The 141,939-nt window shown below is 48.7% G+C and overlaps 2 protein-coding genes, 1 long non-coding RNA gene and 1 other non-coding gene across 7 annotated transcripts; 3 read left to right on the forward strand and 1 right to left on the reverse strand.

The window, feature by feature from the left end:
- The first annotated feature begins 7,474 nt into the window (after window positions 1–7,474).
- Window positions 7,475–26,169, forward strand: TAF1A (TATA-box binding protein associated factor, RNA polymerase I subunit A). Of its 4 annotated transcripts, XM_037069414.1 has the most exons (12): window positions 7,477–7,576; window positions 8,456–8,487; window positions 8,589–8,711; window positions 10,631–10,800; window positions 12,416–12,529; window positions 13,778–13,976; window positions 16,856–16,986; window positions 18,155–18,313; window positions 21,259–21,325; window positions 22,532–22,655; window positions 24,053–24,207; window positions 25,886–26,169. In XM_037069414.1, exons 3-12 carry the CDS (start codon window positions 8,591–8,593, stop codon window positions 25,996–25,998), a joined length of 1,353 nt encoding a protein of 450 aa, XP_036925309.1. In that variant the 5' UTR covers window positions 7,477–7,576; window positions 8,456–8,487; window positions 8,589–8,590; the 3' UTR covers window positions 25,999–26,169. The 4 variants fall into 4 exon arrangements, with proteins under 4 accessions (XP_036925307.1, XP_036925310.1, XP_036925309.1 ...); XM_037069412.1 differs by lacking the exon at window positions 8,456–8,487 and having other exon boundaries at window positions 7,475–7,576; XM_037069413.1 differs by lacking the exon at window positions 8,456–8,487 and having other exon boundaries at window positions 7,477–7,664.
- Window positions 26,170–29,641: 3,472 nt separating this feature from the next.
- Window positions 29,642–47,522, forward strand: HHIPL2 (HHIP like 2). Its single transcript, XM_037069369.1, is given in 15 exon segments — window positions 29,642–29,695; window positions 30,551–30,680; window positions 30,683–30,870; window positions 32,727–32,729; window positions 33,797–34,446; window positions 35,296–35,439; window positions 37,216–37,253; window positions 37,256–37,504; window positions 37,507–37,536; window positions 38,310–38,445; window positions 39,540–39,685; window positions 43,609–43,690; window positions 46,154–46,244; window positions 47,034–47,107; window positions 47,109–47,522. Coding segments are annotated over 15 exon segments (2,271 nt in total). The 3' UTR covers window positions 47,365–47,522.
- Window positions 47,523–49,442: 1,920 nt separating this feature from the next.
- Window positions 49,443–49,515, reverse strand: TRNAT-UGU (transfer RNA threonine (anticodon UGU)). The gene has a single exon. It is a non-coding gene; the product is annotated as a tRNA-Thr (tRNA).
- Window positions 49,516–69,181: 19,666 nt separating this feature from the next.
- LOC119003186 (uncharacterized) lies at window positions 69,182–89,267 on the forward strand. Its single transcript, XR_005069891.1, has 3 exons — window positions 69,182–69,268; window positions 88,175–88,375; window positions 89,097–89,267. It is a non-coding gene; the product is annotated as an uncharacterized LOC119003186 (long non-coding RNA).
- Window positions 89,268–141,939: the final 52,672 nt, after the last annotated feature.

The raw sequence follows: 141,939 nt of genomic DNA on the forward strand, positions 1-141,939 counted from the left end.
AGGAGACAGAGCTTATCTTCCTGGTAGGGGTGAGACCTCTGCCCCCTTTACTTCACCCTGCTTGGCCCCAGATGGATGACTGATTAGCCAATGATGGGTAAGATTCCTCAAGGGAGGGATGACCTAAAACAGGCATGGTCACAATGGGGCCATCGGGGAAGGACTTCTGAAGGACTCCTACAGAACAAGGAGGTGATGGACCCTCACCCCTCGGCTTTGACAAAGTCCGAGTCCTCATTCTGTCTGCAAGAAGCCCCCTAATCTCTTGGCTGCCTTACTTCCCCTGCCTGACTTAAGCCTGAAACAATGCCAGAGGATGGTACAGACCTGGGCAGGATCAGACCTAAGAAAGAATGCATAAAATCCTGTGAAACCTGCATTGCCAAGATTGTTCTCAGTTTTCTGATAAGTGTCCAAGCATAAAATGAGTTTGTTTCCCAAAATTTTATGGCCCTTTAGCTAGTTGACCCTAACTCAGAATAAGCACTCATAGTTCTTTGAATGTTATCTATTGTTTGATTATTACTACCTGACAGTGATCGATGAGCTTTACCTGTCTTCCTGTGCAAATTGAACCCAATAAAAGCCCATTGAGGAACGGGCTCAAGGCCCTTCTCCTTTGAGAGATTGGCCACCTTTCCTCCCCAAGCGGATCATGTCTTGGTAGAATTATTTTCATCCGTGGTAGACGATGGGGCTGTGCTTTCCCACATCCAAAGAAGGAGGGAAGTATATGACGGTGATAGGATTTGAGTTGGGTCTTGGTGAGTTAGGTAGGCTTTAGATTCTTAAAAGAAAAGAAAGGGCAAGTGAAGAAAGCAGCATGAAACAAAAGAGAGCAGAAAGAAATTTCTAAAGGACGGTAAGGAGACCTAACAACAGTGGGAGGTAAATTTGGGTGGCTAGGTAAGTCAGATTGTGAAAGCCAATCACATGAATTTAGACTGAGTAGAGTCAAAGACACAAAGCTATCAGAATTTAAGTAAAGAGATCATAAAACTAAAGAGAACTTTAAGCAAGTATCCTGTTCTGAAAGCCAAGGAGAATGCAGTTTTGCATTAAGCCTGGCCAGTGGGGTTAAATCCTTCCCCACGATTAAAAGCCATGGCGAAGGGTATGTTCTCCTGGGAGTGTGTCGTATATAAGGCAAGGTCTTCTATCAGCATGTACTGTTTGTCTAGTCTTGGCCAGTGTCCCAATTTCTATTGTAGAAAGAAAGAAACTCAAACATCTGAAATTGCCTCTATAATATATAGGCTTACGTATCAGTGTAAGTTCCTGTTTCCGGTTCTCCCTAATTTACCTTGGCACCATTTTCACAGAAATCAAATATTTGGTGCTTGGAAACAGATGCAGAGCGAGTTCCAGGGTGGGGCCTATACAACTCAGTTTCCACAGTGCAGACTGGCTTTATCCAGTCCTGTGTTCGGATATGAACTATTTCCTTACAGGATAAGAACAAAAGCAGGGAACGTAGTCAAAAGAATCAAGCCAGGTGTCAGAAGCCTAATCGTGTGACCTTAGGCAAGTCACGGATTTCTCTGTGTCTCAGACTCCACACCTGTACGGTTGGGGCTAATGTCGGCACTTCATGGTGTTTCTTTAAGAAGCAAGTAAGGTCACGTGTTAAAGGCTGCCCATTCATGTTGTTTAAGAAATTAAACAGCAACATATCTGGCTCTTCGCCAGCAGGGATGGTGGATGATGTAACAAGAGTCTAAGCAAATTAACGTCTTTGTCGCGGAGGGATATTTTTAGATAGTACCTGTCCTGAACAGTTCCCTTCTTACTAAAAGTCAGGGTGGCAAGCAGCAGCCTGCCAAGCACAGCCCACCTGCTAACAAACCACACATCCAGACAAAGCGAAGCTGCTAAATCCGCAATATTCTCATTGATACATTCAGTATAAAATCAGGGGCAGGAACATAAATACCATTATGAAGGCTGCTGAAATGTAGATACCAAGCAACTGCATCCAGGAAAAGTAAGAGTTCCCTGCGAATATAAAAGCTCATTCCAGTTTAAAGCTGCATAGGATGGGAAATGGTCTGGAATACAGAAGAGGAAGAATGAATGACATCAAACCAGAACCATTAAATAAAGGATTCTAACCTGATATTTCCCTATTTTTCACCTACTCTCCAGAACAACGCTGTGCAATAGCAAGAAAATGCCAGCTACAAACCTAAATTTTCTACAAGTCACGTTAGAAAGGCAAAACAAATCAGATGAAATGCCTTTCAATCATACATTTTATTTATTACTATTTCAATTTGTAATCATTCTAAAATTTTTAATGAGACATTTTATGTTCTTTATTTTGTTGGAAATCTGGTGTGCGTTTTATACTTATAGCACATACGAATTCAGACTAGGCAAATTTAAAGACAGCACAGCTCAAGAAAGCAAAAATTAGCCCTGGCTGGTGTGGCTCAGTGGGTTGGGTGCACCGGTTCGATTCCCAGTCAGAGCACATGCCTGGATTGCAGGCCAGGTCCCCGGTTGGGGGCACGCGAGAGGCAAACAATTGATGTATCTCTCACACATTAATGTTACTCTCCCTCTCTTTCTCTCTCCCTTCCCTTCTCTCTAAAAGTAAATAAACCTTTTAAAATATTAGGAGAGAAAATGTCTTTAAAAAAAGCAAGGATTAAAACTTAACATTATATCCATACCATGTATCTGTTGATGTCTGCACATTATTTTGCATATACTTATTTTAGAGAAAGAAAGCTGAAAATTGTGTTTTAGAATTTAAAATGTTTTTCGGCAAGCCTGTTTTGGAAATTCTGTGAAAGGAGAAAGAAGGATGGCGGTTATGTCATAACCCCCCAATTTTTTGTTTGTTTGTGATCAGAGATCGAAGCTGTTGTTGGGACATCTGGGTGTTTCATTGCCATTTCAGATGAACCTGAAGTTCTTAATAAAAAGTGTAAGCGATAGTCATCATTATGCTCCTAGTCATTAAATACTAGTCATGCTTTTATTTCTCACAATTACCTCACACACATTTACTATTCTTGACAAACACAATGAAACCAGGAATGACATTTAAATGGATGATAAAACAATGGGAATGCATGTAGAAAAACATAGCCACAGTTAAGTAATAGACCAGAGCCTGTTGCTGATTTAGCCAAGTGTTTCTGGCTCTGTCAGCTTTTCAGGGGACAACATATCCTTCAGATCAATACAAAGCAAGATTATGCAACACCAACAGGTCTGCATTATAAACAGGGTTACAAAAAATGCCTCCGGATGAAAGACAGCACGCCTGATGGGAACTGAGACCCGGGGGTTCAATTATCCTTTACTATGTAATAAATGGAATGGTTTAAAATGATAGTTTCTTACTATTTCTCCCTATTCAATGCCTTGGCTGGACTTAATTGGGTGATTCTTCAGATCTGGGGGTTGTTGGCCAAGGTCACGCATGCGGCTGCTCCACTCAGCTGGCAGGACTGGCTGGGGTGCAACTTCATTCACGTGTCTGGTGACTCAGATGTGGCGGCTGAAATGACTGGGATAGGCCCCTCTCTCTTTCCAAATGTTTTTCGTTATTCAGGAACCCAGCTCAAACTTATTTACTTGCTGGCCGAATTCCTAAAGAATAAAAGAAGAAAATATGAGGCTTCTTACGTTCTACGTTTAGAACTGGCATGGCATGGCTGTTGCCATGGTTTTTCATCAAAGCAAGTCAAAGGACCTGCCCAGATTCAAGGTGCAGGGGTGGGAGGAATGTCTAGACTCTCCCTCTTACTGGGGGGAGCGACATCCACATACAGGAACAGGAAGAATTTCTGGTAGCTGTTTTTAGAGGATAGCCTACTGGAAGAAAGGAAAGCCCCCGAAATGGTAAAGTACAGGTCAAATAAAAGGCAACATATATTTTCCTTCTCTTAACTTCTTTAAAATATATATGAGTGTTTAAAGCAAAATAATAATGAACGTAAATGTAACATATAAGACAATAAAGCACAGAAGGACTTGGGGATGGTGGTAAATGGAACTGTCTGTGGCAAGGCTCCTTTATTTCGTGTAAAGTATCCCAGTTGTAACTCTAAGTGGTTGATAATTTAAGAATGCATAACATAACTCCTAGAAACACTGCTAAACAATAATGCAAAAAGATATAGCTAAAAGCCAACAGAAGAATTCAAATGGAATACTAAAACATTTGACGAACTCCCAAAATGGCATGAAGTGAAGACCAGAGGAATGCAAAATAGTGGAACAAATTGGACACAATATCAAAACGATCGAGGCAATTTCAACACTATCAATTTTTACAGTTAATGTGAATTAATACAACACACCAATGAAAAGGTAGAGATGGTCAGATTGGATTAAAAACCTAAAAGCAACTAATTCCTATTGACAAGGGAAGCACATTAAATAAAAACAGAGTTAGACTGAAAGTAGAAAGATGGGAAAAGATATACCATGCAAACCGGAAACTAAGAAAGCTGCAATGACTATATCAATGTCGGGTGAATGTCACTGCAGGATGAAGAGTCTTGTCAGAGATGAAAGAATATTTCATAACGATAAAGCGATGACTACATCAGGAAGACATAAGAACCAGGAATGTTTATGCACTCAGGAACAAAACTTCAGACTATGTAAAGAAAGAGCTAACATAAGTAAAGGAAGAGACAAATCCACAAACACAAATTGCAATGGTAACACCCTTATCTCGGTAATTAATAGTGCCATTATATGAAAAATCATTATATGATACAGAATATCTGAATGAGTCCATTATTCACATTAACCTCATTGATGTCATAGAACGCACTGCTCAACAACCTCAGAACACATGTTCTTTTCTAGCCCCCATGGAATATTTACCAAAACATCCCTTATTCAGGGAAATAAAATGAGTCTTAAATTTAAAAAAAATGTTGATCCTTAACGAAGTTTGTTTTTTTTACCGTGGCCTGAATAAACTGGCAATCTATAACAAGGCTGATGGAGGAAAAAACACGGAAGATGCAAATGATCCGTGTCCTGTTGCTGTTCTCTACAGCTGTGTAACACACTACTCCAGAATTCTGCAGCTTATAACAACCATTTCCTTGCTCTAAGTTTTGTGAGTCAGGAACGGGCACGGAGCTGAGTGAGAATAGCTCGCCTCTCCCCCAGGAGCTGCGGTCTGGAGCTGACACTCCCGCAGTGGTACAGGGATTGATTTGAGCTGCAAGCTCTGAGAAGCTCCTCCTCTTGTGTATGGAACCGAGACGCTGCCTGTTGGCTCCACGTGGCCTCTTCCATGTGCTGTGGCATCCTCTTTCTCCACGTGGCCTTTCCCTGCAGCAGGAAAGCCTGGACCTTTTAGCACGGTGGGGTGGCTCGGGGAACCAAATGGGCAACACAATGAAGGTGAGCCTTTGAGAATATAGGGTTTTTATTTTCTCAGGTCTGAGCCAGGGGTATTTTAGGGAGTTTATAGTGGCATGTTTTTCTCTAGGTTATCATGGGATCTGCTTTGGTTCCTTTTTAAATTTTATTTCTTGATTTGAGAGAGAGAGAGAGAGAGAGAGAGAGAGAAACATTGATTGTGGCTCCACCCTCCAGCTGCTTCTGGTACGTGCCCTGACCTTGGATCAAACCCACAACCCCGGTGCACTGGGAGAGTGCTCCTAGTAACTGGGCCAGCCCAGCCAGGGTTGTGTTTGGTTTTATGCTTTCGTTTTGCCACATTCCTTTTTAAATCTTGTTTTGATTATTAGCTGTTATATAATACAGACTATGTCTTTCCCATTGCTTGGTTGTTTGAAGCATGTTCTTTATGAGGTAGCAGGGAATGAGTGAAGGGTTTCATGGAAATAATATTCTCTAAATAAGTTTCCAGCTTTAAAATATGCAGTAATTATATTAAGTTGCTCTTCAATGAAATTGTAAGAGAGCCCTTGTTCCTTAGGGTATGTTTTCTCCTATGAGGGAGTCTAGAAAGCCTTCTGCATGCTTTGTTTTGTTTTATATTGTGTTTTTGTCATGCCATTTCTTTGTCTTATTTATGGCATTGGTTACGATCTAGTGTAGTCGCTTTCTTTTTACTCTCTTCACTGAACACTTTTTCTACCAGAATTGTACTGTGGGGCAGGGAAGGGGTAGGCAGGGCGTACAAGTATGAAGATATTTGTTCTGAGCTTATCCTCTTTTATCTCCTGTTATCTAGAGTTGTCTAAGAAATGTCACAGTAAATCAGAAATGTCATCACCATTTTTGTGAGAGCACGAATTTCTGGCCATATAAAATCAGCTCTGGGTTGGTTTGGGTGAAATTATACTTCATTCATGGCAAGGGAAGACATGTAGCCATACCAAGCCTTTAGACTAGAGTCCTATGTGTTATTTTATTTGTGTGACTTCTTGGAACCACATCGTCATCTGGATCAGACCTGGCAGTGGAGTCCAAGCGCAGGCATGAGTGAGGCCAGGGCCTTAGGACACAGGGACAGCAGAGGGACTTCTTCTTGCAAGCTCATAGCTACTGCATGGTATTTATGAGGATGACCTAGAATCAAGTATTTGCAGCCTTTAGAGGAATTCCTGTACAAACTCTTACCAGACCCTTCAGTCACCTCTGAAATACTCGAATTCTGCTCAGTGGCTCACCTTCTGGGTTGGGAAAACTCCCAAGATTCCTGTGGCAGCCTATGCCATGGTTTGTGCAGCCTTATACAATTCTTGTAAAGACTTTAAAGCTGCCTCCCTTTAACGTTCACTCCTTAGTCCTGGTTCTGTTAACTCAGAGGTTTGATCCTTAGGTAGTCTGACCTTCTTCCTCAGATCGACGTTCCAGATTTTGGAGACAGGTACTGTGTTTCCATCGGTCTCTGCTTTTCCAGGATCATCTTCCCTGGAGCTGGACTTTCCAATACTTCACATTTAGCCACCTTCCTTTCCACCTCTATTTTTATAAGAAATTTGTCAACGTTTCTCATGCCAGTGACTCCCTTGCTGGGAGGGGAAAAAAATTCTTGCCCAAACTTGGGGGAGGTAGTCAAGGGTCACCTACATTCAAAGCTAAATTTTGATAAAAGAAAAAAAACGATATCAAGGAAATACGTAAAAGGCTATGCAGATGTATTTTGCCAGGACCACTAGACCAACAAAAACCTAAAGGTGCATTACTGGGGTGAAGTGACATTCTGCATTTTGACTCTTCACCGCATCCACTTGCCCTTCCGTCGCCCCAACATCCATTAGCAAATAAAGTCTCTCATTTTCCCGATTGGGAAAGACTAAGATTACATCTGGAGCGAGGGCAATGGGAGGGCAGCAGTTCGCGATCACTTCCGGGTCACTCCGGGCCGGGGGAACAGCGGTAGGGGACGTGGTGGTCAAGTCTGGGACTGGACGGCTGCCCGGCGGAAGTTAGGGTCGCCGCTGGGTCTGCGCGACGGAAGTTAGGGTCGGTAGCTGCGTCTACGCACCGCCCTCGAGCCCGGAGCGGATTCTGCGCATGCTCACACGCCGCAGTCTCTAACTCCGCTTCCGGTGTTTGCGCCAGCCGCGCGGGACTCGGGATCCGAGGTTTAGTGGTGCAGGCGGAGTCGGGCTTTAGGCAGGTAGGCGGTCACGGGTATGGGGCATCAGTCTCTGCGCAGTCAGAGTGGAACCCGAAGGGCTGCGCTAGCGTTCACCCGTGTTCTCCCGGCGTGTTTTTCCTGGTGCGCCGTTCCTCGAGTTCTGAGAAGCAGGCACAAGGGTGGCAAACGCTTTGGTTAAGGTTAAGGTGGTACGTGCATGACACCTCTGTAGTTTTTGAGAATTTGGGAACGAAGAGCGGCTTCTTTAAGGACTCCTTAAAGCACACGTGCATGGGATTTAGATTCCCGTGTTATTTAAAACCCATGCATCTAACCACAGAAGATTAAAAAAGGGTTTGATTTGAGAAGATACACGCTGCCTCCGATGTGAAGTAACTAAGTTCGAGGCGGGGTCACTAGGTAGAAAGTTAATGCAGTAATCGAGACCCAACTCGAAGGTGACCTGAACGAGGGAGGGTAGCGGTGTAGGATTGTGGAGAAGAGGGAAGGCAGTTTCAGTAGGACCTGTATTATAACGAACCATCAGATATAGAATAGCGTCCTCACCTTGCTGAGGCTGGGCCAGGTGACATAACCTTCCTAAGCCCTTCTGTTTTTTCCACATGAAAATGGAAGAAAATCGTAGGAAGTCCGTACGGATTAAATTAGGTGATTTATGTGCCCAGTGTATAGAAAGGGCCAGTAAATGTTAGCTGGTATTACTATTATTATGTATTGTTTTTGTTATTTTGCATTATTTTGCTGTTTCTCCAGACTTGAGTTGGGTTTTCTTTGTGTTACTGTTTTAACTCAAGAGGTCATATTTATTGTTGTGTTTTCTTGAAACGTAACATTTGTCTGTTTTTTTGAATGGATCATTTATTTTGCCTGATGCTGACATAAATTTGTGTTTTGAAGGAACTACCAGTACAATTAATTTTGCTGACCAGGTAATATTTACTAGATTTTAAAATGTCTGGTTTTCTGTATCACACAGAAGGCTGTGGACTAAGATGTACAGAAAGTAACCGATATTCTCATTTTGAAATAGGTATGAGTGATTTCAGCGAAGACTTGCTAAGGCCCGCAACAGAGGATGACCCAGGGGAATGGAGTGTGGGCTCTGGCTCAGGAATGCGCTTTCCTTGGCTGCAAAAGCTTGTAGAGAGTGTGGGTGAGTGAAACAACATAACGACTGTTTGCGGTCAGTGCAAGAGATGAGGTTCAGTGTGGATACAAAATGAAGAACCAAGCTGGTTCACTTTTCAAAATAGGAATAAATACATGAGGGTTTCTTATGCTGTAGCAAAAAAGAAATCATAAAAAATAGGTTCTTCTCTTATTTCTTTCAGAATTCTTTTCCTTTGAATTAAAACAGTCCATATTATGGTAGATACCCTTTTTCCCCTCACTGAGTGCTTATTATATTCCTGGCCTTGGCTGCCTGTTGGGGCTGTGTAGATGAAGAAGGTGTGGTCCCTGGCACCTAGGAGGTATTTTCAAGAAGTTGCTCCTGAATTGCATTGAAATAATTCCTAATAGAATTGGTCTATGACAGATTGTGAAAGCAGGTTATTTCTTCCCATTTCCATCTGATGTGAATATAAACACGTTTCTCCAGGAGATAAATCCTGTCTAAGGACACGTAGAAGAAGCGGTGATCTGTATGTTGGCATGCTGGACGGTGTGGTTCTGGGAATGCATTTGAACCAGCGCTTTCCTCATTGCCCTCAGATTCCTCTTCCTTAATCTAACCTCTTCTCCCCCACCCCCCTTTTGTGGCTGATGGATTATAGGTGGGGGATTTTTCTTACTTGATAAGAGAGGAAAAAAGTTTAATTAAATGGAGAAGAAAAAGTGCCAGATTGAGAATACGTTCAGCGAGAGTCCCAATACCACGCTCTGTCAACATGGGGCAGTTAGTCTTTCTAGTAAAATAATATAGGTCATGGGGTGGAGGGTGAAGAAAAGCTGTGAGTCGTCCATGTGTCCTAACCTTTGACCTTGTGCAAATCAGTTGCCTTTGTAAGGTCATCTTTAGTTCCTCTTTTCTTTCTTTCTTTTTTTTGGATTTTATTGGTTTATCTTTAGAGGGGAAGGGAAGGAGAGAGGGATAGAATCATCAGTGTATGGCTGCCTCTCATGTGTGCCCTGCCGGGAAGTGGCCTGTAACCCAGGCATGTGCCCTGACTGGAAATCGAACCGTGATCCTCTGGTTCGAAGGCCCGCACTCAATCCACTGAGCTACACCATCCAGACTAGTTCCTCTTTTCTTTAGTGTTCTGTGTCCTAAAATGTCCAAACTCAAAAAGAGAAAACAGGGCATTTGAAAATAATTGACCGCAAGTAAAATGCTACCTTACAAGTAAAAATGATTCATTCCTTTACAGTGTAGCACATTTATGTAATGGTAGCTTTAATCTGAATTTGTTGTTGACGTAAGAAACATCCAAACCTGTAAAGAACCTTGAGCCCCAACTGATGACAGTTACTGGGAAGCAAGGTCTCAAATACTGCTTTCCCCTTAGTTCTAGACTTTAGCTCCAGTTTCTTTATCTTTTCATCTAAATCTCGTCTCATGTAATTACATCAGCACATTCTCAGTAAGTCTTTGTGCTAGGCATTTTCAAGGTAAGGAAACTGAATCTCAAATAGCTCTTTAAATGCTGGTCTTAGGAGTCAAAGCCATGTCTATCTTAAAGCCCATACTTTTATTTTTTAGATTTTATTTTTTATTTAGAGGGGAAGGTAGGGAGAAAGACAGGGAGAGAAACATCAATGTGTGGTGACCTCTCTCACACGCTCCCAACTGGGGTCTTGGCCTACAACCCAGGCATGTGCCCTGACCAGGAATCAAACCAGCGACCTTTCAGTTCACAGGCCAGCACTCAATCCACTTAGCCACAGCAGCCAGTGAGCAGAGCTCATACTTGTAATGACTGGGATATATGAGAAAAACAATCAGATAACCCATTAAGTTTCTGGCATAGAGCCTCCGGCATAGTGAGTGTTGGAGCAATACTAGTTTCTTCTCATTTTATTTTTGATAATTAATGCACAAGGTTCAAAGACTCTTCTCTTTAATCTTTGTAGCGACTGGAGGGAAAAAGGAGAAGGATTTCGCCCAGACAACGAGTGCTTGTTTAGGTTTCGTCCAGGAAGCTCTGCTGAAGCACCAGTGGCAGCGAGCGGCCGAGTACATGCACAGTTACTTCCAGATCTTGGAGGATTCCGACAGCAACAAAAGGCAGGCTGCGCCCGAGGTGAGTGAGGTGTGGGTTCGGGGGAGGGGTTACCGGTGTTTGGGCGTTTCAGCCTCTTGAGTTCCACTGGAATAGCTTTTGTGGGGTCTCAAATTGATTTAAAAAGTATTTTCAGATGGAGCATTTGTATTGGGGCATTATCTCGCACACTCTTGCTACTTACTGTGATTTCAAGGGAGACTAAAAATAGTTTGAATTCTGAATTCTCAGATTTCCCTAACCTTGATGTATTTATTCTGATAATTCATTTCCCCCCTTGTCATTATTATCCCCTCTCTATAGGATGCTTCCTGTCATCATACAAACATGTTAGTGATCCATCTTTAAGATGGATCATTCTGACTCCCTCTTCCTCCTTCGGCTCTGCTCCATTTTCCCACTCCCCCGCTCCCAGAACTCCTGGAAACAGTGTGTGTGAACCTGTTTTCTCCAAACAGTCTCTGGCTAGGCCTCCCCGACCGCCACTGTCCCCATTTCCCCAAATGCTTTGTCAAGGTCAGCAGTGCTCCATGTTGCTACATCCAGTGGCAGTTCTCAGTGCTCGTCTAACTTGATCTGTTGGCTGTGGGTCATCGCCTCCCGTGTGATAAACAGCCGCCCGGCTTCCAGGACACGAGGAGGCTCTCTCCGTTCTCTGTCCTGCCTCACTGGCCGCTCCTCTGTCTCCTTTTCCCGCTGCTCCTCTTCCTGGCCCAGAACTCAGGCCTTCGTCTTCTCTCCCCGAACCCACTCGGGGTGACCTCTTTCCCCTTCCTAGCCTTATCGTTGGTCTCTGTGCCAGAGGTTCCCAGTCGTGCACCGGCGGCCCTGACATCTCTCTTGTTTCCACGAAAAAGAGGAGCTCCGCTCTCTGGCACCAAAGTCCCGGTGCTCTGGGGAGAAAATGAGCTGCTTTAACACTTGTCCGTGGCTGGTAAAAATTCTTAAATTGGAGTTCTCCATCTAGATTCATACAGTCAGTGGCAGTGAAGCTCGTTGAGTCTCAGGCGGTGTCTATAGTCTGTAGCCCTCGTTTTGTACACAATAAAGATGAGACCAAAAGCGCTGAAGAAGCAGTATTAATAGGACCCAAGTTTTTTGATTTTCTTCCTAGTTAAAAATTTTTAAAAGATTTTATTTATTTATTTATCTTTAGAGGGGAAGGAGAGAGGGAGAGAAACATCCATGTATGGTTGCCTTTCATGTGTGCCCTGCTGGGGGCTGGCCTGCAGGGAATCAGCCTGCAACCCAGGCATGTGCCCTGACTGGGAATCGAACCATGATCCTCTGGTTCGCAGGCCCGCGCTCAATCCACTGAGCTACACCAGCCAGGGCCCTAGTTAAAATTTTTATTATCAGTGTGTATCTTAACTGCCCACCTTTTCAGACTACTAACTTAAAAATGGCACTGTTACAGTTACCTGGAATTTTGATTCATTTGCTGGGACAGATTGTATCACATACGGTACCGTGTTACTCTCGCTGGGTGAAGTGCAGTACAGTGTTGGTGGAAGTGGTATTGAGGAAAAGGAATTACAGGGTGCTTTTGTAGAGTTGTAATCATGAAAACATGCTTTCTTAGACATTGGTTAAGGCAAAGATTTTACATTTTTGTTAGTAATTTCTGTTTTGACAGATTATTTGGAGACTCGGAAGTGAAATTCTCTATTACCATCCCAAAAGTAGCGTGGAGACTTTCAGTGCCTTTGCCGACAGGATGAAGAATATCGGCGTGATGAATTATTTAAAGGTGAGGATGCGGGCTTTGTGCTGTGCCTCTGTGGCTCTCTGCTGCCAGAGTCGCTTGTCCCGGTGGCAAAGGGTGGCAGGTGAAAGGCAGGGACAGAAAGGTAAGGCTCCTGGGTAAAGAAGAGAACCTGAAAGAAAGCCGTGTTGTGAGGACCGTTCGCTTCTCCATTTCCACTCCCCACCGCATTCTCTGAGCGAAGTGCCTTCTCCTTGTGTATCTCCGGCTGCCAGAGCCCGTCCTTCGGGGACAGCACCTGTGTTCGTTGTGGTGCTGGGCCAGGTCCTCACCCTTCGCCTAAGTCCTCGGAGCTCTTAGGAGTTGGCACTTTGGGGAAAGGATAGAGCTAAGCAAATTGGGAATTTGAGTACGTGAAAACGTTTTCCCCAGCTTTATTGAGATATAATGACATAGGACATGGCATACGTTTAATGGATACAGTGTGATGCCTCGCTGCACGATACACTGTGCGAGTTATTACAGGAAGGTGAGTTAGCGCATCCTTCCCCTCACGGAGCCACCACTCTGTTGGTGGTGGTGTTACGCTGAGAGCAGTGAAGTTCTGCTCTCACAGTGGCTTTCAGGTGTGCAGTGCAGCGTGGTCAGCTGGAGTTAGCATACCGCACTGCAGGTGCCCGGCACTCACTCAGCTTACAGTGGACCTTGTGCCCTTGGACTGCTGCCCTCTGCTTTCCCCGCCCTCAGCGGCCACCACTGTGCTCTCTGTCTGCGTAGCTTTTGCATAGCGTCTGAGCCGGGACACTGTCTGCAAAGCCCAGGTTCTTTCCACTGGATCTTGCTGCCTTGTCTTTGTGAACTTATATAGTTTTACTCTCATTCATCTTGTGTTGTTTCCGGTGTGTTTCCTCTTGTCTAGATTGAAATATAAAAAATACATATATGTTTTATTTATTTTTGAGAGTGGAGAAGGGAGGGAGAAAGAGAGGGAGAGAAACATTAGTGTGTGGTTGTTTCTCGAGTGCCCTCAACTGGGGACTTGGCCCGCAACCCAGGCATGTGCCCCGACTGGGAATTGAACCAGCGACCCTTTTGTTTGCAGGCCAGCACTCAATCCACTGAGCCACACCAGCCAGGGCAGGTTGAAACTTTTGATGACAGGGACAGTGTTGTAACATCATTGGTGTGGGATCCAGGTCTCAGCCCAGCGAGGACCACGTGTGGACCGAGCTCTCTGACGAATGGCTGTGTAAGGACCTGAAGGTCAGGGGCGTTTCCTTATCGCCATTGCAGATCTCCTTACAGCACGCGCTGTACCTTGTGCACCACGGGCTGCTGGACGACGCCAGCAGAATCCTCAGCCAGGCGGAGACGTGGCGGTACGGCGACAAGTCCGCTTCCCAGGAGGTGCTCATCAACCTGATTCAGGCCTACAAAGGGCTCTTGCAGTATTACACCTGGTCTGAGAAGAAGGCGGAGCTGTCCAAGCTTGGTGAGTGGGTCTGCGCGAGCTTGTCCTGTGGTGCTGAGGCTGAGTCACGGGGACCTTAACGGGACATCCAGTCCCCCAGCTGCCCGGCTGGGCTTTTCCCCGAAACTCCTGAGAACAGACGTTTCCACGGATGTACAATTCTCAGTCATCATCCTTTACATGTCTGATAGATCAAAGAACTTTTCAGCCAGAGATTACACAATTTGTAAGTTAAGTTGGTGACCGCTTTAGATTCATTGCTGTTTTTAAACAGGATTCCAAGAGGGATGATCATTTTCTGTAGCAGGCGTTGCTGCGTAGAATCAGTGTTGCTTGTGGGTTGAGCATGGGGTTTAGTGTATTTTCTTACGTTGTTCCTCCGAATGATATGTTGAAAGTGCAGAGCAAGATAAAGTTGCTCCATCTCTGTACAGGGGTCATGACAGACCCTTTTCTTGATTGACTGACTGACTGTGCCGAAAGCTGTCCCCGTGTCCTCACACGGAGTCCCCTCGCTCTAACCGTTTCCGTGGGGAGGTGCGCTGTGCCAGCCCGTTTGTCGTCTTTAGAGCCGTGGATTCTCTGCGCTTCCTCTCCCTCGTTCAGTTTCTCTGTCGCGTCTCTGGGATCTGCCCCTTTCCTGTTAGGTTCTCGTTCTGTGCCCAGACCTCAGTCCTGGTGTTTACCGCGTCGTCTGTGCCGAGCAGCGTTTCCTTGCGAGGCTTGTGACCTGAGCAGTGTTTCTTTGGTCTCTGGTCCCTGCTTTTACTAATCTCAAAATGCCCTTCCCTCTCCCTAGTTTTTTTCTCTCCCGAGATAATTCTGAACTGCTGCCTGCATCCTGATAACCTGGTAAGGCCTCTGTGCAGTCTCCTTACCCAGAATGCCCTCTCCTCTGCCCTTCTGCTCTCATTGGACCTCATGTTCTCATCCTTAAACCTAGTAGGTCGGCCCCTTGTCCAGCCTGTCTCATTTGGTTCTTCATCTCTTGCTTCTTAATTGTTCTGAGTTTTGTCAGGCATATCTCCTGGTCTACACCAGTCTGTCTTTTGAGGTCACATAATCTGTCCTTCCTTTCTTTAGTTAACTTGCCATAATGCCCACTGTAATATTTTTCAAGGGCTTGCTGATGTTAATTAGGTAATTTTTAAAGTCAGTGTTTACTTCTCGCACGTGGTCAGGTAGAACTTAAGTAAATATTTGATGATGGAAGCAGCTGGAACTGGGCCTGCATCCAATCCCCTCCATGGACAGGTGATTCAGTACCTTCCTGCGGCCGACACTTTGTCCTGTGGCAGCAGGAGGTGGCGGTGGGATGACACGTGGAGCTCTTCGCGTGATTTCCAGCCTCAGATGTCTGTCTAGCAGAAAAAAGTTGGGGCTAGTTTTATGTAACCAAGCTCATAAGAATAAAACTGCGTGCCTCAAGTTGGCTTAGAACCGCTTCCCGCTGCTCCTGTGCCTGCCCTGGTTGGACTAAATGTGCTTGGTACTGGGGACCCCCGTCCAGAGCAGGTTCACACCCAGCTTATACTCTCAGGAATCTGCCTTGTTTCTTTAAAAATTTTTCCTCTGTCCTATCTTACCTACTTTCCCCTTACCACCTCATTTCCAGTCTGTGTTGGTATTTATTCAGTGGTCCACCAGGGAGGTCCTTTTTTGGGGGAGGATCACTTATTGCCTAAAAAAGTAGCAGTGGTCCCCAAAAGTGCTTTGGTCTTCTGTTAGCTGTTGCTTTTGAAAGACTGAGAAACTTTCTTTTCAAACCTGTAAGAGTATGAAGCGTAGCACATGGAAAGTCCTCACTCAGTGTTGTTGGGGTAGGTGCTGTGACTTCCAGTGAACTGACAGGTAACTGACCCGGTTTTGCCCTGGGCTGGTGGACATAAACAAGAGTTAAGTTCCTGTGGTGTGTCATCAGCGCTGTAATGAAACGGCGTTGAATGCAAGGTGTCATTTGAGGGCCTGCCGTACGCAGAAAAGGTGTATAAAACAGACGTGTGATAGAGTGAACAATTACGAAACAAACGTCCATGTAACCACTGCCCAGATCCAGGACCTCGCTGTGCAGAAGGCTTCCCCCGGGTGCCTTCCGACCACACCGCTCCTGTCCCGTCTCCAGAGGACCACTGTCCTGGCTGTCCCTGCAGCCACGCCCCTGAGTTTCACAGCACTGCCCGCTCCGGGGTGTGTCGGTGGGCAGTGCAGTGAGGGTTGCCTGCCCACGAGTGTCCTGTTTGCGCATTTTGTTTAACGTTAGTTTTTAAAACATTCCGTTGTATGATAGTCATACAATGTATTCCTTCTATCTATTGATGGCTGTTTAGGTTATTAGCAGGTTTTGGCTATTAGAGATGACGTCTCAAGTTCTTGGGCACGTATACTGGTCCACACAGGTGTGTGTTTCCAGAAGCAGAGTCGTTGTCACAGAGTGTGTGCATTTTCAGCTTTAGCGGATGATAGGCTGAACCCTTTCCAAAGTGGCTTCCGATTCATATTCCTCTGGGAGTCTCATCAGGTTTTCTTTTGTCTGTAATCTCTTTCATGTATGTTCTGCTAGATTTTTCACATCACCCAATTTGTAAGCTGTGGTGATCTCTTATCTTTTTTTAAAAAAAAACAGCTTTATTGAAAATCGAGATGTAGTTCTGAATACAGTTTACCCATTAAAAGCACACAACTGAGTGCTTTGTGATACATGCACAAAGAGCTGTGCGTCCATCACCATCACCTTTTCAGGGGGGAGGAGCTTCTGAGGAATTAGTCATTCTTTGTTCGTTATAATTCACCAGCAGAGCCCTCTCAGGGCCTACGCTTTTCTCACGGGTACTTACTGCCGGCCGGTTCAGCGGAAGCCTCCCATACGGGGTGACTCTCAGGAACCTCTCGTTTTTGAGCAGATGGGGGTGACTACGCCCACCACGCCGCGTCTCAGGGCGTGCTCGACCACGGCTGGAAGACCTCTGCAAACTTCCGTTCGCTGGTCCAGACCCCCGGAGTCTGGGACCCATTTGTGAGGAGTTACGTGGAGGTAAGTACACTCTTCGTGAAGTTTTTTTTTTTTTTTTAAGATTTTATTTATTTATCTTTAGAGGAGAAAGGAAGGAGGGAGGGAGAGAAACATCAATGTATGGTTGTCTCTCATGCATCCCCTGCTGGGAACGGGCCTGCAACCCAGGTATGTGCCCTGACTGGGAATCGAACCGCGATTGTCTGGTTTGCAGGCCCGCACTCAATCCACTGAGCTACACCAGCCAGGGCCTTTTCGTGAAGTTTTATTAGTTTCATTTAACCCTAATCTCTGTGGATTGGAAGGAAACTAAAATGTTTTAAATTGTTTAAAAAATAAGATGTGTGTTTTTTGGTCTGAATAACTTTTTTTTCATAGTGGTATACTGTAATTGTAACTTTGTATTTATTTTTACCACTGGACAGTGTCATAGACAAATGTAAAATAAATAGCAATCTAGTTGTAAACGGCAACGCTGTGTTATCCTCACTGAGCCGGAAGGAAATGCAGAAGGATCGTGGATGACTGGATGGGATGTGGTGGGAAGGAGGCAGAGATCCGAAGTTAGGTCACCACGTATCGGGTGAAGAATAGCGGCTGTTAGGACATTCGTGAGGACGTCCTGTTTGCTCTGTCATCGTGAAGCCGCGGAGGGGCCTTGGCGCTGGGCACCGGGAATAAATCATCTAAACAGTTTGCCTCTTGGATGGTTCTGGGTGCTGAAGCGATCATTGGGTTGTCAGGAGATAATCAGTCCGTCCAACCAAATGCTGTGGGTCTGGAAAAGCCTGGGGAAGCGTGGGGATGAGGCGAGAGGCACTCCAGCGGCTGCGCACGCCTGTGGCCCCTGTCACGGAGGCACTGGGGCTCTCAGTCGCCGTGTGCTCCGCGCAGAGCGCTGCACTCTCAGGACAGCACTTTGTGGAGGTGCTGCGCTTCTCGGCAACAAGGTGTGGCAGGGAAAACATGGGGGCCCATGCTGGCCTTTGTCATACCTGACATCTGTGCTCCATAGAGGTTGTGACAGGCACTGTGCTGGTGGGCGCGGAAGCTGGCCTGCCCACTGTTCCCAGGCAGCAAAGGCTGTTTTCCGGTTTCGTGACATTCTTGTACCCACCAGTGAGTTGGGTGTTACCTTTCACACAGCTGTCTTACAGGGGTTGCTGAGATAGTGCGTCTTTTTCTGCAGATGCTGGAATTCTGCGGGGATCGGGACGGAGCCCGTGAGGTCCTCACTAATTACGCCTACGATGAGAAGTTCCCATCAAACCCGAATGCGCATATCTACTTGTACAACTTTCTAAAGAGAGAGAAGGCTCCAAGGGAGAAGCTGATAAGTGTGCTTAAGGTATAGGATTTTTAGTCAGTGTTTGCGCGGGGTTGGGCATCTACTTGAAAGCGTTGTTGTGACTTCGTCACTTTCCAGCTTGTTGTTGTGACTTCGTCACTTTCCAGCTTTCGTACTGCAGGGCCCCCAGAACGAGGCAGGGGTGGTGCGGCAGGTGTGTGGCAGGTGTGTGGCGCTGAATGGGGAGGCTGTCCGCTCCAGGCCACCGCCCTGGCCCACCCCACTGAGCCTGGGCGGGGGATCGGCGTTTCAGGGGATCCCTCTTCCTCCCCCCCCCCCAGCTTGGAAAGTTGTGCGTTGCTGTTTGTTTACAAGTCACGTGTATTGAAATTTACCTACGATAAAACGTGTTTTAACTGTACACTTAGAGGCATTAGAACAAATACATACACCCATGTAACCACCATGGTATCCAAAATCCAGAGCACTTCCATCAGTCTAGAAAGTCCCTTTGTTTTACAGCCAGTCCACCCCCACTCCTGGCCCCGGCAACCCCTGCTCTGCTTTCTGTCACCATCGATTAAATCGATCTCTTCTAGAATTTCATATAAATGAAATCTTGCCGTATGCACTCTTTCTTGCCTGGCTTTTCTTGCTCAGCGTAATGTTTTTGAGATTTATCTGTGCTAGTGTCTCAGTGATTGTTACTTACTGCTGCTCAGTAGAGTTCTGTGTTCATACTTTCTCTTTTTGATGGACATTGGGTTTTTTATACTCTGCGGCTGTTAGGAATGCTGCTGTGGACATTCACGTACAAGTCTGCATGCACATAAATTTTTGCTTTTCTTGGGTGTCTCTGCCTGAGAGTGGACTTGCCGGGAAGTATGTATGTGACTTCCTAAGAAACTGCCCGACTATTTTCTGAAGTGACTGTACCGTTGACCTTCTCATTGTCAGTGGACGAAAGACCAGTTTCTCCACATCTTTGCCAACACTTGGTTTTATCACTGTTTTGAATTACAGCCATTCTGTTTTGTGGTGGTATCATTGTGGTTTCAGTTCGCATTTCCCTAATGACTAATTCCCTAATAGCCATTGAGCGTCTTTTTAATATGCCTATTGGATATTCCTGTGTCTTACTATTTTTTTTTTAAAGATTTTATTTATTTATCTTTAGAGGGGAAGGGAAGGAGAGAGGGAGAGAAACATCAATGTATGGTTGCCTTTCGTGCGTCCCCTGCTGGGAGTTGGCCTGCAGGGAACTGGCCTGCAACCCAGGCATGTGCCCTGACTGAGAATCGAACCACGATTGTCTGAGTCGAAGGCCCGCGCTCAATCCACTGAGCTACACCAGCCAGGGCTTGTGTCTTACTATTTAAAGCATTATTAGTAATTTTGACCAAGTATAGTTTATGCATCTTTCTTTTCTAATTACTTTTTAATTACTAGTACTTTTTGTCTGAGAAATCTTTGCCTTCCCAAGCTCATGAAGATTCTCTTCTATGTTTATTTCTAGAAGCGTTACAATTTTATGCTTAGAGGTATGATTTTTCAGTGGATTTTTTTGTGCAGTGTGAGGTCAGGGTCAAGGTCCATTGTTTTCATATGATTTGTTGCAGCACCATTTGTGGGAAGGACTCTCCTTTTCCACTGAATTGCATTGGTAACCTTGTTGAAAATCAACTGACTGTGTATATCCAACAGAAAATAACTGTGTTGGGCATTTCCTTGCCTTCAAGACCAGGTGGGCCTAGAGAAATTCAGTGTTTCCTTTTGAAAACCGCAGTGTTTGGTATTAAGAACTCAATGATGAGGTTACCAGCTGTTGCACATAACAGAAGAAAGGGTTAATGAGCTGTATGGGGATACCAGGTTACCGTATGGAAAGCAGGAAGGACAAAAAGGGCAAAAAGAGTGTATGAAGGACTCGGTGCAAAGGTCTGACGTCGGTGCAAAGGTCTGACGTCGTTGCAGCCTGGGGACGGGCAGAAGAACGGGGCCAAAAGCAAACAGGCAAACAAGCAAACAAACAAAAGCCAATGTTCGAAGAGCTAATATCTAAGAATTTTGTCACACTGACAAAAGATTTCTGGAGTTCTGATAATGTTCTGTTTTCTTGATCTGGTTGCTGATTACATAACTGTGTATAACTTTGTAAATATTTATTGAATGACACGTAATTTGTAACATGTCTATTACATGCTGTATTTTAACAAAAGGTTTTCAAAAAATCTCAGTGAATTCAACCATATACAGAATTCTGTATATAAGACTTAATGTGATTTTGTAAGAACCAAGTTTTAATAATATTCTCGGATGTTGGTATATTGATTTTGATTGATTTCCTCTTAAAAAGCTATTTAGAAGAAAAAATTGAAAAGTTACTTTGTTTAATAGGAAATTATTTCACTGTAAAGTCAAAGAACCTCAGCAAGCAGACAGAATGAACTCATTTTTAATGTTAAATGTGTTAGGATGAGAAATACAGATTTACTTTAAATTCCGTTTTTAGCATATATTCAAAAATAGCCCTTTCTGTTTCTGAGAAGAAATAACCTTTAGTGTCTCTCTGTTGTGTGAACGGCTGTGCGAATCTTGCCTTAAACGTCCCGGCTGCGCCGGCCCCTGGGCACGGCCTCCCGTCTCTGTGACCAGTCAGTGTCCTGCGTCTTTTCTCCATCTTGGCTCCTGAAAAGAAATTACATTTGTAAGTTGGAGTCAACAGCGTAAAAAATATGTAAGGAGAAAATAAAAGAATTTCCACACACTCCCCCGACTCCTCTGATTGCCTCGTTGTTGTCAGGGATTTAAAAAAAATAGTTTTAGATAGAACTGTTCTATACCTGAATTGAAACTGGATAAAAGCAAAGCCTATGTTAAATCTGTGAGTCATTCACTGAGGGTCTATTTGACAGTAAGAAGTTTATTGGAAAATAAACTGAAATTTGAGAAGTGCCTTTTTTCTTTTGCATGTGTAAATGTTACAAAATTACTCTTTCTTTCAGATTTTGTATCAGATTGTGCCATCTCATAAACTGATGTTAGAATTCCACAGGTTACTGAGAAAGTCAGGTAAGTCACGTGTGTTTTAAATCTCCTCCCTGTAGCCAGGCTGTGGACGGGGGTGGGGGTGAGGGGCATGTCAGCAAACCCCCCCTTGCCCGCGCTGTGAATCGGGTTCCACTGGAACACGGCCACGCCCACTCACTGACGTGTCCGATGCATCTGCGTTTGCACAGGGCAGCAGGGCCACTTAGTTGTGACAGAGACCACGTGGCTCGGAGCTTAAATATTTACCGTCTGGCCCCTTACCAGAAAGTTCACTGACTTCTGTAGAACGTTAGGCAACAGTCAGCAAAAGAGAAAGGGCTTTACTTGCTGTAATCCTCCTCGTTTAACCACTGCTGCATCGCAGCCGTGTAGACGAGAATGTGTCTTCACGGGGAGGAACCGCCCAAGTCCAGGCGGTGCTGAGACTGTTGGGGCCTCTGCCCGGCAGGAAACACAGGCTTTTTAGATGAGGCCTTCGGGGTGTGCGCTTGGCCCTTGGACGATACGGGTCCACTGATGCGCAGTCCATCTTCTCAGTCCATACTGTAGAAGTGTTTTCCTTAGGTGTAATAATGTTTTCTTCTCTCCAGCGTGCTGTGTTGTAGGAATACAGTATGTAATACATAGAACAAAGTGTGTGTTATCGGCATGACTTCTGGTCAACAGTAGGCCATTAGTAGTTAAGTCTTTTGGGACTCAAACGTTAGACACGGGCCCTGGCTGGGGTGGCTCAGTGGATTGCGTACCAGCCTGCAAACTGAAAGGTCACTAGTTCAATTCCCAGTCAGGGCACATGCCGGGGCTGCGGGCCAGGTCCCCACTTGGGGGTGTGGGAGAGGCAACTAATCAATGTACCTCTCACACATCAATGTTTCTGTCCCTCTCTTCCTCCTTCCCTTCCCCTCTCGCTAAAAATGAATGAATAAAATCTTAAAAGTTAGACAGGGACTTTTGACTGTGGGCATGGGGGTGTGTTGACACCCCTCACTTGTGTGTTCAGCAGTGCAACCCACGTGGAGATTAGACTCCACACTCCAACCTGAGCGTGGACTGAGGTCCTGGACTTTTCCAAGTCACCGCTAGAGAGTATGAGCCGTGAACTGGTCTGGTCTGTTTCCCAACCTGCGGGGCTTGTGCTTCGGCCGCAGTCTGCCCACTGCGCGGGCCGTTTCAGCTCTGTGTGCGCTCCGGGCCTTGTGTTGCCCCTGATTACCGTGCCCCTTGCAGAGCACGGAGAGCACCGCCGGCTGGGCTTGGAGGTGCTGTTCGGGGTCCTGGACTTCGCCGGGTGCACCAGGAACGTGACTGCTTGGCAGTGCTTGGCGAAATATCTCAGACAGACCTTAATGGGGTGAGTAAGAGACACGTAGTACTTGTTACGGGATCGGCATAAGTAACATTTCCCAGTGTTGTAGCTGCTATCTGTCAGTTTTTAAGTAAAGTTCTTTGCCTGTGTTGTTGGGTTTCTTGAACTGTGTGTTCCGCTGCTTGCTTCTGAGCCCGTCAGAAGCAAGGACACACCAAGTCACAAGTGTGACCTACAAAAATTCAAGATTTTTTTATACTCGCAAAGTCAGTCCCACCACACTGTCAGGGAATATGTCGTTTTTCACATTGGGAGGAAGGACAGAGGGGTCGCTCCCACCCCGCGAGGCCCCTGTAAAGCTCTTTGTGATTCGCACAGCACGGAGGTTGCAGATCAGAGGAAGCAGCTCTCCTCCCAGCTGCTTTCACACCCTAACTCACTGGGTTGTGGGGCCTCGTAAGATCATCGTAGGCTTTTATCCAGCAAGTACGAAGTCACTGCGAGCTGGGCGTCTGAAGTGGCACCTTTGCTCATGATAGCAGGAGTGCCGCATTCTCAGGGACCGGGGCGGCCCTTGTCATTTTCACTTTGTGAGAAGGAAGGATATCAAAAGATTGTTTTCTTTATTAACTGAATCCATTTGAGTTGGTTAGGACGTTCCTGATCAGTGGGCGTAGGTTTTAGGCTTCGGCTCTGGCCTTGGAGTTGGAACAGGGCTGACTATCCGACGTTTCTGGTGTGGTGTGTTGATGTGCTTGCAGTAAATCACTTTGCAGGTCTAAAGCCTTCTCTAAGCCCCTGCTAACCATACAGTTCTTGAAGGCAGAGAAATGTGCTGTCCCTTTTTTGACCCTGTGGGAGTTCTGCCAAATAGGTCCCAGATACGTGTTTGCTCAATTAAGTGATTGATGAATACTCAGCATCGTCCGGTGTGGCTGACCACCCCATGTGTCTGTCATGTGTGGGGGTGGAAACGGCATCTGAATGTGGGCAGTAATTTGTTATGACATGTAATTTAAAGTTTTAAAGTAGCTTTTAATTAGTAATAAAATCTAACATTTATGGAACATTTACCATGCGCCAGACAGCATGCCCCTGAGAGGACTGAAACAGCTCAGGGAGGCGAACACGTGGCCGGCTGCACGGATGGCACATGGGAGGCCCGAGAGGTGCGCCCAGGGCCTCGACCTCACAGCCTGTGCTGCTGCCCGTGCGCACTGCTGACTGACCCCGCTGCTCAGTTAATTGGGAATGGGACCTGGGGGCAGAGAGCCGACGGGGCGTATTCCGGCCTATGCTCTGCGGAGGCCGGGTTCAGACGGGAGCTGGGAGACGTCCTCCTTGTTGTTGCTCTGCAGGCTCTTGAGTTCATGTCCTGGCAGTGGAGCTCCGTGGAGCTCCGTCTCCACCCTTGACCTTGCACTTGACGTTTTCTTTTCCAGAAATCACGTTGGCTGGGTTCACGAGCAGTGGACTTCCAGGAAGAACTGGTGGCCGAGGTTTCACTTCAGCTTCTTCTGGGCCAAAGGCGACTGGAAGGAGAATAAAGCTTTGGCTCACGAGAAAGCCTTCGTGGCGGGGGTGCTGCTGGGGAAAGGTACGTGTTTGTCTCTGTCCTTCTGGACGTTGCCTCGGAACGACTCTGCGATCCCGAGGTGCAGCCGTTCGCTCATCTCACGGCTCATCTCGCGCAGTACGTGTCGGTGTGGGATGCTAGAAAGGAGCTGCCGCGCAGGGAGGCGGTGACCAGAGGGGGAGGCTGGGTTGGGGCCGTGGCGGGCGGAAGCTCCGTGCCTGAGAGACAGATGCTGCGTGTGGTTGCGGTCCGTGTTCTGCTCTGACTCGGGTACCTGTGGGGCCAGGGAGACACGGGGTGCGGACGTTGATGCGACAAACGGCCGATTGGCCGTGTAGCAAGTCTCCTGGGATCGTCTGCTCTATCAGAAAGGGGGAAGTGTTCTTTATCGACCCTAGTGTTTCATGACAGCTTTATAGTATATGTACTTACCTGTGCCTGCAAGGATGGAACATTTTCACTTAAGAAGTCTCTCTCCTATTAATTTAATTTAAAAATGGCGTGCGAGTAAGGGAAACCAGTGTTTTCTGTGTGGAGCGTGTAGGCTGCTCACACCCTAACTTGCCGTGCATTGCTGGCGTGTGGGTGAGGCTGCGCAGAGCACGTTCAGAGGCGAATGGCCTGGGCTGCGCAGTGACCTTGAGTACGCAGGTCCTTGTTAGAATGGGAAGTGTGTTACAGAGAGTTTTCAGGTCACTTTTTGACGAGGTTTGTATTTGGAATTCGTATTTTCAGCGACTGTTTCAGGTGGCTACTGATTACGCAAAAGCTGGCTTTGTAGGAGAAAAGAGATGAACAAGCATGGAAGTGATTGTGACATTTCTCTCTGACAGGCTGATGACAGGGAACAGAAGGGGGGTGCAAACTGTGATTCTGTCCTTGTTTAGGAGCGCAGTGGTCTCTGCTGCCGCCATCTAAGGGTGTCTGAGTGTGAGCAGAGTCTGAAGACCTGGGTTAATTTTCCAGTTCCGTCACATAACTTTGCACGTTACTTCAGCCAAGCAGTCAACCTCTGGGAGCCTTCTCGTGAAGTGGGCTTCGCAATACCTGCCGTCGTTTGCAAACGACGCCTCTGGTGAGGGGCTGTTATCCAAACACATGACGAACTCACCCAACTCTACAACTCAGATAAACAGTCCAGTGAAAAAGTGGGCAGAGGACCGAAACGGGTCTTCTAGTGCACACTAGGCGCCTCCGCAGAGCTACGCGGTCACCATCCAGCTCCTCGCTAGGTGGCCTAAGGACTGGGTCGTTTCTGATCTCCTCTAGCCTGTGATTGGTTTAATCCTTCTCATCAGGGTTTTCTGCAGAGAACTTCCTGATTGTTAGAGATGCCTCTTCTGCTGCTTTGGAAGCTGACACTGAGGGGGAATTCGCAGTAATTTGCTTTTGGAGAAGGCTCATTTAACCCGTGAATGTGTATAATGTGCGCGTCCCCTTAGTTGGGGCTGGGGAGGCAGGGCAGGAGACAGGCTCATGTGTGCCCTTGAACTCCAGTGGTCAGAAGTGGCCTCGTGGGCAGGAAGCCATGCCGTCTACTGGTGTGGGCCCGCGAGTGTGCTCCGGGCAGCTCGGTGCAGGTGGCGCTGGCCGTTCTGTTTCCACGGTCGCAGGGCCAGGATTGAAGCAACGTTAAAAATGCGGAAACATATGGGAAGAGTTTGATCAGTATTAAAACTATTTTTCTTTATTTTTTTAGGTTGTAGATATTTTCGGTATATTTCAAAACAAGACCATCAAGTTTTGAGGAAGAAAATGAAGCGGATAAAGAAGTTAGTGAAAAAATACAGTATTGTAAAATCAGGACTCTGATACTGAATTTATTTCAGATGAGTAGCTACTGTGTTATAGTTCAATAGATAATTACTGGATGTATTTATTTGGTATTTTAAGAAGATAGTTTTTATATGGCTACAAAAAGTAATCGTATATATTTTTCTATTTTGTTTACTATTTATAGCTAGACAGTCTCACTACCTTTACTTTTTGTAAACAAATGTTTTTTTTCCTTTTTTGTACTGTTAGATATAACATTTATTAAAAAATAATCTTCAAATAAAAATATATTTGTTTAATCAGAGAATATACCTCTGTGGCAGTCACTGCTATATGCAGATACTTTGAGTCTGTGTAACGAAATACAACTGTGATACTGTAACATGAATTGAGTTCTTTTAGACTCTAAACGACCCACGTTAGATTTGCTATCATGAAGAATGTTTTGGTGATGAGTTCTGTTGAGCTTGGGAAACAGAGAGGTTTAGACTCCTCCTCTTCTTTCCCTGTGTGAAGACAAACGGTCTGGGGGTGGGTGGGGGAATGTCCAGGGGAGGGAGGTGCCTGTGCCTCTGGTGGGCTGGTTCCGGGCGGTGAGGGGGGGCGGGGGGTGCTGCTTGTGTATCTGGCGTCGCCATCTGGAGACGTGCTCTGGTCTTCCCGTGGGCCCTCCTTCCTCTCGGGAGCTGGGAAGCAGCCGCAGGCAGCCAGACAGCGGAGGAGAGCGCCCAAGGAATAGTGTCCCGCAGCCGCACCGGAGGCCCAGCGGCAACGCTTGGCTCCGAAGTGGAGAACGACTTGCAGGAATACGAGTTGAGCTTTGCAGCATCTTGAGAAAGCTGGTGGAGTGAGTGTTCCTGCAGATTCACTGTTCAGGGAACTAGGGTCCGAGTTCCGCGGAGGCTCACTGACTTCGGAGGAAGTCCGGTATTTAGATGGCATGCCTTGTATTTTCCCCACTGGCTTATATTCCCGCTGACTTTAAACCATCTGTGAGGAAATTGGGGGACACACTATGCTTTGTCGGTGATTTAACTCAATGTTCTATATTTAGTAAGAAGTGACTATCAACAAACAAGCACCCAAACTTATAATACACGTACGAGGCAAGTGGGTGCCCACAGGGACCAGAGCAAACCAGGTGGAAGCTGCCACCTGGAGAGGCAGCCCCATGGCAGACGTTGTATCTGATCGTACACCAAGGGCAGCGTGACGCAAGAACTGGATCTTTTTCAGGCCCGCCAAGGTAAAGCCAGTTTCCTGAGTAATAATCGCTAACACCGAGCCCTGTGGACCTCATGCTTTGTCATGTACCCCCCATAAACCTGGTGGATCATCCCTGTCTTACCAAGAGAGAGGGCTGGGCCCTCCAAGACAGAGTAACTTGGCCAAGGTCACAGCTGGTGGGTGTTGGCGTCAGGCCCTGCCCCCAGCCAGCATGGTTCCCAAGTGCACACTTGGCTTGGGCCACCTGGACCGACTCCCAGTTCAGTCAGTACTTAGTGCAGAATGTGCAGCTGGGTAGCAGCTCCTCGTTTATGAAGACATTATTTTCATATATTTGTTTAAAATTTATTTTCCAGTGACAGTTGACATACAACATTAGTGTCAGGGGTAAGACACAGCAGTTAAACAGTTACAAACCTTCCGAGGTGGGCCCCCCAATCAGCGTGGTACCTGTCAGACACCACGCGTGGTTATCGCGGTGTCGCCGACTGTGTCCCCTCCGCCGTAATGTACGTCCCCGTGACTGTTTCCCTAACTGGCAATCTACTTCTCAGTCCCTTCCACCTGCTTCACCCGGACTCCGACCCCCTCCCTTGGGTGTATGACCATCGTACACTGAACTGTACAGCCCCCCAAAGATTTGTTGAAGTCCCAACCCGAGCGCCCCAGCCTGTGGCCATGTTCGGAGACGGAGCCTCTGCAGAGGGAGCCACATTAGAATGAAACCGAAGGTTGGGCCTTACCTTGGTGTGACCGTTGTCCTTATGAAAGGAAAAGTTTAGAGGCAGGCAGGCACACAGGACAGCGTGCGACAAAGTCGGAGACTGGGCCGGTGCTTCCACAGGCCGGGGAGTGCCAGAGACGGCCCGCAGACCCCGACCAGCGAGGGCAGAGCACAGCCCTCCGGAGGAGCCCACCCTGCCGGCCCCGGACCTTGGACTTCGGGCCTCCCTCCTGACTGTGAGACAACAACTTCCTATTGTTCAAGCCGCCCGGTTATTTTGTTTCAGCAGCCCCAGTGAACTAATGCAATCGTTTTTAAAAAAGGAACCACCATATTTGCTTCAAAAGTAGGAGTTCAAGTCAGTGTAGATACTTAATCCAGTCTCTGCTGGCAGTCCCAGGCTCACCTCCTAAAGCCCCCAGACCTTCGTCAAAACATGCTTTCTGTTCGCGCCCACTGGGCCTTATCCGAACACCCCGTTCGACCTTCACCCAGCTTTTCTGAGGCCCCTCCAGCCTCACGTCATTGCTGTCGCCTCAGAACCCCTGGTGGCAATTTGGTCCTTACTGTGTCCCATACTGCGCCTTGTATCACTTAGATGCCTACTTTAACCTTTTTTTCTCAGGGAATAAACTCCTTGAAAAATTTTACTTTCAGTATCAGTTTTCTGTGAAGCACTTCTCCCCCAGCACAATACTTTGCACGTGAGAATACACACCTCCCAAACCAACAGAGCCATCTACTGTAAAAAGAATTATTGTAGAACTATTATATAATCACACGTAACGTGTCATTGTAACTGAAGTATTACGTAGCCCCGTCTGAAATGTTACCCGTTGTGATAATCAGACTCTCATGCTGTTGGCTCTGAGGGGCCTGCTACGGCCTTTTCCCGATCACTTTGCCATCCCCCTTTGCCCCAAACAAGATCAGATTCGATCTTACACGCCCTGGGGAGACGGAAAGATTTATGATTTATTATCTTTGTTTGCTTGCGTGATAGGGGCTACAGTTCTGCAAACAGACCCATTTAGAATTATTTTCTGAAAAAGGCATTTCTCGTGGACTTGGTGTTGGCATTGGCAGAGGGAAAACTAAGGTGTAAATGGAATAGGGATCAGAAAGTCCTTCTCGAAGAGAAGGGGTCACCCCCCATTCCTGGGAGGCGATGGTGCTATGAATTCACTGGCAGAAGTTAGTCCAAGGGTTTCTCCCCCGGCCCGAGGCTTCCACAGTGATGACATCGTCTGACCTTGGAGCAAAGAGCCCGTGGAAACAGCAGAGCACCCCCCCACTGCTGCCCTCGGTCACAGGGGCTGTGTAGTGTTCTGCAGAGCCGCATTCAGCGAGGTCGGGTGTTGAACAGTCCACATAGGAGAGCAGGGCTGTGTTGGTGGTGGTTCTCACTGCTCCCTGCTCCTGGCTTTTCTCTTAGTTACCAAAAGATCTGTGTGTTTTAAGTGCCATTTGGGGCTGTCCTGATCCAGAGCATTCTGAGCACAGACGTGGCTCCGTGGAGGCTCCGTGTCGCCTCGGTGGGGTCCAGTAAAGGCTGCCTGTGGGGCGAGTGGGAGAGGAGGGTGGGAAGCCCCCCTCGGAAGGCCCACCTGGGCTCAGAAGAGGCTCCTGTCTCCTCTGCATTTCTGAGCGAAGCTTTTGCCTTTGAGAACTTTTCCGTGTGGACTAGAAGCTCGGAAAGTACCGGAGGAAAGTGAGCTCAGGGACCTGATGTTTCCAGGGGCCCAGGCCCCTGTGTATGCCTCCGTTCGGGCTTGGGGCTGCGTGAGTTTGGAGCCCATGTTATTCCAGAAGTAGTTATCAGAGGCCTGTTGCATGCCTGGGACATGTATGAAGCAAAACATACTCTTTACTCACGCTGAAACTCGCACTAAGTGCAGAGGAATACCCCCAACGCAGGTGTCGGTTTGGCAAAAATAGAGGACCCAGGTGTCTGTGCTTCCTGATGAACTGTCCCCAGAGTCCTTGCAATCCCCTTGTTTACACTAGGTCACGTGCCCTCCTTTTCCTTCACTGTCCCCTCTCGATTCATGAAATGTCCTGCCTTCCCCTCACTCCGAATACACACTTTCCCGGTCCCAGGGCCCATACAGTTCCCCTGCCTGCCCTCAGCTCCCTGCTGTCTTCCCAGATCCACTGAGCCCCAGGAGCACTTGAACCTGGGCTTCCACAGCCTGATGTCTGGGCTAAGGAAGGAAACCTGTGTTCTCACTCCGGGAGCCGGGCTTGGGAAGAAACTGCAAACAGCCTGAATTTCCTGGTCTTGCAGGAGTTCTCCGCCCTTCGACTGAATCACAGCGCCTCCCTGCACAGACCCTTTTTGCTAAGCAGCCGGGCACCCCCATATGTTAGCAGGAGGTGCCTGGACTTGGCCAGCTTCCAGAGCCGGGAATCGGAGGGGACAGGGACACCTCTCACTTCTTTCACGAGAGGCACTTGGGTACCCAGCCCACAGAAGGAACATTGCTCATTAGTCACCTTGGCAAACTTGGTGAGGTGGGGAAAGGAGGAAGGAAGAAAACTGGGGGTGGGGAGGGAGTTTGTGGGGGAAGGCGGGCATTAGCCCAGAGAAGGGAAGCCAACCTGAGCAAACAGCAGGCTGAGAGTTGCCCAGGCCAGAACGCTGAGGGAGTCTGTTCTTGGGGGGCGTCTGAGCTGGCAGGGCCCCTGGCTCCCGACCCCTTCTGGCACTTTCGCCTCTGCCTCGCATTCTTGCTGGGCCAGGTGGGCTGGCTGCAGGGGCACCCCAGGGCCTGGATTATGGGCCGCCCTTCCAGCCCACCCTGCACCTCCAGTTCTGCTCCAACTACGAGTCCTTCGGCGGCTGTGATCAGCGTAAGGGCCTCCGCATCGCTGCTTGGTATCGCAACATTATGGACCGCTTGGACCTCCAGGGCTGTGAGCTGTGTGCTGGTTACATTAAAGACATCCTTTGCCAGGTAGGTGAGAGTGTAAAAAAATTACCCCGAGGGAAGCGAGGGAGAGGGCTTAGAAAAGTGTCTTCCAGCCCAGCTGGGGCCAGGTGCTGGGAGGGTGGCTGGGGGCCTGGGGAAGAGGGCTCCTTGGGCACCCAGACTTTTAGAAGCTCAGCTGCCAGCTCCCTCCCTTAGAGCTTTGGGCTCTGGACGGACCCCCAGGGGTGAGGATGTGCTGAGTGGGGTGTCCGCTGGTCCTCCAAGCTCTCCCTTGGGTCCTGCTGGCCTCACTGCTGCTCTCGGGCTTGGGAGAATGAGCTGGGGGTGGTCCCAGAGCAGCTGTGGCCTGGGTCCTCCCCACTGTGCCCTCCCCACTGTGCCCCAGGACCTGGGCCCAGCACCCACCTGTGGTGTGTATGTGGTGCACGGGAGAGCGGTGGCCTCTGTCCGGGTCCGGGCCTCCTCTGGGACATGGGTGGCAGGGGTCCTGCTGTGATGACAGCAGCTTCCAGAGCTGGGGGCTCCCCGCCGCCCACATTCCAGAGCTGGGCTGGGAGAGCTTGCAGCAGCTGAACGCAATGACTCAGAGGTTCTGCTTCGCTGGCTCCCCAGCAGCCAGAACCCACCTCCCTGGCAGGTATCACCCACGCTGGGTGTGGGCCACACACCCCGGCACTGTGGGAACAGGGGTTCAGGGGGCCAGGGGGCTCTCAGCGCTGCAGAGATGATGAAAACGTTGCCACGGGGAGAAGTTCTCCAACGACAGACTTGGGGTGAGACACAGGGAATCCGGGCAGACGGGGGTCGGATTCCCTCCTGGGCCCCGATGCCACCGCCCCGGAGTGCAGTGGCCGCCCCAGCTCTCCGCACAGGGAGCACAGCAGAGCCTGGCACAGAAGCAGCGGCCTGGGTGGCATCGCCAAGGGCTGTACTCTGTCACCTTGGACCAGCCCCCGGCCATTTCCTAGAGCATTAACGCTGGGAGAACCATTTGGGCAGAGGCTGGCTGGGCTCTATGAGCAACACAGGATTCTCCTGGTAAAAATGTGCCCCCCTCCGCCACTCCCCCCGCCCCTCCCCGACGGGGTGAGATTTCAGAAAGCCCAATTCAGAGCTCCCCTGTTGTGGGGATTCAAAGAATCAGAATAACCCACGTGTGTTCACTTATTAAAAAATTACAAGGCGCTCCCTCTCTGTTCCCCCCACAGGTAGTGAGAGTGTTCTCAGTGCTGACGTCAGGCAGCTCCCAGGACCCACATTTTACTGATGGGGAATCGGGGGTTTCCGAGGACTTGTCCGAGGTCCAACAGTGCCACGTGGGGCCGGAAGCTAGAGGCTCAGGTCCTGAGTCCCACGCCCCTCTGATAACCCCATTCCAAAGATGAGCCCGGCGTTTACCTAGTGGTTTCTGACCCGGGGGCCAGTGTGCGAGAACTCAGAACCTGCCTCCCACCCCCTGTGCAGCTCCGGGGGAGAACAGTGACACCCCACGGGACCTTAGTTTCCTAAGTGAAATGACAGTGAGTTCAGGGAGCAGAAGCAAACAGGCGTGCTTATATATGCCTTCATTGGTTGATTCTCCTATGCGCCCTGACCAGGGATCGAACCCACAACCCTGTCATATCAGGACGATGCTTAACCAACTGAGCCACCCACCGGTCAGGGTGCGGTTTGCTTCCTCGTCAGCAGCTCTGACAAGTATCCTGACATCAGTGCTGTGAATTGTTGGGCTGTTTCTCCCCTCCTCCAGTAACCAGGCCCTGGCTCCACAGCCCGCACTCGGGGTTGAAACACGAGAGAATGGGGAGCTCCGATGCACGTGGGAAACGATGCACGTGGCCCTTTGTTGAGTGATGGGGTGACAGGCCGGCCGTTGGCAGGAGGTGTTGGGGATCGAGGTCCTGGGCCAGCGGACTCCACGCCACTCAGCGGCCCCAGACTACACCCTTTAAATGGGCCTCGTGTGCTTCTTGTCTCAGCTGCCTCTGTCTTCCATCACTATTGGGGGCTGCTTGTCTCCCCATAGCATTCTATTTATTTCCTACAAATTGCCATGGCGTAAGGAGGTCTGAATAGCAGGGGATCCTTCATCCGGGAGGGTCAATTAAATCCCTGTAGCTCCTGGCAGGGTTTATGTGCATTAAACACTGAAATATCTTTAAAATCAGTGATGAAATTACTAGAGACCTCATCTCTGGAAGCCATAGATAAATCACATATTCATTTTCACCATCGTATTTTTAAATTATAAAATATTTCAAACATGTGGAGAAGTACAGAAAATTAAATCATTCATACCAGGGGTTCAATGCTCAGATTTAACAAATATGAAACTTTGGCCACATTGCTTCAGATTTGTATAAAGAAGTCAAATCTTAGAGACACCGCATTTGTTATAAAGGGAAAGATGGAGAAATTGGTACTATCTCTCTTTTTTTTTTTAAAAAGTTCATCACAATAAAACTTTATGTGCCAAGAACACATAAGTTAAAGTGTTACCACTGTAGGGTGAATAGGAGAGCTTTTTTCCTTCCTTTCTGTCTCCAGGAGATTAACTGGGTGGAAAATTTGGGTCCCAGGAGTCGGTCATAAAAACTCCAGAATCCTGGTCTTTTCCCAGACCGCTTTCCCTTCTGCTGGCTCAAAAATTGGGACCAGCCCTGGCTGGGTGGCCCAGTTGGTTGGAGCGTTGTCCCATACACCAAAAGGTTGAGGGTTCAATTCCTGGTTAGGGTTCACACCTGGGTTGTGGGTTCGATAGTGCACCTAATGGATCAGGCAACTGATCAATATTTCTCCCTCTTCCTCTCTCTCTAAAAGTCAGTAGACATACCCTTGGGTGAGGATTAAAAAAAGAAAAAGATTAACAACAGCAACAAAAAGTACTGAGACCAACCCCACTGGGGCCAGTCTGACAGTGGGGAACTGAGCTTGCTGTCTCTTCTACGAGTGCTCGCCGTATGCAGCCCATCTCTACGACGCCGAGAACCCTCAGACGGCCCCCCAGAACTTTCCAGGCTTCTGCGCTGACTACTGCTCCGCCTTCCACTCTTGCTGTCTCTCTGCCTTCTCCCTGCTGACCAAGGACCGTCACCTCCGGGAGTCCCTCGAGAAAGTTGGTGCTCACTTCTGCCACCTCCTCCACCGTCCTGACCAGGACTATCGCTTCCCCAGCGTCCTGAGGAATGACCATCTCAATCGCAACCTGGGTGTGGTGGCCAGGGACCTTCGGGGCTGCCTGCTGCTCGGCCTGGCCGAGGTGGCCAACGGGCTGAGGAACCCTGTGTCCATGGTCCACGCTGGGGACGGCACCCACCATGTGCTTGTGGACGAGCAGGTGGGGGTGGTGTGGGTCTACCTGCCCGACGGGAGTCGCCTGGAACAACCCTTCCTGGACCTCAAGAGCATCGTGCTGACTACTTCGTGGATCGGGTATGAGAGAGGCTTCTTGGGCCTGGCTTTTCATCCCAAACTCTGACGAAACTGCAAGTTCTGTATTTATGATTCATGCCTGGGCCAGAAGAAGGTGGAAACGATCCGGATTAGCCAGACGAAGGCTTCCCAGGCCGATCCCAACGGAGTGGACCCGAAGTCAGAAAGGTGAGTCAGACCGGTGAGCATCTGCATACCATGTTCTCGGATAATGTCAGTCCTCTCGGGCGACAGGGGGGGATTTCCCAGTTTCAGATCACTAGTGATTATGTCATGGGTGATTCATGAGCACGTCCAAGGTAGACTCAGAGTCAAGGGCGTTCATGGGGTCTCACCATCACCTTAGAGTTAGTTACCCAGTTAGAGCCATGCTGGCTTGATTTCATAGAGGGCAAGCAAAGGCCCACAGCCATGATGGTTTGAAAGGTATTAGAGATAATATCCATACCCATGAGCTAGCAGTCTCCGATGGTGGTGTGGCCATCAGATCCCATGTCCTCTCCCTTGAAGGCAGGGATCTCGTGCTGCAGGAAGCTCACTGCTCATATACAGAAGAAGGACTCAGGGCCAGCTGCCCCCAAGCTCATGTCCTTCCCACTCCACCATTCTGCTTCTTTTCCTTCTTCTTTCCGCCTTGTCTCTCTTTTCCCCTAGAGACAGGCTGGGACATTGAAAAGAACGAGAGGAACTGAGACACTGACCCCTGTGAGCTTGCTCAGAGGAAGGGGTTTAAGGGTTCGGGGAGAGCAGAGAGGAAGGCCAAGCCTCAGAAAAGGATGACCGTTCCCCTGGCTGCGTCCTCATCTTCTGAGATCCCGATGAGAAAGGAAAATGATGCATGAGGAGTCGTGCTAGGGCACCTCAGGGGTCTCAGAGCCCCACAGCGACCTTCTCTGTGATCCTTGGACACTCCAAGGCAGGTCTCGGCTGGTTTGGACCGGCAGTTTCTGAGTATCCCCAGGGCACACAGATTGGGCTTGTATTAGAGCCTAAGGCACGGCTTCTTTTCTCCTTCAGGGTCATCTTGGAGACAGAAGAACCAGCCTCGAATCACAATGGCGGCCAACTTCTCTTCAGTGTGGACGGCTATCTGTACATATTCACCGGGGACGGAGGACAGGCCGGGGACCCCTTCGGGGAGTTTGGCGACGCTCAGAACAAGTGAGCCGGGAGGAGGCTGGGTCCCGGGCCCCTCCGGGTGAGCCCCTGGGGGGGTGCTTTTTCTGTGCAGGAGCCTCCAGAGGGTCAGACCCAGACCCCTTACTGCACAGCGGAGTTTCCTCTGCTGAGGCACGTTGGAGGGACCTTCGTTTTGTTCTTTTGGTCCAGGGTATTTCAGGCAGAGTGTATTTTGGTAGTTATTATTATGGGTGTGATTGCGATTTTCAGAGCATGTTGTAGAGATGAATTCAGAGTGTTTAAGGTATGTGATCAGGGCGTTATGCGCACACCCAGCTCTGACCGTCCACTTCAACTCCACTCTCCAAGCTCTCCGAGTGCCTAGCACTAGGTGCTATGCTAGGCCCCAGAGAATCGGGACAGTTAGTCAGTAAGAGCCAGTGTATACCGGCTGCTTGCTGCTTGTCGGGTGACGCCCTCAACACCTTATGTTTACCTGAGAGTGTAATTCTAACCTTCCACGAGGGCAGGCATTTTTACCTGTTTTAGCTGATGTGCCCCCAGGACGGAGAACAGTGCCCAGCACAAGGGAGTCACTTCATAAATGGTTATGGAATAGATAACTCCTTTGAACTGTGTATCGTGTAGGTATGGCGACAGCCAGGTACAGACTAGACAGTGCAGCCAGAGGAGAGTGAAGCAGTTGTCCCAGGGCACACAGCGAGCAGGCAGCAGAACCAGAGTTCAAAGTCAGACGATGAGGCTGTGCTAGCTGGACAGAGGTCACGTGACCCGTCTGCCCTCGCACCCAGCAGGCACTCGGTGGCCCTGCCTTCTCTCTCGATGTAGTAACAACATGGTGGTTAACGATGACAATAATAAAGAGCTAACGTTTGTCGAACGCCTGCTGTGTTCCAGGCTCCCTCGCCACAACTCACTTAACTGTTACATCGCAGCCGCACCACAAGGTGGCGCTGCTCTCCCTGCTTTCGGGTAAAACGAGGAAATTGAGGCCCAGAGCCCGGGCGTTGGCAGAGCCTGTGAAAGCCCCCGTTCCTTCTCCTGACCACACTGCTGTGTGCGGAAGAACAGAACCTGCTCCTTTTAAACGTGCATAGTATTAGCCCGAGCCCCAGAGGCACCATCGCACTGTAAAAATAAAATGATTTGCTCAGGGTCACGAGGATCAGAACTACATCACACTTCGCCCTGGTGGTTCACTGAACTTCAAACCAGGAAGTCCCTATATCTCGTGTGTACATATGTGTGTGTGTGCGTGCACATGTATTGTCATGTCTCCCCAGGTGATCCCTATTAGCAGGTCTTCCTGGGCTGTCTCCTCTGGTCCAGTGCCATTTTATTTTATCTTATTGCTTTATTTTATTTTTAACTTTGAATACTTCACATGAGCTTTACCTTTAGAAAAGGTAAGCGTACAATACAGCGTTGTTAGTTGTAGGGACAGTGTTGTACAGCAGAGCTCGGGAACCCACCCATCTTGCACACAGATGGCCACCAGGTGCGTGACAAGATGCTCAACATCGCTCATCAGCATGGAAACACAAATCAAAATCTCAAGGAAATGGCACGCCTCACACCTGTTAGGATGGCTGTGATTTTTTTTAAGAGACAGGTGTTGGTGAGATGTGGGGACATTTGCACCTTTGGGCACTGTTGGTGGGAATGCAAAATGGTGCCGCTTCGTGGGGAACCAGTGAGGTCATGCCTCGAAAAATTAGAAACAGGACTGGCCTGTGACCCCTCGTTGGCATGTCTGTGTACGTATCCCATGCCTGGTGTCTGTCTTCTTCCTTCTAGAAGTTCCCTGCTGGGAAAAGTGTTGAGGATCGATGTGGACAGGGTGGCACAGAGGGCAGGCGGTACTGGGTCCCCCGGGACAACCCCTTTGTGTCTGAGCCAGGGCCCCAGCCCGCCATCTATGCCTATGGAATCCGAAACATATGGCGCTGTGGTGTGGACCTCGGGGACCCGGTCACGCGCCAGGGCCGAGGCCGGATATTCTGCGGGGATGTGGGTCAGAGCCGGTTTGAGGAAGTCAATGTCATTGTTAAGGGCAGAAATTATGGCTGGAGAGCCAAGGAAGGGTTTCTTGTTACGATAAGAAACTTTGTCACAATGCCTTTTGGGTAAGCATTTCTTGAAGGCAGTGGAGGCGGGGGAAGAAAACCTGGGAGGGTCCTGTCCTGCAGGTCCTTTCAATGTCCTGGGGGATAGATAGGGCTGTTTATCCTGGTCTCCTGTCCCCAACACCAGAATCACAATGTTGATGTCTAGGGTAGACTCAGGGAGCGAGACTGATCCAGGAATCCATATTTCAAATAAGTTACCCACGTGAATTTGAGGCATACTCTTTTGAGAACCACGGGCTGGGAAGCATGGGTGGCTGTGTGTTTATTTATTTTCCAATCGTGAAAGCCCCCTGAAATGATATTCCTTATATAATCCATGAATCATATGATCCCTAAACATCAATGATCAAGGTGTCCTTGAGGTGTCAGGGTGTGCTTTGTCACCAGTGCTTAGTCTGGTTGTTCCTGTATGTCACAAAGCAGCCTTACAGACCCTTTCAATATTTTCCAAATCCTTAAGCCTGGGGATGTGCCTTGCCAGCCTAGGGGAAAGACTCAGGTGTGTGGACCTGCAGGTCCCTTCTCCCACGTGGGGGGGTTTTCGGTTTCTTCTCTGTGTGCAGAGGGTAGTCCAGTGGGAAGTTCACAAGTATGGTGGCTTGTCTGTGGAGGAGGACAAATGTGATTTCCTCAGTGGCCTGTCGTACGGAATACCAAGAATAGAACGGTCCCCACTCAATTAGGCAACTCCGTTGAAAATCCCCCTGCTTTCCCCTCGAAGCTCTCAATTTTGAGTGACAGCACTCAGTCCATTCCTTTGCTCCGGGATAGATGACATCCTGCCAATCTACGCCTACGACCATGACGTGGGGAAGGCAGTCACTGGAGGGTATGTGCACCCTGGGTGCAAGTCTCCGAATCTCAATGGCCTCTACATCTTCGGGGACTTCATGGGTGGGTAAGGAAGGACGGATGTCTCTCTTTTTATTTAGACATTTTTATGAACAAGAGAGCTGGGTGGAAGCTGGACTTTCCTCCCTGTCTTTTCAGCTCAAGGCGTCTGCGGGGCTCTGCCTCTGTGGAAACCCAGAGGAAGCGAGCTGGGACTTTGTCTCTCGTCCCTTAGGGGGCGTGGCCCTTCCCGCTCTCCACTGTCCTTTAGACCATTGTCGTTCTATTTGTCTGGGCTTTTGTCTGAGGTGGGAGGGTAAGTCTGGTTCCTTTGCCCCACCCCTAGCTGGGCAGAACTCTGATATTCTCATGCTGCGGTTCTTGGGTACAGAGATGGGGAAGAGTCAGTCCTGGGTCAGGTCCTTCATCACTTGTCAGGGCCTTGGGATTTAATTGTTCTCTGTGTCTTTTCCCCACAGTCCCTACCTCCCACTTCCACCCCCTACGTAACCGCTCGGTTAATATGCAGTGATTCGTAACTGAAGCGTATGCATCAGAATTACCTGGGGATTCAGCAGGCACTGTTTCCATAACTTTTCAGGTGGCACCCCTGGTTTACCTAATTCCTTTCCTTTTCTTCTGAAAACCTGCCTTTAATTCAGTAGATGATGAGGCAGAGAAAGCATCTCCCTTCTATTGTATAGACATCATCATCATCATAATAGCTACTGGTTTTTGAGCCTTTATGCCAGGTACTTTGGTGACATATTTATGTATATTGTTTAACCTTCCCAGCTCTCTTGCCTATGGTAACTTCTGTTTCCCTTCCCCATTTTATAGATGCGAAAACTAAGGCTTAGAGATATCGAGCAACTAGCTACAGATCACACAACTAATAAACTTTAAGTTACCCTTTTGTAGAGGTGCCACGTTCTCAGGACACCAGACTCCTTTGTGATAGAAAATGGCCTTCCCCATCCGGGGCAAGTGGGTGATGCAAGTACCTGTCAAGCAGCTTTTGGGGCCTTGGGAGAGCTAGTTACTGCTCCCCTCTGGGAAGCGCAGTCTTCGTACTCAAGGACGCTTTGCTTCTAGGAGGAAAAATATTCCGCAGGGTGGAACTAAGGATTCCTAAAATACAGGGTTTTGTTTTTCATCTAGTCGGCTTGTGGCTTTGCAGGAAGATAGAAAAGTGAAGAAATGGAAGAAACAGGATATCTGTCTGGGCAACGCCACATCCTGTGCCTTCCCAGGGCTGGTCAGCCCCTACAGCAGGTTCATCATCTCCTTCGCCGAAGATGAGGCCGGTAACCAATATTCAGGGTCCTCTGGTTCTGCTTCCTGGAACACAGGCTTTGTGAACGGAACAACTAGTCAATTATTATTATTACTATTATTGCTATTTATTTCATTTTATTTATGTATTTTCAGAGAGAGGGAAGGGAGGGAGAAAGAGAGGGAGAGAGACATTGATTGGTTTCCTCTCGCACGTGCCCCAGTCGGGGACTGAACATGCCTGGAGCAGGCACCGGCCTTGACCAGGAGTCGAACTGGTGACCTTTGCTTTGCAGAATGATGCCCAACCAACAGAGCCACAGTTGGAGGCCTACCCTTCGGTCTTCCCACTCCGGGGATGACGAAGGAGTGGCATGTGATCCCCCTCCCTGATTTTATTCTAATCTGCCATGACAGGATGGTGGCCCAGGCCAATAATGGGGCAGACCGGGTGGACAGGGAGCGTTTGTCCTGCTGGGGTGTCACCTGGGAGAGAGCACCGCTGGGGACCAGCCCCTGGCTGGGCTGCTTTGCGACCCTGCAGGAGTTGGTGAGGCACCTCCCAAGAGTGAGCAGGGGACAGGTCCTTTCCTGAGAGATCAGAGGGCAGGGTCGACAGCTGGGTGGCTGGCTGCTCACTGGACAAAGTAGGCATGTGTCAAAGGTATTAGCAAAGCAAGGCATGTGTGCATATATATGAGATGGGGTGGGGAGAGAGAGAGAGAGAGAAAGACTCCTTTCTAATGTATTTCCCCAAACTTTGTAATCAGAAAGTGGGTTTTTTAATTCCAGCTTTACAGACATTACGTTTTGTTTTAATCCTCGAGGATATGTTTGATTGATTTTAGAGAGAGAGGAAGGGGGAGGAAGGGGGGAATGGAAGGAGAGAGAAAGGGAGGGAGAGAGAAAACCACGCGGATGTGAGAGAGAAATACCAATTGGTTGCCTTCTGTGTACACCCCAGTGGGATGGAATCTGCAACCTAGGTATGTGCCCTGACCCGAGAATCCAACCTTTGACCTTTCAGTACATGGAGACGATGCTTCAACCAACTGAGCCACCCGCCAGGGCCATAAATTACATTTGTGAACAATAACATTTTCTTTGGCCCTGGGCCATGCTTAGAGGCAAGGAAGAGACTAAAGTGATCTCCAGGGGCCCCTCCAGACCTGGGGTTCTCCACACGTGAGAAGTAGACCCTTGACGACTTCCTGCATGTTTGGTCTCCCCTCCCTCTGAGCCGTGGAATAGCTGAACAAGACCTTGTCCAGAGCAGGACATGCAGAATGTCCAGTCAGCTCCTGGACCCTTTCCCCTCACCTAACTGAGGAATAGATAGTTCGAGATGGCTATTTCAGAGGATTAGGGGGCATTGGAAAATTCAAGCATTCTTAACAGAGAAAAGTCTGTGTGAGTTCCAAATTGGAAGTGCAAACATATCAAAAAGGAGAGAAACCACAGGCTGGCTGGCCGAGGTGCAGGGGAAACGGGTTGGTGTGGATGGCACAGCCCCTCCAGGCTGGACCCCCTGGGTGCAGACCAGCCCAGGGACCCTGGGCTGCTGTCTTCCACCACCCTGACTTTGATAGGGTGGCTTGTGGTGCCTGGAGACTTGTCACAGGAGAAGATTGACCAATTTTCAATGCCAGTCAGTACCTCCAGCAGACAAAACCAAGTGTTCTTGGCTGACTTCTATGGAGGGGACTTGCCAAGGTGTGCCCAAGTCGGCCTTTGCCCAAGGTGTGTGTGTCTGGGTGGAGGGGGTGGGGGTCCTTGAGCCACGATGGCTGCTGCTGAGGCAAATGATTTTCTTCAGCATTTCTTGCTTTTGTGTTTTTGCCCAGAGTGATTCAGGGTCTCTGCTCCCTTCACTGTGTTCCCCACTTCTAGATATCTTTAGATCTGGGGTTTATTTCATTAGTGTCTTATTAGTCATCAGCTTTAGGCACGTCATTTTTAACAGAATGGATGGCTACTGTTTATTTCTCAAGATCTTCTCTGTGACAGCTGGAGTGAGGACAACCACAGAGCAAGTGGCAGACACGGGGCTGCCCGCCACTGGGTTCTCGTGGGCTGGGTTTCTGAGTATCAGTACCCAAAACACGTTTTCAAGAGTGCCGGCCCAAGTCAGAACGCATGCCATGAATGCACATGGCTTCTCATGGCGTAGTATAATTTTTTTGTGTTTTGGTTTTGTTTTGCCCTAAGATATATTTTTTAAAATGTCAGTGGGAGCCCTGGCTGGGTAGCTCAGTTGGTTAGAACATTGTCCCAACATGCCAAGGTTGCGGGTTCCATCCCTGGTCAGGGCACATACAAGAATCAACCAGGGAATGTGTAAGTAAGTGGAACAACAAATGAACAAATCGATGTTTCTGTCTTTTCTCTATCTCTCTCAAATCAATAAGTAAAAATAAAAACATCATCAGATATCGCAGATGAGATTCACCTCCACCATTGTTTTGTCCTCAATAAACAATGGGGGTCTGTGGCGTGTTTGGGACGTGCAATCGACGGAAGCCTGTCGGGCTCTGCAGCAATGAGGGTTTTGGTTCTCCCTCCAGACCAGGGATCCTTTGTGTGGTTTGGAGGGGCCACAGCACGAGGGCACCCAGGGCCCATGCAGACCCTTCCGGGACTCCTCGTTTATCTAATGGTGGGATCCACCTGGAAGGGTGCCTGGGGTGTCCAGTCCGAGGGGGTGTCCTCAGGGAGTGTCCCGACTCACAGACCCCTCCGGAGGGGAGGACAGTAACTAGAGTGTGTCGGCACGTGAATCCAAAGCGTGCCGGGCCGCCGTCGCTCTGTGCGTGGGGTCCTGCAGAGCCCATGCACCTCTCCCTCCGCACAGGGCTTTCTAACAGGGGCCCCCGTTGGCCATGCATTCAAGGGAGAAGGTTTCTTAATCACCAGAGCTGAAGCTCTAGGCTCTTCCAGTTTGCGATTGAATAGACACTTCCTCCTGTAGAGTTGAGAGTGACTGTGTAACACACACAGCGGTGTATTGAATTCATGCAAGGACACAGACATTGTGCCAGGTCCACGAAGCTGTTCAGCACAGCACCAACCCTGACGCGGAGCAGGAGGGTGGGTGAGGGAGTAACAGTAACTGCCGATTACTGAACACTTTCTAATGTAACACCCAGCAATCAGGAGGTGTTATCACCCCCCATTTGGGAAATGAATAAATAAGCCGAGGGTGACAGAGGTGGAGAGGTGGCCCAGGACAACACGGCTGTGACCGGAGTGGTCGGAAGTCACACCCAGCTCTCTCTAACTCCGAAGCTGTGCTCACAGAGTCTCCACAGCCCCGTCCCTCAGAGGGAACTGCAAAATGAGGGGAGGGAGGTGTTCCTCCTGAGAAAGGGGCTACGCATTCAGGAGTTCCCACGGGAAGAAACAGGAGGTGTCAGGGCCCTTTCTAGAAGAGACAAGGAGACAGTGGGTGGAGGTGATTTCTGAGAGTGTGGAAAAGACCAGGAGGAGATGCTGAAGACAGGGAGTGCCGCAGGGAATTAGGAACCCAGGACCCAAGAAGGTGGAAATTGGGGAGAGTGAGGTGGGAGCTGGGGGAAGTAACGGCTCAAAGAAGGGCCCCTTTAAAGTGACGAGTCAGTGGTTCTTAGCCTATAGAATGCCTCAGGGTGTCACAGAGCATCCTTATCAATAGGGAAGAGGTGGGGAAGGAAATGGGGGTGCAGGAGGGAAAGTTCTGGGAGCCAAGAGATGATGAAGGCAGAAGCCGGTTTGGCTCCATGAACGTGAGCAGGACTTCCCTCCGCTGGGCCGCCTCGGGGCTAGTCTCAGGGGGCTGTCGGTCTGGAGTCTGGGTTCCTGCCCCGGGGCTCACTGCCTGCTGGGGCCACAAGCCACACTGAGCATCCTCCGTGGCCCCAGCTCTGTGTCTCGGCCCTGCCTCGTGTCCCGTGACTGCCTGCCTGTTCTCTTTTCTCAGGAGAGTTCTATTTCCTGGCCACTTCCTACCTAAGTGCCTACGCACCTCACAGATCCATTTATAAATGTGTTGACCCATCAAGGTGAGATTTGGTCTCATTTTCTTCTCGGGTGCATTTCTGTCCAGCCCCTATCTTTGTGGCAGGTCATCGAAAGAGTCCTCACTCCCCGAGAATTACCAGAAATGACCAATTATGCTCGAGATGAAAAGCAGCTTGGTGAAGCCAAGCTCTCTGGGAACCTTGGGCCCTTTGGCTGGCAATGGCCTCCTTGCGGTTGGAAATGAGGAGTTTGAGCCTTGCCAGGAAGACCGGTCTAGACCGGTGGCTCCTGTGTTGTTTTTGTTGTTTAAATATCGTTCTGGAAACTTCTGCCTGGATCATCCGACAGTGGGTATTCACCCCTGACCACCTGAATAAGCGCTGATGCTCTGTGCACTGGGTTTGGTCCAGGTTCCCAAGATCTTCGGCAAATGCCTTGACCTGCCAGGTTTCTCGGTGTCTGTCCCCTGTCCTTGCTGGAATTCAGTGGCAGTATGGACTCCCTCGGTGGACTCTGTGCTGTTTCTCCTGCTTCTTCGCCCACTGCTCTCAGAGGCTAGCCGACCTCCCCCTGATCCCGCAGAAGCCACGGTACAGCTTCCCATCCGGGCAGTTGTTGAGGGTGGGTGGTCTGAACCTGCTGTGTGTTCATCCTGGGAGCCCTGTGCAGGCCCTGCGCACAGCAAACACGTCTCCCCACGAATCAGCGTGAGGAAAGACCCAGAGAGAAAAACTTCCCTTAGGAGGCTTCCATTACCCGTTTCTAGGGTGGTGATCAGGAGACATTTGGCAAATCGGTCCAGCTGCCGGTCAGGGCTCAGGAGCCAGGACCAGCTCACGGCGCATCTCTGTTTGGCAGCAGGGACCTCAGGTGGGAGGTCCTTGGGAGTTCCGGGAGGAGCTGAGGCCCCCAGGCTGTGCCTGGGCGCTACCCCAACAGCAGGGTCGCTGGGGGCTGAACTTGCTGCTGGGCTCTCTCTACAACTGATCCGCTCCACGCATAGGTCCTGTTGTCAGAGGCTGGGGCCAAACAGGGTCTTTGAAGTACTTCCGGCGGCTGGTCGTGTCTGGGGGGGAGTTCTGCTCTGTCTGGTAACAGGGTTTCTTTGTGTGTGTGCGTGAATCTCCCTTTCTTCCTGTCATCTGACTTGGTCGGGGGGATAATTTAGCTGTCCTCCGTCACAAGAGCAGGCACGATGAGAGGTCAGCCATCAAGCCACTGTTCCACACTGAGGACACCTTTACTCATTCACCTTTCTCCTCAGGGTGACATTTACTGCGTGGTCACCGTGTCCCAGGCACTCACGCTGCCAGCGAGGCAGGCTAACACCCTGAATCTGCAGAGAAGGCCACGGAGCCCAGCTCAGTAACATCGCTTGCCCGAGGTCCAGCGAGTGAGCGGGGCTGAGCATAGGAACTCAGTTTTCTTTGTGGATTAAAGTCATTTCCACTCCACCCACTTGCTTTGGTTATGATTACATTGACTTGCACAGACTTTTAAAAAATTTCTGTAGCCGTGGCTGCAAATTCCGCTCTGCCCGCGTATTCAGGTTGTCTTTGCACTAAATGCACCCTTGTGAGGGCAGTTGATTTATTTAGGAGCAATTTTCCCTCCCTTCCATCTTGTTCTCCTGCCTGGGTTTGAATCTGGGCTTTGCCCCCAACTAGCTATGTGACCCTGCATCTGTTTGTAACCTTTGTGTGCCTCAGTTTCCCTGCTGCACAATCGAATAATAAGAGCACCTACCTTATGGGGTTATTGTGAGGATTCAGTGAGTTATATTCATAAAGTATCAGGAAGCCTAAGCACTCTACAAGTGTTCCTCAAATAAATAAAGTCCCTTTATTCACGTGGGACAGGGGTAACAGCAACGAGACAGAGCTGGAATGAGGCAGAGAAGGTGGCGGTGGGGACTGGCCGGCAAGGTCCATCTCTGCTCTGGATAGCAGGAGTCCCTTGGTTTCAGAACACGCACCCGGGGGGCAGCAGTTCGAGAATGAATGTACCAGAAGGCGGAGAGGCTGGCATTATTTAAGGGGCTGTGCACCAGTTATTCCAGGGATCTTCTTCATCGTCATCATCACCCTCATCAGCTATGGGGCACTTGTTAGACATTTGGCACGGTTCCATGCATTTTTGACTCTCATTAAAAATTGGAAAAGTGACTTATTAACCACTCGTGGTGTGCCAAGCATATACACAGCTCTCATTTAATCTTCACTATGCCCCTGCAAGGAAAGGTACTATTACTTTTTCCATTTTGTAGATGTGGAAAGAAGCCCTTCACGACACTGCCATCCCAGGGCCTGTGGGGTCCCTGTGACGTCCACGTCGTTTCCACTCTCCACCTGAGCTCGACACCTGTTTTCGACCACACCTCACTCCCTCCCCACAGATAAGGGGGCACTGAACCCGGACCTTGCAAAGGTGCACTTCCTGGTGACTTCGGTTCTCTAGTGCCATCTTCAGAGCCTGGTGTCCTCACTGTTTCTCTCTGTTTGCAGGTGAGCACCCCCAGACAAGTGCAAATACAAGCCAGTAACGGTGCAAACTAAGAGTAAGCGGGTCCCATTCAGGCCACTCGCCAATGAGTCAGTCCGTCCTGGTCTTTGACTCAGACCTGGGCACCCTCTGCAAACATGACAGCCCTGTTGGGTGGGAGGGTTTACTTTCTCACCTACGGCCTGGCCTGTGCTTCAGGGGCGTCACTTGTGGCTCAGTCTATATATTTCTCTGCACACCTGCTTCCCCCGGGACCGGTTGTCTGTCATTCATTCATTCAACCACTCATGTATTCATTCATTCATTCATTCAATCACTCATGTATTCATTCAACCACTCATATATTCATTCATTTATTTATTCAATCACTCATGTATTCATTCATTCATTCATTCATTCAATCACTCATGTATTCATTCAGTCATTTGGCTTCATTCATTTAGCACTTCTGTGGCAGGTACTGTGCTGATGCTTGGGGATATAGCTGTGAACCTGACCTGTAGGAGTTCAGAGTCAAATAGAAGGGGGGCCCAGTAATGTGGGCAAATAAAGAAATAGATGTAACCCTGAGGCCCCCAGGGTGAGGGACACTTCCTTGGAGTAGGATGGGCAGTCAGGAGAGACTCATAGAGGAGGGGCACTATCTTTAAGGACACTAACTATTCCAGAGCGATGTGCCATTGGGGTGACCTATTCAAGAAGCACTGCCTTTAGATCAAAGACAGTTAAGGGACTTAAACAATATTAATTTCAAAAGAATTTCTATTAAAGAGCCCTCATGCCATCATGGGTCTCCTGGGAGGTGCTTTTCTTAGAGGTACTTTCCCAGGACTTGAATTTCCCACTACACAAATGCTTGTTTCCCAGAGACGGTCTTGCTAGACGGAGTTGCTAAAGGAGCAAGCGGAGAGAGCTGCTAGAAAGGTACCCAGTGTGACTTCAGCTTCCCATCCAGACCCGAAAGAAAGGCTCCTCCAAGAAGTCAGCTTCTCCCGAAAGAAGCAGGATGCTGTTTCGAGGTCCTGGGGCAGAGAAGGGAGCCTGAGTATGGCCCCCAAACCCCCAGGGGAAGAGGAAGAAGAGCTGGAAGCCCCGCAGTGGCCCTGAGAGCCAGCCTTCCTGGTGGGGGCCAGCTGGAAGAAGTCTTCCCTGGCCTGTGCAAGGAGAGCCTCACCACGCAGAACCTGCTGCTGTTCAACTGGGGCCTCCTTAGACATATGGGAAGCAGGGATGGGGGTGGTTGGGGCAGGGATGGCGGAGAGAGCTTGGCGTAGGGCCTGAATGTCTCTCCAAGGGAATCTTGCTACTGGGACAGTGCTCCTTGTCTGCTTCTGGCAGGAGGCCAAACCCCGCGTTGCCAGTGCACCTGGATGGGGCACTGGTCTGTAAACCTGCTCAGATACTGCCTGTCTCTGGTTTTGTAAATGCCTACAACCTAAGGTAGCGTAATAAATCAGCCCTTGCTCAAATGGACACACACCTCTTGATCTCGAGAGTGTTTGGCATTAGCTTAAGAACCATATTTCACTCTGATGCCACATCCCAGGTCTAAGAGGAGGCCGGGGGCCACAGGTTTCCAAGGGAAGCCCCTCTGAGAGGGTCATCTGCTTTGCAGGTGCAGAATAAGTAGTCTTGGCATGAAGGCATTCAAGGATCTGTAGAGGGTTTGTAAAAGGACATTGGTGTCGGTGAAGTGCTGACCCTTATGGGATCATTAGGGATATTTTTCTTGCCTCAGTGGGGCCTATTTCCTCAAGGCCATGGACATACTTCACGGTCACAGCTGATGTCCTGTCCACAGAAGGGCAAAATGACCAGCAAAGGTATGAGTGTGTTTTTCCAGACCTAAAATCTTGCGAGCCATGATAGACAGTCTCACAACTGCATCACTCCCAAAGTTAACTCAATTTAGGAAACACATTCATTCTCTGGTTCTTCACGGGGTTTAAAATTATGTTGGAGAGACACTTAATTTTATTTCAACTAATGCCATGCTTACTGCCTGTCAGCTACAGTCCTGGCTTGGGGAGCCCCAGGTGCCTATGCCTCCCACAGTTTACCTGGTTAAAAATGAACTTGAACTCAAGGTCCCAGGGCTAGGACTCCCTAAACCTGCACCACCCAACAGAGAAACAGGACAGCTATAAATGGGAGCCACACATGTAATTTAAAATTTTCTAGTGGGCACATTTAAGAAATAGGTGTAAAATTAATGTAATTATATATTTTATTTCATTCACTATATCTACAATATTAACATTTCAACATATTACCAATTTAACAATCACTAATGGATAGTTTACATCTTTTCTTGAACGAAGTTTTCTGTGTATTTTACTTTTTCTGTACATCCCAATCCAGATTAGCTACATTTCATGAGCCCACTGCCCACACGTGACTGGTAGCTACTTTTTACAGAGTCTTTTGTCCAGGCCTAGCCCTGAGATGCAGGAAAAGAAATCGTGGGTGGGGAACCTTCATGCATTCAGAAAAGGCTATTATGACTCTATAGTCACGCCCATTCTAGAATTCCGGGGCAACCCCCACCCCCTCTCCACACATACACACACAGCAACAGAGAGAAGAGTCGGGCTGCGGACAATGGCTTTCCAAGCCGCCCGGCTTTCCAAGCCGGGCTGTTTGTTTTGGGGAATGTCCCCTCCTCCTTGTGGAAGCCGGCAGGACCTGTTACCGCGACTGGGCTCTGAAGCCAGGGTTGTCACGTGGCAGCCGCAGCGCGTGCTTTCTTCCGGGCCACGCTGGCCACGCTGGTCACACTCTGGGTGCAGGCCTGGCGTGGAGACGCTCACTCGCCCGCCTCGAAAAACGCGAGTGGGAACTGGCGGTAGAGCGCCCCCCTCCGGCCGTGCGGCCGAACTGCAGGTGCCACGTCCCCTCCGCCCACTGGTCTGCTGGCGCGCGCCGGAGGGGACGCCCTTCACTTTCTGCCGCTCACCACCCGGTCTCTGTCTCCAAGGCGGTGCAAATGAGCCCGGGGAGCCTCGCGCTTCCCTTTCCGGGAGGACTGCAGGTGCCAGTTGCGCCAGAGGCGCCCAGGATGGCTTTTTTGTTTTTATTTTTTTCTCTGCTGTTTGTTGCGGGATTTTCTCTTCCGGATCACATCTAAAGCACAGTAAGGATGCCCATCATTTGCATTTCAGGAGGCGTAACTTTCAATCTTGCCGGGTAACGTTTTCAGGGATGGCTTTTTCCTTTTGGAGTCGCTATTCCGGATTCACGCCGGATAATAATAATGATAATAATAATAATAATAATAAAGCAGTCCGCAGGAGGCCCCAGCGAGGATCGAACTCGCGACCCCTGGTTTACAAGACCAGTGCTCTAACCACTGAGCTATGGAGCCCACTTGTTACCTTGGATACTGTAATCCAAGGACATTGGAAGCAATCTTGCTTTAGCTGGCAGGCTGTGAGAATAACTGACCTTAGGTATCCCACGTCCATGATGACTCTTATAAAGACAGTGAAATAGCAGAGAGAAATGCCTACAGCATGAGCAGGAGAAAGCCAAATCTCAAAAGTCTTATGGTGAGGCTCGCACAACACGGACTCACAGGGAAGTTTTGCCTCCAGACGAAGCTGGGAGGGACAATGCAAGAAGGAAATGTGGCGCCTTTAGGTCTCAGAAAAGCCTCCCATCTACTGTTTCTACGACGATTTGTAGCGACACTTTGGTGCTTGTAGGGAAGGGAGCGGGTATCTTTGGCTCTCCTAAATAAATGATCGGTTATGGATCCGTTCATTGTTTCAACGCACACTTGTTGAGGGCTCAGGTACTGCCAGACCTTGGGGAGAAAGGAAAGTTCTGCCCCTGCTCTTTAAAAAAAGGGTGGGCACCAGGGAACCGTGCATGCCTCTCTCTCTTTTGCTTGTTGAACGATTTACCAAAGGAGTGGAGTTATGGCCACGCCGTGACCCACTACAGAGGGTGAAGAAGATCTTGTGCTCCCAGTGAACCGCAGGCCTCTCTGCTTTGCCTCCCTCAAGTGTCTGCTCGCATTCACTCTCCGAAGGAGGCCTTTCTGGGCTCCTTGTTTAAAGCCGCGCCACCCTCCTTATCTTCTCCCTTCTACCCCATCTCCTGAACCTTCCTTCCTACTATGTACCGTGCTTATTGTGCTTATTATTCTTTTCTGCCTCTGCCTGTGACTGTGTCAACTCCTGGAGGCCGGGGTGTTTGTTTCATTCCCTGCTGTATATTCAGCACGTAGAAGAGTGTGCAGCACATAGTAGGTGCTCAGTGCAGGCTGAATGAATGGCATTGATGATGTGGCTTTGTAAACCAGATGCAAATTCATGAGAAGTGGCAGCAATTAGTGGCTACGGGAAACATAGAGAGTGTTTGTCAGGTACAGGAGATTTCACACAAACAAGACATGTGTAATGCCTACCCTCCAGGTTCCATCTAGTGTTTGAGAGGAGGGGTAAACACCTGGTACCATGTTCTCCGTGTTCAGTGAAGCTGGCCACGTGGTGCAGGGGTTTGAACTCACCCCCCTTGCCCCTGAGTGAGGAAGCCACAAGGAACCCAGAACGCAGTGGGGGCTCAGGGCCTGGGATGCTGGGGTCAGGGGCTCTGGTCCCAGCTGACCCTCTCCTCCCCTTTGCCCAGATCTTTGGTGGCTGGGACTGTTGGGTTCTCCAGAATGACTTAGGGCACAAAGGCCCTCTCATTACCCCAGATGGGCAGACCTGTCCCGTGGGAAGTGGGCCGTGACCGTCTGAGCTCCCTGGGGGTCAGCTCAATAGTGAGTTACTTCCCACGGGAATGCAGCCACTGACTGAAACTGATAATGAAGTTCACCTCCTGGATTTTGGTTCTGTCTCACACCAAATATCTCTTACATGGAGCTATTAGACACTTATTTTTTTTACATCCCCACTACTTCATTCCCTCCCCTTTGGCAACTATCAGCTTGTTCTCTCTATTTCTGAGTCTGTTTCTATTTTGCTTTTTTAAAACTTATTATTATTATTATTATTATTATATTCCACATAAAAGTGAGATCATATAGTATTTGTCTTTTTCTGTACAATTTATCTACCGCACTTAGCATAATACCCTCTAGGTCCATCCGTGTTATCATAAATGGCAAGATGTCATTCTTTTTTATTGCTGAGTAATATTCCAGCCTGTATACTATGTACCACATATTCTCTATCCACTCATCTGTTGATGGAATCTAGGTTACTTCCCTATCTTGGCCATTACTGCTAATGTCGTGGTGAACATAGGGGTGCATATATCTTTTCAACTTAGTGTTTTTGTTTTCTTTGGGATAAATACCCAGAAATGGGATTGCTGGATCTGATGGCAGCTGTATTTTTAAGTTTTTGAGCAACATCTATACTGTTTTCCACAGTGGCTGTACCACTCTGCAGTGCACAAGGGTTCCCTTTTCTCCACATCCTCGCCGGCGCCTGTTATTTCTTTATTTATGGATGAAGCCATTCTGACAGGTGTGAGGTGGTGGCTCACTGTGGTTTTAAGTTGCATTCCCCTGATGATTATTGATGTTGAGCATCTTTTCATGTGTCTGTTGGCCATCTGCATGTCCTCTTGGGAGACACAGAAATGTCTATTCAGGTGCTCTGCCCATTTTTAAATTGGATTGTTTGTTTGTTTTTGGATGCTAAGTTGTATGAGTCCAGTATATATTTTGGATATTAACTCCTTATTGGATGTATCACTTGTGAGTATCTTCTCCAACTCAGTAAGTTTTGTTTTTTCTTTTTTCTTTTTTTTTTATGCTTTCCTTCACTGTGCAAACACCGTTCAGTTGGATGTGGTCCCACTTGTTTATTTTTCCTTGTGTTTTCTTTGCTTGAGGAGATATATTGGAAAAGATATTGTGATGTCAGAGTATACTGCCTGTGTTTTTTTCTGGAAGTTTTATGGTTTCAGATCTAACATTTAAATGTTTCATCCATTTGGGGTTTATTTTTGTATATGGTGTAAGAAAGTAGTCCAGTCTTATTTGTTTGCATGTATCTGTCCACTTCTTGAAGAAACCGTCTTTACTGCATTATATATATATTTTTGCTTCCTCTGTCATATACTAATGGACCATGTAAGTGTGGATTTGTTTCTAGGTTCTCTGTTTTATTCCGCTAATCTATATATTTGTTCCAATGCCAGTGCCATACTGTTTTGATTATTGGAGCTTTGTAGTATAGTGTGATATTAGGAAGCATGATGCCTCCCACTTTGTCCTTTCTCAATATTTCTCTGGCTATTCAGGGTCTTTTGTGGTTCCATACAAACGTTAGGATTAGGTGTTCTAATTCTGAGAAGCATGCCATTGGTATCTGAATAGGGACTGCACCGAATCTGTGTATTGCTTTAGGTAGGAAGGACATTTTGACAACATGAATCCTTTCCACCCATGAGCAAGGTATGTCCTTCCATCTACCTGTATCTTGCTCAGTTTCTTTCTTCAGTGTCTTAAAGTTTTCAGAGTATAACTCTTTCTTTGGTTAAATTTTTTTTCAGGTATTTCTACTTTTTGATGCAATTGTAAATGGGACGGCTTTTAAAATTTCTTTTTTTTGGATCATTCATTATTGGTGTATGGAAACACAACAGATTTCTGTATCTTGATTCTGTATCCTGCAAATTTACCAAAGTCCTTTATTATAGCTAATAAATTTTTTGTGGAGTCTTTAGTGTTTTTATTTTTTGTTTATTTATTTTTAAAATTAATTAATTAATTAATTAATTTTTAGAGAGAGTGGAAGGGACAGAGAGAGAGGGGGGGAGAAATATCAATGTGTGGTTGACTCTCATGTGCCCTGTATTGGGGACCTGGCCTGCAATCCAGGCATGTGTCCTAGACCGGGAATTGAACCGGCGACCCTTTGATACACAGGTTGGTGCTCAGTCTACTGAGGCACACTAGCTGGGGCAGGGTTTAAAAAAACATATGTCATATCATGTCATCTGCAAATGATGATAGTTTTATTTCTTCCTCTGTGATTTGGATGGTTTTTGTTTCTTTGTCTGGTTCTGATTGCTGTGGCTAGGACTTCCAGTATAATACTGAATAGAAGTGGTGATAGTAGGCATCCTTGTTTTGTTCCTAATCTTAGAAGACGTTGAATTTTGTCAAATGCCTTTTCTGTCTCTATTGGGATGGTCATATAGCTTTAATCCTTTATTTTATTAATATGAAGTATCACCTTAATTGATTTATGGATGTTGAACCATCCTTGCATTCCTGGGATGAATCCCACTTGGTCATGGTGAATAATTCTTTTAATGTATTGTTGAATCTGGTTTGCTAATATTTTGTTGAGAATCTTTGCATCTGTGTGCATCGAGGATATTGGCCTGTAATTGGGGGGGATGTTTTTATCTGGCTTTGGTACTAGGCTAATGCTGACTTTGTAAAATGAGTTTGGAAATATTCTTCTTCAATTCTTTTGAAATAGTTTGAGAAGGACAGATATTAACTCTTCGTGGATATTAGATGGAATTTGCCTGTGAAGCCCTCTGTTCCTGGACTTCTGTTTCTTGGTAGTTTTTTTTATTTTTTTTTTATTACTGCTTCTATTTCACTGCTAGGAATTGATCTGTTTAGACTTTGTATTTCTTCCTGGCTCAGTCTTGGAAGGCCATGTTTTTCTAAAAATTGATTCATTTCTTTTAGATTGTCAAATTTGATGGCATATAATTGTTCATTGTATTCTGTTATGATTCTCTGTATTTCTGTGGTGTTGGTTGTAATTTGTCTTCATTTATGATTCTATTTATTTGGGTTCTCATGTTTTTCTTGATGAGTTTGGGTAAAGGTTTGTCTATTCTATTTACCTTTTCTAAGAACCAGCTTTTAGTTTCGTCAGTCTTTTCTATTGTTCTAATTTCTATTTTGTTTATTTCTGCTCTGATGTTGATGATTTCCTTCGTTCCATTTACTTTGAGTTCTGTTTCTTCTTTTTCTTGTTCCTTTTGGTATAGAGTTAGATTGTATATTTGGGATTTTTTTTTGTTTCTTGAGGTAGGCTTGTTGAGTTATGAACTTCCCCCTCTTTGAACTGTTTTTGCTCTATCCCATAAGTTTTGAAAAGTTATGTTTTTATTTTCATTTGTTTCAAGGTAGCTTTTGTTTTTTTTTGTTTGATTTCTTCTTTGCTCTCATTAATCAGCATTAGCTGATCACTAACACACTGTTTAATCTTTACATATTTGTGAGCGGTTTTCTCCCCAGTTTTCTTCCCATAGTTGATTTCTAGTTTCATGTCACTGTGGTTGGCAGAAATGCTTGATATAATTTCAATCTCCTTCAGTTTATTGAGGCTTGTTTTGTGTGACCTAATATGTGCTTTATCCTGGTGATGCTTCCTGTGCACTTGGAAAAAATGTGCATGTTTCAGTTCGGGGGCAACATTTTGATGAAGTCGATCCCATCTAATGTGGAACCGTGGTTTCCAGGCCGGGGGAACGGGAACGGTGAGTGGAGACTTCTGGGTTCCGTCTTTGTCCGAGGCGAACCACGATAAGGAGAATGATGCTGATAATGGCAGTACCGTCATCACCCCGGGGGTGCTCGGGAAGAAGAAATGAAATGATGCGTGTAAACACTTCACACAGGGCGTGGCATCAGGGGAGTCCTCGATGTGAATTACTTCTGTTGCTAGCTGTGCCTCGAAGTATTATTGCCTGAAGCCTTCCTAGTGTAGGAGGCTGCCTCTGAGATGGGTGTGACGGGGTGGGGGTGGGGCGCGGGAGATGAAGAACACGGCCTTCGAGTGCCCATTTCTGTAACCAGAGCTCATCTCAGGCGCGGCTGAGTGAGATGTTATCACCCTGCTTTGGGAGCACTGACTCATGTTCAGAAAGGAGAGCCTTTCTCACCTCCTGCAAGACGGGGGATTAGAACTAACCTTATTAAAGTCAGACCGGCCAAGCGCTCCAGGAGGCCTGGAAGGGGATATAGCCTTTTAGTGGATGCAGCTGTCTTCTGTCGTGCTCCCAACTCTTTGCAGCCCGGCGTGCAGGGAGGGTCCAGCCCCTGCCCATGACAGGACAGTGGGGTGGGTGTCCATGCTTGGTGGGTGGAACAAGATTCTGGAAATGGTTAGTTCAGGGACTGAAGGACAGTGGAGACACGAAGGGAGCCCCGGGACTTGTTCAAGACTTTAGGGACAATCTCATGTGACAGAGAAACCAGCCATCCCACAGAGGAGCTCTTGTGTGTCGTTTGATCCTAGTGGACTCCGTCAGGGAGAAAAGACTCTAGTCTAAGAGGGGTGGGTGGGCCTTTAAGGTAGAAACACAGAACTTGAGGGTCTTACAGTTTACCTGGTGGCAGGGGTCTTAATTCTGGCTGCACATTAGTTACCTGGGGACTTTAAAAACATGCCCTTGTCCGGGCCTCAGAAATTCTGGTATAATTGTTTTGGGCTGAGGCTTGTTTTAAAAAAATGCTCTCCAAGTTATTACAATGCACAGTTGGAGTGAGAACCCAATGGAATGAATTCATTTCACTTTGTAGATGAATAAACAGAGACTTTGAGAGAGTCCCCCAAATTAAAGGCCAGAGAGATGATTTTAGGGGCACAGGGTCTGAACGGCTACTCGAGGCTCTGTCCATTACTGAGCAGCAAGGCATCCGCTGCATTCCCACTGGGGATTGGCGGTAGAGAAGAGGGACGGTGTCTCTGTGCTTCAGCCTAAATCGATATTTTATTTGCATAGCGGCCGGGGTCCTCTAGACAGGCTGCTGAGACCCAAGGCTGTTCCAGAAACAGTTGTGATCTGTGGTCCCAGGTTCCAGAAGTGGTGACAAGCTCAGCAAAGCCTGGTGACCTCGATCGCATTACCTGCCGTCTCTGAGCTTCAGTTTCTGTGTCTGCAACGTAAATATCTCTTGGAGAGCCGACACAGACTGGTTTCTGCGTGGGGAGATGAGATCAGATAATGACGTGAAGCTATTAGCCCACGATTTGTGCCTTTGAAATGGCAGCGTTGGTAGTGGAGTTGATATTGGTATCATTATTTTTGTCTTTCTGTGTAGTGGCCTTCTGGCGGGGTGGTTTCCAACCAGAGGTAATTTTGTACCTTCAGGGAACAGTGGGCAATGCCTGGAGAGGTTTGTTGTCTAAATGGAGGGTGGGGGGGAGGGGGGGGAAGGGTGCTTCTGGCATCTAGTGAGTAGAGGCCAAGATGCTACTAAACATTCACAGCACACAGGATAGGCCCCCTCCCCAACCAAAGGGTTATCCAACCTAGTGGTGCCCAGGTTGAGAGAAGCCCCGCTGTCCTGTCTGATAGGAACTGGGCATCTGGAGGCCAGAGCTGGGGGGTGGTACCAGGTTGATGGTTTGGGCCCTCGCCAGGGTGAGGGGGGCAGCCCGACCTCTGCTCTCAGTGGCCACAGAGGAAGGACTTTCCACCACTTTACATGTGAGTCCCTGTGCTTACCTGCTGGTAATAATAATACTGAATAATAACACCCGGATTAGTCCTCCGAGGTGCTGTGAGGATAATCTTACACTCAATGCTCAGAGACGCTGGGAAGAAAAGCTAAATAAAGCCAAGACTGTCGCCTCGGGTCCCAGGGGAGGGCCGCCTTGCTCCCCGGCGGTGCTTTGGGCACCTGGGAATTGCTCTCTTCTCTCATGAGCTCATCATTTATAAATGACAGCCACCAAAGTTGGGGATTACAGCGCCGGGCTGGCAAGTGGATAACTTACTCAGCTTTCTTTCTGGAGCCTTGTGTCTTACCATATTTATTTTAAAAGTAAGATAAGTCTGATACTGCTAGGCAAACGCTGTTGTGTGAGGAAAGAAGAACGCGTGTAAAAGCTCTCCCTGGGACCACACCACCTTCTTCGTCAAGGTTACCAGGGTTATTTGTCTGGGCTGCAGTTAAGCGAGTGGACGCTAGGTGGTGCTGCGTTCTCGCCCGAGAGGGGGCGCTGCCTTCCGAGGAAGTTAGCCATGTCAGTCTTGGAGTACAGGCACCCCAGAGCGAAAAAATAAAGCAACAGGAAAGACTTAGTTCTTAAAATAAGGCAGCAGCCCAGTGAAGCAAATACTACCATGGCAGGTACCTTTGCTGGAACGGATGGAAAAGGGCATTTACTGCCTCCAGGCATCTGGCTACAGGTATCAAACGACACAAATACACAATTAAATGAAACCTCGCAGCAGGCCTGGCCTCGGAAGGGAACGAGGACCAGCTGGACTCGGCCGGGGTCTGGGATCTGGCACCGGCGCCCCTCCGTAATGACCGTTGCGCGCATGCGCGGTAGCGGTGGTCGTGGGGGGGCCCCTTTCGTCTGGCTGGCTCTCCCGGCATTAGGAGGTGATGCCCCCTTTCTGAGCCCCCTTAACTGTCCCACCAGTTAGGATAGGCGTCACCGTTGTTACCTACCTTTGAAGGTAAGCGAGGTGTGGCTGTCGGAGTACATCCTGGGAGTGGAAAGGTCGAAGGCCGGTTTGAGTGTTGTCTTGGTGACCAGCGGTCTCCCGGGGGACTCTCCAACTCAATTGTAGACGGGACTGGCTGTCACTGGCCCAATGCCTGTTCCAAATCATCTTGCCACTTGTCTCCTGACTCTGTAGACACTGCTGTCAGGCCCCAGGTGGGTCAGCGCTTTAGAAAGGCAGGGACATATGGGGGTGGAAGGGCGACTTTGAACTGATAGTCCAGGGTTCCAGTTCTGCCACCAACTAGCTCTTTGACCTTGGGGATGTTGTTTCACTTACGCCTCAGTGCTCTCATCTGTAAATTATTGATAAAATGGCGGGGGGGGGGGGAGGAGATTGCAGAAGGGTCTGGACTGCTCCAGGTGAGTTCACAGCAACTAGAAACTGAGGTTTGCAAATGAAGTGGCCAGGCAGCCACACGTGACGGAAGAGGACCTGTGAAACCCAGAAGACGGGCCTTGAATGCAGATGGGCACAGGCCATTCCCACCATTTGCATCCATTTTCATTGTGCAAGTGGCTGTCTAAGACTTGGTCCCTACCCATACGTAATACATTGCAACGGTTTATTCTCCTGTCCTTCTGTGCATTGACTTGCAATAAGGTAATGATAGCTCTCGTGGGTGGAGCAGCAGGCACGAGCATTGTAGGATCAGTCTTTCCCCAGTTTAATGCTCACAAGCACCTGCAGGGTAAGTATTATCCCAGGCAGGGTGCAGGTGAGAAGATGAAGGTGAATCACCGCCGGAAGTCCCAGGGCAGGTGGGCAGTAGAGGCAGGAGGCTGTGTTGGGTCTACCTGAGCAAGTAGGTGGGCAGGAAGCTCATCTGCCCCTGTGAGAAGCAGAGGCGCGGTCTTTCCCTCACTTGTAAGGTGTCTAGAGGCTGCTCTGGAAAGAACATGTGATGGGTTCTCGTTCCATCACTGGTTCTTCTGAGGACACACACACACACACACACTGCCCCACATAGGCACAGGGCTTTATTTTTATCTGGAGTTTCACAGGTTCATTATTTATAAATAGCCATGGACTCGCCTGGGTGTCCCACAGGGTGGCTCTCCTAATGGCCAGGGAAGAAGTCTGTTGACATGGAAGGGGCGTGTGAGCCCGCAGGTCAAGGCCTGGCTGTGTGAGACCCCATCATCCCCCACTGGGTTTAGAACAGGCCCACGCCCCAACCACGGGGCTGTTAAAGCAGGGCCATAGACTCTTCAGGGTTGAGCATTCACCCCTCAGCAGTGACCAGGTGGTGGACAGCCTCCAGGACCCCTCAGTGGTCAAAACGTCGGGCTGGAAATGGTTCTAGAATTAACTGGGATCTCCAGCTAGTTTGTGTCTTGCTTTTACCCAGACCTCCTTTCAGGTCCCCTTAAGAGTCAAGGATCATCTTCTGTCTTTCATGCCTCATCAAGAGCCCGGCTCCTTGGACCTGGGTCCTGATGCTTTGGAATGTAGATGACACCTGCCAACGTTGCCTGCCTCCTAACAGGTCATTCTGTACCATCCGTCCCAGGTAGCGTGGCTGGGGAAAGTAACCAATAGTTGTGGAGGACACACTACGTTTTGGTAACTTATTCGGTAGTTCGTATACATTTATCTCCGTTACTGCTCACAACCACCCTGTCTTGTAGCTGTAATCAGCCCAGATTTAGAGACATCTTCAAAGACAACCTTACTCCTAATTACGCAGCTCAAAACGTACTTGGGTTTCAAGTGCAGATCTGGGCTCTTCCCTGGGCCTTGAACTATTTATGTGCCTCGAAGCTGATGCTTTAATCAACACATTCATTGAAGTGTCCTTTCTCCCAGAAGTACTGTCTTTCTGGTAACCTAGAGTGATGCCTGGAAGTACAGGCCCCAGTCCTTGTCCCCAGGGAATCACAGTGCAGTGGGGGGGGAAGAGCTTGCACAGACGGGAATGAACGAAGTACCACCACCACTCAAAGAAGTGACGATGTGTGCAGTCGGAAGGAGAGGCACCAGGTGGTCAGTGGAGGTTCACCGAGCAGGTGGGAAATGAAGTCGTTGTTGAAATAAGAGCGAGATTTGTGTGAGGCCGTTGAGTGGACCGACTGCCACCCTCAGAGCAGGAGTCGTTTCCTCATGCGATGGGTTGGGGGGTGGGAGAGTAAGAAAGTTGGGTGAGGGGGGAAAAAAGGTCGTTGTCAAGAACTGTATCCCCTGGGCCCAGGCTGTTTCTGCTGACGGAGCTGGTTGGAAAAGACGCCTGGTGGCCTTGGGACCTGTGGCTGGGCATCGAGAGAGCTGGCCACAGCAGCAGAGGTTACTGGGAATTTTCTTTTCTTTGTACTGCTTACTCTGGGCTCCAGCAGGCCCCAAGGCCTCTGCCTTAAGGCAGCAAAGGGGCAGGGGCTGAAGAGACCCGCCCCGGGGTGGAGTGATTTTGAAAAGAGGCTTCAGGACCCCCTTCCCCCTGGGCGGGGTGTGCAACCTCACGCTGCGCACGTCGGTATTGAGAGAGGGCGATGAAGGAAACAGGTTGTCCCACTCCTCTGGGCAGGCAGCGGCTCAGCGTGGTTGTGGTCCAAACACATTTTACCCTGATGTATAGGTAAGAAGATTTGTAAGGATCTAGTTGTGAGAGAGGGCGGTGAGAATGAAAAGGAGGCCGTGATGTGATCAGGGGTGTGGGGTGAAAAAACAAACCCCTGCAGAGACTGATTCAAGACTGAAGATGGGAGGCGTGTGGGCGAAAGACCAGACTAGGGCTTCGAGGGAGAAGGCATCCGCGAGGACCGGCTCTGCTCCTCTCTGAAGCCAGCTCTGTCCGTGGGTGCCCTGGTTCCTGGGCCCTGTCACCCGCCATGTGCTGTGTGTTTGCACTTGCCTGGGAAGCCAGACTTCCGGTCCCTCGAGCGCCACTGAAGGTAAGTGCCCTGCCCAGGGGCGCCCTTTTCAATCTTTTATACTGTGTGTATACTCTGCTTTTCTCTGTGTAGATAGATACAGGAGCACCCCCCATTGTGCTACGCTTGCCTGCGGTCGTCAGTACAGGCACGGGTTGTGCAGGCTCGCAGCCCAGGAGCAGTGGGCAGGGCCAGATGGACTCGGTGGGCTGTGGGCTGGACCCTCTGCGTTTGCAAAAGTGCTGTTGTGAGCCTCCCACAGCGACAAAATCACTTAATGATGCATTTCTTAGGTCGGATCCCGGCTTTCTGGTCTTTGGTGAGATTGTCTCACACTGAGTCTCAAACTCATTTCCCTAAACTTCCCCCTGAGGGTTTCAAGTGCTTGGTCAGGAAAAGCTGCTTCTTAGTTATAGTTTCTGGCATTTGATTCTAAGTGGACTCCCCTCCCCTCCCCTCCCCTCCCCTCCCCTCCCCTTCCTCTTTGGAAAAATGAGGCAACCTCTTGCCTGTAAAATGGGACCATGATATTTTGATACACAATCTCTCACAAAAAATAGGAACATAAAAGTATGTGGGGTTAAATGATGTAAGAAATGAAAAATTTATTACGTATTTACCCTGTACTCTGTGTTGCGCTGAGGGTGTGTGTGTCATGTGAATAGAAGATGAATAAAACTTGGTCACTGCCTGCAAGAAGCACCCAGTCTCGGGGAAGACGTTTGCCCTGCCCAGAGAACGTACCCGAGAGTGGTGAAACCCATGGCTTAGAGTTCGTGTGGACTCTCCTGTGGTCCTGCCTGGACTTGAATTTTGCCCGTTCAACTTTTGAAAAGGCATTTGGTCTTTAGGTACCTTAGTTATCTCCTCCACAAAATGGGGGGCAAGAATCACTCCCCGATAAAAAGGGTTGCTGTGAGGATTAGACATGTGCCCTGTCTAAATGACGTGGAATAATGCCTGACAAATAGGAAGCATTTGATGAACGAGGGAAATCACGGCTGCAAGGTTACAGGAGGAGCGTGATCATGTGCTTTGTTTTCAGTGATGTTCAAATTTTCTGGACTGGCCACCCGACAAGGGCAGAGGTGGGCTCCCTGCTCTTTAGACCCAGGGAGGTTGGCCGGCTGCTTCTCCAGGCATTTCTGGTGTTGCCTCTGATGCGGATGCAGAGAGAGCATCCTGGACTGCGTTTTTAACCTGAGCCTTGACTTTGTCATCTGTTAAATGGGAAGATATGGTTTCGCAGAGCTGATGGGAGGCAAAGATCCCCATACCCGACTCCTTGGCAACAGATGACTCCCTCTTCTGCCGAGACAGCTGTGCCGCACGGTCACCCAGAGCAGAAGGACGCAGCAGGGGCTTGGGTTGGTGGGGGAAGAAGAACTGGAGTGTGAGGGGAGGCCGATTTTGAGGTCGGACCTTAGTAACCTCAACCCTTATTTTCAGAGCTCTTTTTCCAGTCCACCCAGCTCTCCAAGTCCCTGCAGGTTGTTTTGCACTTGACTTAGAGGCTGGATTAAGTGTGCCTGCCCGGGGCTTCAGGAGACAGCGGTGAAGGTGAGCCGTCTGCCGTTCTCATCTGCATGATGGGATCAACTGTCCTTAAATATTACTCACCAACTCGAGTGTAAAGCCACCGGGTAGCGCTTTAGGGGACCAGCCTGTTCACAGAGGCTCTCCGTACTTGATAGGTAGTTTTGGAAAGAGTGCGTGTGCGTGTTCATTTCCTTCCTCTGCAGAATGAAATGCGCTTGCAGGCCGACTGACTCCTGTCACCCCAAGCCAGGATCCATCGCTGAGGAGCCTCGATGACAGGCCTGGGGGCAGAGGGCAGTGCCCTTTCCCCCGACTGGCTGGCTGGCGGCTCCCCACTTGAACCACTTGGTCTGTTGCTGACTCTGCCAACCAGACACGGAGTTTTTCACCTGCTTCCTTTACGAGGGGTGGGAAAAGTTAGACAACTGAAAAATGCCTTCGCAGCTACAGATTGGCCTGGGCAAGGATCCCTATTTACAATCAATCTGCATCTGAGCCATAAAATCAGACAAAAATCCTAAAAATCCTAAAAATCCTTCCCCTCTCTGCTTTAACCTCTGGCCGCATTTCCATCCAGAGAAGCAAGTGCTGGGGACCAGAGCGGAGCCGTCTGAGGGGTGAGGCCCCAGATGGTGGCACTGCGGGGTGGCCCACAACCAGGAGCAAGTTGGGGCTGCCACAAGCAGTTGGTGGTTTGGATTCTCTTCTTTGGTGATGGTCTCCCTAAAGGAAAACAGAGGCTGTTTACAGATTCCAGAAGGGGAGGATCACCGATCATCCCAGTGGGACCTTTGCTGGCTATGTTCCCTTTGGTTTAAAGCATTCTTCCCTGAGTGACAGACAAGCCAAGGCGCACTGGCCCCTGAGGGGGGTTCTGTGACAAGGGTTTTGGGTACGTAGGGCTCCTTGCTCTTGACCTTGGTCCTCTGAGTCCATTTGTTTGTTGCCACTTTGTAAAAATGACTTTTAAGAGCACAAGTTAGAGTTTTGAAGTCCTTGAAATTTTTTAATGTCGGCTCAACCCTGGTGGTCTTGTTCTTGCAATATATCTGGAAGCAGGAGTGAAAGACCGACACGAGGGAGCTCTGTTATTTAAAATAACAACTGCGAAATATTCAAGCAACAGTTTATGTTAATAACCAACCTTTTACACGTGTCTCTGCTTCCTAAAAAGCCTGTGGTGGCCCCATAAAACTGCCAGGCAGCGGGTATCCACGTCCGTCAGCAGATAATTGTCTTGAATGGTTTTGATGCTTGTAAATTCAGCCTCTCCCCGTGACGGGCCGTTCTCGTGGGCAGCAGGAACTGACAGTTGTTCGTCCCCACTGTGCCTGCGTGCTCCGTGTCTGTTATTCCACTTAGTCCCTCTGTCCTGTCCCCCGCCCCCTCGACGCAGGGCGGTGTCTGTCCCTGTTACGCAGACGAGGATGGTGGGGCTGTCCCATTCAATGAGAGTTCAGGGGCAGGTCTTAAGAAGGGTCAATGCCAGGGTGTGAGCCCAGACCAGACCGCCTGGGAAGTCTTTTTCCTTTCCAGGACACCACGCCGTCTTTCTACGGCTTTGGTTCCTGTTTTAAAGGTCAAGAACACAAAGTATTCCATCTTTTCAGGTCAAGTGTGCCAAAATCCCAGGGTTGGCAGCGGATCCTTGGACTGCGTGGAAGTCTTCAAGGTGAAGGCTATGATTGGCATCTCTTCTCCCCTCGCTTCCCACAGCTGTGGGCTAAGTCGGGTGGATGGGGCAGGTGGCACATAAGGGAGCTAATTGATTTTCTTCTTATGAATATTCATCTGAGGCTACTTCTCCATCTGTTGTCCTTCTGCAGTTTGAGCCATTGAGCACCGACCAGGAGCGTGCCTGTCCCTTGCCTTCTAGGTCACTCCTCTGACCATGGCAGAGCGGGACTGAGTTCTCTTTGAGAGGCCTGGGCCCACAGCACTGGGTCCGCTGTCGGGGCTCCGGGCTTCTCCAGAGTGCGTGTCCTTCACTGCATCCAGCGTTTGGGGGCCGCCTGGTGGACTGGTTCTCAGCACGGCCAGCTGCACAGAAGTGCAGGGCTGCGTGCAGGATGGGAGACGGTCACGCCTGAGCTACGGGACCGAGGCCTGGGCAGCTCTTCAAAGGGGACAGGTTGCCGATAACAGTCTGTGACGGAGAGGAAGAACCATAAAGTGCAGAGGGCTCATTAGCCTTGATGGATCTGGCTCAATTCAGGCAACATTTTAGTCCCTCGAGTACAACCCAGGCTACTACGTCCCGAAGAGGGCGGTTTGTTGGGGCCCATAGTAGCCAGCTCTCGGGAGAGGGAGGCTTCAATGACTTTTACTGTGGTCCCAGGGTTCAAAGTGACTGTGTTTGTGCTGAAACCCTGTCTTGGCCACAGAAGGGGCTACTGACCTGGGGTTCTGTCAGTAAGAGCTGCATGTTAATTAAGTGATTCTTCCCCTACCGGTGAGATGTGATAACCGACATTCCCAATAATGGCTCCTGCAGATGGAACTGCCTTAAATAGCACCCCCCCCATATTATTAAAGATAGACAGATTATGTTCACGGAAGTTTTCATGTCAAATGTGTTTCACAGGTCCCACTCCGGACCCAGGGAGGACAAGGTGTGGGTTTTCCCCCCACACCACCAAGCAATCCTTAAATACCAGTGCGTGACCCACAGCTCAACTCAGTGCTGACTGCCTGCGGGCAGGGTCAGACCCCACAGGTGAGGGGCTCCGTGCCCTCCGTTCAGATGCCACCCGCGAGACCAGGTGGTTCCCTGAGCTGCTGACCCCCTGGGCAGAAGCCAGAGGTGCCCATGACCCCCCAGAGTCATCTCATGAACATCAACTTGTTACGTTAATAGCAGGACATCCATCTCATCATGTGGCTATAGAGCAGTTTCAGGAACAAAGGACAGAAGAGCAACTATTATCACCAAAGACACTCCCAGAGCTCTTACCGCTCAGGCAGGGCATCCCCAAGAGTTTGAGGACCTGGGAGCCAGGGACTGTGGACAAACATCCAAATATACATACATCTTATAAATCAAATTCTCACAATAGGGCACAAATTCTGTGAACACTGTTAGTTCTTTGTGACAGAACACAGGGACCTGGGCTCAGCAACGCAAGGACACCAGATGGCCAGAAGGAAAGCTGAGCAGAAAAAAAAATGTCACCCCCCCACCCACTCCTTACTCAGAAACGCAGAGGCAGCCGATTTTGCCTCCCGTCTCACTGCCTGCCTTGAACTATTGACCCGCGCACTCCGTTGACCCAGGTTTGCCTGCCCTGTGACCTTCCAGGGGGGTGGGGATGAGCAGTCCGCCAGCAGCGCAGTTGGAAAAGGAGGTCACCTGATGCTAAAGTGGAAAATTCTGAAAGCCTACGTCTCCCAAAGCTCGCCTTTTCCAGAGATCCTGCCTGCTCTGACCCCAGCTTACGTAAGTGGCCAGGCAGACCAGGAGCCCTGAGGCAGCTACAGGACCTCCCTCTGGGCTGTCTCCCCTGGGCCCGAGCACCGGCTTCATACAATCTGCAAAGGTCTCTGGGTTTCCTCCCGATTTCTGTCTTGGGGAACCCAAAGACCCCATTGAGTGTATTGGAATACTCTTAGTATTGAGATAAGTAGTAAAATTCTGACCATGGCGAGTAACAGATAACTTCTTTTAGGTTCCCCAGTCAACATTCCTTCCTTCCTCATTGACTACTCACTCTTTTATTATTATTATTTTTAAACAATGCCTGGCACAGGGCAAATAGTCGATACGCTTTGGATTTTAGGATTGTCTGGAAGAGAGCACAGACTGAGCACGTATGTTAGGCACTGAGGCAGGCATGGGACGTGGAGTACTGGAGTGCAGGGCGCCTCAGTCAGGGAAGGGACAAGCAGTGAATGCTTCTGAGTGGGGACCCATGGAGGGCCACCATTCCCAGACGTGAGGGCCTCAGGGAGCTGAGGGATAAACATTATTCAGGCCAAGGGGAGGGCGGCTGAGGCAGCAGCGTGAGCCTGAAGGTGAGAGAGAGAGAGAGAGAGAGCAAGTGTTGTATTTCCAAAGGGTGGCTGCTCGCCTGGAGAAGGACCTGTATTTGATGTCCTCTATTTTGAAATGACTAACGTTGTAGCCCCAAACCTTTCAGCGATAAGCATCATCTGTTCGAACTTTGGGTTTGCACCAGTGGCTCTCAACTGGATTTTGCCATCCCCCCCCTCCCCTCATCTCCAGGGGTTTGAGCAAAGTTTAGGGACAGCTGGGGGTGTCACACCTGGAGGGAGGCTCACTGCTAGCATCTAGTGGGTAGAGGCCAGGAATGCTGCTAAACATCTTAATGCACAGGATGGCCTCCCCGATGATTATCCAGCCCCAGCCGTCAGCAGTTCTGCTGCGGAGAGACCCTGCGCTTCACTAAATCCCCGCCTCAGTCTGATGTTCCCTGTCCTTCAGGAGGCAGTGGGAGGTGCGCCCCTGGCGGATGGTAATGGGATAGCGAGGTACCAATCAGAATCCTTCCTCAGGTTCACCCAACTCGGTGATGCTAGAGGAAGGATTGCCTTTCTGCAGATCAAGTGCCTCTGTACAAATGTGGAACAATTGGCTACCAACTCAGAAATGGATCAGCGTGTAAGCTGCTGCTTTACAGTGGCGTCTGAATCAATAATCGGCATGAGGAGTTTGTGTAGAATGGAGAAGGTATCACACCGGGTGCTGGTGCCAAGGAAAGGAAGTAACCTATAGGAGTGTTTAGCGGGGAGCACCCCACAAGTGCATCTTCTTACTGTTTTTGTTTTTGCTTGTTTATTTTGAATCCTCACCGGGGGATAGGTTTATTGATTTTAGAGAGAGAGGGAAGTGGGCAGACAGAGAGAGAGAGACTGATGTTGATGGGAGAGACAGACATTGATTGCCTCCCTCCTGTATGCACCCTGACTGGAAATGAAAATCACAACCCAAGCCTGGGCCCTGATTGGGAATCGAACCCACAACCTTTTGGTGTATGGGACGCTGCTCCAACCAACTGAGCCACCGGCCAGGGCTCGTCATGCTGTTTTTATTATTGTGTGGTAGCTTCTCTGATGTATTGCCTTGGCTAGATTATAGCCCCCAGTTTGAATAAAATCAAACACTAAGCCAGGCCTTGCTAAGAAGACATCTTGTTAATGCCCCTAATCGGGTGACTTTAAGTAAGGAAATTGAGCAGGGTCACGTGATGGGCCTGACCAGATTAGGTGGGAAGCCTTAAAGGCAGGGCAGGGAAGGAATTCTGCCCTGGGCTCCAGCCTGTCAGAGATGTTTCCTTGCTGACCCTCTGCCTTTGGGGACATGGGTGAGCTCAGCCAGCCCTGGGATGGCACAGGTAATTCCTTTATTTCTAAAAAGTCTCGATTGTATTTTTTCAGAGGTAATTCCTTTACTCTGTCTCTTAATCTATGTAGCTCCTACTGGTTCTGCTTGAACCAGCTGATGGTTGAACCATGATGGAGACAGTGCTCGTAGCATTTCCCATCCTTGTGGCAGGGCGTGTTTCAAGGTGCTTTGCACTGCACTCTCCAGTGGAAATGAAGGATGTTTCTGTCCGTCTTTGAGGAGAGGAGGCCCAGTAGGGGGATTGGATATGGACTCGATCTGCCGGTTAAGGGCACGTGATGGCTATGAATGTGCAACCTAAAGATTCTGTGTTTCAGTGAAAACTTGTTTGTGGTGTGCAGTTCAGCTTTCTCAGGAGGGTGTGTCTCCAGGTGGAGCATTGGCTTGTTGGGCTGGGTGATGCAAGTCAGAGTGGATCTTTCCTCCCTAAACCGGGGGGCAGAGAGAGGCAGAGGGTGGCTGGGGGAGGGAGGGGCCGTGCCCAGGGGCTGCAGGGGCTTGCTGGGAGAATTTCATGCTGGTACGATGGCTTTGTAAGTGTCCCAGTCACCTACGACCTATGAAACCGTTGGGGAGACACGTTTGATGGTTTTGTTACCTCAGTGAAGTTTGTTATGTGCGATGAAGCGGCTCACCCATCACCCCTCACCCCTCATGGACTGATTGCACCATCCTGGAGCCGCACTGGGGCCGGGCAGAGGTCTGAGAGCAAGACTTCTGTGGGGGTTATGGTCTGGTTGGGGACGTGATGCAGGTGAATGAGGGGCAGTTATGTGGTGTGATGAAAACTTGAGTCAGAGGGGGCTGGGGGCCCATGGGAGCATAAAGCCTGCGCCTGGAGACTTGAGAGGCGTCGGGAAGAAGCGGCACCCCACCTTAGGCCAGACCCAAAGGTAGGTGGTCGATGCTCAGCGTCTCGCAAGCAATATGTTGTTTGGGACGTCAAGGCACCAACCGGCGCGCCATGTTTCTTGTTACCACCGTTCAACTGAGAACATTTTATTGTTGTTGTTATTTTTGATTGAACTAACTGACATGTGACCTCATGCCAGTTTCTGGTGTACAACCCAGTGATTTCATATTTATATATATCGTGAAATGATCACCACAGTGGGTCCAGTTAATGTCTGTCGCCTCACCTAGTCACAGAATTTTATTTTTCTGGTGATGAGAACTTTGAAGATCCACTCTCTTAGCAACATTCAAAAACACAGCACAGCACCCTTATCCACAGGTGCCTGGCTCTCCATGACACCCCCGGGGCGACTCAGCTCGTCACTGGAGAGTCACACCTTTTGACTTTTCACCCATTCTCCTCGCCCCCCCTCCCCCGACCTGGGCAGTTACCCATCTGCCCTGTGTATCTGTGAGCTCAGTTTCCTTTTTTTCAGATTCCACATGTAAGTGAGATTATATGGTATTTTGCTTCTTCTGTCTGACTTATTTCATTTAGCATAATACCCTTGAGGTCCATCTGTGTTTTCACAAAATCTCTTTTATGGCCAAGTAATATTCCATTGTGTATTTGTATATATGTGTAGAGACACACACACACACACAGAGATTTATATGTCACATTAAAGGTAATTCTTTCAGCCACTGATGGACGCTTAGGTAGCTTCAATGTCTTGGATGTTGTAAATAATGTTGCAATAAACATGGGGTGGAGATATCTTTTTGAGATATTGATTTTGTTTCTGAACAGATAAAGACCCAGAAGTGGAATCACCGGACTATAAGGCAGTTCTGTTTTTAATTTCTGGAGGAAGCCCCGTACTGTCTTCCGCAGTGGCTGCACCAGTGTACGTCCCCACTAGCATTGAACAGGGTTCATTTTTCTCCACCTCCTCGCCAACAGTTGTTTATTGACTTCTTGATGCTAGCGATTCTGACAGGTAAGGTGATATCTTCTTATTGTGGTTTTGATTTGATTGCATTTCCCTGACAATTAGTGATATTGAGCATCTTTTCATGGACCTGCTGGCCATCTGTATGTCCTTTTTGGAAAAATGCCTGTTCAGATCCTCTGCCCATTTTTAAAATTAGATTGTTTGTGTGTTTGTTTTTTTGCTGTTGAATTATGTGAGTGAGTTCATTGTATATTTAGGATACTAACCCCTTCCTTATGAGATACATGATTTGCAGGTACTCTGTCCCCTTCAGTAGGCTGACTGTTCATTTTGTCCACGTTTCCTTTGCTCTGCAGACGCTTTTTAGTTTGATGCAGTCTCGGTAGATTATTTTTTGCTTTGGAAGCTTTTGCTGTTAGTGGCAAATCCAAGAAAATCACCGCCAAGACTGATGCTAAGGAGCTTACTGGTTTCAGGACTTCAGTTCATATTTTTAACCCACTTTGAGAGTTAGTTTTTGTGTGTAGTGTAAGATAGCGGTCCATTACATTCTTTCACGTGAGGCTTTCCACTTTCCCCAGCACCATTTATCAAAGAGACTGTTCTTTTCCTATTGTATATTCTTGGCTCCTTTGTCATAGATTCATTGATTGTATATGCATGGGTTTATTTCTGGGTTCTCTGTTCTGCTCCACTGATCTGTGTCTGTTTTTTTTGTTTTTTATCTTTCTTTTTTTAAGATTTTGTTTATTTTTAGAGAGAGGGGAAGAGAAGGAGAAAGACAGGGAGAGAAACATCAATGTATAGTTGCTTCTCAGAGGCCCCCTACTGGAGACTAGGCCCACAACCCAGGCATGTGCCCTAGACTGGGAATCGAACCAGCAACCCTTTGGTTTGCAGGCCCGTGCTCAATCCACTGAGCTATACCAGCCAGGGCTGTATGTCTGTTTTAATGCCAGTACCAAACTGTTTTGATTACTGTAGCTTTGTAATATACTTTGAAGTTGGGAAGTGTAATGCCTCCAGATTTGCTCTTCTTTCTCAAGATTGCTTTGGCTAGTCTTTTTAGAATCTTTTGTAGAAAGCTTCATATGGATCTTATAGCTTGACCTGAAGCGGGGACTCAGTGTGAGGCTAAGGATCATAAAGTACTTTTGAGTAGAAAATCATTCACTGTGAAAACCTTTCAGATGGAGACAGTAAGAACAACCAGTTTTCCTGGCTTTCTGGCCACTCTGTACATCCTACAAGTTAAAGAAATTATGAAGGGACTAAACACTGCACAAACATGGACTTGATAACAACCCCCCATCTAACAGAGTCCAGAGGCAGCCCTTAGAGCCTGAAATAGAAAGGTTGAGGACACACACAAGGAAAGCCTTGGTGGAGTCTATTTTATGGAAATTTTGTTCTCTAAAAAGTAGCATAGGCTGAGATTATAGAACAGTTCGAGACCTTGGACTCATAATGGGCTATTAAAGGAGTCAAGGGCTATTTGGGATACACTCACATCATCATCAAGTTTTGACATCATGGAAGATTTAAAAGGCCTCAATGACACCATGAAAGGGAGACGCTGGAATAGCTGGATCACGGGACCCCAGATGACAATGGGGATGTTCTTCCTGATGGTGGGTGTTCTAAACAGTATATAGTACATATCTCAAATGTTTTTATTGTACAAACATTAGCTTCCTCCCTTCCCCTCCCCTCCCTCCCATCCCCTCCCCTCCCCTCCCCTTCCCTTCCCTCACCTGCCTCTCTTTCTCCCTCGATCCTACCATTCCCACCCCTGGAAGAAGGTCATTAAGCAGCAAAGAGTTGTGATGAACTGCAAACAGCAAACTGCAGATCTGTTCCATGTCTCATGACCCATTTCCAACCGTTGTCCTTTATCCCTATGTCCACTGTCTGTCTGCCCCTTCCTCCCTTTCTTTTCTTAGACCTTGGTTCCATCCAGCTGACTTTTTTAAAAAATCACCAGTGTCTGCTGCTTTATTGCTTTCAGAACTCTGCCCCTGAGTCTTGAGCTCATCACAGCGGGAGTGTCTGTAACACGTGTTAGTGTGAGAGTCAGCCAGAGTGAAAGACATCAGCTCCTCATTGGATGAGGCCCTTGGATGAATGGATTTGTAAGTGGAAGTCTCTTATGTTGATTACCGCAGGGTGTGGAGAACACTCCTCTACAAAAGAACCATGGGCAAAAAAACCTACCGAGGGGGAAAAAGGACTGTTATGCTTTTATTTTTTAAATTAAGAGTTTACTCTTTCGAGAGGTTTAAATAGGTAATTATATTTCAAAGAACTTCATGTAAACCTTAATAAGTAGGCAACCTATTTCCTTATAAAAGTATTTTGAAATTCTTTCCATGGAGAACTCCTTGTCTGACCATTACTGTCTAGAAGGGGGACCGTTTCTCTTGAAAACTACACCAAAGCAGTCATCGTTAACGCAAAATACACATTTCTAGTAGGATACTGAGCTACCAGCAAAGTCCGTGAGAGGTGTGGGATATTGTAATTTAGAAGAGTATTCTAGGAGGGACAATAACCAGCTAGTCACACAGGGGAGTTCACAGATCCTGTGGTGTCTTCTTTTTATAGAGAGTGAGGCATTTTGGAATCAAAAGATCTGGGTGGGAATTTGGACTCAGCCACTTCCGAGCTGTGAGGTCTTGGGTGAGTCACTTGACTTCTCTGGGCCCTGGACTTCTCACTGGTGAAGTGAGGAGCAATGACTCCCCGGAAGGTACTCGGTCCTTTCATGCCGTGATGTCTCTCGAAGTTCATGGGAGGAGCCGATGGTTTGAAAGGAGTAAATTGTCATTCAATTATTTAGTGCCTTTCATTAAAAGTGAAGTTCATTTTATAAACATGCAACAGTAATAATGTCATAAATATGTACATTATCTTTACTTCCAACTTCCAGCACTGTGTTCCTAGTTCTCTAATTTTCTCTGTTTTGTGGTGATGGATGCAGGGGACACCAACTTGCTCATGGCTGGACTGTGTGTAGAGGAGACAGGTCTTGGCTCTCAGTCCTGCCCTTAATTTGGCTCCCTGTTCTTTAAAACACACCACGGCTCTGTTTTCCAACACTGTCAAGCCTTCCTCATGCACTTCCTCCCAAGAAGCAAAACTATTTTAGGAGTTGAGAATCTGAGGGCTATCTGTCAAGATCAGCTGTGTCATAGAGAAATAGTTATAAGCAGGACCTTTAAAACATGGCTTTACTCTGCTAATGACTATTGTAGAAGGTCTCATATTCATTGGCAGGACTGTCCCCAAGGGGGTCGTGGCTGCCCCTGGGTGGTGGTCCTTGCTCTTAGGCCCCAGTGCTCGGCTGGGGCTCTCTGCAACGCTACAGTGAAGATGTGTATGGCCAATAGTGGGCATGAGCCCATCGTCCTTGCACTGGGTTTGGCTGACTGTCCAGAGTGAGTGACCTTGTTGCAAAGCCTCTGTCAGTCACTGGACTGGGTTGGATGACTTTGACCCAGCAGGCTAAGTAAATTTCAAGGCTTCGGATTGGGCCTCCCAAGGAGAAATGAAAAAGTAGAGGGAGGGTGGGACATCAGAGACTCTGGATGGGGCAGTAAGCTTGTGCGTGTGTGCGTGTGTGTGTGTGTGTGTATGTGTGTGTGTGTGTGACTCTCCAGAGATGCTCAGGTTATCTTCAGCCACCAGGCAAAGGTCACCCTACTCTTCTCTCTCTCTATTTTTTTTTAAGAGAGGGAGGAAAGATCTGTGTGTGGTTGCCTCTTGCATGCCCCCCACACTGGAGACCCAGCCTGCAATCCAAGCATGTGCCCTGACGGGGAATCGAACTGGCAACTTTTCGGTTCGCAGGCAAGTGCTCAATTCACTAAGCCACACCAGCCAGGATGGTCCCCTGCTCTTTTAGACAATTCCCCAAAGGCTACCAAGTCCTCCAGGAAGAAGCAGATCTATTGTAACTCTGGTAGTCCCCGCACTGACTGCACTTTCTCAGAGCGTCATATTGTGCGTTTCCAGAAAGTAATTTTAGTTGATTGCCTTGTAGTCGTTCTGAATGAGGCATTTTAAGAAATAGAAGACAATAGATTGGCTTGCCATCCAAAGATATTTCTTCTGGGTGCTCCTAAGGGCAATGCTACTGCCAATTTGGGATGGAAACTTGTTGGAATTCCTGGCTCTGGCGGGTTTTAACGGGTGGTGAGATGTCTGTGTTTCTTAGTCCATTGAGTTGGATGCCTGCCTGGAACGGGGTATCACATGACCTTGTCGTCCCTTCCAGTATTGGCTTCTTTATCTTTAGGTGATGGATTCATGAAATGACACTGGGCTGAGAATTTTATCCATTTGCTTCATTATTTGGCCTAACGTCTCCTAATCTTGTCCCTCAAAGCAGATTTTAAGTTGTTTGAAGGCTGGGGTGCTGCCTTGTGTTTCTTTCATGTCCATCACGGGAGAGGGAGCGGGTGGGGCCACTCGTGGGGAAGGGATCTGGAGGGGACAGGGCCCGGGGAGAAGGTCCCCGGGGGAAGGCCGACTTCCAGGGAGAGGAAGGGCACGACGCGTCCTGAGGTTGAAGGGAAGCGATCCCTACTGGTCTGCATGCAAGTACATGAATGGATAGCACGAGAGACACGAGGGAGATCTCATCTCTTCACTTCGGTTCCACTAGTAAAGAATGGAGCAAGGCGGCGATGGGAAAAAGCAATCTAAAGGGCGGGCAGCTGCTTCCCGTGCAGCATCATTAACTTGCTGGAGCGCAGGCCGCCGCCGCTTCAGGGCCAGGGCTGTGGAGGTGCCGGGATTCCACCGTGCCCTTGACTGCGAGACGAGGAGGGAACTGGGTGTTGGTTTGGGACACCCAGACCTTGCGGTTTACCCTCATCTTTCACTACGATGTTGTTTAATTAACCAATGTCAGTGATTTAATCCATCATACCTCCATAATGAGGCCCCTAAGAAACTCTGCATGGAAGACCACGATGTGTGGGGAGGGTAACGTCCTGAATCCACACGGCAGGGCACAAATGCTCTCCAGTCCCTCCCAGCCCCGGCCCTTGTGGGTCCTTTAGAATTAACTGTAATTGGGAAATAGCACTTTCCCTGGCTCTGTGAGTCCTCCTTGTGAATTGTTGAACCTGAGGGAGTTGTGGGAACCCCCAAATTCATGACCAGCCTGTCAGATGTGTGGGTAGCCTGGGGACCCTGGAATGAAGCTAGAGTAGGGGTGGTCCTGCAGGGTGTAGGGGCTGAGAGCCCTTACACTGGTGGAGTCTGGTTCATGGCATAATTGAATTATTATTGTACACACAGGTGGGGTGGAAATGCATGCAGTACAGAGCCACCTGGTTCGATTCATCATCGGCAAGACGCTGTCAACTAGGGAGCCCTATTTCCCTGTGGTCAATACAGGTAGAACAACCCAAACTGGACGCGGGAATTCTCTGGCCGTCACTTATGCCCTCCTTGTTCTCAACCCCTGCCCTTTGGTCCTCGTGAAAAATCATCAGTAAACATGAGGGTGAAACCAAACTACTTTCCATTTGCACCCAGGGAGTTTCCTACTTGCAGACCGAAAGCAGCCCTGCTCGGTGTAAAATGGCAGTCATCGGTTTTCCCTTTTCCTGCTGACCTTCGTCACGCAGGGATCCCTAGGGACAGATGTTTGCCGAAGAGCAGTGCGGTTCCAGGACCTCCCCACATGCTTAGGTCACTGCGTGGCGTCTACCTGTCATGCATTACTTGTAGGACACATTACTCTTCCTCGCTGCTCAGATTTTTAAGGAATACAAATAGAATTTCATTTCAAAGCTGGGAAAAAGCAACCAAAAAGGTGCCAAGAATTAATTGTCTCGACTCGTTTCAGGCATGGTCTCTCATCAGGGGATTCAACAGGCTCCTGTAGGAGCCAGAGCTCCTGATTGCCTGTGCCCTCATGTGGAGGCTTTTATTTATGTACGTATTTGTTTTTGAACTTGATTATCCATTTGCATGCCAGCTACCACTTCCCAACAGCAGAACGGCGTGCATTTGAGTCTGAACCCTCCCACCTACAGTGTTTCTGTAGCGTTTCAGAAACACGTCCATTCTTGCTAGATACCCTTCCCTGCATTTCTAGGGGGAGGGGGTGTAACCACTGGGTAGGCATGCATGGCAGCGCGCCAACAGTGCATTGGACTCGGCCGCGTTTTTTTGGTGTTATCGTCGACGTGGTCCATGGTGAGTCTGAGCAGACACAGTTGCTGCTGCTGTGAGGCGTGAGCGCCTGCGGCACTGGGAAAGGCCTAGACGTGATCTTCACTCGGAGGCGGAAGGTGGCATTTGTCAGGATGGTGGCAAGGGGGTAGTAACTCATCTATTTTATTAAGACTCCAGAAATATTCACTGCCCACCCCCTCCCCCATCCTTAATTAACCACCTGTTTTCTCAGCCTTTCTGCCTCCCTGTGGAGCTGTTGCAAGAATTCGTATTTTTATTTGTAGTGAGGACAATGGGACAAAAAGGTGGTTTCTGTCAGTGTTTATGGGAAAAGTGGAAACTGGAGTGGAGTCTTGGAGGTAATATATTGTATTTCCTGGGGCCAGTGGGGCAGATTTATTTTGATCCACTGGGATGATTGCTTTTACTTATTAACTGAAATCTAATGAGGTGGATTCCATTCCGTTTCAGCAGAGCATTTATTGAGAGCCTACTACACAGAGAGCACTCAGCCGTCGCCGGGGGCGGGTCCATCAGAAACAGCTTTGACACAGAGCAGCACCAAGGAACTCCTGTCAATACAAGACGTTACAAGTATCGCTTGGGGTCGAAAGAAGAAGAGATCGTATTTATTGCATGTTTTAGCTGGGTTCCCACGACAAAGGGGCCTGAAACCAAATCTTCATTAGTAGCACTTTATTGGGGGTGCAACCCCAAGGAAGCAAGAATGAGGCAGAAAAGGGAAGCGGGAAAGGAGCGAGAGCAAATGCAAGATGGCGCGCTGCCAAGGTGATTACAGCTTTGCAGAAAACCAGATGGCCGCTCAGTCATGTGGGCCACCTCCGGGGACAATGCAAGGAACAGTTAGCTGTCCGTCATCGAGATAGAAGAGGGAGCAATTTATTTGCTGGCTCTTGCCTCTCACGCTTCTCTCGTTAGTCAAAGCCTGTTCCATAAGCACCAGCTCCCCCACAGTTGCGGGTTGTGTTATCCAGCCCTCCAGGAGGCTGCTGGGATGGCCACAGTCTCCGTGGGCCCGGCGTGTCCAACATGCAGACATGGTCAGTTGGTATCCATGGGTGCCTCTTGGTCTGTGGTGGCATTGGTGGCAATGTGGGTGTTGTGATTGTAGAAACAACATGACCTGTCACTAGGGTCATCCTGGCCAGGAAGTAAGACAAGCGTCTAAGGCTGGGGGAGGGGTGAGGAGATAGTCAGGGCTGAGCCAAGCCAGGGTGGCCTTATGTATCCAGTTAGGGTTAGGAAATGCTTTAGAGAAGAAGGTTGGACATGGCATGATAGTTACAAGGTTGGATAAGATTTTATAGGTGGTGATAGAAAGAGATAATGTCAATCATGAGATGTGAATCAAACAAAGACATGAAGGTGAAAAAGTAGGGTTGGCCAAAGGCAGAGAGAAAGGAAGAGTCCACTTGGCTTGGACTCTAAGAGGAGACGTGGGAGATAAGGTTGAAAATGTAGACAGGGGCCTGATTAGGGAGGCTCTTGAGAGCAGGTGTATCAGCCAGCTAGTTGCTGCATAACAAACAAGCACCGAATGTTACCGGCGTGTACTAGCAGGCATTTATCTCTGGTATACCCGCTGGTCTGCCAGACTTCAGGCCCATGGACTGGCTGAGCAGCTTTGCTCTACGCATGTTCATTCTGGGGTCCAGGTTGAAGGGACAGGAACCCTCTGGGGAAGCTCTCATGGTGATGGCAGAAACTCACGAGGGCTTGGGCAGCCACCCAAGCACTGCTGTGTGTCAGAACCATTAATGTACCACCAGCCTAGGAAGTCACACAGTCAAGACCAAAGTCAGTGGGGCCAGGAAGTACGCGCTGCTTCTATGAGACCATGGCCAGGATGTGGATGCCTGCTTTTCCTCCAGGGAAATAAAGAGTTACGACCAATAATTTGATGTAGCAGAATCAAGGTGAGAAGCTTGGAGACTCAATGGGAAAAAAGGTATTTCATTCACTGTGTCTGTACGTCTAGTGCCAAGCAGTGCATAGAACATAGTAGGTTCTCGATGTTTGTGACACACAACTGCATGAGTGCTGACATCGTGCACTCAGCACTGTGGTGAGCACTGCATTTTCTTCAATGAGGCTTCCAGATCTGTGCAGCTCACTTCCGGTTAGGTTAAAGATAATCTGACTCACTTCCACTTGTTTCAAGATAATCTTTCCAAACCTTTGCTGTTCTATGCCCCTTTCCTATGCAAGAGCTAATTGTAACTCCTTTTTGATTGCTTCGTCAAGCCGCACTTCTCTGCCTGACCTTCCTTAGTCTGTCGTTGTTTCCCACGACTTCCTGACACAAGCTTCCCACGCCCTGCAAGGCCTGCCTTAGCGGGGCCCTCCCCATCCCCTATTTTGTTATGGTTGGTGTTGGATGCCTCTACTTGGACTGCTGTCCTTGGGAGGGGTGTCTTTTTGTTTGCAGATCTGTCCATCTACTATTTACCCCATCACCCCCCCCTGCTTGGCCAAATGTCTCCTTTTCCATAAAATCTCATCAACTCCTCCTTTTCCCGAACACCTGTTTACTCCTGTGAATGTTTTAAACCTTTGCTGCTTGGTAATTGTTTCACACGGGGGAGTCTCTGACAAGAGCTCATTTCTGCCTTGGCATCCAAGGCTAAGTGCATGCCCTCTATGACAAGCCATTGTAAGTTCCTAATGTGACTTCCCCAACATCCCCTGTGATCAACCATCTCCCCTGCCTCCTAGACACTTTCCCTCCTGTGCCCCTTAGATAAAGCCCCCATGGAGTGTAACAGAACCCTGCCCTTTTCGGTTGGGATGGCCCAATTCACCTCTAGCCTAGGAACCCCAAAGAGGTCCACTCACAGACCCTACCAGAGGCATGTCCCCAGATCTTGCCTCTTTCTCTGTCTGCACTGTAGCTTGACCTGCTTGGTAGCCCCTCCAGGCGTGCCCTGCCCCTTCCTCAGGACCCCTGGAGCAATAAACTTCTCTATTTCAGTCTTCTCTGTAGTCTGTGGTTGACTTACCACCGAACACCCTGGACTCCGTTTAACGCACGTTAATTTAATGGCATTGTAACAGTCTTACTTACCCAACCAGTCCGTGGATACTTTCAAGGCAGAGCCCAAATCTTGTGCTTCTTGAGTCTCTCATCATGTCTAGTATGGTGCTTGACACAACATAGATGAGCAATAAACAAGTGTGAATGATCCCATGTCCACTGTGTCCTCATTAGTGGACTTGGCTATGGATCCCCTTATGTACATTAGAAAGCGGACTCCCTGAAGGCTGCACTAAAGCCTTCTGCATGCACGTGCCTTCCTTCAGTTCTCCTGGCATTGCCCTTGACTCAATAACAGTGAGTGAAATTTTAGTGGACGGCCGGCTCATTCCATCATCGGGCTTTATCAATCAGATGCCCTGTGGTTAAGAGGCTGATGGGAGACCACAAAATATCTTCAGCAAAGCAAACTAAGTCTTGGCGCTTGCTGTGGGTGAGCCTGCACCAGTGTCAGGCCCATGGGTGGGGGGGCTTCCTCGAGGCAGAGGACGCCTATTGTCCTCAGGGCTGTGCGCTGTCTCTTGTCCATGATGCAAATGAGGTATGAAAATAATCGGCTGTTTTTATTTCTCCCTCGGAAACCATGAAAACAGTGAACATATGGTTCTATCTGAGCCGGGGATGGAAAGCAGAGGGTGACTCTGCCCTCTCTGATGAGGAAGAACCAGTGTTTCTCTCGCCACCTCCTAAAGCGATGATGTCCTTGCGTGGAGTGCTGTTGACCCCGGGGCACCCCTCCCCCCTCCACCCCAAGGGGAGCTGCTAGGTCAGAGGAGGCTGGCTTTCGGGTTGTGCTGCTAGGAATTTTGAGTAGAAGCCTTCACCCTGCCTCCTCACCTGTGCCTGCAGGTCCTTGAGCTAGAGTACCGGTCAAATTTGCAAAGAGCCCAGCTCTATCCTTAGTACGCCTCCGTTGTGCCCTGCTTTTTCTTCTCTCCGTGGCTTCCTAGTGTCCCCTCTCTCAGGACACCCAGGATACCTCCTGCCGAGCTCTCCAAGACTCTGTGCTGACATCCCTTTGGGGTGGGTGGATCATGCGTTCCCAGTCTTCTTATCTACCTGCTTCCCAGCTCACCTGCTGTGTGCTTCATTCCCTCAGGGCTGGCTCACTGCTAAGCCGACCCGATGCGGTGTCCTGTCATGTTCTACAGGGTTTCTAGTCCTTTAACTTCCTGGTGAAAGGTGAGGAGGTCACACAAGAATCCGACGTACCGTCTTCCAGCACTTTGAGCACGCCCTGACACGGTGGGCGGCTGTGCAGACGTGCTGTCTGAAAGGGCAGGGTGACGCAGCCAAGGCTTGTATGGAAGTTGCTCGAAGGAGCCTGGAATCCAAAAGGTAGATGCTAGACATAAGTCAGAAAGGAGTCCAAGGTTAAACACGGGGAAACAAAGTCAGCTGGTTCGGCTGAACTCACCTGCTTCTGCACAGGGTGGGTGTTCTCCCGCGTGACCTAAAGGAATGGGAGGTCTTGACATCGGACACGTTCGTGTATGTTCACAGCGGCGCCCAAAGACTTTCCAGAAGACTCTGAAGGGAATCAGCATCGACATCCTCTCCTCGTAAACATATTCTCTCCTAAAATTTCCTCGTCTTAAAACCAGCCCACAGCACGTCTCTCCTCCCTTCGTATTTACAAAGGCTCTGTACACAATAGAGGAGTACCTGTCCCTCATTTGGAGTCTTACCCTGATGTCATTCCCAGGAATAACAGGCTGCAGCGCTTCAAACCCAGCTTGCACGATGCCGGCTCTGACAGAGCAGAGGACCCCACCGGCGGACTAGCTAAAGCCGGGCCAGGCCGGGTGGTGTGCAGTGCTTTGCTTTCAGAATTGAAGACCAGACTTGAGTTTTCAGTTCCAAGACCATGCAAACGAATTTCCATCATAGTCTAGTGAGTTTTGGCAGAAAAACTCAGAACTTCAGAGTGTGACATCCCTGTGACTAAACTTCAGTCCCTGTCACTGTGTATGTGTGAACAAAGTTTGTCCTCTTCTGTATAAAAACAGAAGGAAATGTAATAGACGATTACAGGGGAGTGTCCAAAAAGGAAAACCCCCAACTTATAATTACATACGCGAGTGTGTGTGATTATAAATGCTGAAACGAATTTCCTCACAGAGTCAAAACTGGTTCTCTTCTAGGGCAATGAAAGCTAATGTTTGGAATCGTGTTTTCTAGAGAGCGGAAACCGATGTATCTCTATGGATGGAATTAGCTTTCATTTCTGAGGACAAGAGCCATTTTTATTTTTTCAGGGTGCTGCAGTGGGCATAGTTGTGTAGCAAACCGTCACAGGAAACCGCAGGCGTGCCCCCACAGAACCAGAGGACCGTCCCCGAGTGTGGGGGCTTGTCTTTCCAGACAGCCTCAGCGTCTCACCAAAAGAGCGCCCAGTCATCTCTTTTGCCCAGGTTACCTAACAGATCCTAAACTTCCCAGGTGGCTGCCTCAGGTTAGAGCCTGAGTCTCAGGTGTGTGAGGAAGAGGGCTATGCTGATGGATGTGTAGACAGGCGGGTGTAGACATCATCCCTTGAGCACGCAGCTGGGGCCTTCGGGGCCGGGTCTGAACAGTGAGAGACTCTTGTCTCCCCAATGTCTGAAAAGCTGTTCTGGCTATTTGGAGCGTCCTTTGCTGGGACTTATAATCATGCGTTCAAGTTAGTGCTGCCACCAAAGCCACGTGCAGAAGGACAGAGGCACAGAGGGAGGAATTGGAACTAAAGCCAGTCTAAGCAGACAACAGTTTAGACCCGAAGGGATGCTTATGGCCGAGGCTGAAGTCCACCACCTCTTCCAGTGCTTCCAAAGAGAAGGGGTTTTACAGCTGGAAGGGGCCCGAATGGAAGATAAATTCTCTAATCCAATCACCTCATTATCCAAGTGAGGGAACTTCGGCCCTGAAAGGTTGAAGTGACTTTCCTGAGGCCTCCCTGCTGACTGCTGGCCAGCCAGGGCACTGGACACAGAGAGGACATTTAAAAGATGGGACTTGTGAAGCTGTCGTCTACAGCATCCTTCTGATTTGGCAGAATCCATTGTGTCCACACTAGCAGAGTTCTATTAATATGGGCTACTACCTTGCAGGGGTGTCCGGCCCACGACCCGCGGGCTGCATGCAGCCCAGGATGGTCCAACACAAAATTGTAAATTTACTTAAAACCCTTTTTTAGCTTTGCCCTCCATTCTCCATGCTCATTAAAGATCTCCCTCCTTCCCACACCTCACCTTTAGGTTGGATTTGATCTTGGAGGTTACGGAAGCCGAGGCGCTGTGCTGAGCGTGGTTCTGTGTCTGATGGAGCCCTGGATGAACCGCCGGTGCCGTGGTGTCTTATGCTGGGCACTCCGCTCAGGGGCCTGCATGCAGCTGGCTCCTGGATGGCTGTTCAGAGCTGTTAGTTTTAATCCACGTGCCTCCTTGCTCCTCTGTGGTCAGAATTAAACATTTTTTGCGGGGAGAGGGGCTGGGGGGCTGGGGAGCGTGAGCGAACATCCCCCTGTTTAAGCTGAACTGCACCGAGTGTAGCTAAGAATTCTCATCTCCCCACCTGTAAGAGGACACAGGGCCTCCCCATCTCTCCTGGCCCTGGTTCATGGGGGAGCACGAACCAGGTTTACTCTTTTCCTGGAGGCAGTTCACAGGTGGACACGCTGTGCATCTGGACCGATGTAGCTGCTGGGTGAGGGGTGGGCAGTGTGACCCAAATGCAGTGGGTGTGTTCTTATCTCCTCTCCCTGGCTGGAAGTTTTAACATGCCCCCGCAGTCCTGTATGGCTCTAGACCTGTGTAGGAGCCATGCCACGAGAGGGCGGGAGGGCTGGATGGACAAGGTCTCAATGCCCGTTTTCCCGAGCGGCTCCCTCCATCCCGAAACCTGGAGAGGGCGAGGAGTTCACAGCCATATCCTGACTGCTACAGGAAATCAGCTTAAGAGGGGTCTTCCGGAGGGTCCTCTCTCAGGCCTTTTAAGCATTTCTCTAGCATCAACCGAAACCACCTCCCTCTACTTAGGAACTGAGTGTGCGTCCTCTCCCGAAGGAAGTGCAGGGAAGTTGCTGTGAAGGTGGGTGAGTCTCCTGAGTGGGGCTTCCTGTCCTGAGTGACGGTGGCCTTTGCTCTTCCGGGACTTAGATGTCCCTTGCCTGGCCCATTAGAGCCCCGATAATTCACTGTTTTCCCAAACGCAGTGGCTCTGGGCAGACACGCCTCTGTATTCGAGGCTATAGATGGGGTCAAGAAGGCATATGGTCCAGCCCCTCAGGTGGGAAGGTCTCTGCAGACGAATTAAATCAGGACAGAAACAGAGCCCTGCTCCCGTAAGATGTGCATGTGGGGACTTTGGAATGAGCAGAGGGTTGGTCTTTTGTGTAACAGAGGACGATTCTCCCAAGAAGGAAGCAGATAGGATTTATCAGCCAACACTTTCAGTGCCTGGAGAGATGGACACAAAACCAGGAAAGACCTTGGGGTAAGGGGCTGGGGTGAGGCAGTGACCTCATCCAACCACGACTTTTCCATAGGTTGAATCACATTCTTCTCCTTCTCCTCCTCCTCTTCCTCCTCCTCCTCCTCCTCCCCCTCTTCCTCCTCCTCCTCCTCCTCCTCTTCTCTCTCTCCTTGCCCCCACTTCTCTCTCTTTTGCTTCCAGGTTAGGTTTTTCTTTTAGGAGTAAAAAAACAACAGATCTGGAAATCATATAGATTTAGACTGAAATCAAATTCTCATCCCTTGGAAACTGGCCACCTTGGATAAAATCGTTCGCTATTTAAGTCTCAGTTTGCTGGCTGCAGAATGGGTTTGCTAGCGCTTACCCGGTAGGGTTGTGGTAAGGGCAGAATGGCGAGTGATGTTTGCGAAATGCTTCCTGCTGTACCTTCCCTTTCTTTCCCTTTCCCTGTCCCTCTTGTAGCCACGCAGTCAGCCTTGTCTTTTCCTGGCTCAGCTCTTCCGAGCTCTGAAGGCTGTCGTGCTCTTTCCTTAGCTTTCCTTGCAAACGAACTCTCTTCCTTTTGCTGATGTGACCGTCCCGTGGTCCCTGCAGTGAGCTCACTGCTGTCCTCTGGGTGAGCTCCAGCTCCTCACCTTTCCCCTTACAAAGTGATGCCCAGGACGGGGCATGGCCTCCCCCGCCGTGGGTGGTCCACCAAAGCGAAGGGCAGCACAACTTGGCTGTGCACTCATCTCCTCTAGATGCTCTCCGAGGTCGCGTTGCCTTTTACGGCAATGTTAGAAGCTGCCCTTCTAAGTAAAGATTTAAAGTCCCTGGGGGTTATGCCAAAATGTTGGCCTGACCCTTTCCTAGATGTCTACGGGGATCTTTGGGTTCCTCCTCCTCCAAGCGTCCTTGCCCAGGCAGCTGAATTTCCATGTCCACCTGATACCGTGCGTTTCAGATCAGCTCTCATCCTCGATGCACCTGTGTGTGGCAGCCCAGGTTGTGGAGCTAAAACCCGCCTCAGGAAGACTTTACAGTGATGAATGGATGGAATCACTGGGAGCTGTTAAAGCTGCTCAGTGTGGTACGGGATGGATAGTTTGTACAAGCTTCCCAGGTGACTTACTGAGCCATTGTCCCCACCTCGAGATTCATTCTGAAAATGAGGCTTTCCTGCCTTGCTGCTTGTCCACCTGTGGACAGACCAGGTGTTGTATGAAGCCCTGACACATCTGGGCCTTTGCCATGACGCTATGGCCAAGGACCAGTAGCATCCCTAGTCCTAGGATCTTTGTAATTTATGGTCACTCATTCCCCTTTCCTTAACTACCCGCACCCCCAACCAGATGCCATGAGCCTGGGTGGGCTGCCCACATACGCAGGCCTTCTTTTCCGCCCCCAGCAGCCTCCTCCAGCCCCATCCCAGGAGGAGAATCTCACTTTTCAAAGAATAAATCTGTAAAAGAGGCAATATATCCAGAGCAGTAAATCTTGGCTCTGTGTGTGTGTCTGCGAGGGCATGTGTGCCTGTGTGTTTCTGAGATGTGTGCTCTGTGTGTATATCTGTGTGTGTGCAGAGAAGACACCAGCGGTGATAGGATTAAGGGCCTTTTAATTTCTGACGAGTCAGGACCACAAGAGGGAGGAACATGCTGAGGGAAGCAAGGGGGCGGGGCATCAGACTACTGGGAGAAAGGACTGAGCTGAGGGGAGGAGCATGCTGGGCAGGAAGTGCTCCCAGTTTGATTGACAGGCAGAGGAAGATGATGCCACTGTGTGTGGTTCTGATTCCCTTCCCAAGTAGCTGTGAATGTCGGAGTGAGCTGCCCTCGCCCTTGCTTGGCACAGGCTGATCTTCGCTGCGTTTGGGGGGATTCTGGCCTCCCCTGTGTGCAGAGTCCCTCACGCCCTGGCCAGTCAGCCGCTGGGGTTGGTCTTCTCTATGTTGCATTTCCTCTCTCCTGTCCAGAGGAAATGATCAGAAGAGAATACTGGAGAAGACTCTGAATTGAGTTGAACTTTCCCAACAGTTTCCTGCAAAGTTTTGAATAAAAACAAAACTCTTCCAACCAACAACCAATGAACTCACTAACCAGCCCCAAACGCAGCCCAGATGTGGGAAGACGGGAAAATTACTGGGCTGAAATCCAGTTTATTGGCTCTGGGTCTTGTGGGCGTGAATGGAGGTGGGTGTGGTAGGGGTCAGCTGGGGGACTAAGTTAATTAGGATGAAGGTGCCTCTCGGGACCAGGGTCTCTCACTGACCACAGGATTTCTAATGAACCTGGACCACCCTTGATTCTGCAGCAACAGTGAGGGTGACTGAAATCTGCTGAGGGTTCATCAACCCTATTTTAGCTGCCCCCACAAATGAATATGATGAAAGAAATGAACCACAGGAATCCCCCTAGAAAGGGTGGATCTGGCTGTGTAGTCAATTCCAGAGGGAATATTGAGGCCCCATTCATGTGCGTGGTTTGAGAAGAATCTTTGTCCTTCTACCCATCCATGGAATATTCCCGCTAGTGTGAGCGTTAGGCAGAGGCAGAGTGGAGAGAAGGACAGAGGGCCTGTGGGATGGAAAAACAGGGTGGTACTTGGGGATTTCTTACTAAAGAGAAATGCGGGTTCAGAGGCAGAATAAGAAAGCAAAGGGGGGGCAGAGCCCACAGCCTGAGATGGGAAGAGGCCGAGAGGCCTGATCCAGGAGTGTCCAGAGGGGGGGACTTCTGTCCATGCAGGCCAGGTGGGCCACTGCCTGCGAGAAGGATTTCCACCTGGAGGCCCAGGTGGGTGGACTTGAGGCTTGGTAGCACAAGTCCTTACTTACTTCTCCAGGGACAGAAGAAACTGGCACAGAGAGGTCTGCTTGGGCTGTGAGGGGCATTGGGTGGGATGGACAGGGATGCCCCCAAACTGTGTCCTGGAGGAGAGCTCATGGGCTGGACGAGAGGTGACACAGGAGACTCCTGGAAGAATCAGTTCAAGGCTTTGAACCTGAGCTGTGGTGGCTAGGTCCAATGGTGTCACCTGTGCCGGGCATACTCAACTCTTCTGTGTTGATTGTGGTGAGGTTTGCATGCCAGGGTCTGATGTGTGGCCTGGTGGCTGTGGCAGTTCCCAGGGCCACCGTGGTGTTTTAGAGGGGACACCACAGGCCTTTGGGACAGCTCTGTTTTGTGCGTGCAAGTTTCTGACTTCTACTCTAGGGCAGTCATTTTTCCCGAGCTCATTATTTATGTATTCCGGATCACCACCCAGTTTGAAAACATATGAGGCTGATTGGCGTGCGGTGAAGGCAGCTTGGGAGAGGTAGGCCAGGAAGGCAGAACTGTGTCAAAATCACCCCACACAGCATGGACCCCCGGTCAGGGCCACAAATCAAGCCTGGCCCTTTTCTCTGTCTGGGGACAGTGGTGGGTTCTCGGGGCCTGTCACTTTGAATCACGCTGTGTCTATCAGAAAACTAAGTCAAAGTCAATTTTTAAAAAATGGTTATAGAAACCATATGTGTGTGCAAAAACATACTTCTTTTTATTCCTCCATGGCTGGTAAAATTTCTTGCCCTTTTCCTTGGAGCTTTTTGGAATGGGGAACAACGTGACTGCCTGAGGGAGGGGCCACTTTTCCAGCACAGCAAAGGGGGCTCATTGCAGCGATGAATTGTGGGCTTTTCCAACCAAAAGTCTCTTCTAAATGGATGGCATTAGGGACCTATGGGTCACTGGAATGAGCCAGGCAGGCCCAGACTAGAATACAGTCCCAAAAGTGTCCCGGCCCCAAGGAGAAGAATGTCTCAACATTTTACCAAGTTCATTTTCTTCCCCGTCAGTATTGATTCTAACTCTGAGCTCGCAAGGCCCCAGGTTCAAAACCAGCCATCTTAGCTTTTGTTGATTGCAACCTTAACAATAGAGAGATGCCTTCTTCCCCCAGCCACTTTTCTGGTCGAGGACATCCAATGTGAAGTTACACCTTAAACTTGTTACATTAATTTAACAACTCTGTATACCAAAGGAAGTGGTGTTTTTTCTTATGTCCATGCACTGCTTCCCGTGGTGCCCACTCCCAGGTTTGACGGGGGCCAGGCGTCCCTTTGACCAGGAAAGGGAGACCCGCAGGGAGGAAGGCGGTGGGGGAAGCGCCCGTGGTATGTGGCCGAATAGTATCGCTGTTACTGGACTCTGGTTGGGGTGCTCAACGAGTTGAGAAGCGAAAACTCAGCACAGAGTCTGGAGTAAGGAAAGGCTGATTGATCAAGAAGGTGCCAACTAAGAAGGTGGAGGCCTCATATTCACCTTGCTTGCTGCACCAGGTTAAGGGTTTTTGAGGGGGTGGGGCCCGTGGGTGTGCAGAAGCTCTTGTGGGGCAAGTTTTAACTGGAGGCCGTTTAGGGTAAAGGGGCATCAATGACTGATCTTCCTGGACAATGGACCCTTTGGCTCTGAAAGGGTTTTCATGTTCAAGTTCCGGTCATATCCCTGGAAGGGAGGGACGAGACTTTGGTTCCTGGTGCAGCTGGAGGTCACAGTTCTCCCCTCTGTGCACGCTTGGGCTGTGTGACTTGTGCCTTTCGTCTGTTGCCTCTGGAAAATCAACTCAGTCCCTCGGTAAACAGGACAGAACCAGTCAGAGCTGGCTCTGCAGGCACATCTGTCCGGAAATGTTTCCTGCCACGTCTTCTGGTGTGGCTCCCTTTTGGCAGGGGGAGGGCAGATTTGGTTGACTTCCTCTTCATTGTTCCTCCCCACAAACACTTTAGTTCTCCCCTTAAAATATAGCAAGAGAGCTAGTCGATGTTGTCGATGTTAAGGGGAAAAGGGGTGCCATGGACAGGTGTGGGTAAGGCATGAAGTTTCTTGTTGGTAATTCCCTTCTGCTTTGATGGAAAATAATAAAAAATCAGTTTGCATCAAGAAATGAATTAGCATATTTTGAATCCTCATTAGCAGACACTATGTATTATTTTTTAAATACTGAAAAGTTATTGTTGACATTAAAGAGCCTATTACAAACAAAAATTTAGTAAGTGAGTCAGGGCAGTGGGCTTTGAGCCCTTTTAAAAAACACACACAAAAAACAAAGTACTGTATGTGCATATGATTAGTATACATTGAACATTTTAAATACAAAGACACATTCATTTGGCAGACATGGTATGTTTGAGATTCATTATCAGTTCCCTCCCTACCTGGAAATGCTGGCCACATTTCCTTTAGGAAAGCACCCCTCACCCTTTCCTAACCATGTGGTTTCATTTGAAGGGCTCCAAACCTGGCTCCAGGGCTGCACTCTGATTGGTTTAAACCAGCAGGCATTTTGCCATCTCCCAGCCACAGTGATTGGTTCACCCATGATGATGTAATCCAGTCACAGCCAATGAAAATCAAGATGACATTTGCTGGAACTTCTGGGATCATGACCTTGTCTCTCCTCCCCTGAATTTGATAGTGGGAAAAGGAGAGGTAAGTTTGGTGCCCTTTGGTTGAGCTACAGAGAGGGAAGCCCAGTGAGGAGGGGCTTAAAAGAAAGCACAAGGTCAAGAGATGCATGAAAACTAGCCTTGGTAGCTGGATTAAAGATGCCCTTGGACTTTGAGATGCATGGCCAACCCATTCCTCTTCCCTGTTTGAATCAGAATGCCTTTCTTTTTTTGCCATTTATAACTCAAAGAATCCCCAAAGCCACCAGAGCACTTATCACCAAAATGACCATGAATAAGACTTGCCTCCAGTAGATGATTCAGAAGGCCCATCAGGAACTTGCAGTGTTATCGTCTGTATAATAGTCTCCTCTTATTTTCTGTATTCTTGATTCTCTGGCATCTGGAATCTCACTGCTGGGGAGAGACGCCCCATCCTGGCCCTCGCCAGTGCTTCGATAGCAAAGGACCCACCCGGGAACATGCCTCTCACAGGCAACCACCGGTGCAGAGCCCATGCTCCAAAGCGCCCCCTCTGCCTGGCCCTGCAGCTCCGGGACGCTGTCGTCCCCTGCCCTCACCACCCTGGAGTGTGCTAGAATCGCCCACAGCAGCCAGTCCCAAGTCTGCTTGTCTGCTTACTGTGTCCCACTTTCCTTTCTCCTCTGCCTTCTGACTGACCCGGGTACTTTCCTGAGTAGCCCTGCCTGACAGGGCACATTCCCGCCTCTTGGAACCTGTGGGTAACCATCTGTTTTTCTCAGTGACAGCCATCTCCCGGCCTGTGGTCCTCACAATACCTGGATAACAATGAAGCCTGAATTGAAGACACCACAGTAAGAGGGACACCATGGATGCCAGAAGAAGCCATTGTCCTGACTGTGCATCTCTTCTCTCTGACTCTCCCTGGGTTGTATGACCTCAATAATAAACCCGTGAACTAGTAAATACGATGTTTTCCTGCAGTCAGTGAGCTGTCCTAGCGAGTTAGTCAGACCCAAGGAGGCGGCTGTAGGAGCCTCTAATCTATACCTAGTGGGTCAGGAGCCAGGTGACATGTGCTTTTAATCCGTGTCTGAAGAGGGGTGGGCTGTCTTGCAGGACTGAGTCATCCACCTGTGGGATCTGGTGCTATCTCCAGGTATACATAGTGTCAGGACTGAGTTAATTGCTTGGTGGGGTTGGAAAAATATAGTGGAGGAACACACAGGGGTGGGCCAATGTAGGTTTACAGTCATTCCAATGGAAGAATACAAATCAATGAATAAATGATAGTGCGAGACTAGCAAACTCTGTGTTTGGGGTTCTCACCACCGTAAAGCTACTCTGGCCCAGCCCTGTGTGTTGACCACTGGTGCAGAGCGCAGGCAACTTGCTCTAAGGCTGCACCCAATGCCCCAGTGTGGTCTCCATGCTAGCACCGTCGCTGAGGGTCCCGTGGGCCACTGCACCATTCCGTAAGCATCTTTTGGGTGGCGGGGTGCCTTACAGTGCTGCTGAACCCCAGGGGCATCACCAGACTGCCTCGTTTCTTTTCCTACAGTGTGAGCCCTTTGGTTAGAAAATGTACTAGGGGACGTCGTTTTTTTATATAGGCATGCAGTAAGTCCAGTCATAGCTGTTCTGGTAGAATCCTGTTGGATGACACAGGGAAAGCAAATTCACATTCAGGCATCAGTGTCTGTTCTCCTGAGGACAAATTGATGCCTCTCCCTGGTGTTCTGGGGAAATATTGCCTGATCTTGCTCTGTGGAAGCCCAGGCCTCCAGCAGGACTCTGAGCAGGGGCTGCTGGTAAGGAACGATTGGAGGAGGTAATAGTTACCGAGGAGACAGGCAGGTATAAAAGAGTGTCTTGAAATGTGGGGAAGCGATTCACTAGGGGGTCATTGTAATCGCCGGGCAGCCTGCCTGGTTATGAGTTTTTCCCTAGCTGGGTCCAGCTGTGCAGAGCAGGCATGGGGCTGGGAGGACTCACCGAATCACTGGGGAGGCTACAAAACCAGGTGGGGAAAAGGGTCAGTCACCAAGGGAGGCCCAGCAGAAGGAACATGCGTGCCCGGTGTTGGTGCTGTCACTGAAGTCCAATGCTGCCAATGCTACATCTGGCTGCCAGTGGGCACCGTGCCCATGGGACACTGCAGCTGGACGCGGGTGCTGGGCTGTGCAACTCTCTGGCTACCACAGAGCTAACCTCTCTGACCTCTGGTCTTTGTACCCCTTGCTCACAATTTAAAGTATTGGCTGGGGCTGGATCAGGACCACCCCTAGCCATGAGCTCAAATAGAACCTTCAGGTAATCGCCCTGCCAGGGTGCGGCTGTGACAAACACGCAGCTCGGGGACGACTTACAGCCGGCACAGCACACCCTAGAGTTAAGCGGCGTGAAGCAGACGGAGCAACAGGCCTGTGCCTCGGCTCACCCAGTGGGAGCCTGTGGGGAAACGGGCAGGATGTGATGTCACAGACAAGCCAGGGGCCCTGAGAACATCCACGGGTGGCGGCAGATGGAAGCAATGCCACGTGTGTGGCTGCTTGGCCTCAGTGTTTGATAATGAACCTGTGAGATGCTGGAAGTCTGCAGTGCATTGGGCCACGGGGGTCAGGTTCACAATCGAGTTGAAATGATGTGGAATGAACAACAGGCCAATTAAAGGATGGAAAGAGGCAATTGGAGGACAGATTTGTGGAACCAGTCAGCCTTCCTGGGGAATGTCCAGAAACTCCTCAATGAGAGGAAATCTTAAATATAAAAGAAGGAATTTCCTAAGATTCATGGGATGTAGGCCTGGATTATTTTTTATTAGAATTTTAAAGAAAAATGTCCCTTTGAAGACTAGAGAGCTTGGGGAGAAAGAGGCACATTTAGTAAACACAGACTTTTATTGACCTTTGACCATGTCACAGGCACTTTTTCTGAGAACTGTGATAGACCCTGGAATTAGATACAGTTCTTATCATCAGACTAGTCACTTGCCAATCACAGTTCATTGCCGTATGTTTTATAACAATCGCCTAGCATGGGATTTTGGGTTTTCTGGTCACAGCCAAGGGAGGCGCGGCCTTGGAAACTAAGCTGTAAGGAGCATCTCAGGGTCAGATTCCTTCCTCTTCCCCACCCCTGTGTCTTCCCCTGGATTTTTTACAGCATCCACGTGGGCCAGCGGCCTGGTGCAATGCAGCCACATTAACATTCCGGTCATGCCCCGAGCTTGCCCTGCCCTGGCTGGGATGCACTGCTCTCTGCAGCTTCGGCGACGCAGCCACAGAGGCGGGGAGGGCACAGCTGGGCTGGAAGGGCACTTGCTGCGCCTCAAAGAGGAGGCAGGCAGATCTGGAAGGCTCCCTGGCCTTCTGGAAGTCTCAGGGACACAGGCCAGAGTTCGATATCAGCGCAGGAAATCCTGAGACCCGTGGAGAGTCGTGCAAAGGAGCCCCCCTAATTCACGGAAGGTGAGAACTGTCGTCGGTTAGGTCTCGTGGCGTAACAGATGCTCACACGCACCACGGCATCGGTGGGACTCCATGGGAGAGGCGAGACACGTGGAGACCAGACCATTCGACCAGATCACCCAAGGTGACAGTGCAAATGATTTAGGCAGAATGGAATTTCAGCTTGCATCTTCCTGCCCCAAGGCCTTAAGACGGTGTTTCTTAGCCAGAGGCAAGTGACCCACCGGGGACATTTGACAATATCTAGAGACATTTTTGATGGTCACCCTCAAATCTGTGTCAGTGCCAGTGGTATCCAGTGGGTAGAAGTTGGGGTGTGGCTGCACACCCTGCAATGCCCAGAGTACTCCCCCATTGGGCAGAGCTGCGCCTCTCCAAAAAGATAGGTTGAAGTGTCTCAGAATGTGACCTGACTTGGAAATAGGTTCGTTGCATTCTAAGATGTCAGTAGTGGAAGATGTGGACCCCTAATCCAATGCGACTGGTGTCCTTGTGAGAAGGTGGCCATGTGTGGACACAGGGGGATCCCTGGGAAGATGGGAGGAGGGAGCAGAGTGATGCATGTCCCCACACGTCACCAAGCCAAGGAACCCTGAGGATTACCGGTCATCCCCCGGGAGCTAGGAGGGAGTTGTGGCACAGAATCTCCCTCACGGCTCTTAGGAAGCACCGACCTGGCCGACACCTTCATTTTGAACTTGGACCTGCAGAACTTCTGTGTCGTGAGCCACGCAGTTTGTGGTAGTCTGGTGTGGCAGCCTTAGCAAACTGGTACATGCACAGCAAAGAGCCGTCCCGTCCAAGATATCACTAGTGCCGCTGAGAAACCCGGCTTTAAGAGAACCCATGCTGCCCTGCTCTGAACAAGCTCTCCACCCCTTTCTCCTCCTTCCAGGGGCGACTGAACATTCCAGGGAAGCTGGCAAGCACTTGTTTATGCCTGTGTCTGGCACGGTGGAGAGCAGCCTGTCTCAGAGAGTAAAAACCTGTCTCCTAAAATGTTCAACAGAGTTAGTCCATCTGGCAACTTAATTAGCCTTGACCTGCCTCGGGAGAGAGGGGTTCTGGCTGGAGCGTGGCCGATGGCTTTCCATATTGTTGTCACTGAACAAGACCCCGGGTCCTTCCCCTAGCCCGGCTGGAAAATCTTTGGCTCTCGGTGCTCGGCTGGGTGGTCTGAGTTTCCTCTCCAGTGTCGCATTCTGTTTCATTAGTCTCTGTTTTCCTCACAATCCACAGTGGTATTTCTCGAGAACAGGAAAAGAAGCCATTCTTCAGATTCTAACCAGAAAGGAGGTGGGGTAGGGAGGCCCGTGTTCCTCTGAGCAAATGACGAAGTCACTGGCGCCGTTTGCTGATTGGTTATCTCCTCAGAGTCTAGATGGGTCTAAAACCCACCCCGCCAAGGGGTCTGGCATTTGTGGAGCTGTGCTGGGGTAGGACGCTGAGTGACAAAGGCCATGCTCCTTGCTCGGGCCTGGTGGGGTCTGTTGCTCCCCGTGAGCACGGATATTTTAATGACACCATGCATCCCGGCAAAGGCACAAAACACAAAACCCCAGAACGAACACCTGCCTCCAGTGGTAGATGGCTCGCGTGGGCTCTGCAGCTGGTGACTCAGAACACTGATGCAGAGGCTTTTAAAATGGGTCTTTCGCGTCCACTGCAGAAACTTCGAGGTGGGTTCCATCGTGACTGTAAAGGAGGCTGTGATTCCTAAGACATGGAGCCGGGGTTGGTGAGACATAGGCCTTCCAGGAATGGCCCTTCTGGATTCCTCGGATGGAAGTGAGGATGACCTTGACACTGTTAACGAGCACAGTTTGCATGGGAGGGCGGTCGCAGGGCTGGGCTGGGTTTTCCGGGCATTCTGTGCCCGCCCCCCATGTTCCCATGGCTCTGGTGTCCAGTGGGCACTAGTGATGCCAGGTGTTGGCACTGACATGTCACCTAGTGACACCTAGGTGTTGGCACTGACCCAGGACATGGGGTGTCCTCGGGACTTTCGTAGTCATTCTGGGCCCCTCCACCAGCTTCTTCATGCCTCAACAGGTTTACTGGAGAACTGCGGGAATGAGAACGTGACCCGTGGTGGATGTACAGCGTGGAGATGCCAGGGGGATGCCTTCCAGCGTCGTGGCACTCTCATTCTTGCCCTTGGACTTGGGCCAGTTTATTTTCGATATGTCATTTTGAGAAGCTCTACATCCTGATCCTTCCCGTAAGATATGTGTTTGCCGTTTGTGCCTCTCGTTGTAGCGGATTTTACACAACAAGAAGCGCTGAGATGGAAGCTTGGAGATCAGGACTCAAGGCCCAGCTGGGTCACTTAGCAGCTGTGTGACACAGCCCCTCTGGACTTGAGCTTGCCCCTCAGGCAAATGGGGGCAGGGTCTGTGCTGCTTATTTCCTAGGGTCCTGAGCATCCACTTTGACGGGTCACGTGAAAGAGCTTTGGAAGTGGCAAGGCAATATCTAAAGGTCAAGTACAACGATGAATAAATTCCGATTCACTGTTCCATTTTCATGGTTGCCTGTGGTGGTTTTCCGCAGTCAGCTCTGCTTTTTATGCAGGCGACGATGACAGAACTCTTTTCATGCGGCCTGATGGCTTTTATGTCTCGGATACCTGGCTTGTTCTTCAGGGACCTGCTTCCAGTTTTACAGTCTCGAGGATGGGTCTTTCTGTGAACACGTTTACTTCTCGTTGTTATTAATTAAGCTGAGGACGTGAGTGGTAAGATACATCATTCCCCAATGCACCTACGCCTCCATTTTACGGCAGCCCCTTGCGTTCGTGCCTGGGTTTAGTGTATGGTTTAAAACTAGTCTATGTGTTTGCAGCGTTTGGGGGCATTTTCATGGTTAAATCCACAGGTGTCATGAACACTCGTGAAGAGGGGGTTTGGCAACCTGATTCTGGGTTTCTGGTGTTTTAGAAATTGTTGCGAGGCTGGAGGGGGCCTCGCTGCAGCGTGCCAATCCAAAAGACCACTGCAGGCTTGTTGTTCGCCTCAGTAAGAACTATGCATGGATCCCCCTCCTGGTCAAAATACAGGACCCTGCTTCCTCACGCTCCTTTCTGATCCCGGCTGAAATCACTACTCGGTTTTCCTCCTGGAGTGTCATGGCCAGTGGGCTCGTCATAGTCCTCGCACTGTCCTGCCTTCCATCTGCTCTTTCTTCCGTCAAGGCGTGGGGTGATGAGCTAGCTGGGTAGGACGCAGCCAGCACTGGGCCCCTCCGTGGCCCTGGGGCATGTACCTGGAGCAGAGTGATAAGAAGAAGCAGGGATCCCTTTAGAGGGGTACCGGGGACTCTTCTTTTTGATTGACATGGTCTTCAGATCACTTATGGGGCCCGTGGAAGGCATTGCATATTGGCACTGGCCCGTGGCATTCCCACTGGGCTTCCCAAAGTCTCTATCCGACGATTCCCCTGAAACTTACTTCCCCAAACCAGGAGTCTGGACGCTGCACCCTCCCATGCCCGTATCTGCAGGTGGCAGAGGTTCTGGTTGCTTTGAAAAAGTGTTTCCCTGACTGAAACGTGCACTGGGAAATGCGTAGGTGCTAAAAGGCATTTAGAACGAACAGACATAGTTTTGCATTAAGGCTCCTTCACAGGCCAGAGTTCTCCTGCATGAATTATCTCTACAGCCTTGTGAGCTAGGGAGGGCGTGGACCATGATGTCCTTCTACAGTGGAGCAGAGGCTTGGAGGCGGGGTGATGGGCACAGGTGATGCCATTAGTGAACAAGAGGACCAAACCTCTTGTTTATGAGTTGGATTTCTGAGGTCAGGGCTCCTTCCTTGGACCATAGGACCTTGGGGTTATTGAACCCTGGAAAGAGGAAGGGGGCGTGGCGCAAATTAGACAGAAGCTAGCCATTTCTTAAAGAAAAATGATTTATTTTTAGACAGGGGGGAAGGAGGGAGAAAGAGAGGGAGAGGAACATTGATGTGAGACAGAAACATCGATTGGTTGCTTCTTGTACCCACCCCCTCTGGGGACTGAGCCCACAACCCAGGCTCATGCCCTGACGGGGAATCCAACCAATGACCTTTCACCTTGCATGTGACACCCAACTAACTTAGCCACACTGGTCAGGGCAGAAGCCAGCAGTTTAATTCCAGTTAATAACAGGAATCAATGTACTGTTTCCTGTTGTAGTGAGGATTCCTGTTTTCTGCCCTTTCTAGAACAGTGGTGTTCAACCTTTCCCTTTCTTTCTTTCTTTCTTTCTTTCTTTCTTTCTTTCTTTCTTTCTTTCTTTCTTTCTTTCTCTCTCTCTCTCTCTCCCCCCTCCCCCTCCCTCCCTCCTCCCTCCCTCCCTCTCTCCTTCCCTCTCTCCTTCCTTCCTTCCTAAGTAGATGTCCCCTTTGGCCAAATGAAATTTGTTGTAAAATCCGCGAATATAAGACTTATGGTGAATGGCTAAAATTGAAGCAGGTATGGAACTTTGCCTGTTCTGTCTCTGCTTGCCCCTCAGTGACCTCTGGACACTGCTGAATGCTTGAAGGGTGAGCATGGAGCCTTCCGGTCCAAGGGCTTTGCCCCCTCCCTCTTTCCTTCCCGTCTCCCTAGTTTTGTTCCCTGTCTATGCCTTAGCTGTCCTCCTGAAAACGTCACCTGAAGTCCCCACGGTGTGTTTCCACTCTGTTGTTCAGCACGTGGAGGGGTTTGCTTTTGTTAGACATTCCAACAAAGGCAGGAGAAGGAAAGGGGTAGAGACCCAGCTCTGTGTCCCTCAGCTGTTGTTTATTTCTTCCCTGGCCAGGATACAAAGGGCACTGCATGTGGCCCAAGGACACCCCACACCCCCATTCTCGGGCAGCTGTCAATGAGCCAAGCCCTTGAACCTGTTCCGGGCAAGTCAGCACCTTCTCTGGGCATCGTTTCTGCTGAGTCAGTGGCACAAAGTACTGAGCTGTGGGCCACGATTCTCCAACTACATGTGGGCTACGGGTGCATGAGATACCTGCTTGTCACCGTCTGCACTGGGACGATCTGCCGACGTCCCGAAGACTAGTGCCCAGTTGCTAAATGAGCTAGACATGGCCTTGCCCTGCTTATGACAGCATTTCTGAACAGTCTTCAGAAGCCCTGCAGGGGATTCCTTCCACCAGGAATCCCCGGCGGCGGTGCTTTGCTCCCTGTACCTGTGCGTTCTCACCCCACCTTGAGCCCGGGTGGTTTTTCTACAGAATTGAGGCATCTCATCCCACACCAGCATACGGGCCTCCTACCTGTGCTCACTAAGGAGCTTTTCAGGCAGGAAGACGGTTATCGGAGATAGAGGTATTTTTGCAAATTTAGGTGGCTTTATTGTTTTCTCCTCATGTCTCCACATCTCTTAACAGAAGGCAGCGAACTCAGCCCCCTCCTTCCGTAGGGCAAGTACCGACATGCACTAGAACACGCTCTTTACCCCTTTCCCAGCTTGGGTTCCTGCTTGCCAGGGCGCTGGGTATTGACTGGGGCCCCTGACACAGGTAGGGCGGCCCCTCTCAAGGACACCCCAGACCTCCTATTCTTCCACATTTCTCACGCTTGGAGTGCAGCTTGAATGGGTGGGACTCGCACCACCCAAGGGGAGGAGGTGGGTGGTCCCACTCGGGTCTTCTGTTCTGAGCCGTGTCACCCAAGAAGGGGCAGTGTGTGCCCCTGGGTTCTTCTGCAGTTATGAATGAGACGGTGCTGTCCTCCACGGAGGTGGCCTTCCTGCTGAGTGCACTCCTTCTGCTCCAGGGAGAAGGGGGTGACATGTACGGAGAGTCCCCCTCACACCCTGACCTCGCAAAGAAACTGAACGGCCTCCAGAATTCTACGACCTCTGGGAAACACTCTCTTTGTTGCTGGATTTTGGACCACAGGCTACCTTTGGTCATTCAGTTCGTTTTTAACGTCGCAAGAATGACCCCAGACCGTGGGGGTGGTAGTTCTCAAATGAGCTCAGTCTCCCCGAAACAGTCAGTGAGGTCACTGACTCTGGACAATGGGGATTGATTTTCCTACCGAAGTTTCTCAGGGTCGCGTGGTAACCTCTCACTCTCAGTTCCACGTCCCGCTGTTCTTTGTCTTGCTAGGATTAGAGGCCACAGGTATTTCCTGAGGGGCAACCTGGTCCTAGTTCATGAAGAAAATACCAGCGTGGAGGCAAAATGACTTCGCCCCATGTTGACAGCTGACCAAGATCATTCGGAACAAGCAGGCAGTCTCCTTTCTTCCCAGTGGTTTTTTTTTCTTGGACCTTTCCAAGTCATTCATTCTCCCTCGAAAAATTTCATTAGCACACTGTACTCAGCTGTGCAATAAACTTGTGACATTGAACTCTCCTTTGGCTGTGGTGAGAGAGTTAGGCATAGTCATTGCTAGGTCCAGATTATTTTGTTAAAATGAATTCATGGAGGAAAATGACAGGGGAGGGGAAGACACTGGCAACTTCACCCTCAGGCTTTACTTTCTGAACTCAACCTCCAGGGAAGCCTGCAGCCGAGGCTTCCCCCGGCTGTGGAGGAGATGAGGCCTCTGCTGTCCCTCTGTGTCATCACCCTGGTTCTGCCTCATCAGGTGCCCACCGACACCTCCCCTCTCCTTTCCCTTCTCCCACACCCATCATTTACCCAGTCACTTCAGGACAATGGCCCTTTCACCTTGGTTCCCACCGTGGATGGACCAACCTTGGGCCTCGTTGGAGACATTCTGGTGAGTGGATGCTCCTTAGAGTCCCTGACAGGACAACACTAAGAAAGCATCTCTGCTGGCCCCCCTGCCCCCCCACTCCATCCATAGGATAATTGCTCCTCCCTGTCCTTTTCCCATAGCATTGCCAACCCACCCTGTCCCCTCACCCTGCCCCCCACCCCCACCCCTAGAAGGTCTGCACTCCAGAGCAGCCCGGGGCTGCTCATTCCCTAAGGTCGTGTGTGCTGCGTCAGGATGTCCCCAGTGCTGGTCCCAAAGCAGCTCCAGCATTTGGTAGGACACCTGCATGGCCACGGGAACAGCCCAAAGGCNTGCTGGCCCCCCTGCCCCCCCACTCCATCCATAGGATAATTGCTCCTCCCTGTCCTTTTCCCATAGCATTGCCAACCCACCCTGTCCCCTCACCTTGCCCCCCACCCCCACCCCTAGAAGGTCTGCACTCCAGAGCAGCCCGGGGCTGCTCATTCCCTAAGGCCGTGTGTGCTGTGTCAGGATGTCCCCAGTGCCTGTCCCAAAGCAGCCTCAGCGTTTGGTAGGACACCTGCATGGCCACGGGAACAGCCCAAAGGCTCCTGGGTGGGCACCAGGTGATGTGAAGCCACACCCACCTTCCCCTCCCTGGGGCTTTGTGGCCATAGTGGTTCCACCAGAGGGACCCTGCCCGTGGCCTCCGCCTTCGGGAAGCAGCTAAGTCCCTGCACACCTCGAGTTCCTGGGGGACCCGACTGACAGGTGAGAGGAAAGCAGCCAGAGCTGAGGGGCTTTGCATGAGCGGTGCCCCGGGCCACGTTGCGGTGGCCGCGCTGGAGGTGCAAGCATACAGGCTGCGCAGGCCGAAGAACCCTCCGCTGTGGCTGGTGGGTGAGAGATCCGTGGGTAGGCGGCGCTGCCCTTGGGGCGTCATCCGGCGAGGCCTCCCCGGGGCGGAGGGTCTGGACTGCGGTTCCAACAGGGGACGCGTCCCTCAGCCCCGGTGCTGGCAGCTCTCCGTGCAACCGCCTGCAGCCAGGCGAGGGCACTGCCTCCCAGGAATGTCTGTTGGTGTGCTGCAGAGGAATTAGCCTTGACGTCATGGAAGTTCGATTTCACCGCTGCTCATAAAAGCAGCCGCCTCGAGCGAGTGGAAACGTGTGTGGCAATGTGTGCGCCTCCAGAATGACCGAGGACGGGCAGGGTTCCTACAGAAGGAAATGCCGTGGCTGCAGCCCCGGGCTGGCTGGTGAAGGATTAATGGAAAGCAGAGCGACCAAGAGGCTGGCTCTAGAAAGATACAGGGGACAAGGGTGTGGGCTGGAGGGGAGGAGAGCGAAGGTGCTGGAAAGGTGTGTCCTACTCGTGGGCAAGATACGAAGAAATTTGGCAGATGCCAATGACTTAGAATCATTTCAGGGGAGAATGACGAAGGGCAGCCCTGGAGTGGTGGAAGGAAAGGCGTACTCAGAATCCTACCCCCTGCCTCTTCGTGGAGACCCTGACCACCACTCTCGGGCAGGTTAGGGATCTACGTCACCTTCCCTCAACCTTCGTGCTCCTCTGCCCTGTGTATCCCTTGTCCACCTGCTCTTCTTTCAGTGACCAACTCTCTCGGCTCTATTTCCCTGCAACATTCCCCTCTCCTTCATTTCTCCAATTCTCAAAAAACAAAAACAAAACAAAACTCAAACAATCCAAAAAACAAAACTATGGGACAACTGCCAGTGTGACCATTGCTGCTGACCGGTGTCCAGGTAACAGAATGTTCCCCAGTCTCCCGAGAGGGACCCCTGGTCCCGAAAGCTCACTCTGCCCAGCGCTGTTCAGGGAAGGCCCTCCGGTGATTTCTGTACTTGGCCTGGCCTGCGACCTGCTTCCATAATGAGCTGAAGGCAAACCTGGTTGTCCTTTGAGTCTCCATCTGTCTCACCCTGGCACAGTCAAGAATGGAGAGAAGGAATCTGGGTTACTTTGGGGTGTATTTTCCAAGGCCAGAATTCCCTGTGCCAGGGTCCGAGGAGTTCTGAGACCTGGCGGTGGGGCCTTTGGTCCCCATCAGACAGGGCCCGGTATCTGTACTAGGATGCAGTAAAGGGCCAAGGTCCTGAGGGGTCCTGTGTCCTCATATTCCTCCTTGTGCTGCGAAGAGTCTCGGATAGGCTTACTTCTCCCACCTTGGAGATCAATGGAAGTGCCTCTTACCACAGAGAGAGTGTAGTGGCCATTCAGAGCATGGGCTTTGGAGTCAGACTGAACTGGCTTTTATTTGCTGTGTGACCTTGGGTAAGTTGCTTAACCTCTCTGTGGCAGATAAAAGAGGACCACAAATTCTTTCATACTCTCCTATGAAAGAATGGGACCTTCTAGTTCTGCTCTTGAATTGGGGCTGGCCTGACATGGCTTTGACCAATGGAGCACAACCAGAAGGTTGCTAAGCCAGGGCCCGGCCTAGCCTTCCAAGGATTCGCAGCCTTTGCCTCAGCCTTTTGGAGCCCTGAGTTGCCACGTAGGAAGTCTGAGTATGAGGTACCACCTATGTGGCAGAACTGTGACGTGTGAGTAAAGAAGGCATCTTGGACATCTGGCTCAATTGGGCCGTGCTCAACAGCAGCCCAGCTGACATCTTACTGTAACTGCATGCGAAACTCGGAAAGAGAACTGGCCAGCTAAGCCCCGGTCAACTCACCCTTGTAGAACCCTGATAGATAGTGATAACCTGTTGTTTTAGGTCCTTTTAAGTCCTGGGGTGGCTTGTTGTGCAGCACCCAGAGCAATCTAAGTTTCTGTTTTCTTCTGAGCAAAATCGAGGTAATGTAGGGAATCTCACAGAGTGGATGCAAGGCTTAGGTAAGAGCCTGTGTTCAGTTTAAAAAAGCCCGAGCATCTCAGGGCTGAGCAGAGCTCGTATGCACTACCCAGTTGCTGCCTGTCACAGATCTGCAAAGCTACTGCTGACTTTGAGCTCAGTGCAGAGAACCCCAGTGCGCTGGATTCTGGGGTGGAGGTTCGAGATCCATGTGCCCCTCTGAGGTCAGAATGGCTTGGATTATGTCTGAGGAAATGGTTCCATCTTAGGTTCTGCTCAGTGATTGCTGATGAGTGACAGTCATCAGCTTGTTTTGGGGGTTCCAGTTTTGGGAGTTCCAGGTCCTGTCCAGGGAAGTCCAGGGCTGCTGGGGATGGGCACACACATTTTTAAAAAGATTTTATCTATGTATTTTTAGGGAGAGGGGAAAGGAATGAGAAAGAGAGGGAAGGAAACATCAACGGGTGGTTGTCACTTGTGCAACCCCTCCTGGGGACCTGGCCTGCAATCCAGGCATGTGCCCTGACTGGGGATTGAACCAGAGACCCTTTGGTTTGCAGGCCAGCACCCAATCCACTGAGCTACACCAGCAGGACTGGGGATGGGCACACACATTTGATTGTGTTGGCTTTAGGGACCTCTTTGGAGATCCTGATGAATCTAAGACCATCCGAGTCAAGAGGACAATTTGTATTTCACCACTGCTTCCTGGATGGTACCTTAAGGAGGAAGAGTGAGTCAGAGTATTGATATTCAATAATTAGTTGACCATCTTATCTAACTAGTTAGTGTATGCTCTCCATTGTTAAGGAAGAAAGTGGGTCAGAGCATCTTACTGGCTGGCTCAAGTTTTCATCTCTGGGGCTGTTCATAGGGAGCTACCAGTGTCTGTGAGAGAGCCGGGCTTCTCAGGTAAGAACTGCCTACAAGTGAAGTCAGGTTGAAAGTGCACTGGGCAGCCCTGGGCAATGCAGTACATTTGACCTTGGTCCGGTTACGTCATAGTTCAAAGTAGTCTTGTTATTCTCTTCCGTCTTTTTCTTCCTGGTTGAGAACAAACATGGGCTTATTGCAAAGCAAAGGGAATCAAGCAAATATGACCAGAATGTATAGTTTTCTTTCCTTCTTCATTCAAAATAGCTGTGTATGTCGTGGGAGGAAGAAAATACCATTTGTGGTGCTCCTGCTGTCTTAAGGCTAATTTGAGAGAAACACGCAGACTTATTTTTCTCACAGCTATCACCATACTGTCACAAGCTCCAGCCCCTGTGCCTGCCCTAATGAGAAGATTAAAGACCAATTAAAGCCATTTGCTTTGCTTTTAAGCAGGAGGCGACAGAGAGCCAAGTAATCTCTCTGGGTTGATGCGGTGGTTCTGGAGTCACGAGGACCAAATGGCAGCGGTGACCTTGCTTTTTATGTCCAATTAAATGGACCAGAGATAAGATCTATATTGTTTCTGAAGTGCGGAGATCCACAGACAGGGGATGATGAGAAATCTCTTTGCCTGTGCCAGCGGGAAAAACAAAGGAAACACAGCAGGAATTCAAATGGGACTCTCAAGTCTCTCTCTCTCTTTTTTTTCCCCTCAACCACTGCAGCGCTCTTATTTGATAGCAAGGCTTGGTTGGGGGGCTGGCGGTACCTGGGCAGGGCTGGTCATTCATGGGCTTAGGTTTGCCTGTGGACAATACTGTTAAAAAGTACTCAACTACCGTATTTTGCCATGTACAATGCGCACCTACATTTTTGTGCACATTGTACAAAGGAATTATCATGCCCATAATTATACTCATGGTATGTAGTCATTACACCCACGGATAATGTGCATCCTTATTTTCCCCTAAAATATTGGGGCAAAAGTGCGCATTATACACAGCAAGATGCAGTACCTGCATGACCCTGGGGTGGAGGTTAGAGGGTGACAGAGAGGCCTAAGGTGTGCCTGTCTGCAGCGATTGTGACATCTTGGTGGCTAGCACAGCTCTGGGCATTGGAAGAGATTGGCACTTGGGAGGAAATGCCGTGTGGGGGTGGGGAACTGAGTGGCCACTCCCCTCTCCTTCTCTATTATTCTAGAGAAATCATCCAGGCGACATCGGCTAATTGAGAAATGAGGTGCGGTGTATTCCTCTGGGCGAAAACCCCAGGCAATGCTTCTGAAAGGTGGCGTTGGGGACAGTGAATTAGATCTGAGGTTAAGGTGGGGACCAGCTACTCCCGCCCAATAGGCCTGGGGTTGTGCAGATGACCCTAGATGACCCTTACTGACAAGTGAGTGGACAAGGGCCACAGAGAAGAGTGTGGTAGTCTCGTGAGTGCGTATTGCCTGGGGACAGGAAGTAGAGAAGAAACTGTCCCTGACCACCAGAAACAAAAGACAACAATGGACCCTGTCCCCAGTTTGGAGGCACTGTTAATGTGCTTCTTAGTAAAACATGGGTTGTTGCTTGTCAGGCTTTGATCAGTTCTGGTGATAACACTTCTCCTCCTGGAGCTGGGTTCGTAGAGATGGAGTTTGGAATCGTTTCTTCTAATAACCCTTCACACGGGGAGAGGGCCCTTGAGTGGAAACCTTTTAGCGATGTGAGAAGATGGAGAGAAATCTTTCTCTTCCAGTGAGGTGTCAGATGTGTTATAAAATAGCACACCAGCCTGTTTACATGGGGTTTTTAGTTTCGGATCATGAGTGCACTTTGGTGCGCGTCTCTGTTGTGGGGTCTTCGTGAAGCCTCTGTTGAGGTTGTGTCCTGGAAGAGAGAATTTGCATTTATTTCTGCTGGGGACCCCAAGATACCACCAACTTGGAATCAACTGAGGGCATGTATTTATTGATTTTTAGAGAGAGAAGAAGGTGGAGTTTGGGGGAGGAGAGAGAAAGAGAGACACTGATGTGAGAGAGAAACATCAATTGGTTGCCTCCTGTATGCGCCTGACTGGGGATCGAACCCACAACCTTTTGGTGTATAAGACGATGCTCCAAGCAACTAAACCACCCAGCCAGGGTGAGAATTTCCTTTTTGAATTTTCCTAGCATTTTGTAATATAATCTCCATATCTATTTTTATAAATGTGTAATTCTGGGTTCCAGTTTTCACAGGTAAATGCTACCCTTTTGTATTTTTTTCCCCTGATCAGATTCAACAGATATTCCCTCATTTTACAGTAGTCTTGGAATTATCTTCATTTTGCAGACAAAGAACAAGTTTAGCTAGATGAGCAGGTCATTTAAGTGTGAAATGGAGAACCAGGCTGTAGGTTCAGGCTTTCCTAATCGAGGCGCAATCTGCTATGTTACATTATTTGTGTTTCTTATGTGCAGGCTGAAGCAGTGAACGAGACTGGCTGTTGCCTTGTGGGCTAGTGGGCGCCGGGGAGGAACACGCAGGCCTGCCTTTCTTTTCTGTCGCCGCTTGAACTCTCGGGTGGTGTGGTTGATTTCTTCCTAGTTCCTTGCTACTTCTCTGTTCTGTCTTTTTTATCATAGTTCCCATTGCTGCGGCTTCTGCTTCCAGAGAGATGAAATGATCAGTAAAATGAATATAGGACAAATCCGCCCTGCGCCACCTGCACGACTCAGTGGGACAGATGGTGGCACGTGGCCGAGGCAGGGACCTGGCACTCCAGTCCAATTCCTCCCAACTTCCCCCACGTGAGAAGCTCAGATTAGAGGAGGCCTTTGCCAGGCATGAAATCCACTTGGGTTATTATCTCTGATTCCTTGGGTGGTTTTCTTCCACAGAAACCAGACTTGTGTAAAGAAGGAAAAAATATATTCTGGCAGGCGTGGCTCAGTGGATTGAGTACAGGCCTGTGAACTGAAGAATCACTGGTTCGATTCCCAGTCAGGGCACATGTGTGGGTTGTGGGTAGGGTCTCCAGTTGGGGGCGTGTGAGAGGCAACTGATCAATGTTTCTTTCCCTCTCTTTCTCCCTCCCTACTCCTCTCACTAAAGAATAAAGAAATAAAATCTTTAAAAAAAAGGAAAGGAAAAAGACCTCCCCCCAACTCTCAAATTGACACGTGAAAATGGTCATGCAATGATCGGGATGGCAACTGTGTCTCCCTAAAGCAGCGCTGTGACTGCTGAGTGGACAAGGCAGAAATGGATGGCCTGGGTTTCCCTTGAAATGCATGGAGGAGGAGAAGAAAGGGACTAGACCCTTTGTCGTGTAGATTATGCCAAATCCACCCATGCAGGAGACGCTGGACATTTGGTCTGAGTTCCAACGTGGGTGGAACGGGCCCTCTTGACCTGTGGTCTCCTCCGAGCCTTGCGGAGTGCTTACCTGAGCAACCACTTGCCCTTGCCCAGAGCACTCTGGTTGACAGCCACCTCCTTGCTCGCTGTGCCAGCCGCCCCTGGGCCCCCAGTCACCCATCTTGCCTCTGCTGCTTCCTTCCAAATGGCCTACACCGTGGGGCTGCAGAATGTTCTCACTTATCTCACGCCGCTGCTTGTTGTCTGCGCGTCTTCTTTTGTTCTTCCTGTTTGGCATTTCCTAACGATGGAGGAATGCTGTTCTGGCTACTTACCCATGTGGACTTTTCTCGGCTTTTCACTCGTTAATCACAGACTCCTGGAGCTCGAAGGCAGCACCTCATCCCAATCATAGAGACAGGACCCCGCAGCCTTGTCTATAAATACAACCCGGTGAGGAACAACATTTATTCCTGGAAATTAGTCTTTAGCTCTGGACTTTCACAAGTCACATTGAGTCTGTCCTCACTGAAGCTGGTCTCAGTATAAATTACCCTTAATAAACGTGAAGAACATTTAAAAGTCATTCCATCCTAAGCTTATTTTGAAGATGGAAATTCATTTTAAAAAAAATATTTTATTGATTATGCCATTACACTTGTCCATTTCCCCCCTCACTCCCCTCCACCCTGCACACCCCTCCCCCACCATTCCCCCCATTTCGTTCATGTCCATGTGTCACAAGTTCTTTAGATTCTGTATTTCCCATAGTATTCCTGCCCTCCCCCCTGTCTATTTTCTACCTACCGTCTATGCTACTTATTCTCTGTACCTTCTCCCCCCTTCTCCTCCTCCCACTCCCCTGTTGCTAACCCTCCATGTGATCTCCATTTCTCTGTTTCCGCTCCCGATCTAGCTGTCCTCTTAGTTTGCTTTTGTTTTAGGTGTGGTTGTTAATAACTGTGAATTTGCTGTCCTTTCACTGTTCACATTTTTTATCTTGTTTTTCTTAGATAAGTCCCTTTAACATTTCATATAATAAGGGCTTGGTGATGATGAACTCCTTGAATTTGACCTTATCTGAGAAGCACTTTATCTGCCCTTCCGGAAGATGGAAATTCGTTTAACCTTATGAAAATCTTTTCATTTTTCCCCCCAAGAACTTATCGGTTGACTTAAATAATGCATTTTTAACAAAATAAGAGTCCCTGTCTTACTCCAGCAAAGAGGCTTCTCCATGGTGACCCATTGGATGGTGACAACTCTTCCAGAATAAAGTCCTAAACCAGACTTATTCTCAGAGTCAAGTCTGTGGATGTGTGGACCTGTCCAAAGATGAGTCGAGGAAAATGGGAGGGCAGTTCTGTGGAGACACAGTGCCCGTCCCCAGGGGAGGGGTTTTGCGTATTCTACTTGGATTTGGGGAGCATTTGACAGTTTATGCAGCCCCGTAACCCACCAAGTCATCTGATCTTCACACCCATCCTGAGAGGTATTTTGATTATTCCAGGAACAACACAAGACCTGGAGAGGCCTTTGAACTCATAGGTGGAAAGTCAGACATGCAGCGGGTTTTGGGTCAGATCTTGGGCACTGTGTGGCGGACAGGCCCTCTCCCCTACGTCCCCCCATACTGCCTCCTTTCCGACTTTGCGTGTGGGTCTGAACCCGCCTGCTGGAGCCGTCCACAGCCCAGGGTGATTCCGCCCTCCCTCCCTCTCACTCAGCAGCAGGTGGGGATGCTGCCCTGAAGTTTTGGTGCCTGGGGGGGGTGTCTGTAATCTCCCTTATCTGCATTGAAATCCTTGCCCTCACTTTGTCCGCACACTATTTTTTCTTAATATTCATTTATTTTTCTTTTCCGGGCATCAATATGGCTCCCCCTCTAGTTAGTTGTACTCACCTCTCCTTCATCCCCACGTTCACCCTCCACTGCCTTCAGGCGCGTTTATTCACTGTCTTCTGTTGCGCCCCTTACCTCCTTTGGTTCAGAGATGTTGTTCACGTCATTCCCCAGTGCTCACTCTAACCTCTAGTTAAACCAGGCCCCTCCTTGCTCTCATTGCCTTATTGGAGTGGGAATTTCTCGAAGCCTGGGACTCAGTCTCAGTAATTAACTTAGTCATTCATTAAGCCTTGCCTTCAGGTTTTAGGGGGCCAAAAAATCACATCACTCTTCCTCTGATGAGTCTGGTACCCACGGAGAGGTAGACATGGGAATCAGAGATGGAGATAAAAATATCCCGCTTATTAAAAAAAAAAAAGAGAAATCAGCTGGTAGGAACACATAGCTTTGGGTCTATGGCCAAGTGCCTTCCCCTTAATTAGAAAGATGTCTCTGGTCACGGCACAGCTGCTTTGTCACAGGCCTCCCCCGCAGAGCAGGCCACTGGTGGGAGAGTGGGGTGGGAGGGAGGGTGCAGAATGGGCTGGAAGGCAAGCTTGCAGAGGGTGGGTGTACTGCTAATCACCAGGAGGAAGCAGCCCGGCAGTAAGGGGGCGCTGTAGCTGGGGGTAGGGAGGGGGAGTCTCTTGTTTCAGTAAGATCAGGCAGGACTCACTTGCTCACCCCTGGACGGGTGCCAGACATAAAGGAGGCTACTGATCTTTTTCATGGGTCCTTTGGGACCATCTCGCTGGAACTTAGGAAATCTCTCTTCCCTCACTGATTTTCCCTTGGGTCTTTGCAAGGTGGCCCTTTGAGCCTGTATTGTGTGTAAGTCACTGTGTCATACAGCACAGTGTACTGTGGTCATTTGCCTCCCCCACCCCCGCTCCTTGCAAGAGCACCTGCCCCAGGGGCTGTGCTCAGGAGAGGTTTGCATTTTTGTGCCTTCTCCTTTTTGTTCTCCCGACACCTTGAATAATGCCTAGCACATGAAAGTGCTCAATAGCTATTTGTAAATTGGTGGCTGACTCATGGGGCAGACAAATCGGGGCTTCTAGAATTTGGAGCTCAGAAACTGCCTTGCCCATCACCTCTATGGCTAGATTCTAAAAATACTGTTTTGTATTCTTACCATACAGTTTCAAGCTTGCTGTGTAATGTATGATTTCCTTTTCAATTTTATTTTAAAATTTCATAGTTCATGTTGCACTTTGTGTGTGAGTTGGTAGTATACATAATGGTGTATCGTGGTGATAAAAAGCAAGTCTCCTTTCTCTTGCTTTCCCCCAGTCCCTGAGGCCCCCTGCCCGGAATCAGCCACCGGGACCAGGTTCTTCTGTCTCCTTCCAGAGATTGTCTTCAATAGATATGCATATATATACACATCTTTTCTTACAGAAAGAACAGCATATGCTATTTCCTACTTTTACATCTTGCTTAAAGAAGGTTACCACCACATTTCAGAGAGAGTTTCATCTTGGTTATATAAGGCAGTCCTGTCCTTTCTAGACACCCCACAATAACTCGTAGTATGGACACTCCTGAATGGTTTTAACCAATCCTTTACCAAGCCCTTGGAATGTAGTCCTGTGCAGACAGTGCCACAGTCTCTGCCTGTCTCTGGTGTACTCGTGTGAAAGCATCTGTAAGTGGAATAATCCCCCACAGTAGGATGGATGAAAAAGGACACATGCACCTTATCTTCTGCTAATAGTATTAGCAGTTTATTAGCGTTAGGGATAGTAGCTGTGACTCATTCTGTGGTTTACAGCACCGATCACTAGGTGAGCATTTTGCGTGTGATAGATCTCATTTCTTCCTGTTACATCAAGGGAGATAACTTGTATCATCTTCATTTACAAAAGGAGCAAATAGGCCTAGAGAGAGCAAGTAACCTGCTGATGCTCACACAGTAAATGGCAGGACGTAGTTTCAGCTCAGACGGTCAGCTTCTGGGTGGCTTCCCTGGCCCCCAGCCCTTCACAGCGGCTGGATCCTCAGTGGATGAGAGAAAAGCACACATCCCACAGACACGTGCTCTAGTGGGCATCCTGGAGGGTCTGCCTGGGGTAAAAAAAATTGTTTTGGTCCTTGTTGGAATGGTAAGGGAGGCTTTATTCAGGACTGTCGCAGCAGGCGTCAGACTACCGCACCGGGGGTGAGAGACTGTGCTCAGCTCCAAACTCAGCAGAGACAGCTGGGGATTCACAGCCGTGGAGCAGGGTGAGGGGCTCGGTGGATGGCAAATCATTAGGAGGAGACCCGAAGGGCGGGGGGGATTCCGCCCAAATTGACAGGGTTGTGCTGAAGGCAGGCCAGGGTGGTCAGATATCAAGAGGGGTGATTCTCACCGGGCTGACTTAGCACGGTTCTTGCTGTAACGGGGTAAGGCAGGCTGAGCAAGGATGGGGGACTCATTGTCCTTATCTCCACCCATACTTTTGGCCTTTCTTTGCTTATTCCTTCGGTGTGGCTGAGTGGTATTTTACAGATCCACATTCACACGTCTGATCATTACAAAGAATTGGCCCCACACATCATAGAAAGGGCCGTCGTGGATGGCAGAGTGGCCCCCAGATTCTCCATATTCTCACTTGAGGGAGCTAACCAGTGGCTTTGCCACTCTCTGGCCTCAGGGGATGGACGCAGGCGGCCCCAGCTTGCAGTGCCAGGCAGAGCCATCCTTAACAGAGATGTTGTATGGGTCAAACCATACTCAATGCTCCTTCCTCTCTCTTTTCTACTCCCCCCGCAAAGTGTATTTGTATGGAATCTAGTTACACGTGATTGTTCAGGAACATTCTAAACCGGAAAAAGGCGTCACAGTGGGGCAGCCTGAAGGGTATGGGTTGATGGAGGGACTGAAAGGCTGTTGTGAAGGAGAAGATGAATCATCATCATTGGCACAACGATGACCAACCCGACTTTTAGAACCAGTCCTGTGATGCAGACTCTCAGAGCAGCTCGGGTTTGATCGAAGACCATTTGAGCCAGGTCTTTGGTGATTCTCAAGTCTAGAACTTTTGCATGCATTGACTAGGTGTGTGCCTTTAGGCTTCAGGGCATCCTTCCCCATCCGCTCGTGCGACCAGGCTGTTTGTCTGGATGTTGCCTCGTTGAGTCAAACGCATGCAGCATGGAGCCCTTCAGAGTCTTGGACTGGGGGGTTGTTCTAGCTGCTAAACCCAAGAATATAACATTACTACCAGCTGGACCATAAGCCTCATGACTGGTTCTGTCCTGTGGCCCCATCAGACCCAGGAGGAAAACAGTGGTATGGCAAACACTGGGTAACAGTAGAACCAGGTAAAGAATGTCAAGTCAAAAAGATAAGGTCGGAAACAATCCTTCTACATGTGCCTACAGGCTCATTTGAAACTAGGATTTCAACATATCAAAGCTCCCTTAGAAAGATGTATTAAAATAATCACAAGTAGGAGACGTTCTTAATTGGCATTTGTAAAACGCTTGAGCTATGTGCAAACCCTCAGACATTTTTTAAAATATAGGCTGTGACAGGCAGAAAACTTGTAAAATTTTTTGGCATCTGTAATTATTTGTGATATGAAAAAAAAAAAGACATCTAAAACCAAATGACTTGAGGTCCCAGGTCAGCGCGAGGAAAGCAAGACAAAGCGCTCCGTGGCAGACAGGTGGTTTCCCTGGGAGCTGCGGTTCCCTCCACCTCAGGTCGGCCCTTGGGTTTCCCTACCTTGAGGTGTTTTTCCTCTGCTGGTGATTCCGCCACACCCTCTGACGGAGGCATCTGCGAGGTCTCTTCAGTCTCAGAAGGAATCAGGCATCTCTGACCTGCTGTCAGCCCCTGAAAACTAATGGAGCCACGCGGTGCTCCCGGAACCAAAAGGATGCTCACCTTCGTGCCAGCAGGTCTTGCTCCCCGAGGAACAAGGCACTTAATGTGCAGAGAAACGGGAAGGTCATGGTCAGGGGTGCCTCGGGGTCTAGGACGTGACAGAATGGAGAGAGCCATGTTGTGTGTGACCTTCTGGGAGGCAGCGATGTGAGGTCTCCTGTTTTCCAAAATGCACTCCTTCCTCACCCCATTTTACAAAATGGAGAATTGTTTCCTACGTTTGTGCCTTAGAAATGCAGCAGATGTGAGGACAACTCAGTTCTCACCCACAAAATTTCTTCTTCGGATTCCTAAGCAGCAGAAGCTGCCGGCCCTCTCCCAGCTGAGGTGGCAGAGTGTGAAGATGAGTCTTTTTAACCTCAATGGCAAACCTCCATTTTCTATTGTCTTCAAATTCTTTGTGGTTGAGACCACTAGCGTAATTTACGGCTGATGACTTTGTTGCTGGCTGTGGGTTCCACTGATGTCACTTCAAGCGGTGGGGTGTCATGTCATTTCCTCCCTTTCTCTGCCTGTAGAGTGAGAAGAGGCAATTTGTCCTTGACCCTTGGGCCTCGTACCAGACGGATTTTTATGCAAAGCCAGATTTACTTCCATACCTTGTCAATTTGACTTGTGGTTACGATCACTTCAATGCTGGGCAATGCACACTGGTGTTCTGCCCGAATCCAGAAAGCACCAATGGGAAAAAATACAATAAAACATAAATTAAAAAAAACCACCGAGATGAAGGGGTATTTTTCTCCCGGTTCCACTGGCTGTATCAGTCCCCATGTAGAATTTGTCTGCTGTGGATGGACCTTGCTGCTAACTGCTATGGGGTCAGATGAGAGTGATGGGACTACTTACATAGCCCTAACGATACTAGACTCCCAATGCAAGAGATTACGAAGTAGACCCATTTATTTTTCTTTTTTTATGTGTTTATTGATCTGAGAGAGAAACACAGATATGAGAAAGAAACCTTGATTGGTTGCTTCCTATACCAGTCCCTACCTGCATCCTAGGTATATGCCCTTCCCAGGGGTCAAATCTACAACTTTTTTTGTGCATGGGATGATGCCCTAACCAACTGAGCCACCTGGTCAGGACAAAGAAGACCCATTTGTATGCACCAGAACAAGGGTTAGCATCATGGAATAAATATGGATTATTTGTAGCCACAGGAAAAACTGTTAGCAAATTCAAGAGTTATGGATTTTTTTTTCACTTTTGGTTTCCTAGAGCATTGTTTTGTTATTTCAACAAAGATTTTATAGCTTAATTTCATTGTGATAGGCTGCTCAGAAAAGCAATGAGTTGAAAGATTTTTACATTTAAACCATTTCCAGTGATTCATGGTCATTAATTTCAATGGCGTCATTTACAACCAAAGAGGGAACCTGGTAGTAGATGTGCAAATGACAGCATTGTCATTTGGTTAGTTGGTCACCTGAGCTGGGGTCAGCACGTGGCTATCCAGTCTCAGGTTCATGACCTTAATAATGGACAGGAAAACAGGCTTTCCCAGGCCTCTTACGTGGACCAGTCATTTACTTGGAATGCAGTACCTCTTTCTTTCTGGTATCTCTAGCAATGAGCAAAATGCCACGTTGCTTGGGGTCGCTGAAGTGCTCGATGGCCTGCGTCTGCGTCTGCTGTCTGGAGACAACAAAGATCCAGGTGACAGCAAGGCACACAGGGTCTTCTGATGTGAACCGTCCATTCAACAATAGCATGAATGCTTGTGGCAAAAACACGGCTTGGTTTTGTCGGGCAGACACACATGCACATTCTTTGTCCAAAGACCCCCCCCCTCCCCCCCCCGCCATGACTCTGCATTAAGAGACAGCAATTTCGAGACGGCGACAGCCCTCTGGTGCTGTTTCCCTTCCAGGTGGACAAAGCTTTGACTCCAGTGAGTCTGAGTGTTCCACACCAGCCGCCTTCGTCCTGCCCTCCTCAGCTCACCTGCACAAGCAGGAGTTGTTATCTTGATGCATATTTTGACTAAAACGGCGTTTCTTGTCCTGGGCCAGGGTAGGTCTTGGTTATTTGTCTCCTTTCCCTGCAGTGGACGAATCATTTTGGTGACAGGGAAAGAGGTGGAGCCTGGCTGCGTTTCCCTAGGGGAGACTGAGGGGTGTGTATATTTGTGTTCCCAAGTGCGGGCTGGGAGCTCAGTTTGCGTTCCCAATCAAGTTACTTTCTATGAACTCTAGACTCTTTTAACAGTCCCATTGTGCCAGCCCAATGCGTCAGGGAAATAGTATGGGCACTCTGTTACCATAGGAACCATCTTTGTTTACCTTGGAATTGCCACTCATGGCTCATTGCTTTCTTCTCCTGCTGGGGGGGGCTCCATTTTTGGTCATGACTGAGTGCTCACGGAGGTGGTGGACCCCAGGGCAAGGTGTGGGTGGGTGTGAGTCTGGATGAAATACGGACTCCTCTCACCTAACTGAGGAGGTGTGTTCAGGGAACCTGCTCGAATGTTTCTGAGTGCCCTTCCTCCTACTCCGAGTCAGAGCTGCCCCCACGACCCTCTCAGTGTCTCTGTTATTTTTCTGAAGGGACGTCAGCTTTGAGGACCGTCACTGATGAGTCTCATCTGAAGCTTCCTGTTATTTAACCAAAATGTCTGCAGAGATAAATCCAATGGACTCTGTTCCGAACAAGTCCGGCAGCACCAAGTGGACACTGTAAGTGGGGAGATATTCTTTTAGTTCCCTGTTGTCTGAGTGTCCGTATTGCCTCTTCTGGCTTTTATAGGCTTGGCTTGGATGCTTCAAAGGATGTCAGAACTTGCCTTAGTTGAAAGATTGAATAAAAGCCAAATGCCCCCACCTACACCGATAAAAGGCAAAGGTACTTTTGGAGAAGTTGGAAGTGTTCTGGAAAATTTTCGTGTTGCCCCCTGCCCTGCGCATTGCATAGTAGAATTTCCATATGAAAATCTTCATCCACCTGCCGCCTAAGCTCATGGTCTTCAAAATGCAGGCAGATCTACCTCTGTTAGATCGCAGGAACAAAGATCAGGGCCATCCGCCGCTGTGTCTCTCCCCAGCCTCATCTTCTACCACCCCCTTGGTCATCCTACAGCCTCCCTGGTTTTCTCTCTCCAGGAAGCCCAGTCCCCTTTGCCTTGGGTCCTTCCCAGAGTTTATTTTATTTTGAATGCTCTTGCCCGTCATCTTTCTGTCCACTGTCCCTCTATGCTTGGTTCTTTTTTCATCTTCTGGGTTACAGTTGAAATGCCTCTTGCTCAGGAAAGCTGCCTCTGAGTTCCCCGAAGATGTAGGAAAGGGAACTCCCACGATTATGTGCTCTCATGGCACCTTGCAGTTCTCCTTGGTAGCATTGGTCAGAGGGGTCATTGTATTTACATGTGGAATTGTGTGCATAATTTTTGTTCGATATATGTCTTGTTCCCTAGGCAGTATACTCAAGAACCAAGTTTGTGCATATTTGCTCTGCGGTGCCCAGCATAGTACCTGGAATGCGACGCACGCTCAATAACTACTTGTTGAGTGACTAAACAAATGCACCCTGGGTATTTTGGGTGACAAAGAGGATGATGAAGGAGAGAATGCATATAAATCAGCATAAACCCATCAACAACACAGGGGACAGAGAGAGGTGGGGAGAGAGAGAGAAGGGAGTTCTATCACAAATTGTCATATGAATTCGGGGGACCTTTCATGTAACGAGATACTTCCAAGTAGCCCTGAACAGAAATATGTCTGCTCTGACTGCTTTAGGCTTACCTGCTTTGTCCCGGCACATCTGAAGTGACAGTGCTGTCAAGAGGGTGACAGTAGGAATATGAGGTTGACAGTGGTAATAGCCAGGGGCCTAAGTCAGCCAAAAGGAAGCAGTTGACCTTGGGTAGTGGCTGCTATGTTCGTTTCATCTTGGAGCGACTTTGATGCCTGTGTCAGTGATGCACAGAGTGCAAATGTCCCAGTAGGAGCGGGGATTTTGTTCACTGAAGTGTCTTTTTTTTTTCCTTTCGACCAGCTGAAAGCCCAGCAGTGCTGAGGTTGCCCAGATCTTGCTGGCCATTCACCAAGGCAGAACCCATACCACGTAGCCTCTTCCCCACTTGTTCAGATTTTTCTAAACTCACAGCTTGTGATCTACAGCTGTGTGAATAGGAGGGAAGTGTTGACAGTGGACGTGGGGGATGGAACTTGGAAACCAGAGAAGCCTATTGCCTATACCCCCCCTTCTTTAAAGCCAGGAAGCGTGAAACAGAACATTCTTTCCCAATTTCTCAGAGCATTTCCTGTACCTGCCCACGTCTCTCTATTTTCCGCGCTTGTTTGGAAAGTACAGGGCCCAGCAGAAGTAATGCCTGCTTGAGTGTGGTCGGTCGGGCAATAATATGGGTGGCCTAATTTGTAGTTTTAATTTGAACATTTCACCTAAAATGTCCTATGGTGTTCTTCAGAGGGATATTGTTATGTTACAGAATCGCATGCTTATGATTTTATAATTAATAAAATATTTTGTAATAAAAAAGAGGCATTATTTGGGAAAATGTCTTGCCAATTTGTTTCTTATATACCTGGATCTCTTAGCTTTGATTTCTTAGTAGTATCAAGAGTTTAGACAAGAGTTTGCCTAAAAATAATTTAGAAGGATGTGCAGAGTATGGCAAAAGTAGGTCTACAATTGTTCGTCTGGAGAATAGTATAATAATTTAGAAAGGTTAATACAAGAATAAGCTGTAGGTTCACAGTTGTGGGTGCATGAAACACAGGAAAAATAAGACAGAAGTGGAGGGGTGGGTCTGGGAATGAGGAGCAGTGAGGGTGCGATGTTATGTCCCTTGGACAATGAATTCAGCTGGGTCTGCAGGGAAGGATGGGGACCGTATAGGTTACCCCTCAGATGTGTGCTGACAATGGGGGGAGAGTAGTCATACCTCCACCTTCATCAGCCATTGGTTAGGGGCTGCTCCTGGGGTCGGTGGTAGGTCCTCCCACCTCAGAGGGAGAGAAAGCACTTGACCTAGGGATCAGAGAGTCCCTTACGGGGCTCCCTGGGCACATTAGAACTAGAGCTGAAGAGGCTGTCATCAGAATGAAGGTGCCCAGGGGAGGCTGGGGGCAGAGATGAGCCACAAACCTAGAGAACAGGTGGCCTGTTTTACAAAAATCCTTGCCATGTGAAAGAGACGGGCAGCGATGTCCCTCAATCCCACTGACTCCTATGGAACCTGCTGATGGAACATCTAGGGTTTCCAGTCTGGAAGAAGCGTGAGGACCACTCTGCTCCCAGTGTGGAAATGTGGGGGCCTCTCCCACCCTCAGTGAGCTCACTTCCTCAGATGAGCCCATATGTCCCAGTGACGTGTGACCAGTGCCTGACAAGCACACTGCTTGGCTCATCGTGGATACCCTGGAATGGACAGCTGTGCCCCTCCCTTGCTTCTCATCAGCCGCTCTGTTCTTTTATATCCCTGGCTGTTGCCTTCCTGAGCTTGTCCTCCCCTAGTCTTGACAATGGACTTGGTTGCACCTGGGTGGACCTTGAGCATTGTATTTGGACGTGGTTTGTACCACCTTGCTAGTTTTTTCTGCCTCCTCCTTTTTAGGACATAAACCTGTCAGCTCAAACCCAGGCCAACCTTGGCCTTTTGGGCCATGGGCACACCTGGCTTGGCTGTACCGCCCAGGGGAGGTCAGATACCATAATCACTTTGGGTTCAGCTAGTTACAAAGATATGTGCCTTGCTATTTCATGAGCTCTAGGCATTTCACAATCATGATGGGAAAAGCCAATAAAGCATCTCAGTACCTTTTATCATTTGGAAGACCAGTCTGCAAGGGATGTGATAAAAAATAGCAGTGATGCAAACATCTGGGTGAAAGAGCTGCAGATCAGGTTCTAATTCCTTTTCATATGAAAACATCTCCACTCTCCCAGGCCTTGGCTCCTCCATCTGCGTCTGATGTAGAGACAGAGGAATGTTTCACTACATTTAATGATGAGCGTGGGGGATGAGCCGCAAGTCGGACACCATCTGTAGAGCAGTGTGCATTTCAAATTTGTTGACAGGACTTCCTGGAGGGGAATTGGAAAAAGATGCTCAATTCCTCATGAAACAGTATTCCGCATTTTCCTTTCTTCGGGAAAAGAACCATTGGCAATTTTTTCCAATTCTAACACGAACAACGTTAATACGAACAATGTTAACATGAAGACTTCAGGTCCGTTCGGTTCAGTCCTAACAGGACTGGGGAATTGTTCCCCCAGAAATCCGCACGATGGGGGGTAAGATCCGGTCTGGCACAGGAAGCATTCGCATCACAGGAAAGAAGACCCGTATCCACTTATGGGCTTATCGTTAGCTTTAGCAAGTCTGATCTGGGGATGGAAAGAAGACTGTCCCGTTTGTGTTGGCCCAGAACAGGGGAGAAGCTGGGGGAACGGGAGGACAGAGAAGTTGGAGAAGAGCATGGACCAGAACAGGGAATGTAGAGATGGCGCTTGTGGGCCGATGTGCACAAAACTGGCTAATTCATAATGAGCAGACTGACCTCATCCCCTGCCATTCGTACGGAAGGGGAACCTCAAAGAAGAGTTCTCTCAGAGCCCAGTGCTGGCTCTGGTTATTTTCATTATAATAGGAGAAGAAGAGGAGGAACGAAAAGGTAGCTATAAAAGTATTACGTCATAGCTCTTATTAAAATGTAGGCATAGCACATTTAAAAAGTTTTGTACAAACTCAGTTTTGCTTTAGAAAGTTATGAAGGGGGGGTGACTCTGATCTCAATGGCATGAGGAAGCTGGGTCAGTTACGAGTCATTTAAAAACCCACCAGAGAGCAAAGGTGCAAAGAAATCAAAATGAGCTCAGGTCCAGGAGGACCAGCCCTTCCAGGGTAGGAGAGACCTCTGAGAGCACAGTTGGAGGGAGCCCCAACGCTTCTGGATTTTTCCAGTTAGCCTGGAACAATGAAAGAAGCGTTGTTTGCTTTGAAGTTTTCATAATGACAACATTAAGCCTTCATTTACTAATTTAAGGAATGAAAATGTTTTCATTCTTCCAAATCTGATCTTTTTGAATGGGGAAAGAATCACTGGTTTATAAGTAGTTGATCTTTGTAACTGGTCAAAGATTGCTCTCTTGGTGTTGTATGTAAAGCCAGTTAGCTGGTCTTCCAAGTTCATGGCTGTGAACGTATTTGTTGTCCACTAGGCATTAAACCTGGTCACCCCAGGTGATCTTTGGTGCTCACAGGATTCCCAAATGCAAACACAAACACGGCCTCTGGTACGTGGAGTTGTTGAACTTGGAGTGTTCCCATGGATCATCCAGAATATGCTTAAAATAATTTAAGTTTGACATGATAATGAACACATACACCCCCACACCCCCACAGCTGGAGGGCCCTTGAGATGATTACGCCCATGAACCTTACTTGTGCAAGCCAAAATCCTAGGAGTCATCCTACACAACTTCTTCTTCTTTTATTGTCCATATCCCATTCATCACTAAGTCCTTTTAATTTCTCTCCCCAAATATATCTCTGGTCTACTTCTCTATACCATATCCACCCTACACCAAGCCACCATCATATCTTGCCTGGACTGTTGATAACTGATGGGTCCCTCTCCTTGGCTCTCACTGCCCTGAGCATCCCTCCTTCACCACACTTGTCATTAAAGTAATTACGCATTTGCGTGCATGAATACATGATTAATGTCTTTCTTAGTAGCTGCCTATGACCTGGGGCTATTGTCTTCTTTGGATCATTATTTGTACATTCAGTGGCATCACATGTTAATAAATGGGTGAGAATGCTGCATCATTGAAAGGAACTGTTAAAGAAACAGAGAATGATGTCACCTTGGAGGGAGGTCCCAGGATGCTTCTGAGTAGAGTCATGTGTATCCTGTGATATCTGTTATTGCAACTCAAGTCATAAGGGGGTATGTGGGTTAGATTGGTGGATGCCTTAGAGTAGGGAGAAAATATGAGAGGTTGGGGATCAAATATTATAATGGGTTGCTATAAGGCAGTAAATTTAGCAAAAGGAGTGGTACATGATGTTGGGTACCATTTTTTGAAAACTGATATGGTTACTGCCAAAAAAAACCAACAACAAAGAAAAGCAAAAAGAGAGAAAGTCTAAAATTCTATCAACCACATAAAACTACTCATAACAATTTTCTAGATGTTGAGAATACAGGAGTAAATAACCCAGACTTTGTAAGGTTTATATTCTAGAGAAGATATGGATAATATATAATGAAACAAACAAAAAATTGAATGTAGTGATAAGTGTTCTAGGACACTCATCATATTGGCAGTGCCATGAACCATACACGGTGGCCCTCAGTGTGATGCAGCAATAAAAGTGTACATTAGTTAGGAATGCTTTCGGCTGCATTGCCTAGCATGTCCCGTGAATAGATGTGTAAGCGGTCAGGGTATATGATTGACTTACTAAGTCTGGAGCTTTGAAATTCATGGTGGAAGCAGCAGCTCAGCTGTGCCCTCAAAGACCTAATCTCTTTCTCTCTGTTCTCTTTGCCTTTCCTGGTTGGTTTGATTCCTCCTGGTTGGAGGTGCAGCTTCAGCTGTGCGTCCATGTTCACAGCAGGGAGAGAGGGGAAAGCAACTATAGCCATGTCTGTCTCTTTCATCGAGAACGTCCCATCCACCTCCATCTGAGTGGCTAGAACAGGGGCTGGCAGTCACCCACAGGGAGGCTCGGAAATTGGGGAATGGAATTGTTAGGTTTGGCTTAAAGTAACCATAATTCTGGAGTGGAGCATGCCACTGTTCCAAGTTGGAGGCTGTGTTAGCAGGAAGAAGGATACTGGGCTGATGACGGACTTTGTCAGTCACACAGAGAATGATTGAGGACAGCGGTTGGGGGAAGAGGAGATGGTTGGTGAGCCAGGTCAGATGGTGAGGAGGGTCTGGGCTTGAGCACTTTGTTTACGGTGGCTCTCACTTGGGTGTACCGCTGGACCAACAAACAAGTCGAGTCAAGATCAAGGATGAAGTAAGTGAATGGGCTTCCTCCCTTCTCCTTTCTCTTTACAGACATATGGTCAATGTGTCCCCAAAGGATAAGCTATCTTGTAGGACAGAGGGTCCCAGAGCGGTGGGCTCCTTGCCATTTATATCGGGAACTGGGGGAAAGGCCATGTCAGTGTTTGGCCATCTATCTACAAAAAGCAATATTTGCTGTGGTACAGTGTGTGATTGCTTTGGCAGCCCATACATTAACATTTAATGGGAATTAAGAGATGGGTGGCAATACTCAGAGCACGTGAGGAGGACCCACAGATATGACACAGACAAATGAAGAACACTTCTTCTTTGAATCTGTCCTAGAAGCCAGGGATGGGGGTTGGAGGGAAGGAATTACACCTCAGAAAAGTTTTACACCTAAAGATGCCCATCCAAGTGTCTGGTGCACAGAGAAGACCTGAGAGCTTAGCCCCCATTGGCTCTCTGGCTTGGGCTGCTCTGTATTCCTGGGACTTCTTTTTTTCCAAGTTGACCATGAACTTAAAGACGCATTATCCATTCAGGGTGCCATGTTGTTAGAAGCCTACAGAAGATGTTTTGACACAGGGGATGGGTGAATATTCCGATCAGGGAGGAAGCTCCTTGGTGGGGCTCCTGCTCAGTGGGCCCCGGAGGGAATCGGAGTGACGGGCGGACGGCAGAGCTTGTAGATTACAGACTCTTGGTCACTTCTCTTCCCTCTTCTCTTCTCTCTCCTGGGGTTTAGAGAGGTCCAGTTGCCTTTCGTTTTAAAATGCTTCCAGTATATTAAAACATAAAAATGTGAAGCCTCTTATAGTCTATTTTAGAGGTTTACATTGAACAAATTAATGCTACAAAGTACAACACCCAAGATAATTCCTTCTATTGAGAGCTTAATGACAGCTTGATTACAATTCATAGTGCAGTAGAGGTGGTGTGTTCTGAGGACTGGGTATGACTTTACATCTGAGCGATACATTTCTTCTCTCAGTCATTCTGTGTTTCTTTGTGACTGATGTATGACTTCATCTGGAGAGGACTTCAAGTCTGAATTTGAATCCCTTTGGCATTGTGAAAATTTGTCTAGCAGCTCTCCTGGCCCCTGGCCCTCCATGAGGGTGAGGATGGTGTGTCTGAGCCCACACAGGGCCCAGTTCATGTTTCCTGAGTGCATGAAGGCGTTGTGTGCTGTAGGCAGTTAGAAGAGACCACTTGTGGGACGTGGAAGTCAGGGAGTGTCTCAGGCACTGCGGGGAGGGGTGGCTACTGTGTGCTAGGTTTCGTGCTTTTCTAGATCTGGTGAGGCCAGGAAACAGCAGAGATGTTCCCACGTCTGCTCGGAGAAGCAGTGTGTAAGTGCGTGCAGCCAGCCAAGGTGGGGCTGTACACACAGCACACCCCTTCGGATTAACGAGTCCCCTCTGATTTGGGGGCGAGTGCTAACTGCTCTCTTGACAGCCGATCACAGGGAAAAGGGCACACTTTCGGCTCGCTGGGGGTGCCACAGGAGCAGATGGCCTGGAATGGATGAAGAACAGGTGCACGGAGGGCACCTGGGTAGCTCCAGTCTCCCCGGGATGCTGCGGTGAGCTGCTACGTGGCTGTCTTGTGGTCAGGGCATGTTTGTATTCTTGTGGTTTAACATCTGCCAGAAAGCCTATCTGGAAAGCTACAGCTACACTCGAACTATTCCAAGAGGCTCTGAACAGTTTTGCAGAGTTCACCACCATTTTGGAGGGGAAGGGGATTTATTCTGGAGGAACTGGGGGCTGGATGGAGTGGTTCACTCGGCTTTCAGAGTTCCCTGCCTTATTTTTCAGGGGAGCTCAGTTATACATTCAAAACTGATTACACGCTCCTTGCCCACAGTGGCTTTCTCATCCAAACACTGGCAGAGGGGAGAGGCATCCTCTTTATTCAAAGTGTAACTGACCAGCTCATGTGCTGATGAAGTGGGCGGTGTCCATGTGTGTCCTGGGGAGAGACCTGTATCAAATCTAGGTGATTAACTGTTTGCAATAACCCGTCGGTTGGTCAGAGTGCTGTTTAAACTCCCGAGGTGTGTCACTAGGGGACAGGGGCCGCAGGTCTACTTGTTCCTTGAAATGGAAAATGACTAGTGACAGGGACAAGGAAGGATGAGGCTGACCACAGGAAATAACCCAATATCCTACAGTTGTTTCCCCAGGGAGTGGGGGATGTGCTGTGATTCTTCTCTGCTTGGAGAAAAATGGAAGAAGAAAAAGAAAACTTCGCCTTCTCTAGAACTCAGCTCTACGAATCGTGGCCAGTTGCCCATGGCTGTGTCTCAGCTGCGTGAAAGGTCACGTCTATGCATGGCTGTCTCATACACAGAGAACATACATGTTTCCCTGTTTTCTCTCATCTTGACATGCCCTGTCCCAGGGAATCTGTGAATCAGGTCAGGAACTCTAGGACAGTATTAGCTCAGGGCTTAATAAAGAGGTTTCTGTTGCAGATGCGGGCAATTAGGAACGACTCACTAACTGCAGAGTGTAGGATTAAAAGTGTTATTATTGTCTTATTAGAAGTGATGAGCCATGGGCCAGAGTATTTGACTGGGAATGAGTCTATGGGCAGCTTCGGGTAACTTGTCTCTGATTAAGATGCTTAATTGATTCTAGAGTGTGGGTGCTAAAAATGCCGATTCATTCTGGAAACTAATGAGAGAAGAGTGCTCTCTAAAGGGGAGCCCAGGTCGAGGCAGGCGGGGCGTCCGCCACTAGTAAACAGCCAGTCAGCTGCGGGGTGAGGGGCAGTGAAGAGTGGTGGACTCCGAATGGCAGCAACTCGGTCAGCTCCTCTCCGCCCGTGTGGCAGAGCCCATCTGTGCCTCAGTTTCCGCATCTGTAATGTGGGCATAATCACATCTGCCTCAGGGAGCTCTGGGGCTTGAGAAAAGGGCCAGGGAAATTGTGGGAGCTTAGGAAGCCTTCTTTTTTTTAAAAAAAAAATCTTTTCTTGATCATGTCCCTTCCTCCCAAATCCTGACTCCTTTATTGTTATAATTGTGGAATTTGGTTGGAAAAAAATTTATTACTGTGATGCTGTCTGTTGTGCCATTGCCGGAGGATGAATTGTGTGGGCGGGGAGAGCAATGAAGTCACCCCTGGGTGACTTCCATCCTTGAANTCCTCTCCGCCCGTGTGGCAGAGCCCATCTGTGCCTCAGTTTCCGCATCTGTAATGTGGGCATAATCACATCTGCCTCAGGGAGCTCTGGGGCTTGAGAAAAGGGCCAGGGAAATTGTGGGAGCTTAGGAAGCCTTCTTTTTTAAAAAAAAAAAAATCTTTTCTTGATCATGTCCCTTCCTCCCAAATCCTGACTCCTTTATTGTTATAATTGTGGAATTTGGTTGGAAAAAAATTATTACTGTGATGCTGTCTGTTGTGCCATTGCCGGAGGATGAATTGTGTGGGCGGGGAGAGCAATGAAGGCACCCCTGGGTGACTTCCATCCTTGAAGGTCAGTTTCAAGATAAGATTCCCAGAAGGCTGGGCTTCCAGGACGGGGGGTGGGGGGTCATCTAGTCCAATACCTTCATTTAACCTGTGCAGAGATGAAAACTTACAAAGAGGCTCAAGATCCCATAGCAGGTTTATGGCCGGATCCAGGGCTAAGAATCAGTGCTACATTGTTCTGCTACATTGATTTAGGAAGGGCTTGAGAAAAATGTTGAGAGGGATAGATATGTTCCTTGTCTTAATCAAAGGCATGGTTTTATGAGTGCTTACATTTGTTAAAACTCATGAAATTGCACCCTTTCAATATTTGCAGTTTATGATACATGACGTCTACCCTGAATCAAACTGCTTAAACATATGGAAGACAAAAGTGTGAAAGATGATTTAGGACTAAGATAGCAGCAGTTTGAGTTGGCGTGCAGTCCAGAACAGAAGCGAACCCTTTGTTGAGCAAATAAACACACCGCAGTTGGTGCCACGCATTACCGTTTACAAAGTGCTTCTGCTAATATTGGAGACTCTCCAGGGTGGAAAGCAATGTGAGGGGATGTCACGGAGAAGCCAAGCCACCCCAGTCACCTGCTGAAGCGGTGGGGGTCCTGGATCCCGAAGGTAGAGAAACCCGATGCGGGGGGGGGGGGCGGCGACACAATTGCGGGAGGAAATTCTTACGAGGAACCTCGCTCTGTGGGGAGAGAACGGCAGCTATGAGAGCATTGATCTCCACTTGACCTTTTCCTCTTTTTTTAATGAGACAGTGTTTCTGCTGGTTTCTTCCCCAGGATCAAGCCACTGTTCGCCTGCAGGTGTGTAGAACAGAGGCACGGGGAGCTTTCCAGACGCAGGCCGCTCTGAGATGGGGGCTCGTGTACCCCCTGATTCCTGGGGAGGACTTGGGGCTGAGACAGGAGGCTGGGAGGCCTTTTCTGGTCCTTGGCAGGTGGCTGGACTTCAGAATCATTTGAGCTATTATCTTCCTTCCGAGAAAACATGACTAAAATGAGTCAGCGGGGAGGCAAGGTAAAGCAGTTTCCGAGCCTTGATAATACAAAATCAAAAGCGCTGATGTTCAGGTTTAGGATGAAGAAGTTCAGGGGCTGTCATGGGTCCCTGTGGACTATGGACCCCAGGCAGCACCTGGGGAGTCCCTTGGCTCCGTGTCACTTGGCAGCGGGTCTGGTGTTCCTGTCCCCTCTCTGAGGGGCAGCAGGACTTCATTTCTTTGCATTCCTCTCATTGTCCCAAGAAAGTTTTAGTTGCTAGAAAGAGGATGAAGGAAAACAGGCAGCTCACCAGGCGGCAAGCACGTTAGAGCAGGGAAGGCACTCCCAGCTCTCTGGAGAGCGCTCCAAATCAGAGCGGGAGACAGCGGCCAGTGTTCTCCGCACACTGCGTCTTCATTCGAAGGATGGAGGGGGCTCTCTCTATTTATGACTTTCCCCCTCCAGTTGCCCAGAAAATGGGTTGAACCTTGCCCAATGCCATCATTTTCGTCTCATTCGGTGAGTTGCCCTTAGAAAGCCTGACTCTGAGCCCCAGGGACTTCTCCGAAGGACCTCAATCATACTGTTGACCCTCACCACTAGCTTCTTGGAGAAGAACAGAGCTATCTGGTCAACCCCTGGCGACTTGCCCCATGCTCTCGCTGGGAAGGGTGGAGTCGGTTGGGGAGAAGCCAGCCCTGAGCAGGACGAGGCATCATGGATGGAGAAGATGAGTGTTGCTGAGCCATTGCTGCTGCATCTGGGGGACCTGGGCACCTTCTGGGGATCCAGGAAGACACAGAAAAGAAGCAGGCTCCTGAGTTCAGGTCAGGCCAGCACATCTTGGAATTTCTTTTTCCTTTAAAAAACGCTGTGTGCCCAAAAGAGAGGGTAGCACCCCCCAGAGAAACTTTGGCTATAAAATGGGAAGGCCCCACTTCTTTTTCAGCGCTGATTTTTATTTCCATGCTTAATTATTTATTCATAAATCTTGCTTCGGAGATTTTATTTTGGCTCCCAAAGCAATAAAAGCTCAAGGTCACTAGGGGAAGTGCTTTCAAACGCGAAGCGATCCTCCTCCGGCCTAATGTAAAATTTCAATTTCTGGAGCAGTGCTTGCTCTCAGGAGGGGCGATGGCTTTGTTTTCGCTCCCAGATGAAACACTGACTTCGGCGCTAATGAAGGTTGGCGGGCAGCACGGATCAGGGCAATGAGGGTCACGGCTGAGCTGTCTGCTGCCTGACTTGGCAAGCCCTTCATTGTGGGGGGACCTTTACTGACGACAACGACAATGATGATGGTATGCGTAGGGGGGGAGAGCAGGCCTTTCAAGGATGGTTATCTTCTGCCAATTGATTCCCGCTTCCATTGGAAAGAAACAAAAAATGTACTGCGGGAAGCTCTGATTTCTCTTGCACCTTATTTGAAAGCTGTGGATATGTATGTCCAAAAGTAGCTTTGCTTTCACATTCATTGATAACAATGCTTTAAAAAATGCTGCATATTTTCCTTATTGCACCGCTACTGGGCTCTGGTCCGTCGAAGATGGTAAAGTTAATTCATCTGAGGGGAAGGGTTAATAGCTAAAATTCCAGCCACCTCCAGCAATTTATCTTAGATGGGCTCACTTTTTTTTTTTAGTTTTAAATAAGATTCTTTTTGAATCGTTGCAAGTAGTAACATTGAGAAGGCACCAAATACAAGGTCTCTCGTGTCCAGCCCCAGAGAGAGGCCCTCTTAACAATTTTCTTGGTATTCTTTCAGAAGTTACCCTATGCTTATAAACTTTGAGTATGTAAAATACTTCAAAAGTCAACGAATGAGAGCAGATGAGCGGTTTGTGTAGCAGTTACGTGTTATCGATCCTCACCCAGTAGCTCTAACATTCTACGACGTTAGAAGTCCCGGCGTTCCGTGGCCCAGCTGGATCTGGAGCTCCGAGTTCTTCATTCCTCTGCGACACCCTTTCCCATAACTCTCAGTTATTTCCCGTTGATCTTGAACTTCTCTCTGGCAAGAAAGACACTCCAAGTGCACTTGTCGTGTTCGTGTATTGGCCAACCTGCTGTAACAAGGGAACCCCAAGCCATGACAGCTCCCATAACATAGACATTTCTCTATTGCCCCTCGGACAGCTCAGAGGAAAGTGGTCTAGGACTTGTGGAGTAGCCAAGGTGACCCCCATTTACAGCTTCCTCCTCCGAGTCCAGAGCAAATGATTAGTTCTTGTCCTTTCCTTAACACGGGGGTAGGGAGGAGTGGGGGAGGCACATGCCCATTTTCTTTTAGGGGCTCCACCTATGGGCACCACACATCACTTCTGCTTGTGTGCCGTTGGCCAGAGTTTATTCATACGGCCACATGGGCCGCCCAGCTAAAACTCGGCAGTTCTGTTATTAAAGAAGGCACAATGGGTATTGTTGGCCAGCCTGCTGTCCTCCCAGTTGGATGGTCCAGCTGAGCTCATAGCATTGGGCCACAAGGCTGACATTCCCTTGTGTCCCTTCATGCCCCTCTTGGCCCATGATGACAGACATGTACCTCTTGGGTCTGTTTGGCTGAGAAAATGTATCTGAGAATTTCTGTGGTTTTTTTCTCTCTCTTAGTGTGGTGAGGGAGAGTATGTTTTGAGCCAACCATTAGTAATCTATTTTTGAGGATAATTCAACTTAAAAGACATCTATTGACCAGGGAATAAGACATAGGGGACAGCTTTAATGCAATGTGACAGGGTCCCTAACGGGAGCAGGGAAAGGCAGACCAGGGGAAAATCCGTCCTGGGCAGGGAACTTCAAGCTTCTTTCTTTTTTTCACCAGAAGAAACTGTGAGAAAGCATTAGGTCTGGAGTTTGGAGACCATTGCTCAGGTCCTGGTCTTACTAATGATGGACCGTGTGACCATGGACAAGACATTTTAACTTCTCTGAGATGAGTATTGGACATTGAAGTGATACAATTTGAAATCCTGCGTTCGGCCGTGCCTCCAGTCAGGTGTAGCCCTTGGGTTTCCCAGCTCTGTGAGTCAATAGGACTCTCATGTTAAATGGGCACCGTGGCTTCTGCACAGCCCACCCCACGGGGCCTTATTAAGTGTGATAAAGGTGTGAAGGTTTATGAGCTGTACGAGGCCAGGAGAGAGGTTTTTATAATAACCCAAGAATGCCTCTAAAGCACCATGATTTCTTTAATTGTAAAAATTTTCTTTTAAAGGCAATGGAAGGAAAAAGTTCCCATAGGAGATCAGAAAGTCTGTGTCTCCCCTCCAGGGGCCTACTATTTTAATCCCCCCAATACCAGTGAACACCCAGCAATGCAAGACCAAGTCTGATGACAATGGAATTAACGACACAGAGCCCGTCTGAGATCTGGAGCCCCGTTGCCTTTTCTCTGAGCTCGGCTGATCCTAAGGCGTCGTGAATGGTCCTTAGGGGTTCCCTGGAGAATGGGAGACCCAGAAAGCATGAGAAGTGTGTGAAATGTGTGCATGTGGCCAAGTGAGTTGTATTTACAGAACCACAGTGGGGGTCTCGTATCCACCGTGCGACCAGGAGAGGAGGTTAGAGGTCGAACTTGTGAGATTTCTCCTTCTGTAAATCTGCATGAAAGATTCTTGCTGTATCTCAACAGTTGAAAAAACAGGCACCTGGTCAGCTACACCATTAAGAACAGTTGGTCTGGGGTGTGCAAGTTAGAGTAGCTAAGCCTCAGTTACCTTGAGAGCTGGGCAAGCTGCGGATCACTAGCCAGTGGGGAGAAAGTGCAATCACCTCCTTCCTCTGAGAAGGCCTCCTCTGCTCTGGCCCCGTCTGCCTCCCCACCCTCCTGCCATGCAGCTTCCCCAGAGGAGTGCAGAGCTGCCTGCGGTGGCCTTTGTAAGCCATTCCCAGCCCATCTCCCGTTGGTGACCGAAGCCCATTCTCTTTGACGGAGATCTCCCTGCCCCCCTGCACCTGGCCAGCTCCTGCTCACACAGGAGCACTCGGTTCAGGTGTCCTTCCTCCAGGACGCATTCCTCCGGTTCTATCATCTGTGTTCCCTTCAACGCTCCTGTAGTTCCTTGTGCCTGTCTCTACCACTGAACACAAAGACATCACATTATACTTACCTGCTTACATATGTTTCTGCCACTAGAGTGTGAGCTCCTTGTGTTTGGGGTTGTGCTTCATTCATTACCCACAGTGCCTAGCTCCAGTCCGAGCACTTGACATTCAGTCAGTAATCTGACCATCACTGAATGATGTATGAATGAAGGAAATAAAGAATGGATAAATGTAACATTTGCCGACGTTTCTGTTACAGCTGATTCTATTCCGGTGTTCTTTTTAGCCAAATGAAACTTCCCTCTAATTCACCAGACATGGAAAGCCCCAGGAGATACTGATTCTGTCTTCTTGGCTTCTGCTGGTGTGGTTCACAGGCCTGCACTCAATCCACTGAGCTACACCAGCCAGGGCTATAATGATGTTCTGCTGGTGTTCAAATGCAAGAGATTCTTCCTGCGCTGTTGTTTGCACATTGTATATTTTACAGCTCCCACACTTTTTTGCTCCCTCTGAGTCAACCTGTGACCATATTTGGCAGCAGCAGGGTCTCCTGGTTGGTATCTGTCATTGAACCACTGTGCCCTTTGTCTGAGCTTGCCGGGCTTCCATCCTGAGGCCAGGATTGACGGAACCAGTGGAAGCACTGTTCAGAAATTCTACTCACCGCCTCCATGGGGCTTCTGCATGCTGCCTGGATAGATGCATATATTCCAAAGGAGCAGGAAGGACATCTCAATGTTGTTTGGCCGGATTCTGATTTCATTCTTTATTTAGAAGCCCGTGTCTTGCTTGCCTCTAAGGAGAAAGTATGTGCAAAGAAATTGGAAAGCGTGACGCCAAGTAGTCCCAGGTGAAATAGCACAAACAGAAAACCAGATTGGGTCCTGAAGTCATTTCTTGCAGGTGTGCAGCCCCTGAGCAGTTCAGATCTGCACACCTGCACAGGCCTGTCTGCTGTGGGTTGTGGACTCGCAGGGGCTCGTCCGGGGACATTGGCAGGCCAGGCCTGTCCAGCCACACGCTCCTGCCCACATCCTTCTTGCCACCCTAGATTGTACTGTCTACTCATGGCTGTAGGTAGAACAGCAATAAACATAACAAATAAAATGATAATAACTTCACGTTTCAGGTGTTTTATATTTTTTCAACAGGCTGCCTCTTTAATTTCATATTTTTTATTCTGATATAAAAATATATCGGAACGGTGTATTCTGTGGTGGCGAAGGGTACCTTTGTGGAAGTATCATTATTTCAGACTCATCCACAAGGGTGCTGTGGCGGCAAATACACAATTTCCCAACGTTGCATAGCAAGTCCCTTGAGGACCAGGAGTCGAACATCTTCCCATTCTCATTCAGTTACCGGTTAGGAAGGAGCCAGGACGGAAGGGGCCAGATGGCAAATTGTTCAGCGGAGCGTGCAGATGTTTGTTCGGGGACATTGGCAGGTGCCCTCGCGCCAATGCAGAGGGCGGTCAGGTTCAAAGCCGAGGCTCTGAGTCGGACTGCCCAGGTGTGAATTTCAGCTCCTCCTCTTGCTTTGCTGTGCGCAGGGAGCAAGTTACTTAAACTCTCGGAGCCTCAGTTTCCTCCTCTGTGATTGAGAAAAACTGTAATAACGAGCCCATGCATTTTTTTTCCGAGGCTCAGACACGCTCATACGTAAAGAGAGCTTAAAATTATGCCTGGCACATAGAAGTGCTTGATAAATGTTAACTCCTGTTATTATTAAACTCAAAATTCCTCTAGGAAGACTTCTCTGATTATACCAGTGAATCAGCATTTAATCTTTTTCTTCTCTGAATCATAGTCATTAAGGACTTACTATTTTTTAATGATACAATGTCGCAGTTCAAATATTCTTGCCAATACTCTTTAATAATTATTAAAGGTGTATTCATTTGCCTTGTCTCCCTAATTACGTTGCAAACTCTAGAGGAAGATTTTATGCTATATACATCCTCTGACTCACTGCCAAGCCCTTAATTAATATTTTGATGAATAATCTTTAGATAAAATTGCTTATATTCCCCTGTCTTTTTTCAAAGATTATTTTAAGAACGTACAGTTGCCTGGCATATTAGATTTTTATATTCTCGTATATGAATTACCCGACTTACATTTCATGGCACTGTGCGGGTGAGAATGTTTTATTATATTCACCTTACAGATGACCAATATGACCATGTGAGAATTTCAATGATGTGGTTATTAATTAAGTACATGGGTCATAATTTGAACCCAGGTCTTCTGACTGCGATGCTGGGCATTCTCTCCACTTCGTTTGAGTTGTATGCCAACTTAGATTGGACCGAACAGCTGACAGTCATTTGCGTGACACATTTCTCCCTGGGTTTCCTGTTTGGAGACGTCTGTTTAGGGAGTTAGAGCAGACACATTCAGAAGCGATGAGAGTAAAGGTTTCCGTGAAAAAGCGATACAAGCAGAGTTGAATCATGTCATCCGAGCCCCCTCGGACCTCTGGCTCAAGGCCAAGCTGACCAGCAGGACAGGTGGAGAGCATTTTCTTTTTTCTTGGACAAACCTAAGAAAAGCTGAGATCTTAATACATTAGCCAAACAGGGCATAGTTGGGTTTTTTTTGATGACTTAAAAAATAAAAACAAGGGGAAAAACCCCAAGAAAACCAAAATTCTGCAATATTTTCAAATGCTGGGTAAGGAGGAAGGTTATTTCTCAAATATTTCAGAACCGTGCTTCTGACAGGCAAATATTTATTGTGCAGATTCTGAACCCACATCAAACAGACATTCCATCTCGGCTTTCTGTGGGTTTTCAATTTAGAATATCCTGGAGTGACCATCAGGGACATTTCTTCATTGTCACAGCCTTACTCTTTGATCCACAGCACGGCCCTGGCCTCCGGGCTACCGCCGTTCCCCTTTTCGGAGAGATTATTCTCTTCACCGGCACTCAACAGCAGCATGTGAGCAATGGCACATACTGGATGATGAGAGTTTAATAAATGTTCTCTTTTCAAAGGACAAGGCAGGGCGTGAAAAGCCGCAAGGGACAGTGTGGTCCTTCAGAGGCAGTAATGGAGGGTGAAGGGTGTGGGCGGGAGCTGGTTGGGCTAGAGAAAGAAGTGGTTACCGGAACCCGGAGAGAACTGTGTGGCTTCCATCACAGGAGTCAGCCAGGACTCTGCAGCCAGGGCACCCTGACCCAGTCTCTCCCCGTCTCCCTCCCCCTTCCCTCCAGGGTTCCCATTGGCTGGACCCAACCAGAAGCCGGGAATCCTACGGATCCCAGTGTACAAGTCAGCCTCCCAGGACACAAAGAAGGTAGAGAAGATAACCAGTGGATGGAGAGAGGACGGTGATAAGGGCAAAGGGAAGACAGCCAGCTGAGTATTAGTGAGTCTTTGTCAGGGATGAGCACGTTTTTTTTCCTGGTTTATGCAGCACAAGACTCCGAGTGGTCAGCAATTTCCTGTTTGATTTGGATACATTTCCTGGGTAGGCAGCAGGGCTCCCTACTTGCAGTTTGTTCTGGGAGAACAGCTCTGCTGTGGAGTTGGGGAAGACAAGAGCATGTTAAGTACTGAAATCTCTTCCCCTAAGGTCTCTGTGGTCTCTAAGAAGTCCTTCCGGTCATGAACTTGGATGAATAAGAAAAGTGCTTGAGGCCTTCCTTTCCTGTTTTGTCTAAAGAACTTCTCGTACCTGGTCTCTGTCTCCTTTGGATGCCCCTTCATCATCTTGGTGCTTTTCTCTTTTCCTGTTCCCTCTCCTGTATTCCCCTGCATACTGGCTCCTGGAGAGTGACCTCGGGCAGCTCTGCTGTGCTCTCTGCTGTGCACCCAGATGCTCCAGGCTAGTTTGGCTGTGGTCTGTGAGGCATGTGCTCTCCATTGAAGTGGGGGTGGGTTTGCTGCAAGTTCCAAGCTTCTAACCATGGCTTGTCCTTCTGGTTAGCAACTCCACTCAGGAGTCACCTCATGAGAACGAATGATGCTCCTAGCCAGTCCTTATCTCTTAGGAATTTACAAGGATATTTGGAGGTCGGTGTCAGGGACAAGGCTCAAGACGAAATGATGCAGAAAGAGATGCTCCTGTGTATCTTGTCAACTAGGAAACTACGAGGGTTTCAGGAGCTGTGTGCCAGGAACCAAGGGAGAAACCAAGATATTTATGTTTTCTATGATCTCACAGTGTGTGACCGTGTTCCAATAAAACTTTATTTACAAAAAACAGGCAGGAGCCTGGATTTGGCCTGTGAGCCAGAGTTTGCTGACTCCTGGCTTAAAACAAGACTTGAAGCATAGTAAGTAACATATAAATACTGATAAATAAAAAGAACCACCTAAGCAAATGTTAGGTGGTAGGTTTCGAAAAAAAATGATTATGAAACACACTTGGACCACACCTTTGTACCCAAGGTAAATACAATGAGATCTGGATAAAACTACACAGGCACACACACACACACACACACTCATGACCCTATAAACATCATCCCCTACCTACCCACACATATATACTCACACTCATGCACACACACACAGTTGAACCACAACATGCAGCATGTTACGGTTCATCAGTCCAATTTAATACATTTCTCAGTGACTCCCTCTGGCCATTCACACATGCTGAATTGCACCACCCTGCATGGCCTGGCTGGGTGTGCTTGGTGGATACAAAGTAAATGCAGTGGGTTCTGAACACACCTCAAATCACTGCATGAAAATCACATAACAATCCTGAGGCAAATGTTCACGGTGTCTTAATTAAGTTCTGCTCTGAATTAACTACTTTGTTCTTTTTTTATTAACAAGGGTAATATAGATTTGCTTATACCTTCTTTTTTTAAAAAGATTTTATTTATTTATCTTTAGAGGGGAAGGGAAGGAGAGAAGGAGAGAAATATCAGTGTATGGTTGCTTCTGATGTGTCCCCTGCCAGGAACTGGCCTGCAACCCAGGCATGTGCCCTGACTGGGAATCGAACCGCGATCATGTGGTTTGCAGGCCTGTGCTTAATCCACTGAGCTACACCAGCCAGGTGCTTATACCTTCTTAATGTGTAATTTTTACAAATGTATTGTTATTACTGTGTCTCAAGGTGTCTTCCAATCAGTGGCCATCTTGCGGCACCATGCAGGGTGATGAATTTGGGTTGGGTTCCACTTGAATTTTGATTAGAATTCTCCATTGGATTATGCATGGCTGTGCAGGGCAGTGTGACAAGCAGTAAAGAATAAGACACAGTGTCTCCAGTGCAGAGGCTCTCGGACTCCAGAAGTGCATGCTTGACACATCTGTACCATTAATTCGAATGCAGGATGGCAAAGGGACTCAGATGAAGGCACAGCAGGAGACCTGGGTGGGAGAGACTGCCTTCTCGTGTTTGCACAACCTCAGGCAGGATGTCACAGGCACGAGGGAGTTTGATTAATTCCTTTGGGGCGTGACCATGACAAGGATGATGAAGATGCTGATGGAGAGGAAGAGTAATGAGGTATCCCTGTGGCTGAATCTCACACAAGGAGAAGAGGCTGAGCTGGGCCACATGACACACTTTGAACTTGAACTCCTGAGTTTCCCAAGCTGCCAGCTGATTTTAGAAGTCTCACCTGCCTCAGGAATGTCTTTGCTTTCCTTGGTATAGTGCCAGGCTGGCTCTGACACAGCTAGAAAATTTGCTGACTGTAATCAGAGAGTCAACCAGCTGTTCCCAAAGCAGGCGGACTGCTTATGTACCCTCCTGGCTAAGTCAGACTTAATGTGGAAGCATAAGGAGTTTGTTCCGTAATAGCTGAGCTGGGCTTTTTTTTTTTTTTTTTAACTTTTTCTTCTCAAATTTAAAGGCGGAATTAAAGCAATTCAACATTTTTGCCAGTGCCATTCTGTTTGAAAAAGATGAATCATTCCCATGTTTGTACTAAAGGCATCTAGTTAGGTGCAAGGTGATTTGCAGACTAATTTTGCTCAGGAATCGCCGTGTGACAGCAGATCAATATCAGTGAAAGTTTGTTCTGGGGAAGAAGAGAAAAATCACACATCTTGCTGGTCAGGAGAAAACTGGAGTTGTTTCTTCTGAAATATATTGTGATTTTTTTTCCCCCTCTGAGTTAAGAGGTCATTTACAATGACATTGAAAAATCTAGCAAACAACCACAATTGAAAAAAGCTAACAAACAAAATCTTCATTTACGTTTTTGAGTAGGATTCTAAAAATAGCTGTTTAGTCTCCCTTTGATTAGTTTTAGATTGGGTAAGATGGCGGTTTTAAGTGCTGTTGAAACTTTTTACTTTCTGGATTCCTGTCCCCTCACCCCGCCCCCACACTCCGTTTTCTATCTTTCTTTCCTTTCCCAGGAGACCAGGAATCTGGAGGTAGGGAAGGAGAACAGAAAAGAGACCGGAAGAAGAAGCAGAGGTAGCGTTAAGGACACAAAATGACCTTGAGGAGTGTAGGTCACTCACTGATTTATTTAGCTTTGGCGGTGGGGGAGGAGACATGGTAGCATTTTCCATACCCAAGAATTCTTTTCAATAGACACATTTTCAGGGCAAGCTATTGCTGTGACTGACTGGTAGAAAATTTCATCTAACTTTAGGTGAAAATTCAGGGGAGTGTAATTATTTCTATCCACTTTTACTACGAGGGAGCAAAGGCTGTTGGACAATTAAAATATTGGATACCTTTTTAGAGAGGGGCCAGGCACAAGAGATCAGACACAAGTTCAAGGAAAGAGGTTTTACTTCTTCAACTCCTTTCCTCCTTTTGTTTTGGGGGCTCAGTAAGGAAAGAACCAAGTTATGGAAGGAACAGCACCTCTCACGCTTTCTCTGCCTTGTGAACCATTTCCATAGACCTGCCATTCTGTGGACTAGTTCTTTTACTATACATGCAAACGCATTACTGTATTATCATTGCTATCTGTTATTCCTGCTTTCTGCACGGGCATTTTCCGGAGCTGCCAAGCACCGTGACCTCACTATACCCCATGTCTCATTGGCTTCACACCTATGCTGTTGCCTTCAGCCTAAGGGTGTCTTCTGAAGAGTATGAAGACCGCTGGGTTTCCCAAGGTGGCATAAAATATGGCGCAGCCAAGCTACCACCTTTAAATTGGTTGAGAATGACCATTGACCTTCAAAAGTGATTGGAAATAGAACCAGCAGCAAAATCAGACCTGGTCCTAGGAGGCTTGTGGCTTCTTTCTTTCACACCCTTAGAGTTGTACCTGCTAAGACTCAGAGACTACTCAGTGTTTTTGTAACTCGGTCTCCTTGTCTGAAATGGACACAATAATTTAACCTGTTTCACTTCTCTCCTATGATTAATTCATTAATTCACTGAACAAATATACATGGAGACCCTGCTTTGTACTAGGCACTTTTCTGGGCCTGTGGGGACCACGCTGCCAAACCAAACAGGGTTTATTTAATATTTACGTACAAGAGGCAGAACAGCAAAAAACCCTACACTATAATACCAGGTAGTGATTAGCATTAGGAAGGAGGACAAAGGAGTGTAGGGGTTTAGAGGTGCAGGAAGGTCAAGCACCCTTGAGGAGGTGACATTTGAGTAGACACGTGAAGTGAGGGGTTGCACCACTGAATGTCTTGGAGAAGAAAAAACAGCAGATACGAAAGGCTGAGGTGTGGTTGGTTGTGCTTGGCTGGATAAGGTCATTGCTATACCACCACCTCCACCACCACCACCAGTCCGGCATTCCAGTGGCTGAATTCAGTAAAGATGACCTTTTAATCATAGCCGAGTCTAGCAGGCATCAGTGGGGATGGGAGTTCTGGTCCACTTTGTCACTCAGGGATTAAGGCTGAGGGGACTCTGCTACTCTTAACAGTGGCTCCCACGGTTGCCACAGTGACCATCAGTAGTTCAGGGGGAACAGCGGTAATTTTGGAGACCAGGCCTGGCGGTGGGAAAATGTCACTCCTACCAAAGTTCCACTGGTCAGAACTCATACACATGGTCTCGCTTCACTGTAAGTAGCTGGGTTTGTATTCTAGTCACGTGTCCTGGACCAAGAAGCAGAACGGGGATGTGGGAGAGCACCGGAACCCCCTGCCACTGTGTTTCAGTGACTTTAGGAAGGTCACTTTGGTCGAAACTTGGGACGGGTGAGAACTGTAAGAAATAGCTGATAAAAGGATGAAGCAAAATCATAGAGCTTGGAAAAATGAGAAAGACTGTTCTATGTCATTGAATCCAAAATGCTCTCGACTCTAAGCTACCATATTTTGAGTATTGCTAACAAAGAAAATTTTCTCCAAATTAGGCACTTACAGTGTGTTTATTACAGAAATTTCACTTTAAATGTATTGAAAGGGTTTCGTAGACTTGTTCAGACAGTTCAAAAAATCATACATGTCACTGTTGTGCTTCCAGTAGTAAAGAAAATGGGGGCAGAGGAAATTGGTTTGATGTGTTTCTGAGATTTCTTCACATCGAGAGTCTGATTTTTTCTGAGGCACTTTCCAGATCTGTCATCAATGTGCATGTTTTTTTCACTCATGGCTGTCCTCTGCGCCATCAAGAGCTCAAAAAGCTTGTGGACACAGATGGCAGTGTGATGACTGATTACCAGTGGGAGATGGAGGTCGGGGGAGGTGAGAAGGGGCAAAAGGGGGAGAAATGGTGATGGGAGATGTGACTAGGGGCAATGAACACACAGTACAATGTGCAGGTGACACATTCTAGACTTGTACCCCTGCAACCTAATCATTTCATTAGCCAGTGTCACCCCAATAAGTTCAATACAAAAGAAAAAATGTTAAGAAAGTGTTTTTCACTGTGTCTCTTGAGTTTTCCTCTGGCATACTTATACCCTTTCTACATGTTTTGATGCAGGGACATTTCTTTCTTTCTTTTTTTAATTTCAAATCACGTTTATTGAGCAAGCTAGGCATTTTTTATTGCATTTCATTCTTACAGTAGCCACGTGAAATAGGAATTACAGTCCATGTTTTTTTTACATTTATTTTTTAAAAATATTTTTTATTGATTATACCATTACAGTTGTTCTATTCCCCCCCTTCATTCCCCTCCACCCGCACCCTCCCTCCCCCACCATTCTCCCCCCTTAGTTTATAACCATGTGTCTCAAGTTCTTTAGATTCTATATTTCCCCCACTATTCTTGCCCCCCCTATCTATTTTCTACCTACCATCTATGCTATTTTCTGTACATTCTCCCCCCTTCTCCTCCTCCCACTCCCCTGTCGCTAACCCTCCATGTGTTCTTCATTTCTATGGTTCTGCTCCTGATCTAGCTGTCCTCTACGTTTGCTTTTGTTTTAGGTGTGGTTGTTAATAACTGTGAGATTGCTGTCCTTTCACTGTTAATATTTTTCATCTTCTTTTTCTTATATAAGTCCCTTTATCATTTCATATAATAAGGGCTTGGTGATGATGAACTCCTTGAACTTGACCTTATCTGAGAAGCACTTTATCGCAGGGACATTTCTTTTTTTTTTTTTTTTTTGACATTTCTTGATCTTATAAGAAAAAGGCAACCAGAAATTGCATTGCTTCTTTGGAGGGGGCGTCTTTACACGCTGTGTTGACTGGAATGCTTAGGGATTGTGCCGTTTAGACAAGCCCCAGGAATAACTACCAAGTTCATGTGCACGCAAGAAATAGCAACTCTGTCCTGATGACCAACTGGCCAAGATGTTGTTGTGAGACGTCGCTGATTATTAGATGAATCTTGGTTTAAGAGATGTTAAAATATGGCAAAACTCATGCCTCATAACTGACCAGGTAGGTCATTTAAAATGTAAAGGATGGACAGATTCCTTCACGCTATTAAAAAACATCCGATACTGACTGATTAGCACATTTCTAAAGACGCCATAGTAGTGCAATTTTTGTGTTTGATCTTGTTTTACTTCTCTTCTCATTCTGCGGGAAATGTCTTGGAAGGCAGACACAGGTGGTATCACTCCAGAAGCACAAAGGAATGGGCTTCTCATGCAAGAAAAGAGTTGGGTTCCTCCCACGTCCTTCACTTCCAGACTAGGATGCTGGGGCGCATTTGGGCCACTGGAGGAAAGCTGGAGTCCGCTGACTCTGAGTGGACACCTAGTCCGGAAGGGGACACAGGAGGACAAGCTGGGGGTGGAACTTTGCCTCCAATCTGTCACTAGAATTTAAGTTGCGGCTGATGAGAAACGGTAGGGGAAAGGAGTGGATGCTTGCAGAACTTACCCGGCCAGCACGCGCCACTCACCCACCTCTGGCCCCCAGCAGCATCCCTGTGAGCGCAGCTGTCAGGGCTAATTGCTCGGATTCTGTATGGAGAGTGTGAAAATGGGAAGGCTCTGTCAGTGCCGAGTCTTATCCGTTCGCATCACAACTCAGAGATTTGCTGGAATGGCAGAGACGGATGAGATGTTTTCAGGAAATCTAAGTTGGTTGACCTTTCCAGCTTTCAGGATTTTTTTTTTTTAGCAGGGAGGGATGAGCGGGGTGAGCCATGATTTCATTCCGCCGAGGTTCAGTGGATCATAATTCTTTGGAACTCTCTTTTTTTTTTCAACTCAGCGCTCGCCTACCTTGCACATTAGTTTGGCCGCTGGTCTTGTTCCATGTGCTTCAGGTTAAAGTCAGCGCTTTCTTTGGCACACGACCACAGGCCTGCGTTAGGGTGCATGGGCGGGTTAACCGTAGTGTAGGGCAGGTCTCAGAAACGCTCTCCATTATAGCCCTTGGACAAACTCTTCCCTTTTGAATGGAGCTCTCTTCCCCTGCACCCTCCCACCCCAGGTGGTAGCATCCCATAGATGGGAGGGGTTGATGTCACCCAAACATTTTCACCCCAAGAATGGCCCTGCCTCACAGGGCACGCCCCCATCAACCCACAAATGCATAGAAAATGCTTTCATAAGCAATATCTTTTATTTCTTATCCTCTGCAAACAGCACAGGTTTATTAAGTGCTTTGAAGCTCTGCATAGGAGCTAGTGAGACTACAATGAGTAGGATAGATTTCCTGCTCTTAAGTGGCTTGTCTGAGTGTGCAGACAGACCAGAAAGTACGTACTCACCACGTGGTGGCACAAGGGCGAGAATGAAAGTGTGCAGAGAAGCTGGTTCGGCACTTAGATCTATTTCTGCAGTGGCGTGTTTTTCCTGTTTTTCTTCAATATGGGGAAATTCTCAGCCATTATTTTTATTTTTTATTTGAAGACTTTCTCTGCTCCGTAGTTGATCTCTCCTTCAGGAGAGCACACGGAATCTTTGCATTCTTCTGTGCTCGTGAATGTCTCATGCTTCATTTCTCCATGCTGCTTTTCAATGCCTCGGTTGCCTCTTTAGGTCTTTCTGGGCTATTGCTACCAATTTATTGCGTGAGGCTAATGGCTTGAAACTGGACCATACAAGCTCTCTTTTCAAATCAGAAGCCACTAGGACAAACCAAAAACTTGTAAAAATAAACTCTTTTTCTCTTGGCCTCAAGCCAGAATTTGAGGTGCAAGTGATTAGATTCTCCAGGGGAAAGGGTCTCACCTTGGGGGGGATTGACCAGAGAGGAGGTGCTAGGGTTGTTTCCTGGATCTCATGGTGCCCGGTAGCAAAGGCTGCCTCGCTGAGAAATTCTGCAGACTTCTTAAGTCTTTGCTTTAAAAAAGGAAAATCAGTGGGGCCAAGGTTCAGTCCCAGCTTCGGCGATCATAAGAAATAAGGCCCTGGGTTGGTGCAGACAATAGGAAAATGGTTTAGGCCGGGTGAGGACGTAAGCCAGATGACGTTAATAGGAAAATAGCAAGAAGTCACAGGAGGAACAGTCTGGCCTCGCTTCATAAGGGCTTATCCCCAAACGTCTCTATCAACTACCATTTTAGCAGCAAACACACCAACCTGTTTTGCCACTGAGACTCAGCAGCTGAACTGTCAACTGTTGTGAGTCACCGAAGGCCAAGGATAAAAGCCTCCTTTGTCCTTAGATTTTAAACTGGGACCACCTTCTTAGGAGATAAATGTGATGAGCTCACAGCGGGGGGGAAAACTTCAGAACCTGACTTTCACTTGTTCTTGGATCCCTTTTTTCATTTTTTAATTGAATTTATTGGGGTGATACTGACTGACAAAACCATACAGGTTTCCAGCGTGCAGCCCAACCAGACATCCTCTGCACATGGCATCGTGTGCCCGTTGCTCCAAGCAAAGTCTCTTTCCATCCTCATCCCCGCCTTTGCCCACCTCCACCTACCCTTCTCCCCGCCTTTCCCTCTGGCTGTCACCACACCATTGTCTGTGTCTATGTGGTTCTTTTGTTGTTTGATCCATTCTTTCATTCAGCTCCCCTAGCTTCCTCCTCTCTGACAGCTGTCAGTGTGTTCCACATATTAGATCCCTCTTTCCTATATTGACTATCTTGGAATCATTTGGAATCTATTGACCTCAGTTCAGGCCCAATCTCCTCCTCATCTCTGAGGTACTACTGACCATGCCAGGTTGGTGCAAGGGTTGCGGGAAGTGACGAATGTGAAATCATAGTGACCGCACTGCACAGTGGGTCAATAAATGCTCCTTCCTCTTCCTCTTGGGTCTTTGCCTCCTCTTATGAATAGATATAAATAAGGGTATAGATACGAACTACCTATTTTGAAAAATATTTGATATTTTCCAATATGTTCATGTAAACATGCGTGTGTTTTGTGCTGTATTTCTCAGTAGACTATAAATACCTTAAAAGACAAGGGCATTCTCATTTCTTAATGATGACTATTTTAGCCTCAAATCTGTTTCCTGACATATGGACAAAAGAGGAACATCTATTCCTTTGTGTGTCCAAACCTATACTGCCCAACATAAAAATACCCAGCCAGGCAGCAATGCAGCTGACCGTTCGATCTCTGGACCTGGAATGGGTTTTTTTTTGGTTAAACGCTAGGGAGTATTTCTGGCCACTTCAATGGGAATGAAGAGACGACAAAGTGCATGTTGGACCTACTCCTCACCCCTCCACCATGTGTCCACTCAGAAATTATGGATCACTAGGATGTTATAATCCTTAGTGCTGTGATTCTCATCTGCAAATTATTTTTGGAAATTCCAGTCCAAGTAGTGAGATTTGAGCTAAAGTCAACACTCTGTCAACAAACTATAAACGTCTGAAGCCAAGCCAAGCGGAGGCTTTCCTTAAGAAACCAAGAAAAGAATCGTGAAGGGCGAGCCTCTGTCCAATCTAAAAATGAAAAT

Source organism: Sturnira hondurensis, unplaced genomic scaffold, assembly GCF_014824575.4.
Source record: "Sturnira hondurensis isolate 20B ecotype Veracruz unplaced genomic scaffold, ASM1482457v3 Scaffold0018525, whole genome shotgun sequence".
NCBI lineage: Eukaryota > Metazoa > Chordata > Mammalia > Chiroptera > Phyllostomidae > Sturnira > Sturnira hondurensis.

Coding starts and splice junctions, on each gene's coding strand:
- TAF1A (XM_037069412.1), top strand. CDS start 8,591: ATGAGTGATTTCAGCGAAGACTTGCTAAGGCCCGCAACAGAGGATGAC. Junction 13,977..16,855: donor GGCGGAGCTGTCCAAGCTTG/GTGAGTGGGTCT, acceptor GTTTTTGAGCAG/ATGGGGGTGACTACGCCCAC. Junction 18,314..21,258: donor AGCTGATAAGTGTGCTTAAG/GTATAGGATTTT, acceptor TCTTTCTTTCAG/ATTTTGTATCAGATTGTGCC.